Genomic DNA, 121,896 nt, shown 5'->3' with positions numbered 1-121,896 from the left:
CTGATAAATTTTTAAAATATCACAACATTTTGTTTTTGATTTTTTTAAGCCTGATCAAAACCTCTGGTTTTATTACTTTCTTTTCAATAACTTTTATGTAAAAGATGCAATCATGATGACAACTTTAATATTCATTTTAATCATAATAACAACATCGCATGGGGGTCTGTGTTCTACTTCTTGACAAATAAGGGGGTGAAGAATCAAGAGCATAAAGAGAAATTCTGCAAATATAGAATGGTAAAACTCTTAGTTCATGCTGTGGTCATTCTCATATAGATTATAGTAGCCCTTTCTGATGCTGGCATTTCCTTCCCTTATATCTTTTCTGTTTGCAGTATTCAGAAATCTATTTGCTAAAATAATATTTTTTAAGTTGCTGTCATCACGTCTATCTTCATCTCTACTTTAATCTGTCACTTTCCTCTTTCATAATAGAACCTCTAGTCCTTATATTTTCCACTGTTTTGCTTCTGACCATATATATGTATCTCTTGTTATATGAATGCTACCCATTAGGGTAGCTATGTTGGTCTGCAGAAAAAGAGCTAGATTCAAGTTCAGTTGTGCCTTAGAAATCTACAAGATTTTCAGGGTATAAGCTTTCAAGAGTCAAAGCTCTCTTCATCAGGTACCAGATACTAAAGGGAGTATCAGATACACCTGATGAAGAGAGCTTTGCATCTTGAAAGCTTATACCATGAAAATCTTGTTGGTCTCTAAGGTGCTACTGGACTTGACTCTAACAAGAAGCTAGGTGTCCATCCAGAGAGATCTCATGCCCTCCAAAACTTCTGGCATGTATGAAAAAAATTGCCACAAGATTACCTCAATTCATGAAGAGATTTTGAGCTCATGTTACAACTGGAGACAAAAAAAACTTAGAAGGCGGTGACAGCATTCACATGACAAGGGGAACATTTAGTTTTTGTCTGAGAGTTGTTTCTCAGTTCACCTGGTCCATCACTGTTCCATTTAAGTTTAGCTGCTCTCAGCAGGTGTTCAATTTTGGTGTTACATCTTCTTAATCCACTTAGTAGCAGCCCGTATACATTTTAGCATAACCCTATGTTTTTAACTTAATTAAAACAGATTCTGTTCATAAACTTATAAGAGTAAGTCTTAGTAGATAATGCTTTACTCCAGTTTCATAAATAAAAGTGTGATTTATTCATTCCTGTGTGTTAATTCAGCCATTTGTTTCAACAGGTAAAAAAAGGACAAATGAGGGAACACAGCCAAAGTAGACAGAATGAAACAAGAGTGTTGGATTTTATCCTTCTTGGCTTCCCTGGGTCTCCATATTTACAAATGTTCATCTTTACACTCTTTTTAGTTATGTACATCCTGACAATATTGGGAAATGTGGCCATCTTTATTCTAGTGATAACAAACCATCGCCTCCACATTCCCATGTATTTCTTCCTTTGCAACCTGTCTTTCCTGGAGATATGGTACACAACAGCCTCGATTCCTAAGACCCTTGCCATCATTCTGGGGAGGAGCAGAAGTATCTCTTTCACTGGCTGCATTCTGCAAATGTACTTTGTTTTCGCCTTTGGGTGCACAGAATATTTCCTGCTATCTGCGATGGCTTACGACCGATATTTGGCCATATGTTACCCTCTGCACTACAGTACCATAATGGACCCTAGCCTATCTGTTAAACTGGCATTCAGCTCTTGGCTGTGTGGATTCCTTGTTATTTGCATACCAGCTTTTCTCATCACAAGACTGTCCTTCTGCGGGCCCAATGTGATTAACCACTTCTACTGCAACATTGATTCCTGGATAGTTCTTTCTTGTACTGACACATATGCCATTGAGACAGCAGCTTTCGTGATATCGATCATAGTCATCTTGGGCTCGTGCTTGATAACCTTTTTTTCCTACATATACATCATTTCCACCATTCTGCGCATCCCTTCTGCTAAAGGACAGCAAAAGGCTTTTTCAACCTGCTCTTCCCATCTTGCTGTTGTGATGATATGGTATGGCTCCACCATCTTTCTGTTTGTCAAGCCTTCGAAACGGACGTCTTTAGAAATGACCAAAATTGTGAACATCCTAAATACTATTGTGACTCCACTGCTTAATCCTTTCATCTACACGCTCCGAAACAAAGATGTGAAGGAGGCCTTGAGAAATTGCTTGCACTGGAGATGAACCAAGATTGTATTATGTGTTATCAATTTTTTTTTCCGGATTATGTATTAAAAATCTGTATAAACTGTACAGACTTTGGCTGGATGTTTCTTACTTTGTAATGTCAATTCCACACACATCTGAGCCTCAGTCTTTCTGACTGAAGGCATACATGAAAGAGAAATGTCGGATTAAATATGCTTATATCAGATATGAAAATTGATGGCCATTTAGGATACAGTCCTTTTAACTGTGTTTAAACCTTCTTGTGACTTCTGTGTGTGAGTACCGGAATTACGTGTGAGGTTTTACTTGTTTATTTATTCCTATGTTGTCGACAAGTGAACTGTACACATATGTCAATGGCTTCTTTAAAAGCTTTCCTTGTAATACTATCTCTGAAGTGTCTCTTTAATTATCATGATCAGGGTCAGATGTTAAATGCCAGGAAATTGTGCCACTTTACACAATAGAGAAAGAGCAAATGTGAATTAATGAACACATAAAGAAAAATAATCTCACCGTTTCCTTATAAATATTTTCAATGCATTGTTTGGTGAAAGAGAAGGAATGGGGGTTATATGGCAGATAGTTCTTTGTGCCCTTTTCCATCACATGTCCCTCCACACATCCCAATTAACAAACATGTTCAATGTTTTTATTTGTCTAAAATTCTACATTATCATCACCAGTAAAACAACACAAAAAAACCCTACCAACCTTGAAAACATGCTGAAGCTGGAGATCTTTCCTCCAAGGTTGAAAGAATAACTGCTAGAGATGTACATTTGGATATCTACTAATTGAATAAATACCCAAAAAATACCTTATTGGATTTTTTTCAAATATATCCAAGTCTCCAGATGGTATCAGAGATTTTCCAGGATACCAGTAAATGGGTCCTGAAGAATCCCAGAAATATTTGGGATTAACCTGGAGTACTGGGAGCCAGTGTTTGAAAGCTCCCAGGACTTTTTTCCTTTCCTTTCCCCCCCTCAGTGTCTGTGTCTTCCTGAGCTTGGTATTGGCTAGCCAGGTTGATATGTCTCAGATTACACCATTTTAAGTTGTTTTTGTTGACTTTGCAAAGTTGTGTTCTTTGCGTGAATTGCCTCGTGTCAGGTTTGCTTTTTGTGGTGGGCTCTCAGGTTTAACATTGCTGTAGATTCTTGAGTGTCAATAACCAAGCACAAGAAAGGACTTTCCCCCTGATTTTTTCCTACATTTGACCCAAAAAATAGTTTGAAGTTGGGGGTGGGGATACATATCAGAAATGTAAAAGAGATGGTTTAAACCTGAAAAGACAAACTGTTTCCTTACTGGTTCCATTAATTATATTGCCTATCTCTCCCTCTCTCCTTCTGTTCTCAAAGACCAATACTACCACACAGCCAAGTTTACTGCCCCAAGCAAATGAGTACTAGATGACTTATTTTTTGCTCTCAGCAACTGGCATGCTTATTTAATGAGTTTTGAATTATGCAGAGTTTGCATTGCAGCACTGTATCAATAAATATTTAAATAATATTATATTTTTACTAGTGGAGGTGCTCAGTAATGATGAATCTGTAGCATTATGTCATAATTCTTTAACTTATGCATGACTCAAGACCTGACAGTCATGCTTTCATGTCACATTTCAGTAAGGTAGAAAATATTTAAGAACAAGTTTGTGTCTGATTTCTTTTCAGGTTTTTTCCTCATTGGAGGATCAAAGATTTCTGGGAGTACATATACATTTGCGGGGTTGGAATAAAAATTGCATTTTATATACTACCGTTTGATAGACCACAAGAAATGAAACCCTTTTTGGCATGATGCACCCCACTCCCAAAGGCATTTGTAGAAGAAGAAGAGTTGTGTTTTATATGCCGACTTTCTCTACCACTTAAGGGAGAATCAAACTATCTTACAATCACCTTCCCTTCCCCTCCCCACAACAGACACCCTGTGGGATAGGTGGGGCTGAGACAGCTCTAAGAGAGCTGTGACTAGCCCAAGGTCACCCAGATGGCTTCATGTGTAGGAGTGGGGAAACCAAGCCGGTTCACCAGAGTATCATCCACCGCTCATGTGGAGGAGTGGGGAATTAAACCCGGTTCTCCAGATTAAAGTCCACCACTCCAAATCACCTCTCCAAACCACTATACCAGGTGGAAGCTCAGCAAAGGAACCAACTGTCCTCTCCTCAGGGCACTGATGAACACTGACAGTGTCACACAAATGATTTTCATGCAATTGTATCTCACTCCCATAAAGATCGATCTTTTGCAGGAGGTTACCACAGTCCGAGTGCCCATTAGAAGCATCATAAATGCAAATTAACTGAAAGAACTGAAAGATACAGGATCTGTTTGATATTCAGAATGCATTTATTTATTCAGAAACAAGACTGCCATAGTCCCACTGCTTCTGCCTCACATCTGCGTTCTTCACCTCCTCACCCCACTTCTGTTGTGATGTAGGTTAGGCTGAGAGATGGTGAATGGCCCTTCCAGTGAGTTTACATGGCTCAGTGGGAATTCTGGGTCTCCAGTTCCTAGTCCAGTGCTATAACTACTGTGCAACACTGTCTCATCTTTCAGATTTTGGAATACACCCTTGTATTACACGGCCATATAATAACACCTTATCATAAATATATATCTTAGCAGACACTAGAGGACCTGATATTATGTTGATTATATTTGACAGTTACTTTGATCTCTAATGGACTTCTGGTTTTCCAGTAGATACTGTGTGATGTACAGCAGACCTTCTGATTTGTATTATTTTAAAATGGAAGGCACATTGTTAACAGAAAGGGTGGATTCAAGTAAAAAGGTTTGCTTCAATATCCTCTAAAATCTCCTTTATCCCTTAGAAGCTCCTTGATCCACTGATCCTGAGCAGCATAATTTTAGATCTAATGTTTGAGGGATATCAGGACTGAAATAAATCTTGTCACTGACAATGTAGCCTTGGGATCCCTGCCACTTAATAAAAAAGCCATTATGTCAGACACAGAGGCATTAGATCTATATATCAAAAGGGGAGAGATATAACGTGATCTAAGGTCCTCATAAAAGCGGCATTCCAAAAGGGCATGAGCTAATGAATCAGTAAAGCCAGAAGAGAAAGGACAGGTCCTGTCTGGGTATGGTATATTCAAAATCCTGCCTTGCTCTAAAATCTCCAGAATAATGAACCACCTTTGGTGTGATGTGGAAGGAGACAAGAGGAAGAATAAGCAGGTCTTACTATACTATAACTATAGAAATATGTTTATTTAAATATATTTCAGATTATGGTATTGGAATTTACAATGAGCATGTTTATATTTTAAATGGAACTTTTTGCACCCACACCATCAATCATGAGAAAAGCCAGCAGAGCTACATTAGGATTTTTTTTTTAAAAAAAATAGAAAATAAGGGCACAAATAATGACTAACAAACAAAGTATGAACTGTTTTGTCCTCTCTCTAAATAAAGAAAATGTAGGGTCAGATCTAATCAATTTTCAGATGGTGAAAAAGAAGAGGGTTGTTCTTTGACCACCAAAAAGATCTTTTGGGGATCATGGGACTTGCATGGACAAAACCCATGTGGAATAAAGGCTGTAATAATGATCTTAACCAGGCAGTATTGAGCAAAAAACTCACTGGATCTTACCCTCAATCCATTTGTTCCATATAATCTGTCATGACTATAGTTGCACTGGCATTATCAGGTGTGTGGGTGAAGAGCATTCATAAGTCACAGCTGACTCACGGAAACCCAGTAGGGATTTCAAGGAAGGAGACTAACAGAGGCCGTTTACCATTGCCTTCCTCTGCATAGAGACCTTGGTATTCCTTGGCAGTTTCCCATCCAAGAACTAGACATGACCACCCCTGCTTAGCTTCTGAGCTCTGACAACATCAGGCTAGACCAGGCCATACAGGTCAGGGCTGACATTAACATACAAACCACAAAAATAAATGATAAACCCAAACCCTTGCCAGCAATATGTGTTCTATGTAACATATACACATTGCTTTTTTTGTGTGTGCAGAAATTCAAGGTGGGACCCTCATTCCTGAATTCTTGAATTTCAACACTTTTTGTCTATGTCATTTTAGAATTATAGAAGAAATAGTTCTTCTGCATACCTCTTTGAGGTAGTTCAGCATCAATCAAGCATTGTAGGAGGATCTGACATTTTATCATTTATAATGTCATGGGGCTGCTAAGGTTCTTCTCCTTCACTTACTATGCACCAATATAGCATTTCTATTCAACAGCTTTCTCAATGCATTTTGGACTTCTTTGTTCCTCAAGCTGTATATAATAGGATTGACCATTGGTGTCCCAACTATATAAAGCACAGAGAAAACTTTCCTTAGGTTTGGCCACTGAGTACTTGTAGGTCCAGCATATACCACCATTAATGTTCCATAAAACACTGTAACCACAGTCAGATGTGAGAAGCAGGTGGAAAAAGCTTTCTGTTTGCCTTTGGTTGACGAAATCTTCAGAATTGTGGAAATAATTTTATAATAAGACAGAACAGTTAGAAGGAATGGAGAAAAGGACACCAGGGAAGCAATAATGAAAGCAGGGATCCTCACTTTTTGTGTGTCTCCACAGGCAAGTTTAACAATAGGAGCCAAATCACAAAAGAAATGATCAATCTCATTAGAGTCACAGAAGGGCAACATGGAAACCATGGGCATAGTGACCACCAAGGAGAGAAACCCAGAAACCCATGACCCTATCACAAACAGAAGGCACACCTTGAAGTTCATGCTTCTTGTATAATGCAGTGGGTGGCATATGGCCATGTAACGATCATAAGACATGGCTGCTAAAAGGAAACATTCAACAACTGCTAGTGAGCCAAAGACATAAAACTGGAGAAGGCATGCTGAGAAAGAAATGGTCTCGTGGCCATTCAGAAAGGTTTTCAGCATCTTTGGGACCACACTGGTGGTGTACCATAATTCCAGGAAGGAGAGGTTTCCTAGGAAGAAGTACATGGGGTTATGAAGGCTGTGATCCATCCACACTGTCACTATGATCATGAGATTTCCCACTATTGTGATTATATAGATTGTAAGAAATATCATAAAAGTGAAAATCGTTAGACCATGAAGGTTGCCAAAACCCAGGAGGATGAATTCTGTTACCATCGTTTGATTTGGACTCCTAAGGATGTTTCCACCTGAAAACATAAATGAAGGGAAGGAAGAAGAGAAACAGAAAAGAAAACCAATAGTGTCATTCTGAGGCATGATTTCCAATTCAAATGGGCACAGGAAATTTCTTGGAATATAAAGCCCAATTAATAAATAGAAACTTATTTTCCAGTGATCTGGCTACATAAAAATATATCTACCATACACCAAAATAATTCCCATTTATGTAGGCTGAGATGGCCACTATGGTGGATTGATTTGATCTCCTCCACATTATTGCCTCCAAATACATTGTGCATAGCTCCACATGGGTAAATGGCAGCCATTCATGCCTGTGGGAGAAAGGAGAGGTGCTTTTAGGCATGCCAGTAATATGGTTTATTTATCTATGTATTTATTTATTTGTCCCAGCCTGGGAGGCCCAGGCTAGCCTGATCTCGTCAGATCTCAGCTGCTAAGCAGGGTCAGCCTTGGTTAGTACTTGGATGGGAGACCACCACGGAATACCAGGGTCATTATGCAGAGGAAGGCAATGGCAAACCACCTCTGTTAGTGTCTTTCCTTGAAAAACCTACAGGGTTGCCATAAGTTGGCTGTGACTTGACAGCACTTTACACACATTTATTTATTTAGAAAATGCATATGCTGCCTCTCCAGAGAACCTGTTTTAGGTAGTTTACGAAGTAGAACACAAAATATCATGGAACTCATTAATAATCAATAAACTACTAAAAAAACCCAGCAAGCTCCTCATAAATGCACCCCTGGTGACCACAAACTGAAGGGAAGGTCTGGTTTTGCACCATCTCAACTATGCTCAAGATTATAACCTCATTATTTGTCCTCCAGAACCACTGAGAACTGAACACAGTACAGTCCCATCATGCACTTTGTGAAATGAGAATGTTTTAATGTGTATAATACACTGTATTATCACATATAGTTGATGCATCACATGTTAACTTTCATATGTGTGTGTGTTAAGTGCCGTCAAGTTGCTTCTGACTCATGGCGACCCTATGAATTAAAGTCCTCCAAAATGTCCTATCTTTGACAGCCTTGCTCAGATCTTGCAAATTGAAGGCTGTGGCTTCCTTTATTGAGTCAATCCATCTCTTGTTGGGTCTTCCTCTTTTCCTGCTGCCCTCAACTTTCCTAGCATGACTGTCTTTTCCAGTGACTCTTGTCGTCTCATGATGTGACCAAAATACGATAGCCTCACTTTAGTCATTTCAGCTTCTAGGGTCAGTTCAGGCTTGATTTGATCTATAACCCACTGATTTATTTTTGTGGCAGTCCACGGAATCCGTAACACTCTCCTCCAACACCACATTTCAAAGGAATCTATTTTCTTCCTATCAGCTTTCTTCAATGTCCAGCTTTCACACCCATAAATAGTAATAGGGAATACGATGGCATGAATTAATCTAGTCTTGGTGGCCAGTGACACATCCTTACACTTCAAAATCTTTTCTAGCTCCTTCATGGCTGCTCTTCCCAGTCTCAATCTCCTTCTGATTTCTTGGCTGCAGTCTCCCTTTTGGTTGATGGTGGAGCCAAGGAATAGAAAGTCTTGAACAATTTCAATTTCCTCATTGTCAACCTTAAAGTTGTGTAATTCTCCTGTAGTCGTTACTTTTATATACAGAAGTCAAATTACATACAGTTCCCTAGCTATATACTAGTTGTATCCAGCAACAACTGACCTTAGGAAGGAACACATATCCCTACCATCATCCAAAGATGCCCATTCAGTGTGGTCCAGATGAGCATCACAATTCATATAGGGATGTTATGTATTCAGAAATACATTCATAAGTGCATCGACTACACATGTAAAAGACGGTTTATGCTTATGAATTCCTCATGCCTGATTGGGACAGTAATACAGTATTTCTAAGTTGCCATAAGTGGGCTGCGACTTAACGGCACACACGTATGCACACACACACGTATCTTAAAGCTTTATGAAAGGGAAAGGCTGGGTCCAAAGCATGGAATTTAGGTATTTGTATGTTCATGCAACTTTCCCTTCTGCCTGCCCACAAAGTCATTCTACAGAAATAGTCTAAATCAATGGGGTTTGGATCCAAACTATGAGATTGGATCTCAAAGTGCTCTTCCATTGAAATAAGTGTATGAAGGGAAAGAAGGAGAAATACAAATCCCATTTTACCTTTGAATACACTGTCTCCCAAATACATCTCTGTGCTTTGCTTCCACTTACGTATCTTTCACAGGATGGTTCAGCACCTGCACACAACCTATTCTTGTGGGTTGATATTGGCTATCACACTGTGTCTTGAGCACGTGGTTGTTCATTGCCACTTTAAGTATTATGGCACACACCAACAGGGTGTTTATTTCACTAATAATTACCAAATAAGTGTATTTAATGAGAGCACTTTGACTTAATTGCATCAGCAACAGGGATCTGTTTGCATCACATTCCATTTCCATTTGGGAATATTTATAAATAAACTGGACCAAAGCTCTGGTGGCTGAAAAGTAAAGGAGTACATGATAAATATTTGCTTTTCCATTTGTCAGCTAGTCATCAGGATGTTGTGAAAGGAAACAACATTGAAAGTTGTATACATTTATTCGTGGGAGGACTGCAAAGGGGATATTATTTTTTTCTAGTAAGAGTCAATGTAAACATGGTGCCACAAAATGTCAAATCATTATTCCAAATATCACAACAGAATGTGTGTCTGAAAAGGGCCATCAAGTCGCAGCCTGGTATTGTGGTTAAGAGCGGTGGTTTGGAGCGGTGGACTCTGATCTGGAGAACCGGGTTTGATTCCCCAATCCTCCACATGAGCAGCAGAGGCTAATCTGGTGAACTGGATTTGTTTCTCCACTCCTCCACATGAAGCCAGCTGGGTGACCTTGGGATAGTCACAGTCTCTCAGCCCCACCTACCTTACAGGGTGTCTATTGTGGGGAGAGGAAGGGAAGGTGATTGTAAGCAGGTTTGATTCTTCCTTAAGTGGTAGGGAAAGTTAGCATATAAAAACCAACTCCTCCCCCTCCCCCTCTTCTTCTTCTTCTATGGGATTTTCAAGGCAAGAGGTGGTTTGCTGTTGCCTTCCTCTGCATAGCAACCCTGGTATTCCTTGGTGGTCTCCCATCCACATACTAACCAGAGTTCACCCTGCTTAGCTTCCGAGATCTGATGAGATCAAGCTTTATCATGCTGCCTTCCCTCCTCATAAGAGAATATTTGCCTTTAAAACCACAGTTATGTCATTTTTATGTATTCCATTTGGCTACAGTATTTCATATTCCTAAATCTGCAAATTGGTTATATATGATGAGAATCTCTTCTTCTTACTTCCCAGCAAAAAATAATCTATCTGTAAACAGTTTTGCTTTGCCCCCTCTCCCAATGATTAGAAGCTGACCTGCATCCTATACATCATTGCAGTCTCCTAGAAAGAGTTACCTTATCTGTTGGGCTACCCAGTGGGGGCCAGTTGTTATTGACAATCATAGCCTGGCTAAAATCTGAGCCTGCCCGACTTGCCATAGCTTGTTTTTTCCTAACCTGTGCCCAAAATGACATGCCAAGAGGAGAAGAACACCCCCTGTCCTTTCAACATGCTAAGTAACATTGGAATTCATCCAGTGGATGCATAGTACCCAGATATTCTATTCCCCAACCACCCAGTACTAGCTAGTAATGAGTGTCTGTTTGGGGCAACCTTTCTTCACTATTAAATGTTTATTGGAAATACCCAGACAAATGCTTCTAGATATCTAAAGCTGGGCAAGGTAATAAAAAATACACTTCTCCACCATTCCAGTGAAGGCATCTCCCTGTTCTGAATTGGCCAGAATCCATTGGAAATCAGTAGACCATGAGATCCATTCCAGAAATGCTTCTTATAACATTGCAAGCTGGAAGAAAAGAAGGGGCTAGAAACAAACTAAGCATGGTTGGTCCTGGTTAGTATTTGGGTGGGAGCCCTCCAAGGAAAACCAGGGTCACAATGCAGAGAAAGTCAATGGACACACCTAAGTTGAGGCTAACAACATATTTGTTCATTAATATTTAATTCTTATTTCAGGAATATCACTGTTACAGTACAAAATCCTTCTGTGCTTCATTGTTTTGAAACTATCTGGAGTCAACAACTGATGATTACATTTATTCTGATACTTATCTAGATAATGGAAGATTGTCTCACATTATTTCCAATTTGTGCTTTTTTAATTTCATGTGTGTATGTACACAAACCAGACAGGAAAAGTATTTATACAGAAAGACAAATAAAACACATAAGAATAGTCTACAAAGGTTCACAGAAAAGCAAAAGGATAGGATAAATTTTGTCCACTTTTGTTCTCATTCCAAAACATAATGAACAATATCCAGCATTAATTAAACCTAATCATATTTTGGAAATAATTATTTCACGATTTTGAATACCATATCAATAAAGCAGTGTACCTAGTTTCTCCATATGCCTACATCAACCTGAAATACTTCTACTCATTTATGTACACTGCGCAAATATAGCCTGAGGGAAAAATGAGTGGAATTGACCACGGCTTTTGAAAGAAGACCAGCAAAGCCCTCATCCTTAATCTATTTTAACATCTATCTCTGGACAACAGACACATGTGTGTCAACATCTGATAATGCTTTCCTTTAGAAAATTACTGTGCCCCCACCTGTCCCCAGCTGGAAAGTTCAGATGAAGGCATTCTGTTTTCATGATTTGGTGTGTTTTTAAATTATTATTCTTTCATTTTCTCCATGGAATCATGTAAAGGTAAAGGTCCCCTGTGCAAGCACTGGGTCATTCCTGACCCATGGGGTGACGTCACATTCCAACGTTTTCTAGGCAGACTTTTGTTTACGGGGTGGTTTGCCAGTGCCTTCCCCAGTCATCTTCCCTTTACCCCCAGCAAGCTGGGTACTCATTTGACCGACCTCAGAAGGATGGAAGGCGGAATCAACCTTGAGCCGGCTACCTGAAACCAACTTCCGTCAGGATCGAACTCAGGTCGTGAGCAGAGCTTGGACTGCAGTACTGCAGCTTACCACTCTGCGCCACAGGGCTCCTTGGAATCATGTACCATCAAGAAATTTCTCCTCTTTGGCTTTCATTTTGACTTGTTTTCTGCATCTATCATAAGGATTTACAGTCTGTACATGTTTTCTTTTTATATATATTAAATTTTTTATTTTTGTATCCAGCTTTAGACAAATTCTTGCACAGGGGGCTCATACCCATCAGCTCATTCTACCTAGTCTGTACATATTTTCATGGTAATACTATCGCATTTCTTCCAGTCACCTAATGCATGTTTTTCTTTGTTTCCAATGTAATGAATGTTTCAAGGCCTCCTTCACATCTTTGTTCCTTAGTGTGTAGATGAAAGGATTCAACATAGGAGTCACAATTGTATTCATGATGTTCACAACTTTGGTCATTTCTACCGATGCTCGTTTAGAGGGTTTGATATAAAGAATTATGGCAGAGCCAAACCAAATAACCACAACAGTCAAATGGGAGGAGCACGTCGAAAAGGCCTTTAGACGACCTTTGGCAGAAGCAATATGCAGTATTGTAGAAATGATGTATGCATAGGAAAGAAAGGTTATCAAAAATGAAATCAAAATGACAACGATGGCTACGATGAACATGGCTATTTCAGAAGCATGGGTGTCAGAACAAGAAAGAGATATCCAGGAATCAATGTGGCAATAGAAATGGTTAATCATGTTGGGTCCACAGAAGGATAACTTTGACATCAGAACAGTTGGTGTAGTCATAGCAAGGAACCCTAATAGCCAAGAAACCGCAGCCAACTTGCAGCAGAGTTTGATGTCCATTAGGGTGCTGTATTGCAGTGGATAACAAATGGCCAAATATCGGTCGTAAGCCATAACAGATAGCATGAAGAATTCGCTGCACGCAAGGGAATAATTGAAGAAGATCTGTAGGATGCAACCTGTGAAAGAGATGCTTCTGCTGTCTCCTAGCAAGACAGAAAGGGTTTTCGGCATGATGGTCATTGTGTACCATATTTCCAGGAAAGAGAGGTTGCCAAGGAAGAAGTACATGGGAGTGTGGAAACGGGAGTTAGTGATCACTAGAATGACAATGGTGACATTCCCAAAAACTGTCAAGATGTATATGGTTAAAAAGCTCATGAAGATCCCCATCTGTACATAGTGAGACCCAGGGAAGCCAAGCAAGATGAATTCCATCACTCTTGTTTTGTTTTGCGCTCTTTCATGAAGCTCTTCCATTTTTCCAGTTCTGTCTGCTGAAACAAAATGCTACTTTAACATGGGATAGGCATCTTTTTCACCAAGAGTTTAAAATGTATTACCATCTTTTCAAGAAAGAAATCCGACCTTTTCCAGTTGTGAGATCCCAATAGTGTACCGAGACTTATTCTTACAGCTCAAGCGGCAGGCATGTCTTCAACTGCGGCCACCACATGAGGAATTTCCCTGCTCTTGCCAATGAATCCTTGGTCCAAAGTCCCTTCCCAATGGAAAGAACACATAAATGCCTGTCAATGGAATAAATGCATATTTCCCCTTGCTAATGTTTTGTTATGTTGTGTTTTCTCCTATTGCCAGTTAACTTAACTCTAATGACACCAATAGTCCTAATTTAAATTACAAGCTCCCGGGATAGAGAGACATCATCATCTCAAGCCCAGCAGTCAGATGACCTGCTGGCATTATTCGGGATGCACTTTTTGGGTTCCCTTTAATTGCTGCCATTTTTTTTAACAATCCCCCCCCCCCGAAAAACACCGAAAATGTATTTTTCAAGAGTTTTTCAGTTTGGTTAGGTACCAGATTTAACAGGATTCTCAGGTTTACATGGAATATCCATCTCCATTCCAACAGCTAACCTAACTAAAGACTAACTTTTTATGGGATTACATATGATAACTGCTGCTAGAACGACCTTTGCCAGACATTGGAAACAAAAATCGATTCCAAAGATAGAGGAATGGCTGGTTAAAGTTAAAGAAATGTATGTTTTAATTAAGCTAACAGCATATCAGAAAATAGAGATACAATAAATTTAGATGAGTTATGGTCACAAATTATAAATAAAATAGAGAATTTTGTAAATAAGGATGAGAAAAGGGAATGCATTGTGCTCAGTCAGGACGGAACGATGAATTTGAAGACAAAGAAATAAGCTGTAACATAGGAATCCTGTTATCTTAACAATTAATCTCAACTGATAAGAAATCTAAAGTTGTTGTGAAACATTACCATGTCTTTTACATGTAATTTCCGTTAGGCTGTAATTCCCTTAGACGTTCTACTTTAGGCTAATACCGAGCCACAGTAAGCAAATCAGGGGTCTCTTTTTGCTGCATTCAGTTTTGTGGGTCATAAGTTGTGCACTTCTTTAATGTTTCAGTCCAACAGAGATAAAATGGGTTAGAAATAAATCAGGTGCTGCTTGAATCAAGCCCTTAATCAAGTTCCCTAATTTGCTCTATTTAAAAGTAAAGCTAGAATGAAGCTAGATAGAAGACTCTCTTGTACTGCATGAACTGCTACAGATTTTTAATGCACATTTGAAGAATTTTACAGCTTGTACTCAGAAAGAAAGCAAGGAAGCCACTTACCAGTTATTTGCTCTCCACTGGAAGACTGGTCAGACAATAATACTCTGAATTTGCTGCAACATTGACATGCCCAACAAATATTTTAAATGTGTACTCTATATTTCTCCATATTTCCAGATATTTTGAATTAACTGAATGTTTTACTGCTCCTCAGAACAAGACTCAAGGAAGAAAGCCTCCTGAATATTGTATGTTTGAGATGCAGACTGTTGAATGAAGAATATTTACATAATCACAACTTGGCGAACCCTTGTGATTTCATCTTTATGGTATCAGTCAGACTATGTGGCTCCATCTTCCAGAAGTTCCCTGAAGAATTATGTCATCATGTGTGCTAGCTCAGGGACTGCATGGTTCCCTGGAGAATTTATTTTAATTGCCTTTGGAACCACATTTGTTGTTCTTTGTGAACGGTTATTAGCATCCAGGATCTGAATACAACTGAAATAATGAACCCATGGTTGCCAGTCTCTATGTAGCACCTGGAGATCTTCAAATATTGCAACTGATCTCTAGACTACAGAGGTCAGGCCCTCTGGAGAAAATGGCAGCTTTGGAGGATAGACTTTATGGCATTTTAACCTGCTGAAGTCCTTCCTCTCCCCCAGACTCTGCCCTTCTTAGGCTCCACTTCCAAAATCTCCACGAATTTCCCAAACTGGAGGTGGCAACCCTAAATGAACTCCAGAAAAACCAACAATAACAACTTAATCCTAGTAAATATGGAAGATATTCATAATGGTACGGGTTGAGCCATTTATACAATCCTGCTCCTGTCCCTTTCCCCAAAAAATGTTTGAAGAGGCACTTTTATATCTAGCCCTTGGATGAGGAAAGCTGTTCTTAAGTCTGTTGGCCAATGAGGGTAAGCCTAGACAGGTCCTTCGTCTGGGACTGGAATGAGTCCAACCAGTTTGTATGAGAAGAAGTTGAGACTGAAAAATAAGGGGGGGATAAGAAATGAGGATAGACAAATGGCAGATCATGAAAGGTAGTGAGCAAAATGAGGGAGGAGAAAAGTGCTGAAATGAGTTAGGGAAATGTAGGAAAATACAACCATAGATGATGACGATGATAATGATGATGATTTTGCTACCTCACGTTAACAGGACTGCCCTTTTGCAAGTTCTGGCTGTGCAAGAGCTGCGTGGAACAAGGATGATGGAAACCATAGGGTGCTGGTAGGGTTGCATGAACCTCTTTGCCACAGGCAGGAGGTTTTTTTGGTGGAGCCTAAGAAGGGCTTCAATGGCTTCTATGGCTTCAATGCCATAGAGTCCAATTGCCAAAGCAGCTATTTTCTCCAGGTGATCTGATCTCTATCAGCAGGAGATCAGTTGTAACAGCTTCTCTGAAGCACGACCCTTTTAAATCCTCATGGCAAAAAAATCTTAGATGAGAAACTGTCATTGTTGGGCTTCTCACAGGATATGTTATTAGATCTTGGAAAAACTAAAGCTTTCACCAAAATTAAAAAGAGCATTAAAGAGCTTGATTATAACAGCACTACTTTTCGTGCTCGCCGTGTTTGTTCATCCCAGTTCTTCAGAATACCACCACCATGTGGTTTGCCTGACAACTCCTCGTCTTTCTAGAGCCTTCTGTTTAGCTAGATTGAATGCTAACCCCTCTATGGTTATGCAGGGCAGAATTTTGAATATACCATATCCAGACAGGACCTGTCCTTTCTCTTCTGGCTCTATCGATTCACTAGCTCATGTCCTTTTGGAATGCTGCTTTTACGAGGAGCTTTGATCACATTATATCTCTCCCCTTTTAACATGCAAATCTAATGCCTCTGTGTCTGACATAATGCCTTTTCTACTAAGTGATAGGGATCCCAAGGCTACATTGTCAGTGGCAAGATTTTTTTCAGTCCTTGTATCCTTCAAACACTAGATTTATGCTGCTCAAGATCAATGGATCAAGGAGCTTCTAAGGGATAAAAGGAAAAGGAAAGGAAAAATAAGGGGGAATACAAAGTGAGGAATGACAAATGGCAGATCATTAAAGATAGTGAGCAAAAAGAGGGAGGAGAAAAGTGCTGAAATGAGTTAGAGATATGTAGGAAAACACAACCGTAGATGATGATGTTGATTTTGCTACCTCACATTAGCAGGGCTGCCCTTTTGCAAGTTCTGGCTGTTCAGGAGCTGAATGGAACTAAAGGATGAGGGAAACCATAGGCAGCTGGTAGGGTTCCCAGGAACCTCTTTGCTACCAGGAACCTCTTTGCTACCGGTGGGAGGTTTTTGTGGCGAAGTCTGAGGAGGGGAAGGACTTCAATGACATAAAGTCCAATTGTCAAAGCAGCTATTTTCTCCAGGTGATCTGATCTCTATCAGCTGGAGATCAATTGTAACAGCAGGAGATCTCTAACTATTACCTAGAGGTTGGACAACCCTAGCTGCTGGAGATAATGACCTTGTTAGGGGGCTGCATCCTGGCAACGACTGTAGCTTGTCCTGGCTAATCTTACCTTGCTCCAATGCTGGTTTAGCTGATGGGTTTAGCAAGATCTGAGAAGCAGCAGTTACCCTCGGCCTCATATTGAACTTTGCAGCAAGGCCGCGACAGCAGCATCAGATACTGCTCTTTACTGGGCTCTACCTTACATGCACCCCTAGTGGCTGAAATCATAACTGCATTATAAATAAATAAGTGCATTCCAAGAATACAGCATGACACTGATTTCAGGGGCCCTCTAGCCCTCCAGATTTTGTCTACTGGTTCCCACCCTTATGGTGGCACTGCATCTTCACATGGTAGAGAAAGAGCAAATGTGAGTGAACAAACACACTGACACACACAACACACACAAACTCATCTGCCTGGCTCCCTATAAATACTTTCAGTGAATTGTATGGGGAAAGAGAAGGAATTGGGGGGGGGGGGTTATACGGCAGACAGAGAAGCCTAGATTCTGAATCATACCTTTCCCACCCCCCTTTTTTCCTTGTATTAAAATGAGATTTTTTGGGTTTGACATTGCTGAGAGCCAGTGTGGTGTAGTGGTTAAGAGCAGTGGACTCTAATGTGGAGAATTTGGTTTGAATCTCCACTCCTCCACATGAGCAGTGGACTCTAATCTGGTGAACTGGGATGGCTTCCCCACTCCTACACATGAAGCCTGCTAAGTGAGCTTGGGCTAGTCATAGTTCTCTTTGAGCTGTCTCAGCCTCACCTACCTCACAAGGTGTCTATTGCGGGGAGAGGAAGGGAAGGAGATTGTAAGCTGGCTTGATTCTCCTAAGGTAGAGAAAATAGACATATAAAAACCAATTCCTCCTCCTCTTCTTCCTCTGGGTGGTCTCCCAGCCCAATACCAACCAGAGCTGACCCTGCTTAGCTTCTTTGTGGCCCCATCTTGTCTTTGAGCTTGCAATGATATGGGAAGAATTTCTGGAATGGATATCATGGTCTCCTGTTCTCTGGTGGATTCTGGCCAATTCGGAAACAGAGGGAGGACTTTACTAGAATGATGGAGAAGTGTTATTTTCTTACCCTACCCTGCTTTGAATATCTAGAAGCATGTAAAAACAATCAACATAATACCAGGGTCTTCTAAGATATATATTTATGACTAGGTGATATTATAAGGCCATGTAATACCAGGCTATATTCCAAAAATTTGAATAATGAGACAGTGTGGCGTAGTAGTTATAGCACTGGACTAGGATCTAAAAACCCAGAATTCCCACTGAGCCATGTAAGCTCACTGGGTGGGCCAGTCACTCTCTTTCTCTCTCAGCCTAACCTACCTTAAACCTGTTGTGGTGAAGACACAAGGGAGGGCAGGGGAATGATGACACCTCAATGATACATTATTTTTCACCAACTGTGGTTGGTATGCAACTGCATTATTGCCTTGGAAAATTAGATGGTTATCCATGCATGGATCACACCTAGGTTAGACTATTGCAACCATTTCTCACCCCCATTTCTCTTAGAACCCCCGCTCACTGCCCAGCTGAAGTGGGAGACCCTCACCCCTACTACTAGAAGATCAAGGAGGCAAATAGGATTAACTGTTCTGGCTCTCACGATGGAAGTGGGGTGTGGAGGGGAAGAAGGCAGATGCGAGGTGGAATCATGGATTTAGAACATTAGGGAACCCTCTTTTAAAAGTGCAACCTGAATATCGAACAGATTCTGCATCTTTCAGTTCTTTCGGTTAGTTTGCATTTTATGACGTTTCTAATGGGCACTCGGACTGCGCTAACATCCTGCCAAAGATCAATCTCGATGTGAATGACATAAAATTGCATGACAATTATCTGTGTGGCACTGCAAGTGGTCATCAATGCACGGTGGAGGGGACAGTTGGGCCCTCTGCTGAGCTTCCAAGTGTATAAATGCCTTCAGGAGGGGGGATGGATCATACTTATAAGGGCTTTGCTTCTTGTGGTCCATCCATTTGTAGTATAGCATGACTTGCCTTGGAAAATGAGATGTAGCCATGGTTATCCATGCATGGATCACATCTAAGTTAGATTAGTGCAACCAGTTCCCACCCCCATTTCCCTTAAAAGTTCCTTCCCCCACTGCCCAGCTAAGCAGCAATGGGGAGAGCTGTTGGGGAAATCACTTCCCCTGGAGAAAATGACTGCTTTGGCAATTGGACTATATGACATTGAAGTCCCTCCCCAATTCCCGCCCTCCTCAGACTCCACCCCCAAAATCTTCAGGGTATTTCCCAACCCAGATCTGGCAACCCTACTGTCCATATATTTTAAAAGCATGTTTTCTCCTCATGCAGAGCATATAACAACACACTTTTCTCATCCCTTGTGCAACAAACTTTTCACAGCCTCCTTAACCTCTTTGTTTCTCAGCGTGTAGATAAAAGGATTCAGCAGTGGAGTCACAATTGTATTCAGGATGGTCACTACTTTGGTAATTTCTAAAGATGTCCTCTTAGATGGCTTAACAAAAAGAAAGATGGTGGATCCATACCAAATAACCACAACAGCAAGATGGGAGGAACATGTAGAGAAGGCCTTTTGTTGTCCTTTGGCAGAAGACATTTTTAGAATGGTAGAGATGATGTATATGTAGGAAAGAAGTGTAATCAAACAGGAGCCCAAGATGACAAAGACAGATATAATAAAAGCTGCCAATTCAATAACATAGGTGTCAGTGCAGGACAGAATTATCCATGAATCAATGTTGCACAAGAAATGGTTAATCATATTGGATCCACAAAAGGATAGCCTTGAGATGAGAATTGCTGGTACACAAATAACAAGGAATCCACACAGCCAAGAGACAATTGCCAACTTGCTGGAAAGGCTAATGTCCATGATGGTGCTGTAGTGCAGTGGGAAACATATAGCCAAATATCGGTCATAGGCCATGACGGCGAGCAGGAAATATTCAGTGCATCCAAAGGCAAAAATTAAGTACATCTGCAGATTGCAGCCAGCTAAAGAGATGCTTCTGCTACTCCCCATAATGATTCCAAGGGTCTTCGGAATGATTACAGTGGTGTACCATATCTCCAGGAAAGAGAGATTGCAAAGGAAGAAATACATGGGAGAATGGAGACGGCGTTGCGTTATTACTAGAATGATGATCGACATGTTTCCCAAAACTGTCAGGAGGTACATGATAAGAAAGAGGGTGAAGATGAACATCTGTAAATATGGGGACCCAGGGAAACCAAGAAGGATGAATTCCATCACTTTTGTTTCATTTTCTCCTCTTTGAATATTCCCTCCCATCTCCCCTGTTTTATCTGCAGAGGGAAAACATTGAATTAAAATGCAGAAACACTGATTTAATTAAAAAACATGGGATTTCCATTATAGAGCTGGAGTAAAGCATTTATTGGCATAAACTGACTTTTAGAGAAGCACCAATCAATTCATGACTTGAAGTCATCAAGTTAATTTCCCATTTCCTTTCTGTAGCTGTGTCATGATATGGAACCCATTGCTCTTCTTATGTGGTAAACCTGATTTACATTTCCTAGCACTGTTTCATGATCCACCTTAGATCATGATCCACCATTCTTGTGTCTTGTAACTTGTGTCTTGTAATCATCACCACAGTACAGTGTTTGCAAAGTATCAATATTATGTCTCGGTGTAGAGAAGAAAATAAGTTCTTGGATCCTACCTCTTATCTCCATTTCCACACCATGTTCTACACCTCTTATTGAGGTGATGCTCCATTACAGAACATGGGATGGATTCACCCAGATTTTAAGCTGGTACAGAAGAGAAGATGGGTTCCCATTGATTATCCCCAAAAAAATCTATGTTGGCATCATGGGACCTGGACTGGTAAAGGTCACGCGGGATGGAGGCTGTAATAAAGTTGAGTGAGATAGACCAAATAAGTGGGCTGGATTTAACCCTATTTTTCCCCAATTCTGGGTGATTTCTGCATAGTCTTTTGGATGTTCCCTCTTTCCCACCAGCCGAAAAATTGGTTGGATCCAGCCCATCAAATTTCAGATTCAATACACGTGAGATTTTACTCAAATAGAATGTAAGGAGATTTGTCCTAACTTGCACAATGTACTCATGTCAGCTTACTGAGAAGGAGAATTTGGCTGCAACCTTGCACACAGATATAAGGGATTGTGATATTGATATATTTTAAATAGCTTTATTCAGTAGAGGATCACATTGTAGAGAATGGACCCAGTGAGCTTTCTCACTCTGTCCCTCCCAGTTCTCCTTACTGCTGCAAGAGTTCCCTGTGGCTTTTGTCTGTGCAGATTCCTTGATCTTTGATACCTTTTTGGTGGTCTAGCCTTTCTTACCAATGGAAAAATTGGTCAGATCTCACCTTATGAATTTATGTGCGTAGAAGCATAATAAATAGCTCCTGTGCAAGGTTTACCTGAAAAGGAAGGGGGAATGGATAGCTTTCCTCTAATCTGTCAGTGTCATAATGAAAATAGAATCAAAAAGAAGAAAAAGCACTCCAATGTAAAATCATCACATACCCATATATACCCATTCATTCATTGTTTCACTTATCCACTACCCTCTCTTCCAGTGAATATTTTCCAATGAAAAGTTAAGTCAAACTACACACAGCAGAATTTGGTACTGGATGCTGGACATGTAATATCTTTGTATTTGTCCTTAGAAGGAAATAAGGAACCAAGAAACACTTACCAAGTGTTTGCTTCTTCATTCTTTTGGGTTAAGGGGACAGTGCAACAAATGGGATTGAATTTAGTCATGTATCCATCCAGCTATTCCTCCTTCTGAGAGCTTCCGTATATACCTTGGGATTGTTCCCAAATATTTTGAGTTGAATGGATGGTTTATCTAGCTTCTAGCCTCCTAAACAGTGGTTTCTACCAGAAACGCTGGAGACTAAAGCAATACATTTTATGTCATCCCAACTTAAAACATCCTTGTGGTTTTATCCCCAAAGAATTCAAGGATTGTTCTTCTCCCTTGGTCCCCAAGTCTTAAGAGCTTCTTTGAGTTGGGCCTTGTGTTCAGTTCCCCAGAACTTCAAATAATCAGTTTCTGTGGGATTATGACAATCTGTAATTAGTTTCCTCTTGATGGGTCGGCCAGTTAGTCCATTGGGAAATATAATCTATTTCTGTGACATTTTATTTAAATGTATTACGTCCTCGATAGTACAGGTCTTTTGTATGGGATCTGCCTTGCATACTTCAGAAATAATTATGAATGGATAAAAGTTTCAAAGACTTTATCAGAACTCTAGCTAACTATGTGGTGAATTTTAAACACTTTTGAGTGCCACTTCATGATGGAGTCCATGACATTTTGCCCATTGGCACCTTCTATACTGGTCTCTAAAGAAGAATCCATTGGGCCACAAGAAATTCCTACTACAGATTGTTAAGTGTTACAGTAGCCATGTGTACTTGTGTACCCGCAACCCCCTCTTTTTATTACAAAGAAGGATATGGCTGCTTGGCTGTGATGATTTATGTAGGTGCAACTGAGTGATGAAAGTGGGGCAAGTGTCTGGGACGGAAACTGGATGAAGAATAAGTATGGGGGATGGGAGGGGACAAGAGGGGTGGGGACAATGTCACTGATGCTGCTGCATCCCTTCTGGCTACAATCTGGAAGAGACAAAGGGTAGCTCTAGGAATTGCTAGAAACTATATGATTTTACCATAGAGTTTCTGGCAATTCCTAGAGCTGCCCTTTGTCACTTCCAGGTTGCAACATCAGCAATGTTACAGGTTTCTCTCTCTCCCTTCCACTGCCATGTGGAGTGATGGCAGGCAACAGAGCTTGCCACTGGGAGGCCTCCTTCATATTGGGATGCCTGGCAAGTCTAAGGATAGGGGATATTTATGTGACATGTCATAGTACCGCAAGCTGTTTTGTGAATGTGACTGTTAGAAAGAGTGGAAAATATTGGGCTTCTTTGGCTGGATATTTAAGTGAAGAGCAGGAATGTATCTGTTAGGGGTATTTTTCACGGTGGATTTTGCTTCAGTTTCGAATCGGAGCAAACAATAAACGGATTTAAATAGCTTTTTCATGGCAGCACAGATTCTCCCCCCATCCCGAGGCATGGGGGGAGAAACAATTTTTCACGGGAGAAACAGCGCACTTCTCTGCGAGTGTGTTGTGTGTGTGTTGGGGGGGGCATCCTGAGAGCAGCAAATCCAAGCCAAAACTCCCATCACCCTTCAGAAGAGAGGCTGCCAGTCTGCTCTGGGTCTCCCTCCAGCTGGTGCGATCCTATGTGTGTGTGTGTTGGGGGGGGGGTATCCTGAGAGCGGCAAATCCAAGCCAAAACCCCCATCACCCTTCTGAAGAGGGGCAGCCAGTCTGCTCAGGGTCTCCCTCCAGCCGGTGCGATCCTATGTGTGTGTGTGTTGGGGGGGGCATCCTGAGAGCGGCAAATCCAAGCCAAAACTCCCATCACCCTTCTGAAGAGGGGCAGCCAGTCTGCTTTGGGTCTCCCTCCTGCCGGTGCAATGCTGTTAGAGTGGCAACTCCCCCAGCCAATCACTGTTCTTGGGGGAGGAGAAAGGAGACGTCCCGGGGAGCAAAGCAAACATTTTTTCATGGGCATCCGAGCAACAAAACGCTCTTCTACTGGAAAGTACAGCTCAGAAGTGGTTTGGATTGCCTCTCTTTTAACCCGGCTTATTTTGCTCAGTGGGGGAAAACACGGATCTGGCGTGAATAACCAAAATTTGCCTCCGACGCAAATCAGCATCTAAACAGCATCAAATCTCCGTGAAGAATACCCCTTAGTGTGTAAGGGACTAATTTGGAATGTAACATTTTGAGGAGTTTATCCCTTAGGATGTATACTGGCTCAAGGAACTGGCATTTCCAGTATTGCAGGAGGGTGATGCAACTTATACTACTGGAGGAGGAAAGGACAAGGGAGGAATGTTGCTCTCTGTGACTGTTATTATGGCTCCTAAAGCTGCCTAAACAAAGAAATGGGATTGGCTGAACAAAACAGTAACAATAAATGTTCCCTATTAAAAATTTCTTCATATTTTGATGATGATGATGGCATAGTATTCTGGAACTTGTGAGTAGAAGTGATGCTGCAGAAAGGTCTGAAATTGGGAGAGAAGGACTCAAGTTTAAAGCGGACTGAGGTCCAGGGTCTACCTGCAAACATTGCCAGGACAGTACCAAAATCAAAATCATTGGTGCCCAGTCTGGAGCATGCGGTAATAGCTGAACATGCAGGCTGACTTCTAGGAATGGGGAGAAGACTTGTTAGGAGCTGGTTTCAGGTGAGGCTGTGGGTTCATGTGCTCCAGCTAAGGGCTTTTTTGAAATAGCGCTGAGTGAAGATTGATTCACTGCTGACCTTATTGGGTGTAGTAAAACAGAGATATCTTGGGATAGAGCCAGAGTGGGTTGGGAACCGGCTTGTGGGCAGTTCCATCCAGATAAAGCATGGAACAGCATACCCATGGAGGAAGGTGTGACATGGCCAATGTCTATTTGGCAGGCAGATTCTGTGGTATCCCACTAGGCAGCAGGCAGACTGATGTGTCTTCCTTTCATTCTGTAGAGTGCCTTGGTAGCCCATAGGAAGTCATACTTGCCCAAGGCAATCATCCCAAGCAGGGGAGAATATACAGGAGCCACTTTCCCTCCTTCTGTGGGAACCCAATCAGAAAGAAGAGAATAAGGAAATGACTAAGAAGCAGAAGAAGGATAAGTGCGTGCTGGTTGACTATATGCGGACCCCCTGTCTTTCAGGTGCCCAGACAGACAGACAGACAGATGCCAAAGATTGCTAGTTAGATGGTGACCCACACTTGAAGGGTTAGGGGTGGACTTTAATAAACATAATTAGAAAGACCAAGTAGCTCAGTGTTTAATAAAGCCAAGTCTTACCCATACTTATTGCCCTATGTCTTCATTCTGTGGGCGGTCACTATTGTTCCTGCCCTCATAAAAAGTTAAAGATGGCAGATGTTGTACATGGGGTGGTCTCACATTGGCTACATATATTGGCCCCGTATAGATTTAACTAAGTTTGGTTTTCAGGTTGGGGCATATTAGGCTCTGATTAAATTGTAGGGAATACTGTGGGTTTCTGGAATATGTGGGGAAAGTGAGTGAGCAGCCTGACGAGGGTATCTCATACACTCATTGTTTTTTGCCAGCTTAGTTTATGAGCACACGAGCTAAACAAAAACTTGAGGCTTTCAACCACTTGCAAGGAAAGGTTGTGGGACAACATAAGAACATGAAAAAAAAGCCCTGCTGGATCAGACCAAGGTCCATCAATTCCAGCAGTCTGTTCACACAGTGGTGAACCAAGTGCCTCTAGGAAGCCCACAAACATGATGACTGTAGCAGCATTAACCTGCCTGTGTTCCACAGCACCTAATATAATAGGCATGCTCCTCTGATACAGTAGAGAATATGTATACATCATAACTAGTATTCATTTTGACTAGTAGCCATGGATAGCCCCATCCTCCATGAACATGTCCCCTCCCCTCTTAGAGCCTTCCAAGCTGGCAGCCATCACCACATCCTGGGGCAGGGAGTTCCACAAATTTGTGCTGTGTGAAGAAATTCTTCCTTTTGAATCTCTCACACTCCAGCTTCAGCAGATGATCTCACGTTCTGGTATTAAGACAGAGGGAGAAAAGCTTCTCCCTGTCCACTCTCTCCATACCATGCATAACTTTATAGACCTCTATTATATCTCCCCTTAACCACCTTCTTTCTAAGCTAAACAATTCAAAGCGTTTTAACCGTTCCTCATAGGGTGGTTGTTCTAGCCCCCTGATCATTTTGGTTATTCTTTTCTGCACATTCTCAAGCTCTGCAGTATTCTTTTTTCGGTATGGTGACCAGAACTGTGCACAGTATTCCAAGTGTGGCCTGATAAGGAGAATACACCCACCACTTGAGCATGCAGCAAAGGAAGTGAAGATTTTTCAAACTACTCTCTAACAAAACTGGACTGTATGACACTAAAGTATTTAATATCTCCAGATTTGGACATGATTAGACACATTAAAAATATGTGTTCTAGTTCATACCCTATGGAATTTATTTCTCAATACATTCTTCACCTCTTTGTTTCTCAGGGTGTAGATGAAAGGATTCATGACTGGAACCACAATCAGATTGAAGATGCTCACTATTTTGGTCACCTCTAAAGCTGTTTGTTTAGAAGGCTTGACAAAAAGAAAGACAGTGGAACCGTACCAAATGATCACAACAGCAAAATGGGAGGAGCATGTGGAAAAAGCCTTCTTCCGTCCTTCAGTAGAAGGGATGCGTACGATGGTGGAAATAATGAACATGTAAGAAAGTAGGGTTACCACGCATGAGCCTATGATGACCAATGTGGCTGTGATAAAAACTATCTTCTCGAGGAAAGAGGTGTTAGTGCAGGAGAGAATGATCCAGTTATCAATGTTACAAAAGAAGTTGTTGATCACATTGGACCCACAGAAGGACAACCTTGTAATTAGGTAGGATGGGAAAATAACAACAAGGAATCCACCCAGCCAAGCACCACCTGCCAACTTGCCAGAGAGACCCATATCCATAATGGTGTGGTAGTGCAAGGGGTAACATATGGCCAAATACCGGTCATAAGCCATGACAGCAAGGAGGATGTGTTCGGCGCATCCAAAGGAAAAAATGAAATACATTTGGAGTAAACAGCCAGCAAAAGAAATGGTTCTGCTCCTCCCCAGAAAGATGGCAAGGATTTTGGGGACTGAGGCCGTTGTGTACCATATCTCCAGGAAAGAGAGATTGCATAGGAAGAAATACATGGGGCTATGGAGGCGGCTGCTAGTTGTCACTAGGATGATGATGGATGCATTTCCCAAAACTGTCAAGATGTACATGATAAAAAAGACCACGAAGATTAACATCTGAACATGCGGAGACCCAGGGAATCCAAGAAGGATGAATTCTGTCACTCTTGTTTCATTGAATGCTTCCTGATTTTGGTCTGCCATTTGTCCTCCTTGATATGTGGAAACAAATTGCTGAAATAAAAAATAAAGGATTTTACTCTCAGTTCAAAATGTCTTTTCACTAAAACAGTAATCCTTTTTTCCATTATGAAGCTGGGTTAATGAAATAATCTGCATACACTTAATTTCATAAAGTTAGGAACAGCCTCTGAAGAATCCAAAATACAAAAATATCTACTGATTTCACCAAAGTGATAGTAATAATAGCATTTTAAAGATAGCATGAGAAAGGAATCCAAGATGGGGTAGGTCTGTGATGCAAGACAGGAAGAGTTCATACAATTAATACAGCTTTTCTACAGTGAAAAATATGGAAGAGGGGCCCATTTGATGACCCACAAAGACAATATGGGAATGGACAGGAGTAGTAGTTAGGGTGGAAAGTGATTAAGGGAGAGAAAAATCTGGCTAGATCCAACCTACAGTTTGGAACCATGAGATACCCCCCCTCTTTTTAATGACATACCACTAGCAACTCAGAAACAGACATGCCAAAAAGTTTAATGTATGATCTAAGAGCTTCTGGGTGTTGATCTAGGAGTTTCTGTGTACAGTTATAACACTTGAATAACTGTAATTAAAATTTAGGTTACCTTCTTCTGTCTTATTAAACATGCTTGTGCACAGAATTTTGCCCCCTTAAGGGTGGTCTCGTTGGTGCAGTCAGCAAGGAGAAAGTCAGTATAGAAGGAGCTTGTTCTACCTGGGTATTTGGACAATATTGGTCTAATGAGCCTGGATCTAATTTCCTGATAGTAACAGCAATCTAATAAGACATGTTCAATGGTTTCAATCCCACCTGGCAAGGACAAATTCGCTGATCATATGGGATACGTGCATATCGTCCTTCAATAAGGGCGGATGGAAGTACGTTGAACCGGGCTAAGGTAAAGGCTCAAATTTGGAGTTTCCAGTGAGTAAAGGTAATTTAGAGGCACAAAATTTTTATTACAATCTTTCTCTGCTGGTAATAGGGGGCATGTGCTCTGTCAGTTTGAAGTGCAATGTCCCATAGCCTTTGCTTAATTTGTAGTTTAGTTCTTTGATAACCTAGTTGTAGTAATGCTTCGCTGCTGTATCCCAGATGGTACAGTTGGGCCTCTGTATCTCTTATCTACCTTGGAGGGTGGTTATCTATGAGTATTAGCGAGGTTAATCCAGATGGAGCTAGGTTTAGCTTAAGCCAGAGATTTATGGCTTGGAACCAGACGTGTGTTCCTACAGGTACCAGGCCTGCTTCTATCCTAAACTGGGAATTTGAAATGCAGCTGGGTACTCCAAATAAGAATCTAAGGAATTTAGATTGTATTACTTCAAATTTATGGAGATCTTTATAAAGACATACCTGTGAGCCGTAGGTTAATTGTGGGACCACTTTCTCTTTAAATACCTTCAATGCACCGGATATATATGCACCTCCTTTTGTAAAGAAAAATCTTAAAATTGCTGTGGCAAAACCTTTGGGCAGCCTCAGTTATGTGTGTTGTCTGAGTTGAACAAGTGCCAGAAGACTGAAACACTACTCCTAGGTATTTGAATATTTTAACTTGTTCTATGTTATGGCCATCAATCTGCCATCTGTACTTGGAGGGTTTTTTGGAAAAAATAACAATTTTAGTTTTTGAGAGATTGATTGTGAGATGTTCCTCCTTGCAGTAAGCTGAGAGTGCTCATAGTGCCCTTTTCAACCCTACCTTAGAGTTAGAGAGGATAGCAGTATCATCTGTGTATAGTAATGTAGAGATTTGTTTTTTGTTTTGTTTTTTGCCATATTAGGAGGGTGAAAGTTGGGATCTGTTATTGACTGTGCCATAAAATTAATGTAGAAATTAAACAGGAGGGGTGCGAGAATGCAGCCTTGTTTTACACCTCTCTTTACTGGAATCTCGTGCGTTAAGTGACCTTGAAGATTGCACCTTACATTCAAGTTGTTATTTTCATGTAGTGTGCGGATTAGTAAAAGTAACCTGTGATCAGTTGTAGAGCCTTCAAGTTTCGCCCATAACCTATTGCGTGATATACTATCAAACACCATTTTATAATCTACAAAAGCTACATAAAGGGCTCCTTGGGGTCCAGAAGTATATTTCTCTATCAGATGGCGAAGAATCAGGCATTGGTCCAAAGTGGAACGGCCGTTTCTAAGAGCTTCTGGGTGTTGATCTAGGAGTTTCTGTGTATTGATCTAGGAGCTTCTGGGTGTTGATTAATGTTAAACAACATTACAAAGTAATGACTAGAGGATATCAGAGAAAGAAGTGAGAAATGTTGCTAGAACAACAGTGGAGGAAGACTTGGGACGAATCCAATAAGACACAGGCAAAAGCTCATTTTAAAGTGTACTCCACAGTAGTGATAGGGACAATGAAACAACACTTCTCCACAACCAATGCATCTGCACAGTGTAGGCTAGTGGAGCTGTTGTGGGTACTGGGAGGCCTGTTGGGAGGTGACCTACTTGGTGACCTACTTGGTGACCTGCTGCTCAGCATTTTGCAGATAAATCTCTCATATCCATTCCTTTTTGGACTCTATATTAGCAGTGATAGGCCCTCCCCTTGTTGCTGTCTTTCTGGTACAGCTGAGACAGGATTCAGGAAAGGATGTATATGGATGATGACCTATATCTGTCTTGGTGGGCTATAGGTGGTACTAGCCAGCTATAAAGTTAGACTGAGAAGAAAGTTTCAGACCTAGTCAATAACTGCTCAAAAACAACATCTCACGTTTTCAGATTCATTGGGTGGGATCCAGCTAGCTTTTCTTTTTTTTTCTTTTTTGCTCAGTCTCTCTCAATGATCTTTTTTACTACAGCCACTATCCCAAGTGGCTTTCGTCCATACAGATCCCATGGTCCCCACCTCAGGCTTTCTAGGTTGTCAAGTTGACTAAGAAGAAGATTTTGGCTGTAATCCTTTCTCTGGATAGACTGTGTAAATCCCGCAGACATACATGGAAGTTCACAAGTTTAAGTGTGTGCAAGATTGCTACCAACATCTGAAAAGCAACTGGCTGAAAATTGTCTGAGGTGCTGTGATCAACTCAGTGATTCACAAATCACAAATCTGTCTGAGGCATTGAGATAAATGTATGTTTTTTTGTCATGAAGAAAAGGGGAAAGTTCTTTTAAAATCATTACATGTCCAAATATGCAGATGTAATTATGAAATCCACATTGCTGTCCCTTTAAACTAGCTAGCTGTTTTCTTATGAACACAAGATTTGGAGGAGAAGAAGAAGAGTTGGTTTTAATATGCCGTCTTTCTCTACCACTTAAGGAAGAATCAAACTGGTGTACAATCACCTTCCCATCCCCTCCCCACAATCGACACCCTGTGAGGTAGGTGGGGCTGAGAGCTGTGACTAGCCCAAAGTCACCCAGCTGGCTTCATGTGTAGGAGTGGGGAAACCAACCCTGTTCACCGGATTAGTGTCTGCCGCTCATGTGGAGGAATGGAGAATCAAACCCGGTTCTCCAGATCAGAGCCCACCACTCCAAACCATCGCTCTTGACCACTACACTGCACTGGCTCTCATAAGTGGTTATGCTCACACAGAGAACAAGAAACTCATGTGCTATGCTCAGTGGGAAAAACTATTCACTACTCATATCCCACCAGCTGTAAAAGGACAAGCTCCATCAATCAAAAAGACCCCCTCTGAGAATGTAAAAAGAAAGGGAGGACTTATACACTATTCAAATGTAAGCTTTGGGGTTTTCTTCCGTATAGTGGTCACTTCCCTGGAGGAACTGAAATTAAGCCCAGCACCTTCTTGTGGGATGCTAAAGAAGCTGCAGTCATAAAGGTTGCTGTATTGCTAGGACTCTTTAAAACCAACTTTGAAAAGTTGAGAACCAAACGTTTAGCAGAAATATAAATGATCATTAAAAAGTTCTTGCTACATCAGCCATCTATGTCACACACAGACTTCCTCTGTCAGTTTTCCCATTTATTTTGATTGCATCTCTCATTTCTACTCACCCAGTTTAAATCGTAAGAATGTCCTCTGGAACAGTGGTTTCTAACTGAATGGAGTTAGGCCCTTTATATTTCCATAACCAAAAGCTCTCTTGAGATGCCGTCTCCAAAGAATTAATCAACTTTTGTTTAAAAAAAAATGGTTCCAGCAGTTCTTAGCCAATTATGAAAAAGGGGGGAATCCAGAGAACATTCAGATCCTCTGTATGTCATTCTCTCTGTGGATTTGTATTGCTAAGCTGCCTTACATCACTCACCACACACAACACTTTGCCTAATAGAGGGCACAGAGAATGCCAGTAGGGACTGAACTTCAGGTGAGGAACCTGATGCAAAGTATAAGCAACCTGAAGCTGTACTTCATAATTACTGAAGTATACTTTTTCTTCCCTTGGGGGGTGGGAAACATTGACACTCAATGTTCATAACAGGTCATTCTCACTGCCTCACTACATCCCATGGCCAAGCTGGTGTGGCCCGGTTGACTTTGAAGAGTGTTGTAGAGCAACACAGGTTGTCAAAGTGAGCCTTTGCAAGAAGGCTGTTTGTCTGTCTTTTGACAACAAGGAGAGGCAGGTGATGGAGTTGGCAGCACAAGCAGTGACAGGCAGGTAGAGAGGAGTAGGGGAGGGACCGTGGCTCAGTGGTAGAGCATCTGCTTGCCCTGTGGAAGGTCCCAGGTTCAATCCCCGGCATCTCCAGTTAAAGGGACTAGGCAGGTAGGTGATGTGAAAGACCTCTGCCTGAGACCCTGGAGAGCCGCTGTCAGTCTGAGTAGACAGTACTGACTTTGATGGACCAAGGGTCTGATTCAGTATAAGGCAGCTTCATGTGTTCATGTGAGTAGGTGGCTGGAAGGGGTGGGGACATGCCACACAGATAAACATTCTGCCCCAATGCAGGGGCAGTAGAATGAATGATGCAAGCTCCAATTAGCTCCCCAAAACTGAGAAGGTAACACATGTTGAGGAAGAAGATGGAGAAAGAGCCTCCAGGGAGCACTGTAGGGTTGCCAGCTATGGGTTGGGAAATATCTGGAGACTTTGGGGTGGAGCCTGAGGAGGGCGGGATTTGGTGAGGGGAGGGACTTCAATGTGTATAATGCCATAGAGTCCACCTTCCAAAGAGGCGGTTTCCTCCAGGTAACTGATCTCTGTCACCTGGAGATCAGTTGTAATAGCAGGGGATCTCCAGCCACCACCTGGAAGTTGGCAACCCTACAGCTCCATCATCCCTGTTGTCAGGAATACCTATCTGAGGAAAAAGTCCAGATGGACCAACACCATTGCAGCAACTTGGAGTCTATGGCTTTATTTTCATGCCAGTACAACCTCCAGGTAGGACCTGGGAATCTCATAGAATTACAGTTGATCTCCGGAATACAGTGGTCAATTCTCCTGGAGAAAATGGTTGTTTCCCAGACTTTGTCTTCCCCAGTCTCTACCCTCAGACCTTCAGGAATTTCTCGATCCAAAGATGACAACCCTAGCTGTAAGAGAGACCTAGCATTCACTGTAAGTACGGATGCCTTGCTGGCAACACCTCATGGTTAACACCACTAGGATTAGTGGTACCGCACTGAGATTTTGGGGGGGGGGCTACAAGATGCTACTAGCTATTCATCTTGAGAACCTTTTACCCATGGGAATGTTTGCGGCATCCCTGAGATATCATTTTAGGAACAGGTTGATAATGCATTGAGGAATTCTATTATGGATAACCAAGAATTATTGTGAGGAAGACTTTTTGAAATGGGGAGAGAGCCGGCAGCCTGTTGTTTATTTGTTTACTCTGAAGTAACATCATGGATTTAATTGGCATTGCCAAGAATTTGTCTTTGAGAAAGATTACAGAATGGAAAAGGACTTTCTCATCTTGCCAAGAGTTTATTTGTGAAAAATTTCATCTCAAGGAAGGATTACAGAATGGATAGAGTTGCCAGGTTACTGGAGCCAGTGGGCAATTGCGTGATGTGCTTACGTCACTTCCGGTTTAGGGGATTTGACCTCCTGCCCCCCAAAACCTCCTGCCAGTGAAGAGGGAGGACCTGGCAACCCTAAGAGTGAAGAAGGATGTTGAATTTCTGTAAAACCAGTAATGTATATCTTTGGTTATGTACCAACTTGCTGATTGGTGTCGATTTATTTAAATAAAGTACTAAGATGATGTAAGTAGTTTTTGCCCCACAGCCACATACTTTGTACTTTGAACTGTGTTGATATTTTTGGTGTGGCTTTGCTACTGTATTTTTGTCAACTAACATTTGCCACAATACGCTTCCAACATGGATCCTAAACTTGGAGGAAGAAATTAGTTTCTCTTTCAGATAGTCAAATATTGTTTGGAAGAGGAGTCATGGTGAATATAGTCATCCCTTTTTGTGTTTGGGAAACATCTTATGCAAACCAGTGCAAGGTTTGTTTAACAAACAGGTAAGAACAGGAGCAAATGGGCATAGATCGTGGCAAGTGAAACGTCCAACTCTCCAAAAAACCTGATGATCGAGCCTAACCATTAATATTGCATAGAGGTTTTGTTCAGAATTATTTCTCACCTTCCTTGAATCACACAGTATGTATTTTGTGACATCCCCACTGCAATGAATGTCTGAATGCATCCTTTACCTCTTTATTCCTTAGGGTGTAGATGAAAGGATTCAGCAATGGGGTCACGACAGTGTTCAGAACATTCACTACTTTGGTCATCTCTAAAGAGGTCTGTTTAGAAGGCCTGACAAACAGAAAGATGGCTGAACCATACCAAAGAATCAAAATGGCAAGATGGGAGGAACATGTGGAAAAGGCCTTTTGGCGTCCTTTAGTGGAAGGGATGCGCAGGATGGTAGTGATAATGGATACATAGGAAAGGAAGGTTATCAGACATGAGCCAATGCTGACAAAGATGGCTATGACAAAACAGGCCGTCTCAATGACATAGGTGTCCGTGCAGGACAGAGCTATCCACGAATCGATGCTGCAGTAAAAGTTGTTGATCACATTGGACCCACAAAAGGACAACCTTGAAATCAGAACAGCAGGTATAGAAACGACAAAGAATGCACATAGCCAAGAACCAAAGGCCATCTTGCCAGAAAGGCCAATGTCCATAATTGTATTGTAGTGCAAGGGGCGGCATATAGCCAAATATCGGTCATAAACCATGACTGAGAGCAGGAATTGTTCAGTGGTGCCCAAGGAATAAACAAAATACAGCTGCAGAACGCAGGCAGTGAAAGAGATGCTTCTGCTCCTCCCCAGAAAGATGGCAAGGATCTTCGGAATCGAAGCTGTGGTATACCATACCTCCAGGAAAGAAAGATTGCAGAGGAAGAAATACATGGGGGTATGGAGGCGTTGGTTAGTTATCAGCAGAATGACAATGGATGCATTCCCCAAAACTGTCAGGATGTACATAATAAGAAAGAGGCTGAACATGGACACTTGTAAATACACAGACCCAGGGAAACCCATGAGGATGAATTCCACCACGTTTGTTTCATTTTGGCTTCCTGCCGTGTACTCCCCCATCTGCCCACTTGCACCTGCGGAAACAAAATGCTGAATTATCACACAGAAGTTGTCCATATGAATTGATACATTATTGTAAACAAACTTACCTTGCTCATCTAAAGATCTTGGCTACACAAATTCACTTGGATAATTTCCAGAATGGCCTCTGCATTATCCACACCACAAAGATATTAGCAATTCCATACAAATGTTTGTTTGTTTTGAAGCGGGTCAGTGCCTTTCAAGTGACTATGCTCTTAGAATTGACCCCTTCCTGAGAAGTGGTATGTTATCTTATTCAGATAGTCACCTACTAAGCAGGACTCAACTACTTTACTCACTTAAAAAGTAAATCTTTTTATTGATGTACTCCAATGTAATTATATATATGTGTGTGTGTGTGTGTGTGTGCAAGTAATACAAAGTCTTAATATTCAGTAACAATGTATACAGTAAAGCAAGCAAGTTCTACATACTATTAGTTTAAAATCCAACACTTAAAATATAACAGTTAAAGAAGTAGGGCTGTCAATTCGGTTCGGCCCGAACTGAAAATCAGCCGAATTTCCCTTGATTCGGCGGTTTTTAGTTCGGACGGATCCGAACTCAAAACTGGCGGGCAACCGGGGGGGGCGAATTCAGCGAGTTCGGGAGTTCGGCGAATAAATTCGGCCAATTCGGCCATCAGTAAGCAGCATAACCGTCAGTAAGCAGCATTCTCCTCCCCCGGCCAATCGGTGGCCAAGCTGGGTCTTCTTCTGGCCAATCAGTCAGGATTGAGTGCTGGAGGAATCAGCTGATGTGCGGCCGGCCGGGGAAAGAGAGAGAGAGGGAAATCCTCATGTGTGTGTGAAGGGGTGCTTGTGCACATTCGCTCCTTTCCGTGGCTGCAGGGGGCGCATTTTTTGGGGTACCGACCCCAAACTTTCAGGGGATATTCAGACAGGTTTTTTTAAGAGACCACCCAAGTTTTGTAAACATTGGGTCAGGGGGTCCCGAGATATGGGCTCCCCCCCTTTTTTCTTTCCATGGCTGCAGAGGGCGCATTTTTGGGTGTGCCGACCCCAAACTTTCAGCGGAGCATCAGACTAGGCTTCTTAAGATACCCCCCAAGTTTTGTAAACATTGGGTCAGGGCCCCCCGAGATATGGGCTCCACCCCTTTTTCCTCTCCCCCCTTTTCCATTTTCGTGGCTGCAGGGGGCGCTTTTTGGGGGGTTCAGCCCCCAAACTTTTGTCATAGCTTCAGAGAATCCCTCTTAAGAGACCACCCAAGTTTTGTAAAGATGGGTTCAGTGGGGGCTGAAATATTGGCTCCCCCCCTTTTCTCTTTCCATGGCTGCAGGGGGCGCATTTTTGGGTGTGCCGATCCCAGACTTTCGGCGGAGCTTCAGTCAAGGCTTTTTAAGAGACCACCCAAGTTTTGTAAACATTGGGTCAGGGCCCCCCGAGATATGGGCTTTCCCCTTTCCCCTATTGGGATGAATGGATCACCCTCGAGAGATGCATACATATGGATCTTATATTGGATACAAATGGAATCATATTGGATTACCCAGCCTCCCAGCCCCTCCTGCTGGAACAGAAGACAGCCACAGTAAGACCCCTTTGGGGGCTTTAATCTATATTTTTTCTTTTCTGTGTGTGTGTGTGGGGGAAAGCAGAGTCTGTGTGTGTGTGGGGGGAGGGAGCAGTTTCTGTGGGTGGGGGGGGAAGCCAAAGGGGGCTTTTGCCGGTTCTGCCTGGGGTGTGTGTTCCCCCTCCAGTCTCTCTCTCCCTGGTTTGAGGGGGGGCTTCATTTCTATTCTTCAGGTTTTTCCTCATTCATAAGATCAGTTAGGTTATTGATGCTTGCTCAAAACTGGTTTTCAAATGGTGACTTAAAGAATGCATCTGCCTGGTCCCAAGTCCAATGCAAAAGGAGACATTCCACCCCCTCCTGCTCATTATGCATAGCTAGCTGCCTCTGTCCCTTTCCATGGTATGCAAACTCCCAGGTGTCAGGTGTTGCTATGCACTGTTGCAAAGGTTTTGCATTGCGTGCTTGTGTTGCTTTGCAGTTGTATTGTTTTGCAAAATTCTTCACACCTGCCCCGCCCTTTGCATATTTGCAAAGGGGTTGCTCTGCAGTTGTGTTGCTTTGCAAAGTTCTTAGCACCTGCCCCGCCCTTGCTCTCATCAGCTGTTTGTCGGGCCGGGAGCTTTGTGCGTGGGCGGCAAGCTCTGCGGAGAGATCCACATTAAGGGTGGGGGGGACCCCTTTCAGGGCCCATATCTCAGCCCCCCCTGACCCAATCTTTACAAAACTTGGGGAGTCTTTCAATATACGTCCTTTGAAGCTCTGCTGAAAGTTTGGGACCTCTAAGCCCAAAAATGCCCCCCCCCCAGAGCCGCGGAAAGGTGCGGTTGTGTTTTTAATGGCTTTATTCGGCCGAATTTTTTTCCCGAACTTTGAATTCCCGCCGAATTGAACGGATCCGAAGTGGGGGAGTTCGGACTTCGGCACGTACCGAACCCACAAGGGCCAAATTCGGCCGAATCCGAACTGTACCGAATTTTTTTTTTTTGACAGCCCTATAAAGAAGTCTGATTTAGTTCAAAGTATCTAATTCATACTCTAGAATAATATATTTGTAAAGCCATACATGCCCTGACCTGGATGGCCCAGACTAGTCTGATCTCATCAGATCTCAGAAGCTAAGCAGGGTCAGCCCTGGTTAGTATTTGGATGGGAGGCTACCAAGGAATACCAGGTTTGCTGTGCAGAGGAAGGCAATGGCGAACCACCTCTGTTAGTCTCTTGCCATGAAAACCCCAAAAGGGGTCGCCATAAGTGGCTGCGACTTGAAGGTACTTTACACACACAAAGCCATACATACCACTGTCTCCTCTGAGACCTTCTGAGAGAGGTCTCAAGTTCTAGCTTTTCTGTGCCTGTATTGATACTGTTTCAGGCACCTTTAATTCTCAACTAATTGAGAAAGCTCCCTGAGGGAGGGACTTTTGTGGCGTGTCTCTCTGATATTCCAGTCTTGCTTGGTTTGTCTGCCTGACTGCCAAGATTAAGCATGTCCATAACACATTGTTGCATTACTGCCAGGCAACTGTAGTTTGATCCTGGCATTTCTGTGTTTGGTTTTAATTGTTGTGAGCCACTCTGAGCCTAACCTGGTTAGGAAAGAGTGGCATAAAAGATTAATAGAATAAGTAAACCTGCAATATCATTCTGAATGTCACTATAATGCAGCCACAGACTATCCATAAAACTGAAATGCAATTGATTTTCAAAGCTGCTTGGTTTGTACAGGATTATCCATATATAATCCAAGTACAACAATAAATTATGAGCATGCATCAAACTGTTTTCAGTCTTTTGTAAATATCAGATCATCCTAAATTTTTGCTATCCTAATGGACCTATGAAACTAGATTAGGGGCTGGATACAGCTGGCTTTTCTGCTGGTGAAGAAGAAAGAAATGAAGAGTCCCCTTTGACTCCCCAAAAGGTTTATGCTGGGAATCATGGGACCTGTACAGACATGAGGGATGGGGGCTGTGTTAAGAAGGGGAGTATTGAGAAAGCTTGAGTAAAAAGATGGCTGGATCCAACTCAGGATTATCAATCAGATAATCCTGTGGTCCAGAACACTGTTGGTACACTGTGTTTGGCTTTGTTGGGTTCATGCTGAAAAAGTGGTTCATAAAGTTAGATTGAATAAAAATTTCAGTCCCTCTTGATAACTGTTTGAAGTGATATTCCAAATTTCAAATTCTATTACTGAATCATTTTATAAACTGTAATATAAGGCTAATGTTCTATGGATCGTGATGTCAAGACCTATTATCATCTGTCATTGTCAGATTTGGTTTCAAATGGTACCCCCTGCTTTACTAAAACCTTTATCTATCTAAATACATCATTTGGTCATTTTATTAATTCCCCTTCTTTTACAGTAAATACTTTACTTTCTGAGTAAATAGGAGGAAATAGCAACAAGTTACACAGAGCAGTATCTTCTCTTTGATGAAAATATGAAAGGTTTGCACTATCCCAAACTACAAAGGTACAAAGAAACGATAAAATGGAGCCACTTACCAATTGTTTGCTCCTTCATTTTCTAGGCACAATATGCCAATCCTAACCCAATGGTATCACTTTGATTGTGTTCACACTCATTCACTCATCCATCCATTTATCCACAGAATTCATATATCCCAATCTTCCCTCTGTTTCCAAGTATTTTGGATTGATTGGATCCCTTACTAACTGTCCGTCCACTCTAGGACAGAAGTCCTCCTTACACAATTGTTTTGAACTGAGATGCAGAAGGTTGGGAGAAGTATCTTTATTGCAGCACAAGTTCCCTTGAGACTTCATTTCTACAGTAATATGTTCATTAGTCCTTCGGATGCTTTGTTATTTCATCTCCAAAGAATTCATCATCTTTTGAAAAAAAAAAAATCCGTACTTTAAATTTCCATGTTTTTTTCTGGCATGCATGAACTTATTTAAAATGACCCAACACTGATGATCAAACAAAGAAAAAAAAGCCATGAGATTTTAGCAATGTACAAGATAACTGGGGCTAATTTTAAGCAGTTTATAACCAATGTTGCACGTAAAAACTTTCATACTGCTCTATATTTTCCCTATAAAATCATTACAGTTTTTCCTCACATGCTATATGGTACTCCATTCTGGTTCTTGGGTCCAGTTGAATTACTTACAGCGTATTCCTCAAATGTGCTGGCGGCCGTGGCGAAAGGCCTTAGGAGGCCGATGAAGGCCTCCACCGGCATAGGGGCCCACATCGCCGGCACCTGGATGGCGCACGCCGGTGTGAGTGGCCCCAGCACCAGCGTGCAGGCCAAGCCGCTGGTCCCCGGCTGCCACCGCAGCAGAGCTGGGCCCGCCCACTGCCGCAGCCTCCCGCTGGATTCCTGCTGTCGGCACAGGCCGTGGCGGCAAGCCGGGAGGTGTTCCAGTGCTGGCTGGGTGGCGTTATGGCTCGGGAACGCCCCTTTTTGTTTTTCACAAGATACACCAGCTTTTTGGTGCCAGGTAGAGGGTTTGGTGGTGCCAAACCCTCCTTAGGAGGCAACACTGCTGGGTTGCCTCCTAAGCCCAGCGCGGGCATTCCTTTTAGGAATGTGTGGTTAAGCTTCAGATTTCTCTTCCCCCACCCAATAAAATTCTTGCCTTACCTCCATGTATAACATCTTCAGTTGTGCATTTGGAACTGGGTCTTCCAAAAATTTCTATTTTGATTTGGAAAGCCATTGTCAGTTTTAAGTATAGGCTACTTAATGCTGAGAGCCTTCCTGCACTTACTCGATTGGCAGCTCAGGAGCGCTGTTGGTCTTGGTGGAATAAAATTGTAGATTCTGCAGTTGCACAACTAGCTCTTTTGAGGTCTTTGACCTCTTTGGTAGGGAAGGAAAGAGTATTAAATATTAAGATGCTTTTAAAACAAGACTGGAACCTATGAATCCAAGATGCTAAAATAGAAATGTTCCCTGCTCCATCTGGGGATTAAATACTTAATCAAATTTGAATCCCCATCCTATCTTTGCACATGGACAATACCTAAATTAAGATGGCTCTATATGCTTGCATGCTGTAATATGCTACCTAGATAGGGTTACCAACCTCAAGCTAATGGCTGAAGATCTCCTGCTATTACAACTGATCTCCAGGCAACAGAGATCTGTCCACCTGAAGAAAATGGCCGCTTTGGAAGGTGGACTCTATGGCATTATACCCTCTTTGAAGTCCCTCCCCTCCCCAAACCCACCCTCCTCAGGCTCCACCCTGCAATGCAATTGTGTCAATGTTCTTCAACAGGAGTAACTCTGAAAAAAATGCACTACATGATACTAGAGTATGGGTTGGATTCAGCCAGGATTTTTGCCAGGTTGTCCTCCTGACTACAGCCAAGGCCATAGCTAGTGGGAGGGGGTGAGGAGGGCAGCCACCTCCCCTGTGGCATGCAGAGTGGCTGGCAGAACTGCCTCTCCTACAGGAGGAGTGGGATCCCACTCCTCCTGTAGGAGAGGCAGTTCTGCCAGCCTCTCTGCATGCCACGGGGAGTAGTGGCTGCCCTTCTCGCCCCCCCCCCCCAAGCTACAGCCCTGACAACATCCCATGTGCCCCATGACATTTGGTCATGCAGGTCAGATGATACCAAGCATATCCTTTTTTAATGATTAAAGAGAACCCTTTCTCCCTTTTACATTAACAGCAAAGCTGGATGGATCCAACCCTTTATGAACTTCGACATGACCAAGCTAACAGGTTTTAAAATATTTGTTTCTACTTTACTTTTGATCAACCTTTCCAGTCACTTAATTTGTATATGAAAATACGCAAAAGTACCACCATTATTTACTCAGCAGTACTTGATTTTTTTCTCATACACATCATATATACCCTTTCCCCCCTCTAATGTGCACAAATTAGTAAAGAAATATACTAAAAATAAATGTATGGGAGTTTTTGAGTAAGATTACAGTGCATTCCCAAGAGGAATGCCTGCACCGGGCTTAGGAGGCAACCCAGCGGCGTTGTCTCCTAAGGAGGTTTCGTCACCACCAAAACCTCCACCCGGAGCAAAAAAGATATGCCACATGATTTTTTCACAGGAAACAATAATCAGAGGCTGTATTCAATCCATTAGGAGACATTGTATTAAAAATAAAAATAAAGCGAGATTCTTGTTGAAATAAAATTCTATCTATATTTTGTGTAGGGCTTAGGAGTACACTGCCATACAACAAAAAACTGAATGTTAGTATCAGAATGTCGCATCATTTTGTAATGTGATACCAAAGGTGCCTCAATCACATTATTTCAAATATAGGGACCTTTGTTCCCCTACCCTTAATTTAATTGGTCTGTTTGTCTTGCCTACAAGACGGCCTTTTTTTTTTTGTTTCCCCGGCCTGCGTGAATTGGCTTAGGAAGAGGCACCGCTGCGCCTCTTCTCCGCAGACTCCACACGCCACATTCTCAGTAAAGGGCTGTTACTCTATTTGCATGTTAGAATACATAAAAAACACTACCATCATTTACTCAACTGTAGTTTCCTTTCTTCAATCATATACATCAAACCTATATACATAACTTGATTATTTCTTATGTGCAAAATACAGGACTAAAATGTTGTTTATGCAAATTATAACATTACATTGAGGGGGGAAAGGAGTAAATAAATATAAATATGTGGGAGTTTGTAATTGAGGATATTCATTTCCATGAAAAAATAAAAAGTATTCTTCAATTCTGTACAGAGGCCAAGGTAGATAGAAGGGATAGATTAGGAGAGAAAAATTATGCTAACATTATGGGCCATTATTCTAAAGTACTTTCCCAGATATCCTTGCAGACTCATTAACAAATTGGTATAATAAAATGGGGAGAATTATCTCTAGGGGGAAAGTACTGAATCTCTTGATCTGTTAGCATTGACATCCCCAAGGGTTTCTGAGAATTTAACCCCAATTAGGATCCGTAATCTGTATTATTTGAGAAGTCGTTTCTCAAATTGTGCTTCTTTTAAGGGAAGACAGAAGACATAGATCTATGGAAATTCAGAGTTACATAGAGCTGGATCTTTGGTATTGTTTACAGATGCCTTTAGGAAACAAGTGCAACTATTGGCAAAGATTCACCCTTTCCAAAAAGATTCCTCACAACTTAAATATTTAGGTAAAGAAACCTGTCTTAATATTCTACTTATATTTTTAAAAGGGAGTGTGTTCCACACAGAGTCAAGAAGAATGTATTTTGGGGTGCCATCCTAAGCATGTTTTTCAGACCATTGGTCCATGGGTTTAGAAGGGTATAATTCTGTTTAGGACTGCAGTGTAACTGTGTTGAAACCAGCCAGAATAGAAAAGCTTAAATTTGACTATATGAAGATGGAGGGGAATCAGTGGCTATTTTACAAAGATACATTCTAACACTTCTCAACAGGATAAGTGGTTTTATGATTGTGTTATTTTGTCAACTGTGCAGTCCTGTGCAGAGCTATTCTAGTCTAAAACCCCTGAAATCAATGGAGTATATGTCAGTAAGGGGGCAGGCTGAAGTCAATGGCAGCATTTCCACTGATCTGGTGAGTGTTCAGCTGCATTCTAAATTTTTACCAATAAGCTTTGCCGACCTATTAACATTTTTAAACAATGCCCCCATATGAATAATAAAATCCATGAAGACTATGGGTTGGATCCTACCAGCTTTTCTGCTGGCAAAAGAGGGAACAAGGGTTTTGGGGGCATCATGAAATCCATATAGGTGAAAGTCACAACAGAGGAGGGCTACTGTAAGGGAAGAAACCCAGCAAGATTGAGCAGAAAAGCCGGTAGGATGGAACCCATCATGGTAAGGAACTCTTGCAATCATCAAACATACCTATCACCCTTTATATTTAAATGTTGCCATAAAATGTCTCCCATGATAAATCGGGAAGGATTGTACTTGGACCAAAAAAATAAAATAAACCAGTGGTCATTTTGATGCCACTTAGTTTTTTCCATGCAATGCTCTACACAACTTAATGCCAACCCATAAACATATTACAAAAAAACCTTAAGAATGTTCTCAAGCAACCACCAACGAAGTGGAAGTCTCTTCCACTACAGCAAGGTTTCTTCTGCCAAAACAGGACTCATCTTTCTTGGGAAAAAATATTACATTTCTTATCTAAAATACATTTGGATCTATATTTTATTACCCATTTCACATTATTCAATGCTTGCTTTAAAAATCTATTACACTTCTGAATCTAAATGATGCCCAGTCCCTTAGTTTTGATTTATTGTTACATTATTACATAGTATTCATGTTTAAAGGAGCCATTAACTATCAACCAATTTTAACATTGCTAAAATTTACACAGAAGATTCAGTCTCATTTAAAAAAAAAAGTCTTGGCTATTCATAATATGAGCCGTAATTTAATGTTGCTGAACTGATGGGAAATGGATCTTCACCATATAATTACAACCGCATTCGTTTACTTCATAAAAAGAAGTAGAGTTGGTTTTTATATCTCACTTTTCTCTAGCTTTAAGGAGTCTCAAAGCAGCTTACAGTCACCTTCCCTTCCCTTCCCCATAACAGACACCTTGTAAGGTAGGTGGACTGAGAGAGTTCTGAGAGAACTGTGACTAGCCCAAAGTCGCCCAGCAGGCTTCATGTGGAGGAAACAAACTCGGTTCTCCAGATTAGAGTCCACCGCTTTTAACTACTACATTGCACTGGCTCCCACCAATCCAATTGGATCCACAATCCATAAAAAAGAGAGTATAACTGATTATGAGTTACCTGTGATCTACAGAGTTCAAGATAGCCAGAATACCAGTGAAAAGTGCATTGATGCCCTTTGGATCTATCATTGTTTTAAATGGTAATGGTGCTCTGTCTATATTCTACAGTATGTCATGTACCTGTGTGGTGGGTCTGGTGGAATATGTTAACAACGGCTACATGAATTAGGGTGTGAAAATTAATAATAGTGTGTGGAATTTTTTTGCTGTCTATATAATGTTTTTCTGCCATTTTAAGTTTAAGAGGAAGTGTGAATAATATGTTCCATCAGTGGGAGCTTCTTCCGGTGAGAGTGACAAGTATGTCAAGTATTAATATCCACTGTTGGTCTTGCACTGAACCACATGAGACTTTATACACATATGGTTGAATTGTATTAGAGCAAGGAAATATTGGAAAATGGTAATGCATTGAAAAGGTATTGGACAAAGCATTGAAAGTACTCAAGAACTATTTCTGTTAAATTATGTAGTCTTTATTCTAAAAAAGTTTCATGTTATAGCCTTGTATGTTATAATAGCTGCTAGATTAAAGGTATTGAAAATGAACTCTGGCTAAATTAGGCAAGCAAAAGAAAACACCAGCAAGAAGAACTTTATTGTATGTGCGTGTGTCAAGTCACCGCCGACTTATGGTGACCCTTTGTGGGGCTAAGGCAAGAGACTAACAGGGGTGGTTTGCCATTGCCTTCCCCTGCATAGCCACCCTGGTATTCTTCAGTGGTCCCCCATTCAAATACTAACCAGTGCTAACCCTGCTTAGTTTTAGAGATCTGATGAGATCAAGCTAGCCGGGCCATCCAGGTCAGGGCAAGAGCTTTAACCTTATCTTTAATCTTATCTAATACTTTTGTCTATATATAAGACTTTGGTTCTTCAAAGAAATGGAGATGTGTCAAAAATAGACTTGATGTGACAAGAACTCTTAAAACAGAACAAACAAAGTGAGGAATGATCTCTTTAAAAAAAGTACTGTGCATTTGTATGTATCCTGTTTTGTTAAGAAGATAAAAATAAATTAATTTAAAAAGAAAGTTGCATAAGGACAATTCAAAATCAAGGCTTCTGAAAATGAATCCTATATTAACCATATAACTTGAGTGCTTGCAAATGTTTTGATATGTTTGTCCACTGACTATTAAACTGCTGCTTAGTTTGATGTGCAAACTTATCTGACTTGTCCTGAGAAGTACATTTCTGATTGGTTGGACTCAGGCAATTTCAATTTTGTCCCATTTATCTCTATGTTACACCTCCCATTCCTCACGGCTTTTGTTCATCCAGGTCCCATGATTCCAGTATAGATGTTTTTGGTGGTCAAAGAAGACCTCTTCATTTTCCCAAGAGATGAAACCCTGGATCCCACTCTATGTGTTTAACTGACAAGGAGTTCAATTATTCTTTTCCACTGGTGGTGGTGGAAAGTGCTGTCAAGTCACAGATAACCTCTGGAACCATGTAGGGCCTTAAAGGCAGGAGACACTTTGAGGTGGTGGTGTGCCATTGCCTGCCTCTGTGTAGCAAACCTGGACCTCCCTTGATGGTCTCCCATCCAAGTACTAACCAGGGCCATTGCTGCTTAGCTTCCAAGCTCTGATGAGATCAGGCTAGCCTGGGCCATCCAGGTCACAACATGCCTCCATTAAGCAAGGAGGTTTGTCCAGATGGAGCAAACCTGCTCTTCCAGAACAAGGTTTGCTGCAGTAAGACTACTCACTTTGTGCAGGGGAGTTGTATTCATCCAAAAATGCTGTACTTATTTATTTAATGTGCTGCATTTCAGATTTGAGCACTCATATTCCATTGCCTTCTCACCACTATATGTATAAATGTATTGATCAATAACTGCATGAATGTTTACAAAAACAAAATATTCAATGCTCTGTTTTGTTTTGTCTCAACAGTGGAAGTAACAAAGAACACACAGGAAAATGAAAAATGGAACATCACACTTTGAATTCATCATTATGGGGTTTTCTGAGCTCCCACAGTATCAGCTATTATTGTTCGCAGTGTTCTTTACCATCTACATTTTAACTCTTTTGGAAAATGTCCTCCTCATTGTGACCATTTGGTTGAACAGTCACCTTCGCACTCCCATGTATTTCTTCCTAGGAAACCTCTCACTTTTAGAAATCTTTTATGTCTCAGTAACGATGCCCAAATTGTTCTCCAATCTGCTGTTGGGTGAGAAGACCATCACTTTGGGGGGGTGCCTTGCTCAGCTGTATTTTTTCCTATCCTTGGCTTCTTCTGAATGTTTCCTCTTGGCAACCATGGCTTATGACCGGTATTTGGCCATTTGCCATCCATTACATTACACATCACTAATGAATTACAGAGCCTACATGACTCTGAGCCTGGCTTCCTGGCTAGGTGGCTTCCTGGCCTCTTTCCCCTCTGTAGTGATGATGTCCAGTTTGCAGTTTTGCAATAAAAATACCATCAGACACTTCTTCTGTGACATCTCTCCTTTGTTGAGGCTGTCATGCACAGATACCTCATTAATAGAACTGCTGGATTTTGTGGCAGCACTAGCGGTCCTGATGACTTCACTGCTCGTGACTGGAACCTCTTACGCATGCATCTTTTGTACAGTTGCCAAAATCCCTTCTGCCAAAGGGAAACGTAAAGCCTTTTCTACCTGTGCCTCACACTTGACAGTTGTTTCCATGTTCTATGCCACCACCATATTCATGTATGCTCGACCAAAGGCCATTGGAACCTTTGACCTCAACAAGATGGTGTCCATCCTCTACACTGTGGTGGCTCCATTTCTTAACCCAATGATCTACAGCCTTCGGAACAGGGAAGTAAGAGAGACCTTAACCAGAGCAATGCATAGAAAAGCTGTTTCTTCAGGGTGGTTTCAAATGGAATGGTTAAAGCGACCAGATACAAGCTGAAACATATTGTAGTAAAACAAGACTGGGTTCATGCCACTATTTTCCCCCTTATACTGTGATGGCTTTTGCAGTGGCAAAGTCATGCAAAAACACACAAGGGGTAGATACAAACATATTTTTCAGCAATGTAAAAGAGAGGAGGGGATCCCCTTTGACCACCAAACAATCTGTGCTAGGGATCATAGAACCTGAATGGGTGAAAGCTATGTGTGCCTATAACTCTAATAAGAAGAATATAGAGTAAGAGGTAGTGAAAAAGCAGACTTGATACAATCCCATGTAGTGCTCTGAATGGTTTAAGTAAAATAGACTGTCAGCTTATCAAAAAGAAAGTCTATTTTTACTACAATTCCCCCATGCTTATTGATGTAATGTGATAAAATACAGACCTATGAAGTGGCCAAAAGCAACCTGATTCCAATAGTACCTTAATTTCAGTGATATATGTTGGCCCTTATCTGTTTTGCCTGTATGTATGACTGATTTTCAACAGGTTGGTCTAGAACCCAATCCATATATTACCATTAAAACACCGACAAAAAATCAAAATGATAGGCGCCAAAGCTGTTCATATAACATCTTTAATATAGTAACTCTTTAAATGCCCTATATACAGTATTCACTCTAATGAAACACTGGGTTATTTTCAAGGTGTGCCAGCCAAAAAAAAAAGAGGGGAGGAAGGATGGCTTATATTTACACACCAGTTATAATGGTATTTCCTTTCCAAGGGAGGAGAGGTTGCTAGAAGCTGATTTCCATGTTCAACAGGATGTAGTAGGAAATGTAGGGTTTAACATGTCTCCTTCCACCCCTTTTAACAATAGTAGGTAAGCCAAAACATAGCTCAAATGATGGCTCAATTTAGGGGCAGTGAGAGATCTGGCATTTTGGAATGTTTTCCAATAACAGAGGCAGGAAACTAGTGGAAGGGAAGACTATGAGATGCCACTGTGAAATACTGCAGAGACAAATTTCATCTAGGTAACTCTCAAATGTTTAAATTGTACAGGGTTATGTCTTTGGTTGGGATGTGGAATGATATGGTATAGCTCAATCTCATCAGATCTTGGAAGCTAAGCTGTGTTGGTACTTGGAAGGGAGACCTCCACAGAAGACCCTGCCAAGGAAGGAAATGGCAAACTACCTCTGCTTAATCACTTGCCTTGAAAACCCCACCAGGGGTTATTTTAAGTCAGCTTCGACTTGACAGCACTTTACACACAACTTTCTTTGATTAAGGAATTGGAAGGTTATTCTTGACAAGGCATTTAGTACATTTGGTAAATGGCATTTCCAGTGCCCTGTCTCATTTTCAGGAGCAGCACTTCTTAGTATTGTCTCCTTCATTGGAAGGAGATCCTGTGAAAATGCCTGCAGCTCTGTAGGACCTTGACTTCCAAACATCCTTAGCTGAAACAGTCTCCTCAGTGCACTTTTCCAAGCATCTCATTCAATATTCAATTCACATGCTCATTCATCGCCACTTCTTCTTCTTCTTCTTCTTCTTCTTCTTTTACAAAATACTCAAGAAGATTTAGAAAAAGCAGATTAGAGAGCCAGCATGGTGTAGTGGTTTAGAGGGGTGGACTCTGGAGAACTGGGTTTGATTCCCCACTCCTCCACATGAAGCCTGCTGGGTGACCTTGGGCCAGTCACAGTTCTTTCAGAACTCTCTCATCTTCACCTACCTCACAAGGTGCATGTTTTTGGGGGGAGGGAAGGTGATTGTAAGCTGCTTTGAGACTCCTTTCAGTAGAGAAAAGCAGTTAGGTTAATCAGTAATAGATAGACAGCTGTTGTGCACTTGCTACATTTGTTAAGCTCTTTGAGGTTGGCACTAACACTTAGAATATAGCAAGAGGATGAGGGAAACTTTTTTTTTTAAAGAAGTGTATCTTGTTTTACTGGGAGACAGCAGGTTCTTGAATGAAATTCCAAACATTTAGAAATTCTGAATTCTTTTAACATGTATGTACACTCATATGCTCATGCGAGTTGTAAATAAACATAGTCCACATCAAACATTACTTTGCAAGTGTAGTGGGCTGCATGTGTTATTTGTGTATCACCACCATCCCAAATGAAACTCTTTGCAGGTAACTGTATGAATCACCCAAATCAATGATAAAAAGTTCATTCCATAGCACTTTTTCTTTTCTGCATTAGAAGTTCCCTTGTGTTCATGCTGGGCTGAAGAATAATGATATAGCATTTAGGGAAAAATATGAAACTCAGCAATCCAACACTAGAAGCTAAAATAGAGAAGATCTCTACTGCCACCATATATTTCCCTTTGGTGCTCAGATAGGTGGGAACAAAAGAGAGCCAAACACTGCAAAACACCAACATACTGAAAGTGATGAACTTGGCTTCATTGAAACTATCAGGCAGCCTCCTGGCTAGGAATGCCACAATGAAACTAATGAGTGCCAGAATACCCATATAACCCAAGGCAGCGTAAAACAGGATGACAGATCCTTCATTACATTTCACGATGATCTGGTCACTTTGTGAATGCATGTCAAGCTCTGGGAATGGAGGAGAGGTTCCCAACCACACAGCACAAATGCCAAGTTGTATGAGTGAACAGGAAATGATCACAGATTTTGCCAAGTGTTTCCCCACCCCTTTCCTCATTCTGTTTCCTGGCTTTGTGGCCATGAAAGCCAGAACCACAGTGATGGTTTTTGCCAAGATGCAAGAAACGGAAACAGAGAAGATGGTGCCAAAAGCACTTTGTTGGAGAAGGCAGGTCACTTTTCCTGGATGGCCGATAAAGAGTAGAGAGCTGAGGAAGCACAATAAAAGGGAGATGAGAAGCATGTACGTAAGATCTCGGTTGTTGGCTTTCACTATAGGTGTGTCGTGGTGCTTCACAAAGACCCACAGCACACAAGCTGTGATCAAAGCAAAGGCAACAACCAATGCAACCAAAATGATTGCTAGAGGCTCTTGATAGGATAAGAAGCTAATCCACTTAGGAAGACATTTGTTCCGATCCTTGTTTGAATAGCGATCATTTGCGCAACTTACACATTGCTCCAAATCTGAAAACAAAGAACAAAAAGAAAACAGCAACAACCACTTGATTAATTAAAAGTGGACTAGTGCAGTGCACAGCTCTCAGTTTTGGAGGATCATTCAGGTATTTGATAGGCTGAGACACATCTGAAAACTGCCAACATCAAGTAATGTTTTGCATGTATGAATTATAGGTATGTCACAGAACAAAACTGCATATCCCCTGAAAAACCAAGTTCAACCAGTTTGCCCATTCAGTCCATCAAGTCTAATCAGTGATAGAGACCTCAAGCAGTATATGTTCATGTGCAGGATAACCCTATTGCCCATTAATGGATGAGGTATGCAGACTAGGGCTGTCAATTCGGTTCGGTCCGAACTGAAAATCAACCGAATTTCCCCTGATTCGGTGCTTTTCTGTTCGGACGGATCCGAACTCAAAACTGGCGGGCAACCGGGGGGGCCGAATTCAGCGAGTTCGGGAGTTCGCGAATAAATTCGGCCAATTCGGCCATCAGTAAGCAGCATAACCGTCAGTAAGCAGCATTCTCCTCCCCCGGCCAATCGGTGGGCAAGCTGGGTCTTCTTCTGGCCAATCAGTCAGGATTGAGTACTGGAGGAATCAGCTGATGTGCGGCCCGGCCAGGGAGAGAGAGAGAGAGAGAGAGCGAAATCCTCGTGTGTGGGGGGGGTGCTTGTGCACATTCGCTCCTTTCTGTGGCTGCAGGGGGCGCATTTTTTGGGGTGCACACACAAAACTTTCACTGGAACTTCAGATGAAGCTTCTTAAGGTACCCCCCAAGTTTTGTAAACATTGGGTCAGGGGGTCCCGATATATGGGCTCCCCCCCCTTTTTCTTTCCATGGCTGCAGGGGGCGCATTTTTGGGGGTACAAATCCCAAACTTTGAGCGGAGTTTCAGACCAGTGTTCTTAAGATACCCCCCAAGTTTTGTAAACATTGGGTCAGGGGGTCTCGAGATATGGGCTCTCCCCCTTTTCCCTCCCCCCCTTTTCCATTTATGTGGCCGCAGGGGGTGCTTTTTTGGGGATATAGCCCCCAAACTTTTAGCATAGCTTCAGTGAATTATTCTTAAGATACTACCCAAGTTTTGTAAAGATGGGTTCAGTGGGAGCAGAAATATCGCCTTCCCCCCCTTTTCTCTTTCCATGGCTGCAGGGGGCGCATTTGTGGGGGTGCAGACACAAAACTTTCACTGGAACTTTAGATTAAGCTTCTTAAGGAACCCCCCCAAGTTTTGTGAACATTGGGTCAGGGGGTCCCGAGATATGGGCTTTCCCCTTTCCCCTTTCCCCTATTGGGATGAATGGGGCAGCCGATCCGATCCTGTGTGCATCTCTCCAGAGCAAAACGTTCCGTGCCTAATTGGAATCATCTTGGATTACAGCCCGTCCTGATGGAACAGAAGACAGCCACAGTAAGACCCCTTTGGGGGCTTTAATCTATAATTTTTCTCCTGTGTATGTGTGTGTGTGTGTGGGGAAAGCAGAGTCTGTGTGTGTGTGGGGAGGGAGCAGTTTCTGTGGGTGGGGGGGAAGCCAAAGGGGGCTTTCGTCGGTTCTGCCTGGGGTGTGTGTTCCCCCTCGAGTCTCTCGCTCCCTGGTTTGAGGGGGGAGGTTTCAGTTGTGTGTTGCAAAGGTGTTGTTTAACAAGGTTGTGTTTGCAGTTGTTTTGCTAATTTCTCCGCTGTTGTTGGGCTGGGAGCTTTGTGCGTGGGCGGCAAGCTCTGCTGAGAGATGCACAACATTAAGGGTGGGGGGGACCCCTTTCAGGGCCCATATCTCAGCCCCCCCTGACCCAATCTTTACAAAACTTGGGGAGTCTTTCAATAAACGTCCTTTGAAGCTCTGCCAAAAGTTTGGGACCTCTAAGCCCAAAAATGCCCCCCCCCAGAGCTGCGGAAAGGCGCGGTTGTGTTTTTAATGGCTTTATTCGACCGAATTTGTTTCCGAACTTTGAATTCCCGCCGAATTGAACGGATCCGAAGTGGGGGAGTTTGGACTTCGGCACGTACCGAACCCACAAGGGCCAAATTCGGCCGAATCCGAACTGTACCGAATTTTTTTTTTAACAGCCCTAATGCAGACCACAAGCAAAAGCCTAAGCCACATGTAAGGGAATTCTTCATGTACAGTGATGGATAAGAAATCTTGTCATGAGATTAACATATATTAACTTGTACTATGTCAGACTCTTGGTCAGAATAGCTCATCATTGTCTACTATGACAGTGTCTCAGACAATGGGTTGTCTCTCCAGAACACCTATAGCTGTTTGAGATCCGTTGAACTTCTGCTATGAAAGCATATAAACAAGTACAGAGGTATCCCCTAATGATGCCTAAGGAACTTCTTGCATTCACCAAGGATGCAGTAGTTGAAAAATGGTGAAAATGTTTGACAGATCCCAACCAGTGGCATATCCCAACTCGTGGTCAAGATTCTGAATCATTAGTTCACACAAATGAGGGGGATCACTGGCAAAGCTCTTTTCACCTAGGCATGATTCATGGGCTCAGAGTGTCTGGTAATGTACAGAGGATGTGAGTGATGTATATTTGTCTGTTAACCAACCCTATGTAGGAGACTGCCAATAAAACTCTTTAGGCCTATGTATGCTGTGCCACTCTTAGTGACAATGATAAGGGTTTATGATTATTATAAAACAATCAAATTATGATCATTTTGAAACATGTTACCCATTTCATCAGAAATTGTCCCTTTGGGACATGGAACACAATCATAGCAGCAAACCGGCTGTTCTTTTTGTTGCATCTTGCTGTATCCAGGATGACATCTTTCGGTGCACAATGAATGTGGAATAGTCTAATAATAAAGACAAGACATAGCCTTTCTCAATTTGAACGTTGGCATCAACGTATACTAGCATTGTTAAAGGAAATTCTTTTAATTCCTTTTTACCCAATTTCTCCCTAGAAGTCAACAACCTTTTCTTTTCATTTTTTAAGAGATTTGGAGCCTGTTTCTAAGCAATTTCATTTCGATGAAAAGGAAATTTGAAAGGAGGAAAAGCAGGGAGGAAGGTTCTGCAAAATTTCAGAATTTCACTTTGTAGATGCTCAGAGGCAACCAGTATCTTTCCAAACTTTCCTGCTTTCCTGCTAGAGCACCATCATGTGGTGTGTAACATAAAACAACTGCAAGGGCTGAAGTAACAAAACAGTGCATTGATTTTATAGAGAAATCAAATAGGGGTGTGCATCGGATAAAGCCAAACCGGAAAAAAAAACCCACCAAAAATACCTTTTTGGTATTTTGGGGGGGTCTTTTATATTGAGAAATGGCAACAGTATAAGAGAGCCAAAAAGCAACTCCCAAATAATGCTGAATCTATTATTGCCAGCATTTTTAACCCCTCCCTCTCTCTCTCCCTTACTTGCTGGATGGGTCTGCCACCATCTCCACCCCCACCACCTCCACCTTCGGAGGCAGCAGCGACACAGGCAACACAGGCAGAATGGAGTCATGCTATTATGTCATTCTGTAATATTCTGCATGACATTGGTACTTTCTCTACAAGAATTAGAATGCACAAGAGAACTGATATCCCACAGTCAAAAAGATACAGCCCTATTAAATGCAGTCCCAAGAATCTGTGATGCCCCCACCTGATTAAACACAGAGTTCCATATAATGGCATCCTCATCAATACTGTAATTGTGATGATTTCTAGGAGTTGCAAAGTCCATTCTTCCCACTTTCACTTGGTTAAAAGACAGATTTGGGAACAATATCCAATTTACAATATCATAACGAGTTGTTGATTCATCTTTCCCTTTAGGAAGGACTTTCTGCAAAAGTGGGTGGAGCTAAAATAGAAGGGATAATACCGAAGTTTTAAATGTGTCATTATGATGATTTATAAGATCCTTTCCTTTCTGCAATATGGCAACAGACAATTGTTTCCCATATTATATAATGCATTCTACATAGCCATTATTTGACGGACTGTATGACTTGGATCCTATGAATATAAGTTCCATATGCACTAGGTTGTCTCTGCTACAAAGTGCATTTTCTCTTGTTTGAGCGTTTCTGATTGCACAAGGCCAATGGTTTTCAGTGAGCTCTTGTGCAAACAGAAGTGCTACCTAGCACAAGAGGAAATGCACTTCAAACAGAGACTATCTAGCATGTACAGAACTTATTTGTAGGATCCAAGCCTTTGTGATTCTCTGAAGCAATAACGGAATTGGGTCCTCTTAGCTTTCAAGCTGGTGAAAGAAGAAGGAGATCTCCTTTTTAAAAATCATTTTGATACATTGTTACATACCTATCATACTTTGATATGACACCGTGGCTTCCGAAAACAGAAAGCCATGATACATATAACGCTCATAACCAGCTTGTTAGACAATACCATAATAAAAAAAAAGGTAAAGGTCCCCTGTGCAAGCACCGGGTCATTCCTGACCCATGGGGTGACATCACATCCCAATGTTTCCAGGGCAGACTTTGTTTGAGGGTGGTTTGCCAGTGCCTTCCCCAGTCATCTTCCCTTTACCCCCAACAAGCTGGGTTCTCATTTTACCGACCTCGGAAGGATGGAAGGCTGTGTCAACCTTGAGCCGGCTACCTGAAACCAACTTCTGTTGGGATCGAACTCAGGTTGTGGGCAGAGCCTTTAACTGCAGTACTGAAGCTTAACACTCTGCCCCACGGGGCATTATTATGGGCAACCCTAATAGGCAACCTGTTTTGACCAGAGTGCTACTGTCAATTAAAAGTATTACGTAGGGAGTGCCATCCTAGTACATAATACAGACATGCACAGCCCCTGTGGTTTTCATGCAGTCTATTGAACCAGGAAAGAGGCACAACTGGGGGGAATTAGAACAACTCATAAATTGATGTTTCACTTGGTAAGGTGCATGGTCAAGTTAATTAAAGTTCAACTTGAAATAAATAAATAAATAAATAAATAAATAAATAAAGAAAGAAAGGAAGAAAGAAAGAAAGAAAGAAAGAAAGAAAGAAAGAAAGAAAGAAAGAAAGAAAGAAAGAAAGAAAAGGGATGTGACTTGAATCATCGAGTTGCGCATTGTGGGGGGAAGCGGGGTCTTGCGGGAGGGGCAAGGTCTCAGCCTCGCCCTTCCTCGCAAGTTCCACTGAGCTCATGTGGCCTCCAAATTACAGGAGGTGGCGTGGAGGGGAACATCAGGAGGCTGCTGGCGTCCTGTGCCCCTCCGTACACCTATTTAAAGGAGCACTGCCCAGCCTCTGGCCTTTTTTGCGGCCGGACGGCGAGGAGAGGGGTAAATTTGGGATAGAGAATCAGTGCAGGAATGCTTTAATTGTTCCTAGCCTGACTTTCTCTAGCCCAGATCACACTCCCCACACCACTTTTCCCCCAAAGGTTAGATCCAGTCAGTTTTTTTCTTTCGGTCTTGGCCAACTGTCCTCCCTCTTACAGCCCCTCCTTTTCCTGTGTAAGAATGTCAGAAGCATACTACCTGTGCTTCTAGGAGCATTCATGACACATATCAGCTGCTCAGACTCCCAGAAAAAACATTACCTGCCATGGCTGCATATCCCAAGGCTCCAAGGGTCTTCTGCTCAGTTTCAAAGTGCTTTTGGGTCTCAAGGTGTACATTGAATGGAACGCTTGTGCAATGGTATAAATGGCAGTGTAGATGTTGTAGCTTTGACTAGTCATGCTCATTTCAAATACAGACCCAGACAAGGTATCCAGCTTCTCCTCACCAGTGCAGTATTTTTGCTTATTTTGTGTCGCAGAGTCAGCCCTTCTAAATACACAGGCAAATGCTTCCTTCCAGAAATCATGAATGAAAATGTCAGCAAAGGTATGATGAGGGTCCAAGGTGTGGAGAAATTCCCTGAATCCCAGAATTTCATTGGCTTGGGTTGCAAAGGACAGGGTCCCATTGAAGCTCAGCAGATCCATGATATTCTGAGATTTCATTGAGGTGATATCACAATCAGTTGAGGCAATCCAAACTTTTCCTATGGGCTTCATTGACCATTGTAAATAGGAAGCTATCAGTAATCTAAACCCAAACAAGGAATGGGAGTCCCCATAAAGAACTATCACGTTCGCTCTCCCCTGTGTGAGAGTTTTACTCATTGATTCAATTCGTTTTATAAGCGCCAAGCCTTTGAAATCCATGTTTATGATTGAAATTGTTTCTGTGAATTCAATGCAAATGCCATTTTGAATGAGCACTTGCACCAAAGTCTGCACAAACGTGTGACTGCTGTCATTATCTGGAACAATGAGTCCAACCCATGTCCATGTAAAATGCAAGAGTAACTGTGCTATGGCCACATACTGGAAACCATTGTCTGGTGCCATCAAGTAGAGGGAAGGAAACCTTTGTTTGTCCTTGAGTAAGTGATCGAATGAACCATAAGCTAACTAAAAAAGAAAGATATGAAGATCTGAGGAGGGAAAAATCATGAATGAATAATCTGTGATTAATGTTGCAGTTACTTGTAGAACAAATCGTAGCACTTTTTATGATAGAACCTATTCCTACATCTGAAAATTGTGGAAGTGGTTCTGAAACATATTACCACTAAATGAGCAGGAAAATACACAATGAAACTTGTAAAGGCCAAAAGAGCCATATGGGACAGGCACTGAACAGTGCAATTTTATTCTTGGTCTTTTAGTACCTTGTAAAATATGAGAAATGGAGAGAAGTTCATAATAAATTAGTACAAATGTACTTAAGTTGGGGATCAAAAGGAGGGGCTGTGGGTGCAAAATTTGAGGGATCCACATCGTTCTGGCATCCTGACTAATTAGGGAAAGGTGCTGTAGGGTGCTGTAGGGTGACATCATCATATACCTTTATTTATTTTTTATTTATTCAACTTGTATCCCACTGGTTCTTGTAGGTTATCCGGGCTGTGTAACCGTGGTCTTGGAATTTTCTTTCCTGACGTTTCGCCAGCAACTGTGGCAGGCATCTTCAGAGTAGTAACACTGAAGGACAGTGTCTCTCAGTGTCAAGGGTGTAGAAAGAGTAATATATAGTCAGAAAGGGGTTGGGTTTGAGCTGAGTATTGTCCTGCAAAAGTATTGTCCTGTAAGTATCAAGATAATGTGCTAATGAGGGTATGGTATGTTAATATGGAAACTAGCATATTTGTCTTTTTAGTTATGGAATTTTATTGATATATTTTATTTTGTGCATTCTTTGACTGATTGATACTGTTTTTATTGTAATTTTTTGTTGCTTCTGATTATATCTGTTCTTTTTTTAGTCAAATGACCGTAAAATAAATGATTGATTGATTGACTCTAATCTGGGGAACCGAGTTTGATTCCCCACTCCTCTCTATGAGAGGCAGACTCTAATCTGGTGAACTGGGTTTGTTTTCCCACTCCTCCACATGAAGCCTGCTGGGTGACTCTGGGCTAGTAACAGTTCTCTCCGAACTCTCTCAGCCCCACCTACTTCACAAGGTGTCTGTTGTGAGGGAGGAAGGGAAGGTGATTGTAAGCCGCTTTGAGACTCCTTACAGTAGAGAAAAGCAGGGTATAAAAACCAACTCTTTTCTCTTGCTAGCCCTTATGATATGGCGGTTAGTATTGGGATGTCATCTTGTTAACTGAGGTTTTATATTGTTCTATGGGTTTTATGTATGTTCTGTGCTTATTGTAAACTGCTCTGAGCCTGACTGTTGTTGGTAAAGAGTGGGATACAAAATATTGTCGAAGGCTTTCACGGTCAGAGTTCATTGGTTCTTGTAGGTTATCCGGGCTGTGTAACCGTGGTCTTGGAATTTTCTTTCCTGACGTTTCGCCAGCAACTGTGGCAGGCATCTTCAGAGTAGTAACACTGAAGGACAGTGTCTCTCAGTGTCAAGGGTGTAGAAAGAGTAATATATAGTCAGAAAGGGGTTGGGTTTGAGCTGAGTATTGTCCTGCAAAAGTATTGTCCTGTAAGTATCAAGATAATGTGCTAATGAGGGTATGGTATGTTAATATGGAACCATTGTATCCTGAAGTGATCTGTTAATGTGTGTAATCCAAAACTAATCTGTATGGCTATTGTTGAATGTTGTCTTTGTCTGGAGGTTTTTCAGGGCAGGAAGCCAAGCCTTATTCATTCTTAAACTCTCCTCTTTTCTGTTAAAGTTGTGCTGATGTTTGTGAATTTCAATGGCTTCTCTGTGCAATCTGACAAAATAGTTGGTAGAATTGTCCAGTCTTTCAGTGTCTTGGAATAAGACCCTGTGTCCTGTTTGTGTCAGTCCATGTTCAGCCACTGCTGATTTCTCAGGTTGGCCAAGTCTGCAGTATCTTTCATGTTCTTTTATCCTTGTTTGTATGCTGCGTTTTGTGGTCCCGATGTAAACTTCTCCACAGCTGCAAGGTATACGATATACTCCTGCAGAGGTGAGGGGGTCTCTTTTGTCTTTTGCTGATCGTAGCATTTGTTGTATTTTCTTGGTGGGTTTAAACACTGTTTGTAGGTTATGTTTTTTCAAAAGTTTTTCCATCCTATCAGTGACTCCTTTAATAAATGGCAAGAATACCTTTCCTATGGGAGACTGTTTTTCTTGAGTTTTCTGATTTTTGTTTGGTTCAATGGCCCTTCTGATTTCATTCTTGGAGTAGCCGTTTGCTAGCAGTGCGTGATTTAGATGGTTAGTTTCTTCCTTGAGAAACTGTGGTTCACAGATCCGTCTTGCACGGTCCATTAATGTTTTGATTATTCCTCTTTTCTGTCGGGGGTGGTGGTTGGAGTTTTTGTGTAAGTAGCGATCTGTGTGAGTTGGTTTCCGGTAGACCTTGTGACCTAACTGAAGGTTTGATTTGCGGATAACAAGGGTATCAAGAAATGGGAGTTTACCCTCAATTTCCTTTTCCATGGTAAACTGAATGTTTGGATGGATATTATTAAGATGGTTTAGAAAGTCCATTAATTTTTCTTCACCATGGCTCCAAATGGTAAATGTATCATCTACGAACCTGAACCAGACTGTAGGTTTGTAAGGTGCTGATTCTAATGCTGTCTTTTCAAAATATTCCATGTAAAAGTTTGCTATTACTGGACTGAGTGGACTTCCCATAGCTACTCCATCAATCTGTTCATAAAATTCTTGATCCCATAGGAAATAACTTGTTGTCAAACAATGGTGAAATAAGGCTGTTATATCTTCTGGAAAAATCTGGTTAATCAATGAGATTGTGTCTTTAACTGGAACCTTGGTAAAGAGGGATACAACATCAAAACTGATTAATATATCCTTAATATGAGGTTCTTGGTAGCCAGGATTGGGTTAATTAGATCAGATACACTGGGAAAGTCAAGGAAGCTTTCCTACCTGTGGGATCTTGTAGTAGCGTAAGACATTTGCAATCTGAAGAGACGTTTCAGAATCTATCCCTCCTATAACAGCCAACAGTTTGTCCTTCTGGTCACACTTGTAATTTGGAAGCATTCCGTTCCGAGTTGAGGGAACAGCCAAAGTTGTCTCATAAGTCTTCCTTAAATCAAAAGTATTCTCATATATGCAGAATCCCAGGGATATGTTGGGTAAAATCAGGGGGTTCTCATTGATTTCATTAACAGCAAAAACTAGTGCCTGGACATGCTGGTAGTTCTTGGTCTGCATTCTGCAATGAGATTCCATCATATCCTTAGTTGTCCGCCATGTAAATTCAGCTAAATTTAGACTGCAATACCCACACTATAGGTTATGTTGTACATTCCCTTTTTGTTTGTAAGTGTAGGGCTGGATCCAGCCTGCTTTTATTTTATTTTATTTTTCTCAGCCTTGCCCATTTTGATTCCTTACTACATTCCCTGTTCCACATGGCTATGGTTCATGCCTTTCACTTGATCTCCAGTCTAGAATTTCTGGTGATCAAATGGAATCCTTCCTCTTTCACCAGTAGGAAAGTTGACTGGATCCAGTCCTTTATGATTGGTTCGACAGAGGGATTTAGACAAAACAGTATTACTAGATTAATAAAATCCAAGTAATAATCTGATAATCTGACTAAGGGTTTTTTTTTTAATGAGTAGAATAAATTTTCTTTTCTTTCTCAAGTTCAGCAATAAAATGCATGGAAAGGTGTTTTTTTACTGCTTAGTATACTTTTGTATTATGTGTGAATGAAGGGCCCTAACTGTATTGAAGTAATACATACTTGGGTTCTGAAATGCTCAGGAGAAAAGAGATATATACATATTTTAACACATATTATAATTGTAAGCTGCCTAGAGCTGGACTCTGAAGAGGCAGCACAAAAATATTCTAAATAAATAAGTACACAAATAAATATATTACAAATGCTTCCAGAGATACTGCCATTTCATCAATAAGTTCAGGCTCCTCATTATAAGTTTTCATTTCTCAATTCAGTGCTTCGGTATAACCAAAAATGTCCATTAAAAATACACAAATTATTGAAAGAAAGTCTCATTTTATATTATATTGCATAATTTTATATTATGGGTGAGATTCAACCAGCTTTTCTGCTTGAAAAAAAAGGAGAGGAGGGGTTCCCTTTGACCCTACATAAAGGGTATTCTAGGGGCCATGGGACCAGTATGGACAAAAGCCATCTAAGAAAGAGGTTATAGTAGGGAGGAGCACTGGGTGAGACTGAGTGAAATGCCAGCTGGATCCAACTCCAAAGATGACTTTGATCTTATGGGGGAGGGGAGAAATTGGCCTACTTACATGCCAGAATTCATTTGTGTAGGCTTTGGGAGTCTCTTGTAGGTCTCTATGGAGGGCGTAGAACTGAACTGAGACAGAATGCCTCCGATGATATAATCACCTGGTTTGTAATATGGATAGAGTCTGGAAAAGGAATTTTTGAGTATACACATGGTCAACAATTTCCTACAGTCAACACAAGGAAACTGCAGAAGCACCAGAAGAAATAAAAAGGACATTCTGAGACGGAGTCTGTTCTTTCCCCCCCTATCGGCTAGAGCAGAAATTCTGCATTCTTGGGAGCATGCTAAACATTGTGCAAGTCTTCTGTCAGAGCACAAGCTTGGCATGGACAATTTCCAGATTCCGTCTCTGGAATTTCTGTTTCAATGACCTCAGGCTGCAAAACTGGGTGGAAAAGACCTTCCACTTTGAAAGCTCGGCTAATCATTTGCAGTTGGAATACAGCGTATCAGACTAGGCTGGATCAATGCTATGGCTAACCGTAAAAAAACAACCTCTTTTTGTCTTAATATGCATTTGGCTATGGCTCAGCTGCTAAGGAGTATCTAAGTAAGTACTATTTAAAGCTTGGGCAATACAAATATTACTTAGTCAGGAATCCAAAGTTTTGTGCTGTCTCATTTGCAAATCATATATTGGGATGCTTGGGCCAAGAGGATAAGTTAATCACTGTGTTTTGTTTTGTTTTGTTTTAAATTACAGGACTTTGCAACATTTGCAGAGCTACAGAAGAAACGTTTGTGCATCTTTTTGCAGCTGCTGTCTAGAGTAGGCGGGGAGCGCTAAGATTGGCCCTCAGAGAGTGAATACCTTCAAGAGAAGCAACACCTGCTTACATCTTCTGATGGCTATGCATTTTTTTGTCTTGTGACAAGTGCAACATTGCATGCACAACACCAACAATGTCATTGTAGGCACAGTTACACCCTTCTTATTGCATTGAAGTTAATGGGGTTAGAAGAATGGGGTTAGAAGAATGATGGGTTGTGCAGTCAGCTTTCAACTTTAGAGCTCAACAGAATTAGTAAACACATACAGTATAAGATCTATACCACAAGTAAGAGGTGTTTTTTTTTACTAGTTATTACCAAAAGCAGTTACATCTACCCACATCAGACTGCTCCCTCATCACTATGAATGCCAGTGTGAGTTTGGAATGTGAACCGATGAATCACCCATCACCAAACACTGCAGAAATCCCTTCTGGGCTATAAAAGTCCCAGCCCATTAATAAAACAGCCATTAAAAAATTAAAGCATCATATAATCACAGTGTGTGCTCCTAATGCATTGCCAGAGTCCACAAAGGTGGAAATATCTAGTGGAAGGGGGGAATGGAAGGTTTTACATAAATTGAGTGTTAACCAAAAACAAGGGCAAATATGATGCCCAACAGTTTCATAGTTGTGAGCGCCACTGGTAATGCAAGCCAAAATGATGGGACAGAATTATTGAAAATAAGTTTGGTAGCTACGATGAAATAACAGTAATTCAGATAGTAATTCAGATAGGTGAACCATTCACCGTGATGCTGCACCAAGTCTTTCCTTTGCTATTTGCATTTTACATGGCAACTTGATGACAAGAATGAATGGATATAGCTATAGGTTTCCTCATCCCATGGCTTATCCTCTGCTTCCACCTGGTGCTCATTTTGTGAACACGCACTCATAAAACTGGTTATATTTCTTTCCTGGCAGATTTAATTAGATTCACAGCAATTACAAGCATCATAATGAATGTGTGGCATGCGCTGATGGAGATGATTTCAAATGAAATCATTCATATGGAGATGCACTGTCATGTTCCTTTCCTGAAACCTAGATGACGATGAGACTATAGATGTTCCTCTTAATTAGGAAGTCTACCCATTTATTCAATCATTTCTACAGTACAATCAATATACATGATGCTTTAAAGAGGAATATGAACAAATGAGACATTTCCATCCCTCCACATATTAAGCCAGTAAACTAACTCCTCATTGTTATCTTTAAAACAAAACAAAACAGGTTTACTATACATCAGTGTTTCCCAAACGTTTTGGGCGACTGCCCCCTTGGTTCCACAAACTCAACCCCAGTGCCCCCTACCCTATCCAACAACACAGTTGAAGGGCCCCACCTCAAGCACCCCCTGCTGCCCGCTTGCCTCTTAGTGCCTACCTAGGTAATCCCCCCCAGGGGGTGGTACTGCCCACTTTGGGAACCACTGTTATAGAACATGATGGCATTTTAGGTGTATCTGAAGAAGTGCGCTGTGGCTTACGAAAGCTCATGCCCTGCCATAAATTTTGTTAGTGCTACTGAACTCTTACTCTTTTCTACTACAAGTTCACTATATTTGATATTGATTCATCAGATCTCATCCTGTAAAAAGATGTTGAATTACAACAAATGCTTCTCTGAGACACAACCTTAGGTACCCAAAGAGTGCAGAAATAGTTTGTATACTGGGTTTTCACCAAAGTTCCATCTGCAGAATTTTTCAATACCAGTGCAGTGGTAAGGAGAAGGTAGATTGCAGTTAGCCAGGGACTCTTTGTCCAGTTTTCAGGACTGACCAGAACCACCGGTGCTCCATCTAGACCAGTGGTTCCCAACCTTTTTTTGACCAGGGACCACTAGGACTTTTTTGTTCGGTGCAGGGACCCCAAGGTTCAAAATAAAAATTCAGAGAATTTGAAAATAAACTTTAATCATAACTGTTAGTTAAACATTAAACTTAGAATAATATTTGAATATATATTTTTATAATAGAGAACTTCTAATTGAAAATATTAATTTATTATGGGTTTATAACTTTGTTTTGCGGACCTTAATTTAGTTCTCACGGACCCCTGGGGGTCCGTGGACCCCCGGTTGGGAACCAGTGATCTAGACCAAACCCTGTTATTTAATTAAAATGATTTGTTCAATTCCGTTGGCTTGTTTGGACCACCATACTTTTGCCCCTCTGAAATCTCTGCCTCGTAAGGTTGCCTGGTGCAGCTTTGAATATTCATCAAGTTTTGGGGTGGAGCCTGCATAGGGCAGGGTTAGGGGAGGGGAAAGAGTGGGGTATAACGCTAAATAATTTATCCTCCAAAGTTGCCATATTCTCCAGGAGAACTTATCTCAGTACCTTGGTATTGCAGAGTGATGGTTTCCGATTGACTCCCACACAAAGATAGTGGGTGTCTGGTGCCTGTAAGGTCCTTTCCAGTGTCAAGGCACTTTGAGTAAAATGGCTAAGTTAAAACAATTTGGAAGGTGCTGACTGATTATTTTCCATTTTTATTACTAGGTGGAGTTTGATTGTTGTAGGGATGTTTCAGAATATATCATGCGGGGGAATCAATCCTGTTAAAATACCTACTAGAAGACCCCTACTGGACTGAACGGTCTGAATGGACAATCAAGATAAAAAAGAAAATTGCCCAGATAGGCATCGACCTGGACTCCCTGCTTCTGTCCAGCGAGAGTTATATCCTAAGTCGAATAAAACAAAGACTAGTTAATCACGGGTTCCAGCTCAAATTTCCTTCAACGGCGCCAATTTGCTCACCTCAATTCTTTGGACTTCCACCTAGTTTCCATCTAAACTACTTGGACCGTCTTAACAATCCTAAGCTCAGGAAAGTCTTTATGCAGGCTAGGACTAATTCATTGCCTTCAGCGATCCTTTGTGGCAGATTCCTGAAAACGCCTTACGCTGAAAGGGTCTGCAGATGTGGTGCAGGATGTCCTGACTCCCTGTCTCAAATATTTTGGACTGCCATCTTTATGATTCCCCAAGAGGAAACCTAATAAAACCCATAGTTTTGAACCTCACCAAATAATACGAAAATACTTTACAAACTATTAGCTGATAAGGATCCTGAGATAACCAAAAACTTGGCAAAATTTTTGACTATAGTAGTCAACCGATGAGAATCTAGTCGGAGTAGAATCACAACATTAAGGAATGATTTATTTTAATTTTATTTTACTCTAACCTTTATCCTTTTATATACTGCAGATTGTACTATATCAATAAAGGTATTTGAAATTTGAAATTTGAATTTTGTTTCGGAATATGATTGGGAGCACAAGATCAACAAAAATGCAAACATATAGTTTATGTTTCAAGATTATTATTTCATGCACTGACCGATATTAGAACATAAGAAAAACCCTGCTGGATCAGACCAAGACCCATCAAGTTCAGCAGTCTGTTCACACAGTGGCCAACCAGGTGCCTCTAGGAAGCCACAAACAAGACTTAGCTTAAGAGGAACATCTGAAACCACCATGTAACAAGCCAAAGTCCTGGTCCTTCTTGCTCAGTAATGACTACATTGCCTGGCAATTCTCTCAGTCAGCTCTGGTGGTGGTGGAATGTGCCGTCAAGTCACAGCTGACTTATGGAGACCCGGTAGGGTTTTCAAGGCAAGAGATGTTCAGAGGCATTTGCCATTGCCTGCCTTCATGTGGGGTGAGAGAGTTCTGAGAGAATTGTGCCTGGCCCAAGATCACCCAGCAGGCTTCATATGGAGGAGTGGGGAATCGAACCAGGTTCTCCAGATTAGAGTCTGCTAACCACTACACCACACTGGCTCTAGCATGGAAAATTCCAGGAGGTTTGGGAGTAGAACCTATGGAGGTGGGTTTGGGGAAGGATTTCACCCAGAGTCTATGGTATACCACAGAGCTTGCCCTCTGAAGCTGTTATTTTCTCTAGTGGAACTGTTGCCTGTGGTCTGGAGACAAATTGTAATTCTGGGAGAACTCCAGGCCTCACCTGGAGGCTGGCAACCCTATCTCTAATGCAAGCCTTTCTGCTCTTGTAGAGTAAGATTTACTAGCTTCCTTGAGTACATCTTCTTTGTTTAAGGATATTTTGTACAAGATAGCAACTGCAGTAGCACAGAGTTAGAATCCAAAGCAGTACAGTTTGCTTAATTAGGGCTTCATCTTCAGATGTAACTTTTTTCTAAAAAGAGAAACTTTTTTTCTGCAATTAGTCGCACTGGGAGGGCTGCCAAGGAGTCAACAAGATGCAGCTCTTCCCAGATGATTTTTTTTCTTTAAAATTCCTTGTGATCTAATGAACCTTATGAGAATTTGTCCTGATGAGGTCCACAGAAACCAATTCAGCGGCTCCCGTGAGGGCCAGAAGCACAGAGATTTTGATTGGTCTCTCCAGGAATACAAGCCCACAAATGAAATGAAGTTTCTGTAACTCTAATGGGGACCGCAGGGAGCTGTTAGCGAGGAAACTTTTTCCACCTGAAATGCAGCTCTAAGCAGAGATCCTATTTCATCCTGTTAAAAAATAAAACAATAAAACTGGTAGCACTGGTTAATTTTGACCAAAAAGAAGGGGATGGATATGTTGATGTCAACCACCCATTGCATTTGTGTTGGTCTTTGTGGGTGGGCGTTTCAGTGCATTTGCTCTCCACTTTTGGGCAATGATATTCCCAGTCACCTGTCAAGCATCTCAGCAGTTAAAGGAATGAAAAATTACAGGCTACAGTGATTATATCCTCTCTGCCTCTCCTTTCCCACCCCATCTGGTATGATCATCTTCTGTTCCTACTACTGCAGTGATTAAAAAAGCAGTACAATACCATTCCAGGCACTTGTCCACTCCAGCAGCGATTTTATGTTGGATCTATTCAATAGGGTTGCCAACCTCTAGGTGGTGGATGGAGATCTCCCGCTATTACAACTTATCTCCAGGCAACAGAGACAATGGCTGCTTTGGCAATTGGACTCTATGGCATTGAAGTCCCTCCCCTCTCCAAACCCTCCCCTCCTCATGCACCGCCCCTAAAATCTCCAAGTATTTCCCAACCTGGAGCTGGCAACCCTACTATTCAAGTATAAAGGCTCAAACTGTGCTTGAAGCTAAGATTCTCTTGTGTCTACTTTGGCTTTAAATGTAGTATGTGCTGCTGGCGTGTTTGTTAATTTATGCATTTATTTGGAGATTTTTAAGGACCCCCCCTTTCTGTCTTAATCAGGTGATCAAAACAATGTACAAAAGCATGGGCTCCGTCTCACTGGAAAAGCCCCATTTTGCAGTCCTTCACTGGGGGGTGGCTGAAGCTGGTGCAGGGTCTTATTGGGCTTGGCCCCAGGCTTGTCAGGACCATGGAGGGCGGGGCCAGCAGGCACGTTGCATTGAAATGATGGCTGGCTGGTAGGCCTGGGAGGGATCCGTGGCATTGGTGGTCATGGTGGGAACTTTCCAGCACTGCTGCCCCTCCCCTGGCCTGCCCAGGGGTTCAGTTGGGCCAATCAGGCCCCAGGGGCTCTGGAGGCAGGCCCTCCTTTGGACTGCAGACCTGAGTGTTTCACGTGGGTCCGCCTACAGAAAATTTAAAGAGAACTCTCCTGGACCCCAGCTCATTCAGCTTCCAAGTTGTCCCACCGTTTATTTTGGCGGTTCGTTATTCTTGTCCCATTATTTCGTCACAACTTTGACGGTTGGGCATGGGGCTGGATCCAGTCTGGGGGAAATGATGGCCTGCGTGCTCCCCTTCTCCCCACTCTGGGGATCCCAATAAGGAATTTTTGGGGAGGCCTGGATTGTGAAATATCCAGTTGGGGGCTGTCAGGGTGTCCTCCCTTCAAGTGGCAGGGGACCACACAGCAGGCTACCTCCCAAGTGGGACCCATGGACTGCCATCCCAGGCTACTCCCAGCAGGTGGGCAGGGAATAGGAGATGTATCCGTTGGCATGAGGGTCTCTGAAGCTTAGGATCACACCCCTATGCCATGCCAATGCCTGTTGCTGTAACCAATAAAAGTTGTGGCCATTTCCATCCAACAATGGTTTCTGTGTGTTTAATTGCAATCCAAGGTATTCTTTGCTAAGGGATCAGGGTTGGAAGTGCATTCCAAGGTCAGCAAATCCTGATAATCCATAAAAATCAATAAAACACATACAAGAAGACTATGTTTATAGGGATGAGAAAAAACCATGTGTTGTTCTTGATTCTGGTGCAATGTTTTCCAAAGGAGGAATGTTTGAAGATTTGGAGGGATGACTGTGAATGTTGATTAGTCTTGTATTGTAGAGGGAAGGTAGTTGTGAAATTCCTGCATTGTGCAGGGACTAGATGACCCTGATGGTCCCTTCCAACTCTATGATTCTGTGGTCCTGTTTCATACTTGACTGGTAAAGGCAAATGCCATGCTCATACAACATGTCTATGTAGAACACCCACAAACATAGAATGCAAGCAAGATAGTGCTGGCCCCACCACACCTATGAACAAGCATGCTGACACCACCCCCTGCATTTGCAGATTCACCTCATATGGGCATAGCACCAGTAGTCCCTCTGATGAAGAAAATGACTTTTAAAGTATTGCCAGTTTTAGGGATGGTGTCCACCCAAACACAAATGGATGGAGGGGGGGCAATGGTGCGGGCATAGATGACATAATGAGAGCCACTGTGGTATAGTGGTTAGAGCCTTGGACTAGGGTCTGGGAGACCCAGGTTTGAATCCCCACTCTGGCACAGAAATCTGCTGGGTGACGTTGGGCTAATCACACTCAGCCTAACCTACATCACAGGATAAAATGGAGGAGAAGAGAACGATGTAAGCCGCTTTGGGACCCTACTTGGGAGAAAAGTGGGGTAATAATGAAGTAAGTAAGTAAGCAAGCAAACACATAAATAAATGTTTGTTCGAATTTCCCCCTATGCACAGTCTGTCCACAGATATGCTCCAGGGCTCCAGATTTTAACAACTGGGAAGGTCATTGTCACAAGTTAGCTTCAGTTTGCCATTGGTAAGGTGAAGCCTTCTAGAAATTTGGCAAGTCCTATTAACATGTTGTCTTTGCAATTGATTCCCCCCCCCCCATTAAGCAGGAGCCTTTTCTTTCAAAGAGATAATTTCGGTCAACAAAAGGAAGCAGTGCAGAAAATTTATATGTGTATATGTATATGAAAATCCATTTCAAATATACAAGTAAATACATTTTTTAAAGCACAGCTCTTATTCTAGCTAGGGGTACCAACAGTAGGTTGGGAATTTCCTGGACATTTTTTGGGGGGTGGAACCTGGGGAGGGACCTCAGTGGGGTATAATGCTATAGAGTCCACCCTTCAAAGCAGTCATTTTCTCCAGGGGAACTGATCTCTGTAGTCTGGAGATCAGTTGTATTTCTGGGAGATCTCCAGGCCCCACCTGTTAGTTGGCAACTGTAATTCTATCTATGTAAGTATGTGGCTGTTTTTTACAGGTAAGCCAAGTGGGAATTAAACCTCTTACTTCTGTGGGCAGCTGTAGCAACTGTAGAGCCCCCCCCTTTCCCTATCTATCTATCAGTCTGTCTATCTCAATTAAATAACCACTGACTAAGAATAAATAAAAAGGATGCCTTTAGCTATGCAAAAATGAAAATTATTGGTAAAACACCTCCTTTCCAGCAATTAAACTGCATTCTGTGCTCAAAGTATTTTAATTAATTGAAGGCAAATAAGTAATATTCATTCTGAGGACTGCAAATTGGCTGGAATCCCAGAAAGCATCCCTTCCCTCTCAAGAAATTAAAGGTAAGTTTAGAAACAAAGTTACATGGAATTTTAATAGGGCCCACAAGGATCCATTAAAAGAAAACCCACATAGGAGCAAGCCAAACTCTAAGTAGAGATCCCAATGAGGGTGATTAAAAATGAAAATTAATTTCATTAATTGAACATAGGTGAGCAAAACACACAGCAGAATTGGCAGCTCCAATGTGAATTTAGAAAGGAATGGTATGACTTTGGGGTCATTTAATTGTATCCCTTGAGTGTAGCAAATGCCTCCTTCCCTTCATTCCATTAGGTGGCCTTAAACTAAAGGAATGTTTGCATTGACATTCCATTGCAATTGAACAAAGCTCAGAGTAGCTCTCCTATGGCAAATGGTGGCATTTACAGCACTCTGGGCACCAGACCTCTGTAGCTATGATCACCAGGGCCATAGCCAGTCTTCCCTGAAAGCTGAGGTTTCACTTTTCCAGGGGGATTCCCAGACATGAATGGAATACCAATGATTTCTTCATAACTTACAGAAACTTCTTTAATACTGTTGCCAAGTCCAAGAACGTATGTGTATGTTATTTTAGCAGATATGAGTTGCCACCATCAGAAATCATACAATGAATAAGATTTTTTTTAGACTGTCAGACTCAGAGGACCAAAATTCAAATCCTGAATCAGCCTCTCCTCCAATGGATCCAGCCCAGTGTCCAAACTGCTTAACCAAAGCTGCAATGCAAGCATACACACAAGACAGATGTTAACTTAGTGTCATGCCACACAGAAACAAAGGAAGGGTGGGAGGGGAAGCTGGAGCTGACTGCAAGCAAGCTCCAGCACCAGAGCCAGTTATATAGGGGAGGGGAAGATCAGAATAGGGTTGCCAGCCTCCATTGCTTAGGGTCTTCACTGCATCCCCCTTTTTTCCCATGCTGGTTTTCAACTGTTTCATTTTAAGGCAAATTTTATTTGTTGTGTTGTGTCTTTAACACATTAGCAGTAGTTTGCTGTAGTAGTAGTAGCTGTTGTTGCAATTGGCATTACCCTGGGCATGTAAGAAAGGGCCACGAGAGCCGAGCACTGACTCATCCCTTCCTGTTCTCCCATTGATGATAAAGGTGGGGCATGATGTTTATTCTCAATATAATTTCGACTACAACTTGCCATAAAAAGATGATCACTTTTTTTGTGGCTATATCTGGTCTTGCTGCAGGAGGCAGAATTCCTCATTCAGTATTCAAAGTTAAATTTTGCAGCTGCAGTGAGCTACTGCATTGGCAAGTGGAACCTCTCATACAAAAATGAAACAGACTGTGGTTGATAGAAGAAATAGCATCAGCATGAATAAGTTAAAAAGCACATATTTTATGTTTTATGTCAACAAGAACTTGGGAGAATAGCATAGTTTTTACTGTTGATAGAACTGGCTGCTAGGCAAATATGTTGGGAAGAACACTTTACAATGGGAGAATCCTAACGCAGAAATTCATTCCCTTTTCCTTCTGGCAGCACTGTTCTCCTCCCCATTTTGGTGGCTTAACGCCAGACAGTAATAGGGTTAACATCAGAGCACAGATGGAAAAATAATTGTAATCAGTGCGTTGAATCAAGCTGTACGCATGGTGGCAGTAAAGGGCAAGAAAAGGAAGCAAACACACCAGATTTGCAAATCTGGTAACTACAGTTTGGATTAGGCCTGCATTGAAGCTGTGACCAGATAGACCTGTGTGCAACCTTGTGCCTTTTTTCCTCTATTAGACCATGAATATGTGTACATAAGAAAAGCTCTGCTAGGGCAGACCAAGTGTCCAGTTCAATATCTGTTCTCTATATTAGCCTGCCAGAAAAATCTAATTTAATTAAACACTGCTAATAGGCCATATTCTTTGAGGCCCTAAAATTATAATTTACTAGTATGATCATGACAGAGCAACTAGGCAGAGCCTTTAAATGACAGCACAATATAGAGTGTTGGAAGCTTCTATAACCCTGCAAGTTTGTTTCCTCACAGGGTCTAACCAGCTAGCTACTCAAATAGTCAACGTTTTAATTAACACCTTCACAGGTATTGGGGGGGGGGGCAAGCATATAAAGGCCCTTCTCTTTCGGTCAATATGTGAAAAGAGCCCAAACATTCCTGCTCAGTCAGACCCCAAATAACCAGCCAATTCTGCATTGTCATCTTAAATATGGAGTTGTGAGGGCTAACACATTGGAAAAGAACCCACTTAGAGGGAATATATGTTGCTTAAAGACAGTCTCAGGACTTTCTCTGATTGGCTTAGGTCCACAATGGGTTTTGTATCTCTCAGAGGGATAATATCCAAGCTGGGGCAGAAAGTAGGCTTAAGATTGCTGTCTGAAATATGTAGGAGTGCCTGATTTTGACCTTACTTCTGAGCACAGATGCATAAGGGGGACAGAGGGAATCGTTCTTTGGAATCCTGCAGTGGCTATTGGCAGCCCTGATAATCAGTTGTTAAACTAAACCAAAATGACTTTAACCCAAATGCCCAAAAGAAAAAAGATGCCCTAAGTGCCTAGAAGCCAAGGAGGGAAAAGAAACCCTGAACGATTATCCCTAGGCAGGAAATTTCATAGTCTTGGTAGGGCCACCAAGAATGCCCTGTCATTTGTGTAGTCTGATTATCCATTGGAAATATTTCTATTCATTAGCTAGGATTTATTATGTGGAAGTTTGAGTGTGGTTTGTATACATACCAGCAATCTTTCGGCATGTGAAAAAAGAGGAAGAATTATATCTGTAAATCAATTTTCTGAATCAAGAAATTTATTTTAAATTGACTTTTGGATTTTTTAAAGGTTTTCATACAATTATAGATGATTCATTGCATGTGGATTTGCTGACAAGAATGCTCAAAAACATACACAAGGTTGAACCATAGCCTGATTTTTTTAATAATTTAGTCTTAAAGCTCCATACCCAGAAAATGCACTCTGCCAGAGTTTACATGGAGTTTACATAGACTTAAAACAGCATAAGCAGCTAATAATCACACACAGTATTGTAAGAATAAAACACTATCTCTTCATGATGGAGTAATAAATTCCTTGAGGGCTACTGCTATGGTAGTCATCTCATACAAATAATTCCATGAATATATTTCAGATACAAGGACCCAAAATCTTGCCCTTCCTTTGGAGAGAAGCTGTTACAGCCATATTTGGCCATATTCTTTCTTGGGCAACAACAAAATATCATCAATGGGGCTATTTGATCACACCTATACCAAATTGCTGCCAACATAAAACTCTAAATATAGCTTTGGATCTAGTCAACTTTTTCACTCAATTCTCCTCCATATTACAGACCCCAACCCACATGGCTTTTGTCCATTCAGGTCCCATGAACAGCAGTATAGCCTTATTTGGTGGTCAAAGGGGATCCCTCCTTCCAATTACCTCATTAGAAAAGCTGGGTAAATCCAATTCACAATGGGGTCATCGTATTCTTACATACAATATTTTAAGCCTTTAGATTTAGCTGTGATACATGTTGCACTGATGTTTACATAAGCAAATACTTCTATGATACACTGCAAACAAATGACGTTCTGGACAGGAAACGGATAAAATTAATCTTTCTTGGAGATCCAACATTTGTTTATCAGTTTGATGAGAGCTTCTTTCACATCAGTATTTCTTAGAGAATATATGAGTGGGTTAAGGACGGGGGTAACTACAGAATAAAGGATAGCTATCACCTTGTCTTCTTCAAGGGAATAGGCTGAGGCAGGCCGAAGAAAAGTGTAGATGATGGTGGAATAGTAAAAAGTGACAACCAAGAGATGAGAAGAGCATGTTGAGAAGGCTTTCCTCTTCCCTTCAGTAGAACGTATTCTGATGATGGCTCTCAGGATAAACCAATATGAAGCCAGTGTCAACCCACAGCTACCAACTGCAATGATCACAGAAGCTGCAAAGACCATAATTTCATTCAAGCTGGTATCTGAGCAGGAAATCTTGAACATTGGTGGCAGCTCGCAGAAGAAGTGATTGATGATGTTGGAGTCGCAAAAATCCAGCTGGAGCACAAGCCCTGTGTGAATAGAAGAGTTGATTATGCCCAAAAGCCAAAGTCCAGTCATGAATCCAGTGCAAACGTCTTTCTTCATGATGACTGAATAGCGCAAAGGCTGGCAGATAGCCGCATAGCGGTCAAAAGCCATAAATGCAAGGAGCAGGAGCTCAGTTCCCAGGGCCCAAGTGAACAGATATACCTGTGCAATACAGCCTGAAAGGGTGATGGTCTTTCTCTGAGCCAAAATAGTCTGTAGCATTTTGGGAATGGTGGTAGAGATAGAACCCATGTTTATTATGGACAAATTGATCAGCAGGAAGTACATGGGTGTGTGGAGTTTACTACAGACGCTGATGGCAAGGATGATGAGGATGTTGCCTACCATAGCAGCTGCATAAAGACAGGAAAATGCCCAAAAGATAAATGTATTATGTTCAGGAGAACTGGAAAGTCCTACCAAAATGAACTCTTGAATCGCAGAATGGTTCTTCATTTTGACAATTCCACCACTGGTGACCTAGGCAAATAAATCACAGTCAGTTGTTAGAAGAAAATCCTTACATCAAATCCTTACATTTGTTGATGTAAGGGCTGGGGGGCATAAATCATGGATGAGGGCAACTGAGATAATACTTTGAAGTCCATTGCCAGAAATGTCAAGGTGAGGGGCATAAGGGTTCACTGAATGGGGGAGGGATACCATAAACCAACCTGAAAAAGAATGAAATATGTCCAATATGAAAAAGCACTTTACCAAATGGATTGGATTTGACATGCCAGCTGCATGTATGATAATCTACGTCCTAGGGTGATCTTATACTGATATTTTATTCAAAATACATCCATACAATGTACCGTTATCTTTTGCAAACATAAAAATGATAGTCTTTCTAGTTGTAGTCATAATCTTTCACCCAATAATCTAGAAAGTAACGTGCTTGTTGTGGGACTGCCTTTGAAAAAGATCAAAAAATTTAAATTGGTCCAAAATGCAGTGGAAGGCTATTCATGGGGTTTGGTTATAGGGAGCGTGTCTCTCCTCCTCGGAATGATCTGCACTGGACTACCATACTGGAATTTAAGCACCAGGCCAAAACATTTCTTTTTACCCAAGATTTAACTGAATGTTGTATCTACATCATTTACCTCTCTCCACAATAGGGCACCAAAGCAACTTAAATCGTTCTCCTCTCCTCCATTTTATCCTCACAACAACTTGGTGGGGTAGGTTAGACTGAGACTGTGTGACTGGCCCAAGGTCACCAAACAAGCTTCCATGGCAGAGTGGAGGTTCAAATCTGAATCTTTCAGGTTCTAGTATGACTCGCTAAGTGCTAACACCTACTGTTTTATTCTCTTGTGGTCTGAGGTCTGTTGCCTGGATAGCTTTATAATGTGTGTGTGTGTGTGTGTGTGTGTGTGTGTGTGTGCATATAGGAATAGATTTCTGGGTTGTCTCCTGTCAGTTCTTCTGCTTGATCTCATCTGATGCACCAGTCTCATTGTAGCCCTCATCCTATGGGCCTCTCCTTCCTCTTTCATCAACACAAAAGCTTGTGGGATGCAACCCATAACCTGCATTCTTTTGAAATCCAACACTAAAGAAAACTTCCACTGCCATCAACTATCTGGTGGTAGAAAATGCTATCAAGTTATAGCTGATTTATGATGACCCTATAGGGTTTTCAGGGCAAGAGACGTTTGGAGATGGTTTGCCACTGTCTGCCGCTGCATGGGCTGAGACAGTTCTGAGAGAACTGTGACTGGCCCAAAGTCACTCAGCAGGCTTCATGTGGAGGAGTAGGGAATCGGACCTGGTTCTCCAGATTAGAGTCCACCCCTCTTAACCAATACATCACAGTGGTTCGCTGATCATCATCTATCTACCTAAATCCAAAAAACAAGAAAAGATCAAAAACTCACCACAGTTCCAATTTCTCATGAGATAATGTTCAGTTTTTGTTTATTTATAGTGGACTCTTCCCCTGAAAAACATCTGTGGTCATGCTCAGTAAATCTGACAGATGGCAGTAACACCTGCAATGTGTGAGATGTTTTTAAATGTGTCTTTAAAGAAGGTATTCATCCACTGGGCAAAAATACTATAGGGATTCTACTATAATAATTATCCCCCCAACAGGAGGACAGAATATGTGTAAATTGCATGTTGCACTAAGCCAATGAAGAAAAAAAAAATGCTGGGGTGATTTCATAGTTCTAGAATAGGAAATTGATGACAACTGATAGATAGAAAAATTGATAGATACACCACAGTAAATAATCTGCTCACCATCCAGAGTTATGAGAAAAAATATTAAACTAGCCTCCAGAAGATTTCTGAAAAGTCCAGTATTTGCACCAACTATCCAGGAAAAAATAATAAGAAAATACCAGACGTATAAAAGTCCATTATTTTCCAATTAAGTAGAATAAAATTTGAGAGCAGAGGAAAAAATGGTGGTCATTAAAGTGGTGCTGTAGGATTTTACATATATAGAGATGAGGACAGTCACCAACAGTGTGCTGGTCCTACTCACAGTGAAGCTAGAGGAGAGGAGGTAGATTATCCCTCTCACACTACCAGCCCTGGTCTGAGTATGCAGCCCAGACATCCTTTCTGGAGTCCCTGCCTGCACTCTTTCCTTTCCATGCTCAACTTGTGCTCACATAGAGGCTGGGGTTGTTGCCCTGGACCCAAATTTGGATGTACCCATGACCACCATTCAGCCATTGCCCTGGCTGTTGCAGTGCAGCTGCTGCTGCTGCAACTCGGGAGGCTCTGAGTCGATGCAGCTTAATTCAGGCAGCAGCTAGTGGCAATCAGCCTGAGTCATATCAGAAGTGTAAAGATCCAAAAAAGAAGGGGAAAGTGATGGTGGAGAACGACAGGCATCTGGGGTGGGGAAGGAAAGACAAGGCTTTGCCCCAAACTCGCGGGAAAAAAGGAGGAAAAAAGCATCCTTCCAGGTGCCTGACACTTTTTGACACACACACACACAGAGAGATCTTTTTTTCTTTTTTTTTGCTAAGGAGATTGTAATCTTAAAGCAGAGATACCTGCCTTATGGTCTCCCTGACCCAAACTTCAGGAACCTTGGGGATTCTTCTGAAAAGTCACCAGCAGCTGTGCTGAAAATTTGGTGCCTCTACCTTGAACAACTGCCCACCCCCCAAGAGACCCACAAAGATCTCCCAGTGAATGCACTTGGAGCAAAACAGTAACTCAGCACATCGCCATTGAAATAAATGATGGAAACTTTAATTCCCACGGATGCTCTGTTTTGACATTGGCCACTAAAATCTATAGGGAATTATTGCAGGGCTCTGGGGGGTAGGGTGTTTGTCAAGGTAGAGGCACCAAATTTGCAGTGTTGCTTCAGGTGAAACTCCTTAGACAAACTCCCAAGTTTGCTGAAGCTGGTTCACGGAGTCCAATTTTATGAGCACCCCATAGACTTTAATGGAGCCAAAATTTTGGGTTAAGCTGGAAAAAACCCCGGAAATAACCATTTACCGACATGGGTATTCAGTGTTTTTTGGCTTACCCAAAACTTTTCCAGTCCAAAAAATATTGGAAAAAATTGTGCACAGCCCTAGTCTCAACCCCTTCTCATCCCTATCCTTTTTGGGAATGTATTTGGGAATGTAAAATGTATTTAATAATAATATAGCAGTAAACCTTTGTTAATATTATGCTAATATTATGCTCATGCTACAAGATCTATCAAAGTAGTAAAAGGATATTTTCCTCCCTCCATCCATTACATTAAAAATAATGGAATGTTAATCTACCGTGCCCTGACCTGGATGGCCCAGGCTAGCCGGATCTCGTCAGATCTCAGAAGCTAAGCAGGGTCAGCCCTGGTTAGTATTTGGATGGGAGACCACCAAGGAATACCAGGGTTGCTGTGCAGAGGAAGGCACTGGCAAACCACCTCTATTAGTCTCTTGCCATGAAAACCCCAAAAGGGGTAGCCATAAGTCGGCTGTGACTTGACGGCACTTTACACACACACAATCTACCTTAGTGGTTACTGATGTGGAACAAAAGTTAGATCTCTTTCTTTCCTTGTCTCTTCTTCCCCATTCTTTTAAAACACTTTTTAAACACTGTTCAACTCATTTTAAAAACTGTTCTAGTAGTGAGCTATTATTATTATCATATTGGTGGGACAACTCATGTCACCATGCTGGTGTTCCGGGAGGCATTCCCGGGGCATTCCTAGGAGCGGGGCTGCCATTAGGCAGCTTCCAAACCTCTTTTGCCCTGAGAATACCTCCCGGGATGCCAGGGGTCCTACGCCACCTTTTTGGGTGGTGCAGGCCCACTTTCCCCTATGTGGGAAAAAGACTTTTCCTGATTTTTATATCAGAAAAAGGCTTCCCCCCCCCCACGTGGCGGCTGGGAAGCTGCACTGTCACGGCTGCCACAGTTCCCCCCCCCCACTGAGGAATGGGCTGTTTGAAACTTCTCATGGAAGGCAATCGGCCTTCAAATCCCAGTTCCAACACTGGTTTATGGGGAATTAATTTATTCAAGGGAAGCTACTTAAGTGGGTTACATATACCTACTGATTTCTTGCTCCAGGTGATTTTGAACTTTGCTAAATATTTGTGGTTACAATTTAAATACTTACAAAAGTGTTTGGAGGTAGTAGTCCTTGTTAAAAAGGGGAATGAAGATAAAAGTGACTTACATTTACCACTTAGTAGAATTCCAAAGACGATGTTCAGTTATCTTCCAGAAGGCCAGAGATAATATTTTTAAAGGCTGTTGTTTTGTCGAGAGAAATACAGAATCCCAATAACATTTTATTGTTTGACATAGGCAAGATAAGAAAATTGTTTTCCTTCTTCTAAATGGCAAAAAAATGCAAAAAGAAGGAGTTTATGAATAAGATTACAACATTTAGGCAAAGAGAAGAGATTATCTGCACAGAAACTATTTACACAACGATGGCTCCCATTTATGAAATATTGGAATAGTATCGAGTCAAAGGAATCAATGCAGCCATGGACGTTATCACTTTGAGACATGCTTTCATTCAGAGATTTAGACAATATTATAATGACGTTTTGTAACAGATTTTGTATGGATTATATAATGGATTTTGTAACAGATAGATGGATGTAATACGTTATTAAATAAAAAAATTATTAAGAAAAAAAGAAAGAGTTCAGGCATCTGGAAGTGCTACATGCTGTTCCCATAAAAGGGCTCATCACTGATAACTCATGGGAATATAGCAGTTTATAAATCTATTTATCACATTTTAATTTCTAATCATCACTCGCGCACCTGTCTTTACTGACTGTTGTATCAAGCAAGTTTGAAATGTTGCCCCACACCCAGCAACAAGTGGGCTGGAGATAAACACAGACCCAGACACACACACACAAAATAAACATATAGTATAAACTATCAGGGACTCGTCATTAATAGTTCTACCAGTGATTAACTGGGAGAATTGGATGAATAAACTGTGACTTCTAACAAATGTGAATGACCATCATAACTGACTCTGTGCATGCATTTTATGCTATAAACTATATTCCCACTGATGTTGACAGACTAATCTACTTGTTATCAGATATGGATGCTTATCTTTCCCAAAAAATGGCACTGTATGGCCTGGCAGCCAAGAAAATCAGGGCAGAGCAAATCACGAAAGGTGGTAAAGCTGGATAGAGCTGGATGGGCATATTTTATTTTCTTAATTTTTCTATTTTTTACAATGATTCTGGTTCTGAACATTTTAACCTGTCATTATATTGTTGTACTGTTTTAGATTGTAATGGCCTTATACAATAAACTTGACTTGGCTTGACCATATTCCCAAGTACTGTAATAGGAGGTATTTCTTCTGCACATGAACTAACATTAATAAGCTTGTTTTCCCTTCCTCCATTTTTTTATTTGCTGTTTTGCAATCCTGTATTGAAATGTGTCTAGACATTTCAATCATCAGTCTTCCGTTCTCTGAAGCAGGCGACTTCTTCCAGTGAGTGTTTTGAGTGCCTCCTTGACCTCTTTGTTTCTCAAGGAGTATATGATGGGGTTGACGACTGGGGTTACCACCGAATAAAGCAGGGAAACTAGCTTGTCATTGTCCAAAGAGTATACTGAGGTAGGCCTGATATACGTGTAGATGACAGCTGCAAAGTAAAAACTGACAACAATGAGATGGGAAGAACACGTCGAGAAAGCTTTCTTCTTTCCTTCAGTGGAGCGGATTCGGAAGATAGCTCTCAAGATAAACCAATAGGATGTTAGGGTCAACCCACAGCTACCGATACCAACGATCACATCTGCAACAAATGCCATAGTCTCATTAAGGCTAGTGTCTGAGCAAGAGAGCTTTAAAAGTGGTGGTACATCGCAGAAAAAGTGGTTGATGATGTTGGAGCCGCAAAACGACAACTGTAACATAAGTCCAGCATGAACTGCTGAATTGATCATCCCAGCAACCCAAACTCCGGTTGCCATCACAATGCACACTTCTTTCCTCATAATGATTGTATACTGCAAAGGGTGGCAGATAGCAGCATAGCGGTCAAATGCCATAAACGACAGAAGTAGAAGTTCAGTTCCCAAAGCCCAGATGAACAGATACACCTGTGTGATGCAGCCATAAAATGAGATAGTCTTTTGATGGGCCAAAAGAGTCTGGATGAGTTTGGGAGTTGTAATGGAGATAGAAAACACATTCACGAACGACAAATTGACGAGCAGGAAGTACATGGGAGTGTGGAGTTTCCTGCATCTCCATATGGTAAAGATGAGGAGGAAATTGCCAGCTAGAGCCATAACATAGATGAATATGAATACCCAAAAGAGAAGTGTTTGTAATCCAAGGGAATTCGTTAGACCAACGAATATGAACTCTGTTAGGACAGTCTGGTTCTTCATTTCAATAGGTTTCATCCTGTTGCCCTAGATGAATACATAGTATTATTTTGTGTTGTTACACAGAACCGTTCAATAGATTGTTGATCTTTTTCGCCCCTCCCTTCTTTTAAAGTCAGACGTTTGGCAACCAGCTCTTTACTGACAAAATGGTTGGCTGAACAGTCTTAAAATTTAAATTTCTATGTGCTGAATATAGGCAGTAATCCCAGGCCAGCTAGGGAGATTCATGTCATCGTTCTTGACTATACAAAGTTGAACTGATTGGGGAGGTGTTTTAATATGTTTAAGAGTGGAAAATCTGATTAGAATGATTTTCAAAACCAAACTGTAATCCTCCTCTCGTCCCTATTACCTTTCAAATGAAAAACTGATCTATGGGACATCCATTGAGCAGTCTGAAGTACATTTTTCCTTCACTTCAGGATTGTCCCCCATTTTCCTCATAGACGTTATCAACCTCAAATAAGTGTACTTTCATGATACCAAGATTCAGAGATTCTACAAAAAGCACATGTATGCGCTACAATAGAAACAAAGAACACCTTCGAGAAAACCCTGTCCTTTGTATTCTGAAAGGATAATTTTTATTTATTAGTTTTCCAGTACACAGATTGCTAGCTTTGAAAGAGTGCCTTGTTTATTTGGTTCTATGATACATAGAAATGGAAAAGAAAAAAAAAATAACTGCCTTCCACATTAGCCATTTGCTTCCCAAAAACCTCATAATTAAAAAACAGTGTTTTTTTAACTAACCTATGGTTATTTTTGAAAAAGTTATTTTTAGAATGTTTATGGGTTACCCTCTCTCCCCCTCCCGAATGTAACATAGGGTGCAAATGTAAAGTGGTGATAGGTCCATTTGAAAAGTTATGTAGTATCTAGCAAACAAAGATTAAGCTTTAAATTGGGAAAATGGGGCAAACACCCCACCCAGCAATGCTCTCTCTTTATGTTTGTACATGTGTCAAGCAATAAGAGACAGAAACAATGTGGTAGAAGGTTTAGAGTATTGTTCTTGGGCTAGGGAGTCCTTTGGATTGAATCTTTGCTCAGCTTCCCAGGCCACTGTATAACCTTGGGTCTGTCATTATCAGTATGCCCAATCCACCTCACACAATTATTGCAGGGATAAAACCATATGTGTCATCCTTGATATCTTGAAGGCAAGCTGAGATAAAAATAAACTAATACAAAGGCAGCAAGTTGGACCCAACCAGCTTTTTCACCCAATCTTATCCAATTCCTTTCCTTACTACAGCCCCTGTCCCACATGAGTTTTACACATGCAGGTCAAATGATACCCAGTATTGCCTTTTTTTTTTTTTTTGGTGGTTGAAGGAGATTTCTCCTGTCATTTTCACCAACAGAAAATCTGGTTCGATCCAGCCCTTAATCACCATTTTTATGGAGCACTATTTTCCCATTTACATTACTCTTAAAGTTGAATTGAAAGTAAAACTTCAGTTCAACTCTATAATCACGATTCAAATGAATGAACTTAATTTTTAAAAGAAAAACAACAACATTAAATCCAGTAGAATCCAAATACTCAGTTCCCATATGTTGCAGATATAAGAAAAATGGAAGAAAAAGCCAAAATAAAATATTTACCTTCCCTCCTATTTCCTGGTGTTCTTTCTCACTGTCTCCTTTTCATGCCTTAGATTTTTTTTCTATGGGCCTCTGGAAAATACCAGATCCAACAGTCTTTCATCAAATTGTGAACTGGTGATAACTAGTGTTATCCTGGCCAAGTCACCCTCACATTGGGAATAAAGTGTAAGTGACCAGCTTTGAAATATCCGTTTTAACAAAGTAAAAGTGCCACAGGGGGAAAACACCTTTGAGGCACCACCAGGATATTGTTGTTGATTATGATGATTCATTCTATTGTCGAAGTGCAAATGTCAGTATTTGGCACATTTTCATATCCACAATTTAATGTTCAGGCTTTGGAGACATGAAATCACCCAGTCAAAAGGAAGCATTTTGAGTAGCTACTGATTTCTATGGTAGACATTCAAGCATGTGTTTAAGCAACTGAGTTAAATCAGTGGAATCTAAAATGATCACTCTTGGCTGGTTAGTGACCATAGGGTGGATCCTATCAGATATTCTGCCTCATCTATATTCTAATAACCAAGTTGGCCAAATCTGAGGATACTTAAATCCAGTGACTGGAGCTGTGAACGGGCAAGAAATATCTTTCTACAAACCTAAAAAGGGTCCAAGGTTTGCAGGGAAAAACAAAAACAAAAAAACGGGGGGCTTAAAAAAAAAGAAAATGATAAATGGAGCGCCTGTAGCTTTAAGTGATGGATTCCCTCAGTTGCTGTTGTTAGACAACCACAGTGTTCCAAGACTAGTTCTGTCAGTAAAAGGCAGAGGGAGGGGGCAAAGCCCTTTCCTGGCCTATTTTGGCCTTTGAGAGATGGCACCTTGGGTCAGTCCTGGCCAAGGTTGCCAGCTCCAGATTGTGAAATTTCTGGACATTTTCTGGTGGTGTCTGAGTAGGGTAGGGTATGGTATGGGGAGTAAAGAAACCTCAGCTGGATATAATGCCATAGAGTCCACCCTCCAAAGCAGCCGTTTTCTCCAGGGGGACAGATCTCTGTCATCTGGAGTTCAGGCGTAATTCTGGGATATTTCCAGGTCCCACCTGGATATTGGCAACCCTCCACCTGGCAGCAACATCTGGGTGATTTGATACTACCCAATGTGCATGACTCAAGAAAAAGAAGAAGTAGGGTTGCCAGGTCCCCACTGGCCACCTGCGGGGGATGTGGGGGTAGGGTTGCCAGATCCAGGTTGGGAAACTCCTAGTGATTTGTAGGTAAAAACTGGGGAGGACAGGGACCTCAGAGGGGTACAAAGCCATTGAGTCCCCCCCTCCAAAGCAGCCCTTTTCTCCAGGGATCTCATGACAATGTAAAGCCAGGCAGAGTAATTTGGAGTTGGTTGCCTGGTTTTCAGGATTAGTCATTAGGAACTATAGCTCATGAAGGCCATGATGCTGTTCCCTATGGCATGGTAGGTGAATGTTAGATACAAAGCTCTTCAGCTAATTCTCCTCGTAAGTCATGAGGAAAGCCTATGAGGACTGACCCTCTGGTGGCCAAAGTGACTTCTTTGTAGAATATAAAACACACAATATCAAGACATTAGAAAACATTTTTTGCTTTCCCCAGGAATCAACCTGTTGTGTTACTGAGACACATACTCAATTATCATCTCAATGAATGCAGTAAGTATTTGGACAAAATTATAATAATATCCATTAAGATGCTAAGATCATACAAAATTTGGTGACAATCAAGTTGTTAGCTAATTTTAGCTAGTTAGATTTACAGAATGGCTGAAGTTGATAGATATGTGCATCTGCATATGCACTACATCTTTTCCAATGTTTCTTCTAGCTTAAGAATAAAGCAAATACATGAATTTTTAAAACAATTAGGATCACTGTGATAGAGATGACCATGGCAAGCTTGGATGTTGACACCTGGTTCAAATCCCTTTTCAGCTATAAATCTAAATGACTATTCATAACAGTTTTAGAGGGGTGGAATGACTAGACCATCTTATGAAACATCACACTATAAAACAGATACAGGTTGAGTGACTCTTATTCCAAAATCTGATATCCAAGATGATCCAAAATCCAAAACTTTTTTAGCACCCACAAAGGGTAATAAAATGGTGTGTGTAGGCCAGTTGTGCCAACAGCAGGTTCCCCATGATGCCTCACATGCACAAAATTATTAAAAATATTGTATATAGTTACCTTCTGGCTATTCCTTGGTTCCATCATCAACCAAAAGGGAGAGTGCAGCCAAGAAATCAGAAGGAAATTGAGACTGGGAAGGGCAGCCATGAAGGAGGTAGAAAAAATTCTTAGGTGTAAGGATGTGACACTGGCAACCAAGATCAGGTTAATTCATGCCATTGTATTCCCTATTACTATGTATGGGTATGAGAGCTGGACAATGAAGAAAGCTGATAGGAAGAAAGTAGATTCTTTTGAAATGTGGTGTTGGAGGAGAGTGTTACGGATACCCTGGACTGCCAAAAAAAACTAATCAGTGGGTTTTAGATCAACTCAAGCCTGAACTGACCCTAGAAGCTAAAATGACTAAACTGAGGCTGTCGTACTTTGGACATATTATGAGAAGACAAGAGTCATTGGAAAAGACAATCATGCTAGGAAAAGTTGAAGGCAGCAGGAAAAGAGGAAGACCCAACAAGAGATGGATTGACTGTATAAAGGAAGCCACGGCCCTCACTTTGCAAGATCTGAACGAGGCTGTTAAGGATAGGACACTTTGGAGGACATTAATTCATAGGGTCGCCATGAGTAGGAAATGACTTGACGGCACTTAACACACACACACACACCTTCTGGCTATGTTTATAAGGTATATATAAAACATAAATGAATGTCATGTTTAGACTTGGGTTCCATCCCCAAGATATCTCATTACGTATATGCAAATATTCCAAAATCTGGAAAAAAAATCCGAAATCCGAAACACCAAAACACCAAGCATTTTGGATAAGAAATACTCAATCTGTATGTACATTCAGGTCAGCCCAGATAATGCAGTGCACTATGACCAGAGAAAGCTTTATTATTTTATGATAGCATTCAGTGCAGATATATATGGGGCTGGACACAAACACTGAAAGTTCAACACCAGTGCCATTACGTTCAAGCCAGATTGCTTGTCTAAAATGTCTTTCATTTCATTTGTGTAATCTTTATTTATTTATTTGTTTGTTTATGGTGACATAGCCCATTCTGAATTACTACCATTTGATACATACTGCAAAAGCTTCAAGGACTTAGCAGTATGGTGGCATTTTAATCAAAGTATCTGGCCATAAATCTATGCCTAGGCTTCCACAAAAGAATATAAACCATTTTATGCACTAGTCTTGCACAATTCATAACCTGCCAAGACTCGATGAAGTTTACAAATGGTTAGATGCTGCATGGGTCTGCAAAAAGATGAGGTTACCAAGCATCTGACAGGCCATGTCATAATTGTAAGGCACTGTTCAGTTGGGTAGGCCTCAAGCTTGGTAGGCTTACATTCCCTGTTCAAGTCTGCCCAAGACAACAAGAGACCTTGGTAGGGTTGCCAGGTCCCTCTTCACCACTGGCAAGAGGTTTTTGGGGTGGAGCCTGATAATGACGGAGTTTGAGGAGGGGAGAGACTTCAATGCCATAGAGTTAAATTGCCAAAGCTGCCATTTTCTCCGGGTGAACTGATCTCTATCAGCTGGAGATCAGTTGTAATAGCAGGAGATCTCCAGCTAGTACCTGACAGTTGGAAACCCTTGATCTTGGGCTAGTCTGAACTCTCTTAGCTCCACCTACCTCACAAGGTGTCTGTTGTGGGGAAGGGAAGGCGATTGTAAGCCGCTCCAAGACTCCTTAAAGGCAGAGAAAAGTGGGGTATAAAAAATTAAAAGATTGCAATGCTATTAGGCATGCACAACAAACTATAATGATGTTATATCTATTTTTCTCCAGATAAACCCCTTGAACAACCAAACAGTCATCACAGAAGTAATCCTTCTGGGATTTGGGGATCATCCCAAACTGCAGATACTTTTCTTCCTGCTGTTTTTCGTCATCTACATCATCACCATAATGGGGAATCTTCTTATTGTTGTGCTAGTTGTGACTGACAGGCATCTTCACATTCCCATGTACTTCTTCCTGGGGAACTTGTCCTGTTTGGAGATTTGTTACACCTCAACCATCCTGCCCAGAATGCTTGCAAGTTTCCTAACAGGGAATAGAGCCATTTCCTTATCTGGATGCTTTATACAGTTATATTTGTTTGGCTTTCTGGTGACTGCAGAAACTTGTCTCCTCTCTGTAATGTCTTATGATCGGTATTTAGCTATTTGCAAACCATTCCAATATCAGTTCCTTATGAATAACAAGGTATGCATCTCTTTAGCAGCTGGTTCTTGGATAAGTGGTTGTTTTTCAGTCTCTGTAGTGGTTGTATGGCTGTCACAGTTAACGTACTGTGGCCTCAATGGAATTGACCATTTCTACTGTGATTTTGTACCACTGAGCAAGTTAGCCTGTGGTGACATATCCCTGGTTATGCAGGTAGCCTTTTTATTATGTTCTGTATTCACTTTTCCTCCATTTCTATTGACCATAACATCTTACATTTGTATCATATCAGTCATCCTGAGAATTCCCTCAACCACAGGGAGACGAAAGACCTTTTCTACCTGCTCCTCCCATCTTCTTGTAGTTACCATTTTCTATGTCACCTTAATGATTGTGTATCTCCTTCCAGAAGGCCCCTCCCTGAAAGGTTCCTCAAAAGTGTTTTCCTTTTTCTATACTGTCATGACGCCAATGATCAATCCCCTCATATACAGTTTGAGGAACAAGGAGGTGAAGGAAGCCCTACGAAAATGGGCTCAAAAATTCTGGTAACCCCTAGTATTTTAGAAAATGCACCTAGAAGTTCTAAATGTTCCACAAACAGACATAGCTGTATGTCTTTTTGTTTTAATGGAATAGGGGAACTTCAATAGAAATAAAATTATATTCTTATTGTAATATTACTTAAGAAATGACTCCTCGTCATTTTTTTTTATTTGACCTCCCTACCCAACCAATATGCCTGTCCTATGCTCTGGTAGTCCATGTGAGACACAATGTCCCAGTAAGTGTCATGTTCTCTCTGCCAGTTACTGTCTAGGAAATCCTAGACACAAGATGAGATGTAAAGCTCAAAAAGGTTACGTCTTTATATCACGTCCAACCTTGGCTGCGTGAATGAAGTGTTTAGCCCTGAACCGGATAATCATGATATCTATCTCTACAGGATGTAGCATCTGACACCCCAATACCCTAAGAGAATACATCTACAAGATGTCCAATAAACTCATGGATGCAGGAAAGACTGCAGAAAGTTTCAGAAAAGCCTAGGCTAGTAAGAACCATGAATTTTTCCTTCCCTTGTTACTTCTCTGACTTAGAACAGACTATGGTTTTACTTTTGCTAGGGGGATCAAATCTCTGTAGTAAGTTTCCCTCAGTATAACCATATTGTGAGTTGGGGGCGACCATGAAGCAAGATTCCTTTCCTTATGATGTTGGATATTGTTGCAATGAATCATAGCCGAAGAAGACAATCTCTTTAAACCCTCATGCCCTTGCTCAGTCTGAAAATAGTATACCTTTGTAACTGTCAAAAAAAATTTCTTGAGTTTTGACCCATAACTACAAACAGTAACAGAAAAACAGTAAGCAAGGAGGGAAATAAAGATAACATGGTTAATAGTGAATAGAATGAGCTGGGATTGGTGGCATAACCCTTGGATAGTATAACCAAAAATTGTATAGCTGAAAGATATACAATTCTTCACACAATGCATAGTTAAATTGTAGAACTCCCTGCCCCATCACCCTGCCCCAGGATGTGGTGATGGCTGCCATCACCATCATGGAAGGCTTTAAGAGGGGAGTGGACATGTTCATGGAGGAGAGGGCTATCCATGGCTACTTGTCAAAGTCAATACTAGTCATGATGCATACCTGTTCTCTCCTGTATCAGAGGAGCATGACTATTATATTAGGTGCCGTGGAACACAGGTAAGATGCTGCTGGAGTCGTCTTGTTTGTGGACTTCCTAGAGGTTGCTGGTTGGCCACCGTGTGAACAGTAGGGTTGCCAACCTCCAGGTACTAGCTGGAGATCTCCTGCTATTACAACTGATCTCCAGCTGATAGTGATCGGTTCATCTGGATAAAATGGCCACTTTGGCAGTTGGACTCTATGGCATTGAAGTCCCTCCCCTCCCTAAACCCCACCCTCCTCAGTCTCTGCCCCCAAAACTTCCCGCCGGTGGTGAAGAGGGACCTAGCAACCCTAGTGAACAGACTGCTGGACTTGATGGGCCTTGGTCTGATCCAGCATTGCTTTTCTTATATTCTTATGTTCTTAAGAATTTCACTGATTCCATGAACCCTACTAGTGATGAAAAGAAAACTCAGTCAAGCCCAAGTGTAAGTATTGGTGATAGTCAAACATATACTATTAATAATAACTGTGTGCTGTCACGTTACAACAGATTCATGGTGACCCAAGGACCATGGGGTTTTCAAGGCAAGCCTTGACCAGAGGTGGTTTGCCATTGCCTTCCTCTACACAGCACTACCAGTCTTCCTTGGTGGCCTCCCATACAAGTATTGCAGCCTTGGGGTCTCAATGTGAAAGCTCACAAGCTGTGCACCCTCCTAGGAGCAGCATGCAGCTCCGGCATTATCACGCTGACAGCCTGTCCCTGGTGAGTGCCCAGCTCTGCACCACTGTTGTGCTCTCTTGCCATTGCACACTGCAGTCCAACCACCAAGAGCTTCTGGGGCTCCTGCAGGGTGCAAGGAGGGGCTACTGTGATGTGCCCATGCATCTGCAGGCCTGCCACCATACCACTTGGGTACCCAGTGGTTCACCCAACAGGTGTCCAACACGTTAAATACATGGGAAGGTAGGGGTGAGTAATGGTGGTGGAACCTCAGCAGGGAACCCTTCCCTCCACAAGTTTCACAGATTCTCACTTGTTCTCTCTAGAGGACACACTCATAAATTTGATTATCAATGACATTACATCCTGGAATTCACAATGTGTTTCCCTTTTATTCAAAGAAAGACAATACAAGCAAGTTCTGATCCCATTGACTGAATTAAATACATATGTTTCTTGAGCACAATGGAGATATACAGGACACATGAACAGAACTTTGCATGCAGTATGGAAGCTAACTTTAAAATGCTACACCAGATGGTTTGGTTGGTAATGCATTAACCCAATGATGAATACAGTTATATGTCCATTGTCTAATACAGCTCTTATGTTACACTGGCTGCAACCCTGATCACAATTTAGAATATCTCATTAACTTCAATGGGATTTAGCAGCTTAATGGTGTGGATTTCATTTAATTTATCACTAAGATAACCAGAGAAAGAGCCCCGTGGCGCAGAGTGGTAAGCTGCAGTACTGCAGTCAAAAGCTCTGCTCGTGACCTGAGTTCAATCCTGACTGAAGACGGTTTCAGGTAGCCGGCTCAAGGTTGACTCAGCCTTTCATCCTTCTAAGGTCAGTAAAATGAGTACCCGGCTTGCTGGGGGTAATGGGAAGATGACTGGGGACTGGCAAACCACCCCCATAAATAAAGTCTGCCTAGTAAACGTCGGGATGTGACATCACCCCATGGGTCAGGAATGACCCAGTGCTTGCACAGGGGACCTTTACCTTTTTTAAGATAACCAGAAAACAATTAAGAATTAATTAAATCATTAGAACATGTGTTTCAATAGGAAAATACTTTCTTTATGAATTGTCTGATTACAACCTGCCCCTTCACTACTTGCTTTGAAACTAAATAAACAAGCTAATGACTTAAAATATATTATTAATTATCAACATGATGGACACTTAAATACAATAAATGAAATCAATTTTCAAAAACTGGTTTCTATTTTTACTCATGATTGTAACTGTTAGAACATTGTGAATTTTTGTTTGAACAACAACAAGTATAATGATAATGATAATAGCCAACCAGGAACAAACAAGATTATTCCATGATGGTTGTCAAAAGGTTGCCAGAGCTACCCGGTTCCCTTTACTTAAATTTGCTGTACAAGAGTAGAGGATCGCATCCCAGATTTACTGATGCTCATGTCTGTCTCTGATAAAGCAACAGGAATACAACAGAAATACAAATCATTCAGGATCTGTTTTTAAGCAGACAATGTCTTCCTCAAGGCATCTTTGACTTCTTTGTTTCTGAGGCAGTATATGAGAGGGTTCAGAAGGGGCACTATAACCGTGTAGAGCACTGACACCCATTTATTGGAGTTGTAGGCGTACATGGCTTTGGGCCGTGCATAGGTGAAGAGTGTAGTCGAGTAGAACAGCACCACCACTGTGAGATGAGAGCTGCAGGTAGAGAAGGCTTTCTTTCTGCTCTGTGCCGAAGGGATCTTCAGTACGGTCGAAATAATGTAGATGTAGGACATCACCACAATCCAGAGCGGGACCATGATCACCATAAGGGCCAAGATGAAATCCACCAGCTCAGCCAGGGAAGAGTCAGTACAGGAGACATTCAAAAGGGGTGAAATGTCACAGAAGTAGTGGTTGATCTTGTCGGTATCACAATACTTCAGCTGGCCAATGAAGCTGAGCTTGATGGCGGAGGTAATCAAGCCACACGTCCAACATCCTGCTGACAGCTGGGCACAGAAGGTGCTGGTCATGATAGCTGGGTAACGCAATGGGTTACATATGGCCAAATAGCGGTCATAGGCCATGACAGCCAGAAGGATGTACTCGCTGCACACAAAGGTGACAAAGAAATACAACTGTGTCAGGCAACCCTGGAACGAGATATGCTTATCTTGCGAGAGAAAATCGGCCAGCATTTTAGGGGTTATGATGGTGACGTACCAGATTTCCAGGAAGGAGAGGTTGCACAAGAAAAAGTACATGGGCTTGTGAAGGTTACTGTTGAGCCGGATGACTAAAATGATGATAAAATTTTCGGTGAGGGTCAGGAGATATGCCAAGAGGAACAGGACGAACAGCAGCACCTGAAGCTCAGCAGAGGTATGGAATCCCAGAAGGATGAAATAGCTGACATTGGTCTCGTTCCTTTTGTCCATTCCCTGAAAGCTGAATCAATTCTGTGATTGGCAAGAACCAAAAGATACATTGCGACATCATTGGATGGTTTTGCATTCTCTTGCATTTTTCAAAGTACATTTAAAAATAAAATAAAAATGCATTCAAGATATAATAAAAGGCAAATACTTTTTTCTGTGTGTACCATGTCACACTCAGCCAGCAAAATAATGCTGCAAACCTGCACCTCATCATTCAGGTAAGCGTCTTCAAGGAATTTATGAACCAGCATGTCACCTAATGGAGAACCCAATCATTTCCATGGGATTAAAACAACCTAATCATGCTTTGGACTGCATTTCCATGGGATTAAAACAATCTAATCAAGCTTTGGACTGCACCCTGTTTTTAATATGTATGTGACAGGTTCCAGATTGCAATCGAACACTCTGATACAAGGTAAAATCCCTTCAAAGTGCATTAATTAGAAACCAGGGAATTTCTTTCTAAGTGAATTTGGTACAGTTCATGATGCCATTGCTGTGACAAGGTTACATGCCCCATCCGTAGAACTGAGGAGGATGCCAGGCAAAAATTCTTTCCTCATTCTTGCTCACAGACAATAGCTGAAAGGCAGTCATTCAAAGTCATTTATGCAGGGCTTTGTCCAATGAATTGAGCCATTATCAGAATCCTCCATGGTACATTAGCTCTGGGCTGGCAAGCTGGGCTTTCTTACTCCACTGTTACAGCATGTTACTAACAGTGCCATTCTGAATGGAGTTAGTCCAGGCAAAACCCAGTGAACTCAATGAACTTCGACTGGAGTAACTGTATGGTGCTCTGTTGTTCACAATCAACTTGAGTAATTAGCTGTGACATCATAGAATCATAGAGTTGGAAGGGACCACCAGGGTCATCTATCCAACCTCCTGCACAATGCAGGGAATTCCAAACTACCTCCCCCCCATACCCCCAGTGACCCATACTCCATGCCCAGAAGATGGCCAAAGTGCCCTCCCTCTCATGATCTGCCTATTATTATGGAGTTAGCAAGTCCAGCCAGCTAACAGCTTCTTCTCTCTAGCAAAGAGCTGATGCACTAAAGGGAAGTCTGATAACACTTCCCTTTATTCCAAGAGCACATGGGGTTATGAAGGGAATCATGGTTTCTTCATCCTTTCCCAGTTATAGGAACTACTTCTGGAGGGAACATTCAGTATTTCGAAGAAGCAGGGTGGCTGACCAAATTAGCAGCATAACCCATATCTCTTACAGTACAATCCTGTGCAGAGATTGTTTAAGCCCCATAGGTTGGAACCAACCAGCTTTTTTATTGATGAAAAAGGAAGAAGTCCCCACTAAAACATGCTGTGCTGAGGATCATGGGACATGCATGGACAAAAGCCATGTAGGATCAGGGCTATAGGAAGGAGAGACATTTGGTAAGATTGAACAAAAAAAGATGGCTAGATCCAACCAAATGTCTTGTAATTTACAGCACTTTAAATACTCTCAATGCTTTTACCACCTTGATTTCTCTTTACTGCAGCCTGGCATGAAGGGTCACCATGGGCTAGCTGAAGTATGTTCATACATCATGACTGAAGTAACAAATGATGTGTATGTATGAGCCATCGAAGATCAATCACCACCAATAGAATATCCATATTATGTCACCCCCCTCAAATGTAATGCTGTCTAGTGGATTCTGTTCACCCATTCAGCTGCCAATGAGAAATCAAGTTATATACTTGCATATGTGAACTGGCTTTACAATTTCCAGGGCAGCTGGATTTGAGGGACAGTTACTTGCCCAAGGTTATACATGGCAGAAGTATGATGTTGGACCAAGTCTTTTAGGGACACGTCTAACCATTACTAACCCTACTGTTTCATATAGATATCACTGGCTTTTTTATGAATGCAAAATATATTTGTTAGGTAAACACCTGAGCAAATTTAAACATTTCACTAGCATATATGCCACCCCAACTGAGTATATGTTCCTTCTTGACATGTATGGGTCTTCCAATCAAAGCACTATGAGCAGTTTTTCAAAAGGAGAAATGAAGGAATTACCTGTTATATATGTGGGTGGGAGTTTTTTCCTCCTTGTCTTGCTACACAGCTGCATGCAATGTGTGTTAGAGGAGTGGATTTGTATTGTTGCTTGTATGACTACCCCCTTATCTTCTCGTCTCCCCCCACCCTTGGGACTAGGCCTGAAAATTAGCACTAGGATCCCAGGGGTCATAGAATCAGAAGATGTCCTCAGGTCTATTATTTGCTATATTTCCTAGAATGGAAATGTGAGCAGCTAGAAGTTGCTGCAAGGAAAGTTAATACCTGATCACAGAAAAGAGAACTCTTAACCCATTAGAGAACTATGACATTGACTTTTTATTCTTAAAACCACTGCAATATTGGGGGGCACTGTCTTCAGATTGTTTTTGCATCAGTCGGAGGAAAAGCATGTAAATTAAATAAATGACGCCAAGTAGTTTAAGGAGACCAGGAAGTCCTAGCAATCAATTTATGGCAACCTCTTGTGAAACCTCTTGTGAAACTGGACACTGCAGCTTACCACTCTGCACCATGGGGCTCCATATTCTTAGCGCATCATTAATACCATGGTTATCACCCTTGTAACATTTCAACCTATCAGCCTTTTTTAACCAAGGAAATGTGTATAGCGATTTCCCCACAAACTCTTGTTCTACTGTTATCCTCCTGTTTTTTTAATCCCTTCTAATATCCACATCACTCTTACTGCAGTGTAGTTTGTCTATAGATTAGACAAATCACATCCCACTTTTTCAAGCCTATCTTGTAGAGTTGCTGTTTTTACCCTTTCTTTTCAAATAAACTTCTTGACCATTTTTTGCCATTCTTTTAAAGTCTAGTCCAGAGTATACCCAATATGTTTGTCAATAAATCTTAGGAATCATAACTATTTTTAGTCCATTTATAGATTAGAAGAAGGAAAACTTTATGTCAGACCAATTTTTGAAAAATTCTTTTAATTTTATTTATTACTGAGTAAAAAATGACCTTCACTAGATCTTTTACTTTTTTAGGAATTGATGTTCCCAAGTATCTAGTACATTTTGAGTTAGACTTCATAGTGTGCAGTGACAAACTTTGTTCTTCTTTAAATATACTGCAGATGATACAAGTGTATTCTGTATGAAAAGCCTATTATAATTGTACAGTTAGAGGTACGTTTCATATCATTGTTCAATTATATATGTGTGTATTTAATATTCTGAAATTGGATGCCTCGGTACAAGATCAAATGAAACATATAATTAACATTCATCAGTGCTTCAAAACATTGAACAGTGCAACCCTAAGAACACTTTCCTAGGAGTAAGACCGATTGAATAGATTTAAGTATAAGACTGATAGATGTGATTAGGATTGCACTGTAAGTATAATCTTGATTTTTATTATTAGTAGTAAAATTTGAATAGATCAGTCTTGCAGTCCTTGAGGAAGCCTACCTCTCAAAGTAAGTTTCTTAACTTCTTTGTTTCTCAAAGAATATATGAATGGATTGACTACTGGGGTGAGCAACGTATAAAGAAGAGAAACCATCTTGTCTTTGTTCAGAGTGAAGACAGAAGTGGGCCTAATATAAGTGTAGATAACAGCAGAGAACTAAAAAGTAATAATGATGAGATGCGAGGAACATGTCAAGAAAGCTTTCTTCTTCCCTTCAGTGGAGTGGATTCGAAAGATAGTTCTCAAGATAAACCAATATGATGTTAGAGTCAGCCCACAGCTACCAATCCCAAAGACCAAATCTGCCACAAAAGCCATAGTCTCATTAAGGCTGGTGTCTGAGCAAGAGAGCTTTACAATTGGGGGCCAGTCACAGGAAAAATGGTTGATGATGTTGGAGCTGCAAAAAGTCAACTGCAATAGAAGTCCAGTATGAACTGCAGAATTAACCATCCCGGTAACCCAAACTCCAATTACTATAATGATGCACACTTCCTTCCTCATGATGTCTGTGTACTGCAAGGGGTGGCAAATAGCAGCATACCGGTCAAAAGCCATAAATGAGAGAAGCAGAAGTTCCGTTACTAAAGCCCATATAAAGAAATACGTCTGAGAGATGCAGCCATAAAATGAGATGCTCTTTTGATGGGCCAGGAGAGTTTGGATGAGTTTTGGAGCTGTGACTGAGACAGAAAACACATTCCCTATGGACAAATTGATGAGTAGGAAGTACATAGGAGTGTGGAGTTTTCTGCAACTGCAGATGGTAAACACGAGGAGGAAATTGCCAGATAGAGCAATTAGGGCTGTTGAAAAAAAAATCGGTATAGTTTGGATTCGGCTGAATTCGGCCCATCTGGATTCAGGATATGCCGAAGTCCGAACTCCCTCGCTTCGGGTCCGTGCAATTCGGCGTGAATTCAAAGTTCGGGAAAAAAATTCGGCCGAATAAAGCCATTAAAAACACAATTGCGCCTTTCCACGGCTCCAGGGGGGCATTTTTGGGGGTAGAGGTCCCGAACTTTCAATGGAGCTTCAAAAGACCCTTCTTGCAAGACCCCCCAAGTTTTGTAAAGATTGGGTCAGGGGGGGCTGAGATATGGCCCCTGAAAGGGGTCCCCCACCTTTAATGTGCATCTCTGAGCAGAGCTTGCCACCCACGCACAAAGCTCCCAGCCCCAACAAACAGCTGAGAGAAAGGGCGGGGCAGGTGCGAAGAAGTTTGCAAAGCAACACAACTGCAAAGCAACACAACTGCAAAGCAACACCTTTGCAACCATGCAAAGCAACACCTGACACCTGGGAGTTTGCAAACCATGGAAAGGGACAGAGGCAGCTAGCTATGCATAATGAGCAGGAGGGGGTGGAATTACCCCTTTTGCATGGGACTCGGGATGAGGCAAATGCATTCTTTAAGTCACCATTTGAAAGCCAGTTTTGAGCAAGCATCAAAATAGACCTAACCGATCTTATGAATGAGGGAAAACCTGAGGACACACAACTGAAGCCCCCCCCCTCAAACCAGGGAGAGAGAGACTCGAGGGGGCACACACACCCCAGGCAGAATGGGCGAAAGCCCCTTTGGCTTCCCCACTCACCCACAGAAACTGCTCCCTCCCCACACACACACAGACTCTGCTTTCCCCCACACACACACACACAGGAGAAAAATTATAGATTAAAGCCCCCAAAGGGGTCTTACTGTGGCTGTCTTCTGTTCCATCAGGAGGGGTTGGGAGGACTGGGTAATCCAATACAATTCTATTTAAGCACGGGAGGTTTGCCTTGGATTTGCCGCTCTAGAGATGCTACAGGATCGGGTGATCCATTCATCCCAATAGGGAAAAGGGGAAAGCCCATATCTCGGGACCCCCTGACCCAATGTTTACAAAACTTGGGGGGTCTCTTAAGAAGGCTCGTCTGAAGCTATGCTGAATGTTTGGGGGCTGCACTCCCAAAAATGCACCCCCTGCAGCCACGGAAAGAGAAAAGGGGGAGCCATATTTCTGCCCCCACTGAACCCATCTTTACAAAACTTGGGGGGTCTCTTAAGAAGGCTCGTCTGAAGCTATGCTGAAAGTTTGGGGGCTGCACCCCCAAAAAAGCACCCCCTGCAGCCACGGGAATGGGAAAGGGGGAGGGGAAAGGGGTGGAGCCAATATCTCAGGACCCCCTGACCCAATGTTTACAAAACTTGGGGGGTCTCTTAAGAAGGCTTGTCTGAAGCTCCACTGAAGGTTTGGGGTCTCTACCCCCAAAAATGCACCCCCTGCGAATGTGCACAAGTACCCCCCCACACGAGGATTTCTCTCACTCTCTCTCTCTCCCCAGCTGGGCCACGGAGCAGCTGATTCCTCCAGTACTCAATCCTGACTGATTGGCCAGAAGAAGACCCAGCTTGGCCACCGATTGGCCAGGGGAGGAGAATGCTGCTTACTGATGCCCTGAATTTGCCGAATTTATTCGTGAACTCCCAAACTCGCTGAATTCGGCTCCCCCATTTTCCTGCCATTTTTGAGTTCGGTTCGTCTCGAATTAAAAACTGCCGAATCAGGGGAAATTCGGCTGTTTTTCAGTTCGGGCCGAACCGAATCGACAGCCCTATCTTGAATGCTGGAAGCATCTTTAGAAGTTGGTAACTATAAAACCTGATGCAAGAAACCTTTGCCAATCTTTTTGAATCAAGAAGGCTTTTGAATGTATTTGTTAGCTATGCTAAATAGTTTATTATTTTATTGCCTATCATTTCATGAAACCCTTTTTCTTTCCTGTAAACCAGCATAAACCTTATAAATTAATTGTTAGCCTTTAAATGGATTGTGTCTTTTGATTTTGGGATTCCAAGCCTAAATTCTAAGTGCCTTGTGTGAGTGTAAAAACCACCTACCAAAAACCTGAGACAGTTTTGGGAAGTGTGCACAGTCCTGGCTAGGTCTCTGCCAGGCAGGAAAAGTGTTACACTGAATTTGGAGCTTGGCTGGAGGTAACCTGGACTCCTTGCCTGGAGGCTCACCCTTTGGACCCCAGGGTTGGTGGCAGCTATCCATTAAACTTGGGGTGAAAGCCTGGAGTTTAATGTTTTGTCCCTTTTGGGAAACTTTTGACTAAACCAAAGCAGCCTCCAACTGGTGGAGACTGGTTGGAGCTCTTTGACAAGTCCCACTAGAGACATGCTCACTTTTGGAACAAGGAAAATATCTAGCTTTGAAAAGATATATTTTTTTTAACAAAGTGTAGGTCCCACTGAGAGAAAGACATTTGAGACATCATTAGGAAGATAGTGATGATTCAATTTGATCCTTAAACATTTTTTTTCCTGGATCCAGCCCTGTATTTTTTGACAGTGAGTTTACACTGTCCTGATGACCTGGAAAGTATAATGCTATAATATAATATATGTCTTTATTGCATTAGCAAAAAAAAAAAAAAAAGCCATAGCAACAATACAGAACAAGGTGGAAATTCTGCCAAAACAAAATCAATAACATTTTACAAAAATAGTAATGTAATTTAACATAGGTTAAAAAATAAACGTTTCCCATAAAATATTAAAATGCAAATACAAATTCATCATTAAAATATAATGGGAATGAAAGATCAAACAATCCAGATATTAAAAAAAAGTTGGCAAATGACCCAGAGTAGAGCAATTATGGGTCAGAGATATTATGGTCAGAATATCCCATCAACTTTTTATGCTTTATGATGGCAGCAGTAAATCCTGCCATTTGAGAAGTAATGTATTTGTCTCTGTCTTTCAATAATATGAGTAATTTCTCCTGATCTGACCTTTCTGGGAAGGAAAGAATAATGGAGTACATATTGTAATTAGATTTCCACAACAAACCATTTTTATTTTTTTTATTTTTTTAAATGACTATTACCCTTACATTTTAACATTTGCTAACACAAATTGTCCTGGGAAATTATGTGCTTTCGTAATTGGATGAGGAATGAAAACTGCTGAATTCCACATAATGTAGAGATGTGTAAACATTCAATGAAAGTATACATTAATTGAAGGGGGAGAGAGAATTACACCATACTTATAATTCTTCTGATTCCTAAAATTCTATTTTCAAGATATACAATGCACATCTCTTCTATTTCCAGTTAAAAAGATCTCAGATACTGAACACTGGGGAAGACATTTACGTTGGATCCTGCTATGGCCTCTTATTTCGTCTCTGAATTTTCCATGAAGGATGCATACACATGAACTACAGGCTACGTGGCTTCTTTTCTTTTCTTCCCTGGGCAAGGTGGATCTTAAGGAAATGATTATCTCAAGTTATTCATGTTTAATTGAATATTTTATTGTCTGCTTTTCTCCAATATAGAGCTCAACGAGAGACTGAAATCTGGAGAAGAATCTTCTAGTGTATGTGCTTCACCAAATCCACTCATTGACATTTATTTTCAAGAAAAACATCAGACATCATCACAAGGTGGGCTTATAAATATTTAAATAAATAACCAGAGATTTACCATGGGCACATGGAGGAAAGTGGACACAACAGACAAGGCATTTGAGTGCATTGGACTTACAGGACTGGAAGTGGGCTGCACTAGGAGTTCGTTTCCTTTTTTTTAACTTTCTACTCTCCCCCCACATAAGAACAATAAAGATCCCTGTTGGATCAGACAAATCTAGTCATAGTGGACTATCAAATGCCTCACAAGTCAAGTCACAGAGGCAAAGTCTCCCTTTGTTATCTAACAACTTGAATTCATCGATATACAGTATTTCCAGGTCATTCTAAAGTAGTTAAGTAACTGGTTTTAATTATCTATATAGATATGTGTTTGTTTTAAGATAATATTTATATGTATGTTGAATGTATTGTTGTTTGCTGCCCTGAGCCTAATGCTGTAGGGAAAGGATAGGATATAAATCAATCAAACAAACAAACAAACAAACAAACTTGGCCTCATGACTAATAGTCAAAAAGGGCAAGAGTCCAGTAGCACCTTAAAGACTAACAAAAATATTTTCTGGTAGGGTATGAGCTTTCGTGAGCCACAGCTCACTTCTTCAGATACAGCTAGAATGTGAATCCAGGTGCTACTGGACTCTTGCCCTTTTGGACTACTGCAAACAGACTAACACGGCTACCCACTGTGAATTATCTTCATAACTAATAGTCATTGATTTGGATCCGTCACTGTTTCCACTGACAGATCATTTTCCCAATATGAACCGAAAATGTTTGTCCCGGTGATGATCATAGGGGAACATAGGACTTCCAGGAACAGCATTTGGGGGAAATTTGTGGCTGCAGCAGGAGGGAGAGGTGAAAAGTCACATTTTTCCCAAGCCACAGATAGATCTACACTCCATGAATTTGTCTATTTCCTGTACACCATCCCTATCTTGCTTCAGTGAGTTCCCTTCTGTACTCTGTAAAGAAGTATTTTCCTTTGTATGTCTTGAATCTGTTCATTGAGTATTCATTGGGTATTCCCAAGTCCAAGTATTTTGGGAGAACCAGAAAAGGTTTACTTCTCCATATCATGTAGTAACTTAATTCACTCTGATTGGGGGCGGGGGCGGGAACCATAGTTGACCATATTTCCTGCCTTGGGAAAATGTGTTGCATTATCTTTGAAGGAATTGTATTCATTATTTCCATTTGTTACAGGAGAAAGAAATAACAAACCAAAGCAATTGGGACTATTAATTAACCATATATTTTTTTTAAAAAAAAGTCTTTGGAATCATCTTAGACATTCAGTGTTTTAATTGTTCCTTCAGGATTCACAGTGAAGTCACCACTGTAAGATTCTCTGGGGATTGGTGTCTCAACAGCTACCTATATAATATCCTACAGATTTTGTCTTAGTCTCACCTCACCCAATGAACACATTATATGCACACTCAATTAATTAACCTGCACTCTCTGTATATCACAGTCTGTACATTGTGCCATTATAGCACCAGCCAAATTTGTATAAACAGACTTCTCACGCATATCAAAGGTATTATTTTTCTGGCTTTACAAGAAGGATCACATCCATGGAGAAGCAGTACTTTGATTATATGTAAGTATGTAAGTCATTTTTAAACCCATTTGTAGAAATAGAGGAAAGAGAATGAATGTTGATCAGTTGATCTTCCTCGTGGAGAAGCAGCAACATGGATCATCTAAAAATGGGATGTACATTGCTTACTTCAGTGTTAACTCAATGAAGCTAAACTCTAGGAAACCTAATTTCAGCATTCCCAAGGTTTTTTTTTTTTTTTTTTGAACATATCTTCAGATACCCCTCCTCCTGCTATGAATATGGTGTACCCTCAAAACGCGAATTGCTTTTGGTTACCATCAATGCCTTTTTTAAAAAGATGTTCTTCTTTCCTTAGTTTGACCAAATGACCTGCCCATCGATTTTATGCTGTTAGTAAAGGAAACAAAAGACGATGAACATGATGTTAATGTGTTTGCTTGTGTGTCTTTTTTCTGCAAATGGAAGACAGCTTCCTACATGTGCACAAAGGAGGTGATTTTAACTAATACCCTCTGTTAGCCAAAATGCTCGGTTATGAATATCTATATGGGGAATTAGCAAATCAATAACCGGCAAGGGGCATAACCTCGGGATCTAACCTGTGTCTACGGGAGTCCGTTCCAAGATTCAAACAAGAGGCAGAGGCAATGGTTTCTTTTAAGAAGTTTACTTTAAAAATATGTGCACAAACAATCCAGTAACACATACACAACACACACTCAGAGTTTATGAAATTAAGGTAAGAATACAGAGACATTCGCCAATGTGGCAGGACCTCTGAAGATGGGTAATACTGCACCTGGTCTAGTAGCGGAGATGTCCTGAGTTCCGTGTGGCTAATAGAAAGGAGGGGGATGGGGAATTCCTGGGGCTTGACCAGCAAGTCGGGAGGATATATTGGCTATGCTGAGGAAAACCCAAACCAACAGAATGACAACAAGTATAGGAGGGGTAAGAGAAGGGGATTTTTATGGCTCAAAACTTACCCCAGTTATACTCTTTTGGGGCTGGGGGATGATGGGCTTACCCCATCGTAGTTCCTGAGGCAAACAAAGGCATACAATGGTGTTAACAATTGGCTGATGGGGTGTGGCAATGGGTGATTTAGACGGGCTAACTAGAACCTGTTAGCAAACAGGTTGCCAATCTCCCGGACTGGTCATGGCAACCCTAAACAGACTCGTGCAGCCGCTGTTCCAGACGCACGCCTAGCCCCAAATGCTATGGGGGAAGGCTCCCGCGCCCCCCAGTGAAACTGACACGAAGGCTCCCATTCATCCCGCAATGCCGGCAGCCGAGGAACCAAGGCCAGGTCAACCCTCCAGCGAACCAGAGGGACTCCATTTTCCTGTGTGCCTCTGTTCCAGTAGAAGCCATCTTGAAAGGAGCTGTCTCGCACGTAATCTGCACCAACACTCCCCTCCCCAGCCTCATCAGCATGATTGATGGCCCATCAGAAGACATCCTGATACCAACGATGAGTCGTTCCTGAGGCTATGCAAAATGATGCTCCCCGGAGACAGATACTAGCGGCTTTGTGTACGATTGCTAATCCCATCTCATGGCGACTCCCAAATCTCCTGGAATTGTGTAAATCAATGGAAATAGGATAGTTTACTCAAATTGCCCATTGCCTCACCCTGGCAGCCAACCATTAGGGTCTTTGTCACCTTTTGTCACATGGGAACCACGAAGGAGTAATCCAATCACCCCGCCCACAGAAAATAGTATATCTGGGGTCCCTACAGTCCATAACGTTACCTTAGGTCCTCCCTTGGCTTACTTGCCACCACTCTGCTGGTTGAGGTTTTGCGCAGCCTGACCAAGCTCCCCTCCCGCCTCGCTGGCTGAGTCCCTCTTTCCCAGTAACTTACCCTAAGGAACTCAGGACAACTCCGCTCCAAGATAGGTACAGTATAACCCATCATCGTGGGCCTGCCACATTGGCAAACGTCTCTCTACTCCTCCCTTTTATTCTTAGACTCTGTATGTTGGTGTGTGTATGACATTTGAGTGCTTGTGCACACATTTTTAATAATAACAAGTAAACCTTTTGAAACTAAATCCATTGCCTCAGCTTTATTCTTGAATCATGATTTGGACTCCCGTAGACATAGGTTTAGATCCTGTGGGTTATGCCATTAGCTGGTTATTGAATGCTAATTTCCCCATATAAATTCATAACCGAGCAAGTTGGGTAACAAACCTATGAGCTTTGAGTAATTCCGGGAGACCCGGGAGACGATTGCTGATGGGTTTATTGAGTTAACACAAAGGCACGAGCAGCTACGTCCGTGGTGAATAATTTCCTGCCTGTCTGAGGTGTGATTCCCTGGTGTTGATGCCTCAGGGCTTCTGGTGGATCGTCAGTGATGCAGATGGAAGGGGTAGCGGCTACGTGTCTAGTTGTTCCTTCCGCGATGGTATCTGCTGGATACTATGATGGGGTTGTAGAAAAATGGATTCCCTCTGGTTCACTCAGAGGGATCGTCCTGCCCATGGATCCTTGATGCCTCATGGGGTATGACATTTAGAGCTTGCTGCATGTCTGGAACGATGGCAACACGTGTCGCTGTGGTGGCCAGGTAGCTTAGTTCAGGAAAGGGCGACTGCCAGGCTTCACTTCTTCCTATCATAGATCCTCACACTCCACCTCAGATTGTTCCCGAGAGTCCCCTGACACTCACAAATCACTCTTTAAGGATTTGTGGGCGGCTACACCAGTTAGAATGTAGGAAAGGACTGTTCTGTGAGCAGAGCTCTTTCAGTGCTGGTATTTTAAATGTTGGTTGTAATTGTTGAAAAACAGATCCCTTCCAACAGTCAGTTTGCTTTAGTCTTTAAAATGAACCCTTGTAAAAATATTTCAGGTTTTGGAAATGTAACAATTAAAAAAAATGTAATGAACAATCTCAATTTTTACTATGTATGACTGAATATTAGTATTAGAAGGAGGAGGAGGAAGTTTAGTTTTTATACCCCGATTTTCTCTACCATAAGGTCTCAAACAAGCTTACAATAACCTTCCCTTTCCTCTCCCCACAACAGACACCCTGTGAGGTAGGTGAGGCTGAGAGAGGTCTGAGAGAACTGTGACTAGCCCAAGGTAACCCAACAGTCTTCATGTTCAGGAGTGGGAAACTAATCCGGTTTACCAGAGTCCACTGTTCATGTGGAGGAGTGGGGAATCAAACCCAGTTCTCCAGATCAGAGTCCACTGCGGTTAACCATGCTTGCTCTCCAATATTACTGGTATTAATTGTAAATCTGATGGTGGGTAGTTACATAAGTGAAACATTAACATTGTTCCCATACGGCCTTTAGTTTTATTTTGAAAAGAGGAGAAACAAAACTGAGCTGGTAAGAAGGAAGGTTCGAAACTTGCTTTCATCTAATTCAGCGGATCAACTGCACTGTGTTGCTCTATGGCTATGTGTGAATGTTACTGTGAACATTTTAGAGAAGCTGTAATGAATATTAATTTGGACCAACAGGTCATGTGGCAATGTTGCAGTGAAGAACTCCAGCTGTGTGACCACCTTCATGATGATGGGCCTCTCTGACCAACCTAACCTGCAGGTCCTGCTCTTCGTTCTCTTTCTTTGTATCTACATCATGGCCCTGATTGGAAACCTAGCCATCATAGCTGCCATCCTTTCCTATCCCAAGCTTTACACCCCCATGTACTTCTTCCTCTTTCATTTGGCTATAGTGGACATAATCTGCACCTCCACCATCATTCCCAAAATGCTGGGGAACATCGCAACTGTCAGTAAGGGTATCTCCTATTCAGGTTGCATCACTCAACTCTATTCATTCACGTGGTGTTTGGGTGCTGAAATGGTGCTCTTCACTGTCATGGCTTATGACCGCTATGTGGCTATATGCCACCCCTTGCGTTACACCCTCATGATGAGCAAGAAGGTATGCCTGTTTCTTTCCACGGTGGTGATCCTTATAGCCATTAGTAACTCATGGGTTCACACTGGCCTGATTATGAGGCTTACCTTCTGTGGGCCCAATGGTATCAATCACTTCTTCTGTGAGATTCCTCCACTTCTGGCTCTCTCCTGCAGCCCGGTAAGAATCAATGAAGTCTGGGTCTTCACAGCAGACATTTTCCTAGCTATGGGAGACTTCTTGCTAACATGCTTATCTTATTGCTTCATTGTTAGGGCAATCCTTAAAATCAAGACTTCTGAAGGGAAGAAAAAGGCCTTCTCTACCTGCTCTTCTCACCTTATAGTTGTGTCCTTATATTACTCCACTGTCATCTATACTTATATACGCCCAACCTCCAGCTATAACTTTGATAGGGACAAGGTAATTGCTGCCCTATACACCCTGGTTACACCGACACTGAACCCTATAGTCTACACTTTGAGAAATAAAGATGTAAAGACAGCCCTCAAAAAAGTCTTCTTTGTAACATGAGATGGAAAAACAGATCTGTCCATTTCTTTCAGTATTATGCTTTGAGCACTGTGAGGTTTTGGGGGAGTGGGGAACAGAACATTTTCTTTACATATATATACAAATTCCACACACACACAGTTTTCTCTTTTCTTGAAAACTTGCAATGAAGTGACTGAACTGGCTCAAATGAAGTGCAATGTTTTGGAAATGATGTGATATTATTGCTTCCATGGGTGCCCATTCCCCCATTCAGGTCCCTAACTGTTACTGTAGTAGTTAAGTAATGCATATGCAAACCAATTCTGTGTAATACTGAATGGGTATTGTAAGATTTTTAAAAAACAACTAACTTGCAAAACCATCTAAGAAGACACTGAATGTGATGGTCCCTTCAGAAACCTGTGAAACTCTAAAGCTCCAGTCCTAAGAGTTCCGAAGTTAAAAGTGGCAGGTAGCAGAACCCAAGAAGATGGGTGAAGCAAGGAAAAGAGTTGGTGATATCATCTGAGGGTACCCTTTATGAGAAGGGGAAGCAGATTCACTTTGGGAACTCCTGGAGATGGTTATTAAGGCTGACAAGGAACTTGTCCCCAACCTGGCTAATGTTGGGAAAGATTATTGTGAATAAAGGCTTGATGGGTGTATCATATCCATACATTCTCTTCTGTTATGGTAGCAGTGACTCATGGTCATGGATATGGATGATTTTGAATTTCCTTTTTCCTCCCAAGGTATTAAATATAAGACACAAGAAAATTATGCTTGAAAAATACATAGCCAGCCTCTTAGTGGTATATTCCAGTGCCCTCATTATTGTGGGAGGTGACTTTAATGCCAGAATTGGTCCCTTTGATGACATGCCATATTCATTCTTTAATCTTTTATATCAATCTACATTATCGACTTCCTTACCGCCACCCTCATTTGTGGCCAAATGATGCTGGAAATCTCTTCTCTTTGCTCCAGAAGGTCGGACCAGAACCAAAGGGTTGAAATTAAATCAAAAGACTTTCCGTCTAGACATTAATTTTGACAGTAATTCATTGCATTTTGACAGTAATCCATTGCATTTTGAGAATCTAGCAGGCAAATTGAGGAGCAAAAGAGACCTCTTATACATTGTTCCCAGTTTGGAAAAAGACAAAAGGAAGACAAGCACTTAAACAGCAAGTAACTCTATCTATGGAGGTAGAATAAGAAAAGGTGACACTATTTGTTGAGATAATCAAAATACAACTTTATTTTCATTATTATTTCCAAGAGGGATCTGCAGTGCACACAGACCAAAACTCCATTCCAGAACTAATGGCAGTGTGGGCAATTGGTGGGATGCAGAAAGGTTAGGCCTCCTCTGTTCTGTTCATCCCTGATCTTACAGATGAGGCCACTCTGGCTCCAAGCTCCTGGGCCATCCGATGGACACAGCTCATGCTACTCCTTTCCAAGGCTTCTTTAGTCCTACCCCCCACCCCAGCCATGATGTCTATGGGTCAAGGGTAGTTAGGGATGCCAGCTCCAGGTGGGGAAATACCTGGAGATTTTGGGTGTGGAGCCTGAGGAGGGTGGGGTTTGGAGAGGGGAGGGACTTCAATGCCATGGAGTCCAATTGCCAAAGTGGCCATTTTCTCCAGGAGAACTGATCTCTGCCACCTGGAGATCAGTTGTAGCAGCAGGAGATCTCCAGCTGCCACTTGGAGGCTGCCAACCCTAAGGATAGTGGCATCCCCAAGGGGTTTCTATCTCAGGTCTATGAAGGCCCCAAGGCCCCAGGCTTTTGGTATGAAGGTTACCCAGCCATCTTCCAGAATGATGCCTCAGGATGTATGGGGGCCAATAAAATTGGACTAACTGACCCAATCTTTATCAAACTTAGGCATTCTTCTAAGGAGAATTCCTAGCAGCTATGCTGCAGATTTGGTGCCTCTATCTTAAATAAATAAATAAATAAATAAATAAAAAACAGTCCTGAAAGAATTTTCCATGGGGTATAATGGAGCCAATTTTTTTTTCAGGATTCCACAGAAAAAAATGGGGATTTGGAATTTGCACTCATGTGCCAATCACTAAAACAATTAAACAGCATGTAAACGGTTTTTTTTTTGCATATTAAAGGCATTCCCCAAGTAAGCACTCAGATGTGACTTTGTAAATAGATAAAAAGAGGAGACCAAAATAAATCCTCCAAAGCCTTCCCATCAGAACATGTCTTTATAATCAGGTAAAATTTTGATAGTAATGAAAGGAAAGTATTTCTGTGAAGCACTGGCAGTTGGGAGACAGCGATAGCTGGAAGTGACAATTGAGAAGCACAAGTTCAGCTTCAGATTTCAGTGCCTGGAGTCCCTCTCCACTACTGCAGTCCCCGTTCATGCCCCCTTCCCATCCACTTCTGTGCCCTTCCCCCACTACTCATCAGCCTATTCTTCCCTGTCAACTTGTGAGTCATCTCACTGCCCACAGTCCCCACCATATGAGCCCATTCTTCCCCTGATAAAGCTGGACACTACGAAGACCTGGGAGCATAGGTGGCAGGAACACTCATGAGCAGGGAGGCAGGGGAAGGGTATGCAAGATTCCAAGGTGTCCAACATCTTAGTGGATATTGAAGACTAATCACACACACCCCAGGCACCATGACTTTTTGCTTTTTTTGTTAGGAGATGTGATTAACAAATGTATACCCAATGCCCAAGCATAGGACTGAGCACTGTGAGGGCCCCATGGAATCATATTCCACTGAAACTAGTAGCAGTCTTGGTGACTCAGTTTTTAAAAATATATATCTATTGCCATTGAACATAGCTTGTGTGATGAAAGTATTTAGAACTTATATTTTAAAGTGTGAACTTGTCTTAAGATCTCATGTCCTGATTTTGTTCTATTTCAAGGAGACAGCTATACAAGATGTTTTATTAAATATTAAAGTTGTTTCCAGCCATATTAAAGTTATTTCAAGCCATTCTTCACTCAGTTAGTCACTAGACCCAGAAATATTATGTTTATTAGCCATAACATGAGTCATAAACAAGATGTGATTAACAAATAAACTTTCTGTGAATAATTGTGTGAGCAATAAATGACAGTTGTCTATAAACTATCTTAAAATTAATATTTGATATATTCAGACAGACCCCAAATAGGAGAACAAGGTTTTGAACTCTGCTTTGGTGGCAGTCCATTTATTGATTTGCTCAACATGTGACCATTTGGTTTGCTCATGGTCAATCAACATATTTTGTTCAGCATTTTTTTAATGGCCTCCTTCACTTCTTTGGTTTTCAGACTATAGATAATGGGATTTAGCATGGGGGTAGAGATGCTATATTGGATGGAAACGAGTTGATCCAAAACTATTGAGGATGATGTGTTGGGTCTCAGGTATCGAAAGTAGCCAGTCCCATAGAATAAAACCACAACAATGAGGTGGGAGCTGCAGGTGGAGAAGGCTTTCCTCCTACCTTCTGCTGTGCGTATCTTCAGGACAGTAGAGATGATGTAAATATAAGAGATGAGGGTGGGGATGAAGGAGGTTAAACCAAAGACAAAACTAGAGGCAAGAAGGACAACATAGTTGGTTAGGGTATCACTGCAAGACAGGAGCAAGAGGGAAGGAATTTCACAGCTATAGTGGCTGAGTGTGTTGTTTCTACAAAAACGCAAATTCAGCAATGGCAGGGCATTCATCAAAGCATACAAGAAACCCATGGTCCAGGCTCCACCCACCAGTTGTTTGCATATCTCTGTTTTCATGACTATAGTATAGTGCAGTGGGTCACATATGGCAACATATCGGTCATAAGCCATTGCCGCAAGAATGAAAACCTCGGCACCAGCAGACTGGAAAAAGAAGAAGATCTGTGCAATGCACCCTTCCCAGGAAATAGTTTTCTGCATCGTTACAAGATTTCCCAACATCTTAGGGACAGTGACTGATGAGTAGCAGATGTCGACAAAAGCCAAATGACTGAGAAAAAAGAACATGGGGGTGTGAAGGCCAGCCTCGTTCCTGATCACCAGCATGATTGCCAGATTTCCCAATAATGTCACTGAATACATAATTAGAAAGATCAAGAAAAGAAAAATCTGCAGTCGTGGATCACTGGAAAGTCCCAGGAGGATAAACTCGGTTATTAGGGTTTGATTTTCCATGAAGAGCTGTCCATTATCCTAAAATTTGCATAAATAGGAAGCAAAGACTTTTAGTTTTATATGTTATGAGTAATATGTATGAAGTAATATGCATGAGTAATATGCTTGAAGCCAATTTAATGTATGAAACACTGTTTTGTAGCCTTATTTAAATATTTGAGTTCTGAGACAGCCAGGAATTAATACATATAATTTCATCCAGTCTCCAGAAAATGTTATAGAACTGTAATGTAAGCTGTGCTTCTGGGGATATACTGATATTATTCTACTGCAGGCCTTAATTTAAATGTAACAGTGGTTCTAAAAGTTTGTATTACCTTGGATTCTTTGTTCAGGTCTGCAGTCCCCACTGCCTTGAGCAGGAGCCTGGATGGGAGCTCTGTCTGACTAGATGGAATCAGCCAGAAGAGAAGCTTTCCCTTCTGTGCCATTATTGTTTTCTCTCTTTGCCCGCCCATTCCGTGGAGGTCAAATAAAAACTTTTACTTGTAAAAGTCCCCCCCCCCCCGAAGTCCTTCTAGCACCTTAAGTCTTCCAGATCTCTGTTCTTGCTAGGTGTCAGCTTTTTAACAGAAGGAGTGAGCTGACCACTTCATTATCTCTGGACAAGCCTGCCATTACCATTTTGAAACCCTAGTTGGGTGAAGCAGGAGAGCAACTGACTCCCCTCCCCTCTTGCCCACTGTCTGCCAAGAGAGAAAAAACTGCTTTAAAACTCAAGCTGGAGGGCTTCCCTCCCCCAACCTCCAAAGTAAAACACATTTCTCCACACAAATCATCAAATGACAAATGTTTCTCATAAGTAGGATCCTATCAACCAGTACATTTACATTGCAATATTTATTTAATGCTGCATATCCATCTAACAGCTTGAGGAAGCTTACAACATAAAATAAAGTAATTAACATCCAATACAAAACAACTTAACCAAATAAACCTAACTGGAAGAACAAAAGAATTCCAGCAATCCTACAATAACGAGAACAACATAATGACATCAAAGCAGAATAAAACCACTATAAAACAAGCAAGAATGCAGGCCATAAAGCCAAAAGAGATATCTATTCACAGTGAAATAGCTTTTGTTTATCACTGTTCAAAGCAATAAGGATTATTATACCCAATATAGTTTAATGTTTGTATCATCTATGCAACATTACCCAATCATCTGGATAACTGGATTTAGTCTAAATGCCAATGCATACATTTGTCAACTCAAGATCAATGGCTTCCTTAATAGTTTTCCATTTTACATAACTAAGAAACTAACATCTTATACCTCATTCACTTAACTTCCTCCACATCCCTGGTTTTCAAGCTGTAGATAACATGACTGAACATGGGTGTTGGAATGCTATAATGGTTCATCCTCTGTTATTGAGGCAGTTGAGTTGGGTGACCTGTATCCTAAGTAACCACACACCAATCAGCACTCGCTGCATTTCTCCATTTATTATTTACTATATATTTCCCTGAAAACAGAAGGGGAGGGGGACTCTATACTATGATCCCAAGTGTCTGAATGGATATCATCATCAAATATCTAATGGGACCTCTGAGCGAGATCTTTAAGGTATATTTCAGCGTTTCACAAGCCTCTTGAAATCTCATTTAAACATGATTGTACCTGAAGTTGTAGCTGCTTAATTATTTCCCTGGAGACATATTTAGTCAAAATTCACAATATCCCCACATGAGTTGAGTGTTATGTATGTGGGGCATGCTCTGTCACATGCCATGCATTTTTAAAAAAATCAAATGCTGTGGTATCTAAGAACCAAAAAATGTGGGAAATTTCAGTGTGCAAAAAGACCTTTGAAACTGCTCTGCAGAACTGCAAATTCACCATTACAGTTCCTTTTGTCTTTACATAGTATATCAGACTGTTAATGTGATCTCTTATGCACATAAATTTGAAATCTGACTCTGGGAAGAAAGTGTTGAGTGTTATGTATATTTCTTTGGGGCCCTGAAAAGTTTCCGCTGCTTTTTACACATCAAGCAGCATATTAAGCCTTTATTAAAGGGACAAGACAATTTTCTCCTGTCCAATTGACAACCCTAAATTAAAAGGAAAGTAACTACAGTGTGTTCTGCTTTGGCCTTTATATATCTGTATCTATATATCTGGTATGTGGAATAGTATAGTATATCCTGATCTTGTCAGATCATGGAAACTAAGCAGGGTTGATGCTTGTATGGGAGACCACCAAGGAAGACTTGGCAGAGGAAGGCAATGACAAACCACTTCTGCTTAATCACTTGCCTTGAAAACCATATGGTGTTGCCATAGCTTGGCTATGACTTTACACACACATACACACACTCACATATCTATATTCCAATAAATTAGTATTTTTATTGTCAAATACCAACTCATTTATCACTTACAGGCTCTAGCAGTTAGAAAGATAAGAGCCAAACTGGTGCCAAAGAATGTAACTAGCCAGAACTGATGGCCAGCTAGGATATATTTTAATTATATTGTAATCAGAATTTATATGGCATTTTGTATTTTATCTTTTATCTTTATTGTTTCTTTTTCTTGTTTGATAGTTTACCTTGTAAGCCAGTTTGATTGTAAGCCAGTTTGATTCTTCCTTAAGTGGTAGAGAAAGTCGGCATATAAAAACCAACTCTTCTTCTTCTTCTTTCCTTGAAGTTCAACATGTTTAAAGGGGTTGCAGCAATGCCACCATAAACAAGGAGTGCCTCATCAAAGATGGCTGTATTTTACCACTTTCTCCCCAGATACCATCACACAGAAATATATTGAGGTAAACAGAGTGCAGCTTAACTGAGGACAATTTAATAAAATAAACACAATTTCCATTGTGTTCTTTGTGAACAATGTTTTTACTCAAGCGGATTTTGCACATAAAATTAGGGAAAATACCTCTAGAATTTCACTCTATGCATTACAATAAAATAGTATACATATAACTTTACCTACTGCCTCAACACATAGTACAAAACCATAGCTTTAGAAATATTAAGACAAAGTTTCCTACGTTAAAACAAAATAAACGCTTGCAATGCTATGCAAATCAAAGTTTTAAAATTACACAGAAAAACTATTGTTCACATCACATGCAGATTTCCCCCCAGAGAATTTAAACAGTTTGGTACAGTGAAAACTGGATATTATGGATAAAATGAAATAAAACAAACAATTCCTAAAAAGGAATACTATAACTCAGTGAAATGCCACTTAGTGGTCCTTGGTGGTAATGATGCTCCTATGAATCAGTCCATAGTGAGGCCTTAGACAAACAATAAGTGATGTTTCCCATCATGGTTAATTATGAACATCAGTCAGGATGCAGGTGGTTCAGTTTATTGGACTCTTCAGTACACTCAGACTGAAGCTGAAGAAACAATAAATGAAGGGCAATTTGACGCTTACTGAGGGCTGATTAGTTGTGGATATTTTTTTTAAAAAAACCTGAGCAATCAATGTTTTTGTCTTATTAGTTTTTTAATTGCTTCCATCACCTCTTTTGTCTTCAGGCTGTAAATAATTGGGTTTAACATGGGTGTAGAGATGCTATACTGAACAGAAAACAGTTCATCCAGAATTATCGACGAGGCAGAATCGGGCCGGAGGTATCGGAAGTAGCCAGTCCCGTAAATCAAAACCACCACAATGAGGTGGGAACTGCAAGTAGAAAAGGCTTTCCTTCTGCCTTCTGCAGAAGCAATCTTCAGGATGGTAGAGATTATGTGGATATAGGACAGCAACGTAAGAAAGAATGCCATCCCCCCTACTGCTCCACCACTAATAAAGAATATAATCTTACTCATTGAAGTTCCTGTGCACGATAAGGCAAGAAGAGATGGAAGTTCACAGCTGAAGTGCCTGATAACATTTGGACCACAGAAGGAAAGCTTCAAAGCAGGTAGTGTATTTGTGATGGCATAGAAGAAACCAACTGTCCATGCCACTCCAACCAGCTGTTTACATAAAGGTATATTTATCATTTTTACATAATGTAGTGGGTTGCATATGGCAGCATATCGGTCATAAGCCATTGCCGTAAGGAGTAAAATTTCAGAGGAAGAGGTCAGAAAGATGAAGAACATCTGGGTAATGCAGCTATTGTATGAAATCGTCTGCCCAGCAAAGAAATTGACTAGCAGCTGAGGTACCGTGACTGAAGAATAGCAGATATCGAGAAAAGACAGCTGACTAAGGAAAAAGTACATGGGGCTCTGAAGATGACTGTTGAGTTTTATTACCACCATAATGATCAGATTCCCCATCAGAGTGACTGCATAAATGAATACAAACACCAAAAAGAGGAAAATCTGGACTGGTAGATGGTATGAAAATCCCAAAAGAATAAAATAAGTCACTGTGGTCTGATTTTCCATTTCCCTTTTTTGTAAAACTGTAACCTGCAAGAATAAATATAGAAACATATGATTACACTTGGAGGGGGGATGCATTTTTCTGCAAGGAATAAATTGCTAAGTAATGGCGAAGTAATGGCTCGACTGTTTCTTAATGACGAATAAAGAAGACAGATGAATAAGTCAAGCATATGCTGTTTTATAGCCTCTACATAAATCCATGGAATGATATTTACATTTAACCCACAAATTCAAATGGTTGTATAGTTCATTTCTAAATGCCTCTGAGGTCCATGGAACTCCTTCCTAGTGGGCATGAAGGCAGCTTCAGAGTGCTTTAGAAAGCATTCCGAAGCAGGTCTACTTAGCGTCCTAGAAGAAGAAGAATAGTTGGTTTTTATATGCCAACTTTCTCTACCACTTAAGGAAGAATCAAACCGGCTTACAATCACCTTTCCCTTCCCCACAACAGACACCCAGTGAGGTAGGTGGGGCTGAGAGAGCTGTGACTAGCCTAAAGCCACCCAGCTGGCTTCATGTGTAGGACTGGGGAAACAAATCCAGTTCACCATCTACGGGGCTTACTCTCAGGACTGTTTGGTTGTGGTCATGGATGATAAACTATTCAAAAGATGAACTTAATGTACCCATAAACACAAATTTATTTTTGTAAAAAATGAAAGCTACATAGAAAAGTCAGTGCACCTCCTTGCATAAATCTAGTTATACATTTTCCAGGACCAGACATTTGGATTCTAGGCTAACAAAGCTTTTATGATGGACTGAGCTGTACCTCAATGATAAAGTATTTGGTTTACATGCAGAATGTCCCAGGTTCAATCCCCAGAATCTTTTGTCAGAAAGGCAGTAGATGACATGGAAGACCCTTCCCTGAGACCTTGGACATCTGCTGCCAGCCAGAGTAGACAATATTGATCCTTGATAGTATAAGGTAGCTTCATGAGACTGTGATCATGTAGCTGAATTACTGGACTTGGAACATTTGCTAAACTGTATATATGGTGTATTTCCTAAATGCTTAAACTGAAACTTCAATTGCCAATATTATTTCCCTTAATTGCCCTAAGCATTAAAGTGACCTTAAATAATGCTAGAGATTCTCAGATGCAGCACTATTAGCATTATGGTTCAGAGTATGGCCTGAGCCAAAAAAAGATTTTTGCATATTTGTAAGTACTGCTTTTAATAGTCCATGACCTCACCTGGATGGTAATTGAGACATTTTTAAAAACAGATTGTCTTGTAAATTAGAGTTCTTTTTCCAGAGGTTTTCTTAATCTCAAACCACAGTGAAAAATTTAATTTTGTATCAAAGTATTATTGCCTACTGCCAGACTTCTTAGTTCTTAAAATAATTCCTATTTCCTTCCAACAAAGTAATACACTGATGTGATTTTTGGTATAACTAAACATTAAAATAAATACAAACTCATATTGCATGTTACTTAAGATTATTTTTTTTACCTCACTGCTTTTATTACTTACCATAGATGAGTTGCCCCTTAACTCATGTTATGACTCTTTTCATATCACCAAATCCTGGGTGTGACATGATGGCTCATACCCATAATACCAGTGTTTTGTTTATAGAGGGGATAGATGATGATTGATACCTGGTATTATGAGAACATTTTGTAAGTCAGTAGACTTGGTCTTCACTTGTCTCATCTCCTTGAGGTGCAATGATTGTTTCCCTGTCTGGAATTGTTTTAATATCCATTACCCAAGGAAATTTTGACACCACCTGGTATATGGATTTGTCACCTTATCTCTCGCTAGGTTAGTAAGGTGCAGTGACAGGATAAAATAATTAATAATAATTAAATAATTTCCATCACTGCTTCTCATATCTTTTTCTGAAGGTTCTGATTTTTGAGACAAACACCCTTCCCTCAGAATCAAGAAAATTAACCCTGTGGCAAGAGATAAAGTCTGGAAAATCAATCTTTAGCTCCTTCAGACATTCCACATTTCCCGCCGAAAATGTGTCCAGAAGCAAGAAAATGCACAGAAATTGCAGAGTGATCAGTTCAACTGATCTATATAAACACGGGACAAAATTAATGAACCCTACTCATATCTTCTGGACACCTTCAATGTATAGTTCCATAATCTAAAATACAGTAGACAGGATGAACAAAAGTAAAACATGAGTGGGCTCTGGAGCCTTTAAGCATGTCACAGAAGAGGGACAATTGTCAGATGCAGCTCTTTTAAACTTTTGCCACACATCCCACATCTATTAAAATCCATCCATTTGTGTATCTGTTAAAAGTATTGTCCTCTTGTATATCTGGTCACCTTAACAGTATATCTTCAAATATCAGAATATTGTGGAGGAAATACCTTATATATATATTCCAAATGGATCCCCAGCTCTCTGAAAACAAAGGGAATGTATGCTACTATTTATACCAACTGGGAGCTCCCCCCCACCCCCAAGAGTTCTTTTTGATCCTTGATGAATTGTAGGTGAGACAGAAATGTTCCTCCCAGGAGCACAACTAAAGGGAGTTCAACTGTTGCTTTATTTCCAATGTGTTAACCCCATTAGGGCTGTCAAAAAAAAATTCGGTACAGTTTGGATTCGGCAAAATTCGGCCCGTTTTTATTCGGGCCGTGCCGAAGTCCGAACTCCCCCGCTTCGGATCCCCGGAAATTCGGGGGGATCCGGAGTTCGGGGGAAAATTCGGGCCCCGCGCGCCTTCAGAGGGATTCCCTGAAGGCGCGCGGGGGCCCTTTAAACTGATCTGAGCCTCCCAGCTGGGAGGCGCAGGTCAGTTTAAAGGGCAGCCTGCACCTTTCAGCGGGCTCCCCTGAAGGGGGGCGGGCTGCCCTTTAAACTGATCTCTCCAGGGGAGCCGGCTGAAAGGTGCGGGCTGCCCTTTAAACTCACCTGCGCCTCCCGGCCGGGAGGCACAGATCAGTTTAAAGGGCACCCCACGCCTCTTCAGCCGGCTCCCCTGAAGGGGGGCGGGCTGCCCTTTAAACTGATCTGCGCCTCCCGGCCGGGAGTTTAAAGGGCACCGATCCCGGCCGATCAGTTTAAAGGGCACCCCGCGCCTGCTTACTGACGGCCAAATTTGCTGGATTTATTCGCGAACTCCCGAACTCGCTGAATTCGGCCCCCCCGGTTGCCCGCCAGTTTTGAGTTCGGATCCATCCGAACAGAAAAGCGCCGAATCGAGGAGAATTCAGTTGATTTTCTGTTCAGACCGAACCGAATTGACAGCCCTAAACCCCATAGCAGAGGCATGCTCTTCAGGATGGCGACTTTAGAGTGCCCTGAACATTACGGCTTGCTGGAAGAATGGCAGTTGCTCAATTTGTCTTTTGCTTTAGCATTTATGGCATGCAGCAACCATGGATGGGGTGGAGCTAGGACTCTAATTGGGCTGTGTGAGATTGCACATGAGTGAAGTGTTGCTGATTCCACTGAATATGCTCAAAAGGCTCAAGAACAGCCATACTGCCTGGTGAAAAATTGGTTCCATGCTCACACCAGGCAAGCTGGACATCAGCTAAACCAGCAGGTGCTTCAACCCTCCCTGCTCTGTTCAACAAAACCAAATTTCACAGCTCCCACTGTTTCAACACCAACATGTTTTTTGTTTCTCCCTTGTGTAAATAGTACTCTTGATCTACTGGGATGGATCCAGTCAACTTTTCCACCTGTGGAAAAGGGAGGAGGACATCTTCTTTTCTCCTCCTGTTGATATACGAAGGTTCATGAAGGACAAGAAAGAAAAAAAGAAAGAAAGAAAGAAAGAAAGAAAGAAAGAAAGAAAGAAAGAAAGAAAGAAAGAAAGAAAGAAAGAAAGAAAGAATCTACAACTGGGTTTCCATGCCCTCATAACCACCATCAAAAAATGCATGTGTGTGTGTGTGGAGGGGAATAAAAGAAAATTCTTGTTACCTGACTGGTTTGCTCGCTCCAGGATTTGTTCAGCTTAACTTCTGAAGCCAATACATTTTATCACTGCTTGATGTTATACACATCTGGAAACATTGGTAATTTTATACCATATGTTTGTGTGAGCAAGTTTCCACGTTGCCAGACCCATGGTTTGTGTTAGTAGTTAACATTAGGCCAAGCAAGATCTAAGGTTGGTTCCCCCCCCCCCCAGATAAAATATACCTTCTAAGGTGCATTTCTGGATGCATCTTTAATAATCACATTTTGTATTTATGACCACTGAGGAAGATAATTTGTAAATGCCACAGAAAAAAGGACATATAAATGTATTATCATTTATTTTTGTTTACTTAATGTGTACCCCACCTTTCTCCCCAATGGGAACCCAAGGCAGCTCACATCACTTTCCTCTCTTCCATTTTATCCTCACAACAACCCTGTGAGGTAGGTTAGGCTGAGAGAGTATGACTGGCCCTAGGTCACCCAGCGAGCTTCCATGGCGCAAGTGGGGATTTGAACCCAGGTCTCCCAGGTAATAGTCCCAGGTAGTCGTAACCTCTGCACCACACTGTATCTCATACATAGATAACTTCCTGAAATCTATTTGGCTGTCTGGCAATACTTTGTATAAAAGCCCTATTTTGGGATAATTGGTAACCTTATCCTAATTACATGAACTTTGTATTCCTATGTTGCTAATATTTTGGATCTTAGCGCCCATACGTTGAGTCATGCAAAGCTTAAAAAAAATAAAACAGGGGCCTATTCAAAAATGGTGGAGGAGAGAAATCTGAAACACCGCCCCTTTCAAAGAGCACTTTCAAAGGTGTGTTCCCCTGTATCAGGGGTCCCCAACGTTTTTGAGCCTGTGGGCACATTTGGAATTCTGACACAGCGAGATGGGGGGCAGCAACAAAATGGCTATCACAAAACGGCTACCACAGGAGGCGGAGCCAACTAAAAAACGATTGCCACAGCTTAACTTCAGTAATGCAGTGCAGATCCTTGTGCTATGGTGGCAGCACAACATTTTAAAAAATCTGCTCAGCCAATCAATTCTCCAGTACTAAATAAGAAGCCTTGCTGGGCAAAATCCCTACCTGGCCCCACCCACTTCCTAAAAACGGATAGCAGGATGAAGAAAGGGTGTCAGGTAGAATTGCCAGCTCTGGGTTGGGAAATACCTGGAGATTTTGGGGGCAGAGCCTGAGGAGGGCAGGGTTTGGGGAGGAGAGGGACTTCAATGCCATAGAGTTCAATTGCCAAAGTGGACATTTTGTTCAGGTGAACTGATCTCTACTGGATGGAAATCAGTGGTAATAGCAGGAGATCTCCAGCTAGTTCCTGGAGGTTGAGAAATCAAAGAAATGAGCACAGATGGCACAAACTGAGAGCTGTTACGCCAGTTAGTATGCAATGTTTTATCCTAAAGCAGTTATATAACTTGCAATGACAAATATAATTAGCAGTGTGCTATATATCTGCAAGGACCTAACCTTGCTGCTTACATGTTAAAACACCATTGTTGGTGGCTTCTATGGACATTTGAATGTTGCTATAAGCAATTATACACTTTGGAATTGGAAAGCTAATTTCGCTTGTTAACAACATTACTGATTGTTGTGAATTGTGAATCATGTAAGCAGATAGGTTAGGTCCTTGCAAATATATCACACACTGCTAATTATATTTGTCATTGCAAGTTATATAACTGCTTTAGGATAAAATATTGCATACTAACTGGCGTAACAGCTCTCAGTTTATGCCATAAGTGCTCATTTCTTTGATTTCTCAGTACCTGGAGGTTGGCAACCCTAACGTTAGTGGGTGCCATGATGTCCCAGGACACCACATTGGGTACCCCTGGCCTATGTAAATGTGGCTGTGAGTCAGGTCAGGGGAGTACCAATCTGCCTTGTATCACTTGTATCATTTTGCTGGGCCCTTTCTGCTGGCAAAAGAGGGATGAGATCTTTTGGGGCATCAAAAAAGCAACTCTAGGGATTGTTGGACCTATGGGAAAAGAAGTCCTGCAGGATGAGGGTTGCAATGAGGAGGGAAATGAGTTAGACCAAGGAGATAAACTGGTTGACTCCAACCCATTCTGGTTACTGTCCGGGCTAGTTGATGGAAATGTATTTTACCAGTTTTAATACACTGAAATTTACTGCCAGTGTGCTCCAAAGTTCAATTCAAGGTGCTGTTTAGGATATTTAAATATCTTCATGGCCTAGGTCTGATATCTCTAATGGCCCATCTCCTCACATATGTCCCCATGTGACAGCTATGGTCCACAGGCTGCCATCTGCTGGCTGATCCCCACTTATGACAGTCACCTGGCATTGCCCATGGTTTTCTATAGTAGCTCCCAACCTATGGTCCAGGTTCCCTGAGGAGATGAGGGGGGCAGTATCTTCAGAGGTCTTTCGAAGACACAGTGTGGGCTTTTTATTTGCCAGGGCTTTTCATGGGGTGTAGCCTTGAGGCACTTTTTTAAGGGGAAGGAGGTTATTTAAGTTTTATTGTATTTTTGTATGTTTTAAAATTGAGATATGTAAGCCTTGAGTCACAGGAAAAAGCAGAGTATAAATATCTACATAAATAAATAACCGGTCAACTGCACTTTGCATCTTACGAGTTTCCTTTAAAAAACCTAAAGTTTCCAAAAAATTTCTTTAAAGCAGTTTTGATGTCATTGTTTTTCAAGCTATATATGATCGGATTTAACAAGGGCGTTAAGATGCTGTACTGGATCGACACCACTTTGTCCAGCTCTGTAAATGTTTCGGAACTGGGCTTCATGTTCCGAAAAATAGCTGCCAAGTAAAATAAGCCAACCACAATGAGGTGGAAGCTGCAGGTAGAGAAGGCTTTGCTTTTCCCCTCGGCAGAGCATCTTTTCAGGATGGCGGAGATAATGTGAACATGAGAGACAAGGGTGAGGAGGAAGGGGCTGAAACCATAAGTTTTAATACAGTGAAATTTACTGCCAGTTCAATTCAAGGTACTGCTGAGGACCTTTAAATATCTTCATGACTTAGGTCTCATATATCTCATGGACCATCTCATCACATATGTCCCCATGTGCCAACTATGATCCGCAGGCAGCCATCTGCTGGCTGATCCCCACTTATGACAATCACCTGGTATTGCCCATGGTTTTCTATGGTCCAGATTCCTTGAGGAGATGAGGGGGGCAGTATCTCCAGAGGTCTTTCAAGGACACAGTGTGGGCATTTCATTTGCCAGGGCTTTCCATGGGGTGTAGCCTTCAGGCATTTTTTAAGGGGAAGGAGGTTATTTTATTATATATTTGTATGTATTGAAATTGAGATATGTAAGCCTTGAGTCACAGGAAAAAGCAGAGTGTAAATATCTACATAAATTGTAAAAAATGGTCAGCTGCACTCTGCACTTTGCATCTTTACAGCCCATTCCTGAAAATGTGGTGTACGGAGTCAGCGGGGAAGAGGCACGGTGGCGCCTCTTCCTAAGCCGAATCGCACACACCGCAAAAAAAAAGCCGTTTCGCTGCTTTTTTTTGTTTTACTGGGGCCTTTTGCCCCATAGGGAACAGCGAGGCTGCGCCTCATTCCCGTGCAGCACCGCCGTTCCCGATGCTGGCGGCGAGGGCCGAAACTGGATAGGAAGCCACCTACCTGGCGGCTCCTCCCCCCGGAACGCCCCCGGAATGTCCCCCTGCGCCGGCACGGCCTCTCTACGCCATGGCCTGCTCCACAGAGAGGCCACACCGGTGGAGGGGGGAGGTGCGGTCCCATGGCGCTCTGCTGCCGGTGGGACTGGCCTCGCCACCAGCATAAGTGCATTTAAACATGAGATTACACGCACTTACACTGGCAGTGAGGTCACGCCGCCTCCTAAGAAGTTTCGGCCCAATTTACAGGAATGGGCTGTAAGAGTTTCATTTAAAAAAACCTAAGGTTTCCAAAAAATTTCCTCAAAGCAGTTTTGATGTCATTGTTTTTCAAGCTATATATTATTGGATTGAACAGGGGTGTTAAGATGCTGTACTGGATTGACACCACTTTGTCCAGTTCTATAAATGATTCGGAATTGGGCTTCATGTACCGAAAAAAAGCTGCCGAGTAAAATAAGCCAACCACAATGAGGTGGGAGCTGCAGGTGGAGAAGGCTTTGCTTCTCCCCTCGGCGGAGCGAATTTTCAAGATGGTGGAGATGATGTGAACATAAGAGACAAGGGTGAGAAGGAACGAGCTGAGCCCAAATACTACTACAGAGGTGAAAAGCACAACATAATTGGTGAGAGGGTAGCTGCAAGACAATGGCAAGAGGGAAGGAAGTTCACAGCTATAGTGGGGGATAGTATTGTTCCCGCAAAAATGGGCATTTGCCAATGGCAACGTGTTTGCCATCGCATATAAGAAACCCAATAACCATGCTCCACCCACCAGCTGTCTGCAGAAAGTCTTTTTCATGATGGTGGAATAATGCAGTGGGTCACAGATGGCAACATAGCGGTCATAAGCCATTGCGGAGAGGATGAAAACCTCAGCATCGGCAGACTGGAAAAAGAAAAAGATCTGA

General features: G+C 41.6%; 16 protein-coding genes and 1 pseudogene across 16 annotated transcripts in view; 4 read left to right on the top strand and 13 right to left on the bottom strand.

Annotated features, from left to right (window-relative positions):
• Positions 1-1,224: 1,224 nt before the first annotated feature.
• Positions 1,225-2,166, top strand: LOC130490684 (olfactory receptor 6F1-like). The gene has a single exon (XM_056864495.1). The coding sequence runs from the start codon at positions 1,225-1,227 to the stop codon at positions 2,164-2,166; it is 942 nt and encodes a 313-aa protein (XP_056720473.1).
• A 4,204-nt stretch (positions 2,167-6,370) lies between these two features.
• Positions 6,371-7,399, bottom strand: LOC130490683 (olfactory receptor 6F1-like). Its single transcript, XM_056864494.1, has one exon. It carries the CDS (start codon positions 7,397-7,399, stop codon positions 6,371-6,373), a length of 1,029 nt encoding a protein of 342 aa, XP_056720472.1.
• Positions 7,400-12,608: 5,209 nt separating this feature from the next.
• On the bottom strand, positions 12,609-13,571 carry LOC130490682 (olfactory receptor 6F1-like). The gene has a single exon (XM_056864493.1). The coding sequence runs from the start codon at positions 13,569-13,571 to the stop codon at positions 12,609-12,611; it is 963 nt and encodes a 320-aa protein (XP_056720471.1).
• A 6,136-nt stretch (positions 13,572-19,707) lies between these two features.
• On the bottom strand, positions 19,708-20,649 carry LOC130490681 (olfactory receptor 6F1-like). The gene has a single exon (XM_056864492.1). The coding sequence runs from the start codon at positions 20,647-20,649 to the stop codon at positions 19,708-19,710; it is 942 nt and encodes a 313-aa protein (XP_056720470.1).
• Positions 20,650-26,417: 5,768 nt separating this feature from the next.
• LOC130490075 (olfactory receptor 6F1-like) lies at positions 26,418-27,359 on the bottom strand. Its single transcript, XM_056863873.1, has one exon. It carries the CDS (start codon positions 27,357-27,359, stop codon positions 26,418-26,420), a length of 942 nt encoding a protein of 313 aa, XP_056719851.1.
• Positions 27,360-33,921: 6,562 nt separating this feature from the next.
• Positions 33,922-34,884, bottom strand: LOC130490680 (olfactory receptor 6F1-like). Its single transcript, XM_056864491.1, has one exon. It carries the CDS (start codon positions 34,882-34,884, stop codon positions 33,922-33,924), a length of 963 nt encoding a protein of 320 aa, XP_056720469.1.
• An 11,241-nt stretch (positions 34,885-46,125) lies between these two features.
• LOC130490679 (olfactory receptor 6-like) lies at positions 46,126-47,100 on the top strand. The gene has a single exon (XM_056864490.1). The coding sequence runs from the start codon at positions 46,126-46,128 to the stop codon at positions 47,098-47,100; it is 975 nt and encodes a 324-aa protein (XP_056720468.1).
• A 2,136-nt stretch (positions 47,101-49,236) lies between these two features.
• Positions 49,237-59,775, bottom strand: LOC130490678 (vomeronasal type-2 receptor 26-like). The gene is made up of 5 exons (XM_056864488.1): positions 59,464-59,775; positions 55,679-56,539; positions 53,772-53,972; positions 52,842-52,968; positions 49,237-50,150 (listed from the first exon to the last, which is right to left on the bottom strand). The coding sequence occupies exons 1-5, from the start codon at positions 59,773-59,775 to the stop codon at positions 49,237-49,239; spliced, it is 2,415 nt and encodes an 804-aa protein (XP_056720466.1).
• A 13,161-nt stretch (positions 59,776-72,936) lies between these two features.
• LOC130490677 (olfactory receptor 13G1-like) lies at positions 72,937-73,875 on the bottom strand. The gene has a single exon (XM_056864487.1). It carries the CDS (start codon positions 73,873-73,875, stop codon positions 72,937-72,939), a length of 939 nt encoding a protein of 312 aa, XP_056720465.1.
• Positions 73,876-79,347: 5,472 nt separating this feature from the next.
• Positions 79,348-80,292, bottom strand: LOC130490676 (olfactory receptor 13G1-like). The gene has a single exon (XM_056864486.1). It carries the CDS (start codon positions 80,290-80,292, stop codon positions 79,348-79,350), a length of 945 nt encoding a protein of 314 aa, XP_056720464.1.
• Positions 80,293-85,284: 4,992 nt separating this feature from the next.
• Positions 85,285-86,761, top strand: LOC130490674 (olfactory receptor 11A1-like). The gene is made up of 2 exons (XM_056864485.1): positions 85,285-85,338; positions 85,829-86,761. The coding sequence occupies exons 1-2, from the start codon at positions 85,285-85,287 to the stop codon at positions 86,759-86,761; spliced, it is 987 nt and encodes a 328-aa protein (XP_056720463.1).
• Positions 86,762-90,079: 3,318 nt separating this feature from the next.
• Positions 90,080-91,003, bottom strand: LOC130489661 (olfactory receptor 6Y1-like). The gene has a single exon (XM_056863430.1). The coding sequence runs from the start codon at positions 91,001-91,003 to the stop codon at positions 90,080-90,082; it is 924 nt and encodes a 307-aa protein (XP_056719408.1).
• A 3,436-nt stretch (positions 91,004-94,439) lies between these two features.
• On the bottom strand, positions 94,440-102,403 carry LOC130490673 (olfactory receptor 13G1-like; annotated as a pseudogene).
• A 628-nt stretch (positions 102,404-103,031) lies between these two features.
• Positions 103,032-104,909, top strand: LOC130490672 (olfactory receptor 13G1-like). The gene is made up of 2 exons (XM_056864484.1): positions 103,032-103,060; positions 103,970-104,909. Exons 1-2 carry the CDS (start codon positions 103,032-103,034, stop codon positions 104,907-104,909), a joined length of 969 nt encoding a protein of 322 aa, XP_056720462.1.
• A 3,207-nt stretch (positions 104,910-108,116) lies between these two features.
• On the bottom strand, positions 108,117-109,043 carry LOC130489693 (olfactory receptor 5V1-like). Its single transcript, XM_056863471.1, has one exon. It carries the CDS (start codon positions 109,038-109,040, stop codon positions 108,117-108,119), a length of 924 nt encoding a protein of 307 aa, XP_056719449.1. The 5' UTR covers positions 109,041-109,043.
• A 3,450-nt stretch (positions 109,044-112,493) lies between these two features.
• LOC130490671 (olfactory receptor 1009-like) lies at positions 112,494-113,414 on the bottom strand. The gene has a single exon (XM_056864483.1). The coding sequence runs from the start codon at positions 113,412-113,414 to the stop codon at positions 112,494-112,496; it is 921 nt and encodes a 306-aa protein (XP_056720461.1).
• Positions 113,415-121,256: 7,842 nt separating this feature from the next.
• Positions 121,257-121,896, bottom strand: part of LOC130490670 (olfactory receptor 8S1-like) — a 930-nt gene continuing 290 nt past the window's right edge. The window contains exon 1 of the mRNA XM_056864482.1: positions 121,257-121,896. This exon is cut by the window's right edge and continues 290 nt beyond it. Within this exon, the coding sequence (XP_056720460.1) occupies positions 121,257-121,896 (640 nt within the window).

Source organism: Euleptes europaea, chromosome 18 (assembly GCF_029931775.1).
Source record: "Euleptes europaea isolate rEulEur1 chromosome 18, rEulEur1.hap1, whole genome shotgun sequence".
NCBI classification, from domain to species: domain Eukaryota; kingdom Metazoa; phylum Chordata; class Lepidosauria; order Squamata; family Sphaerodactylidae; genus Euleptes; species Euleptes europaea.
This window is presented reverse-complemented; position numbering and strand designations above follow the sequence as displayed.

Bases quoted from the DNA above. Each gene is read 5' to 3' on its own strand.
- LOC130490684 (XM_056864495.1), top strand. From the start codon at position 1,225: ATGAGGGAACACAGCCAAAGTAGACAGAATGAAACAAGAGTGTTGGAT.
- LOC130490683 (XM_056864494.1), bottom strand. From the start codon at position 7,399: ATGCCTCAGAATGACACTATTGGTTTTCTTTTCTGTTTCTCTTCTTCC.
- LOC130490682 (XM_056864493.1), bottom strand. From the start codon at position 13,571: ATGGAAGAGCTTCATGAAAGAGCGCAAAACAAAACAAGAGTGATGGAA.
- LOC130490681 (XM_056864492.1), bottom strand. From the start codon at position 20,649: ATGGGAGGGAATATTCAAAGAGGAGAAAATGAAACAAAAGTGATGGAA.
- LOC130490075 (XM_056863873.1), bottom strand. From the start codon at position 27,359: ATGGCAGACCAAAATCAGGAAGCATTCAATGAAACAAGAGTGACAGAA.
- LOC130490680 (XM_056864491.1), bottom strand. From the start codon at position 34,884: ATGGGGGAGTACACGGCAGGAAGCCAAAATGAAACAAACGTGGTGGAA.
- LOC130490679 (XM_056864490.1), top strand. From the start codon at position 46,126: ATGAAAAATGGAACATCACACTTTGAATTCATCATTATGGGGTTTTCT.
- LOC130490678 (XM_056864488.1), bottom strand. From the start codon at position 59,775: ATGATGGAATCTCATTGCAGAATGCAGACCAAGAACTACCAGCATGTC. The intron at 56,540-59,463 runs GTAGGAAAGCTT...TTTCTTTTTTAG, and splicing joins GCTACTACAAGATCCCACAG to TTAGCTTATGGTTCATTCGA. The intron at 50,151-52,841 runs GTAACATGTTTC...CTTTGTTTTCAG, and splicing joins GACAATTTCTGATGAAATGG to ATTTGGAGCAATGTGTAAGT.
- LOC130490677 (XM_056864487.1), bottom strand. From the start codon at position 73,875: ATGAAGAACCATTCTGCGATTCAAGAGTTCATTTTGGTAGGACTTTCC.
- LOC130490676 (XM_056864486.1), bottom strand. From the start codon at position 80,292: ATGAAGAACCAGACTGTCCTAACAGAGTTCATATTCGTTGGTCTAACG.
- LOC130490674 (XM_056864485.1), top strand. From the start codon at position 85,285: ATGGGTCTGCAAAAAGATGAGGTTACCAAGCATCTGACAGGCCATGTC. The intron at 85,339-85,828 runs GTAAGGCACTGT...ATTTTTCTCCAG, and splicing joins TGACAGGCCATGTCATAATT to ATAAACCCCTTGAACAACCA.
- LOC130489661 (XM_056863430.1), bottom strand. From the start codon at position 91,003: ATGGACAAAAGGAACGAGACCAATGTCAGCTATTTCATCCTTCTGGGA.
- LOC130490672 (XM_056864484.1), top strand. From the start codon at position 103,032: ATGGCAACACGTGTCGCTGTGGTGGCCAG. The intron at 103,061-103,969 runs GTAGCTTAGTTC...TTGGACCAACAG, and splicing joins CGTGTCGCTGTGGTGGCCAG to GTCATGTGGCAATGTTGCAG.
- LOC130489693 (XM_056863471.1), bottom strand. From the start codon at position 109,040: ATGGAAAATCAAACCCTAATAACCGAGTTTATCCTCCTGGGACTTTCC.
- LOC130490671 (XM_056864483.1), bottom strand. From the start codon at position 113,414: ATGGAAAATCAGACCACAGTGACTTATTTTATTCTTTTGGGATTTTCA.